A 125,022-nucleotide genomic window follows, 5' to 3' on the forward strand; every position below is an offset into this window, starting at 1 on the left:
GAGAACCACAGCATCAACTGAACTAATCCATTCGCCGTTTATTTTCAGTACTATCACATCTGTTTGGACAGTACTTAGAGAAGTCTAGCTTCTCAGAATCACAGCTCCCTCAGCAGCTCCTTCTAATTCTTGCTTTCTAGACCCTTCACCAGCTTTGCTGCCCTTCTCTGGACTCGCTCCAGTACCTCAATGTTCTTTTTGAAGTGAAGGGTCCAGAGCTTATCGCGATACTCGAGGTGTGACACCACTGGTGCAGAATACTGGGGCGTGATCACTGCCCTGCTCCTGCTGGCCACACTATTCCTGATACAGGCCAGGATGCCATTGGCCTTGATGGCCACCTGGGCACACTGCTGGATCATGTTCAGTAGGCTGTCAACCAACACTTGCAGGTCCCTTTCCACTGGGCAGTTTTCCAGTCATTCCTGCCTCAGCCTGTAGTGCTGCAGGGGGTGGTTGTGACCCAAGTGCAGGACCTAAACCTTCGCCTTATTGAACCTCATACCATTGTCCTCAGCCCATTGATCCATGTTGTCAACATCTCAAATTTAATTCGCTAAAGGCAAATATTCCCTGCCCCCTCTGCTCCCAAAATTCTAAGTATATGAAAAAAACCAAAGAGAAAGCCAGAACATCTGCTTTAAGTGGGGAATTACCATCATAGTTATAGATTGTCATATAGAGAGAAATTCAGGAACAGAGATTTATTCAGGAAGATCTTTCTCTATTCCTTTTTACTTTTTCCTCCCCCAAAAGCTAAGCTGTTCCCCACAATAAAAAATAACAGAAATCAGGACTAAGAGAACAAAACTCACCCAGAAGCTATATCTATATTGCCCATTAATTTAATTCAAACTTCAAAATTTTGTAGCCTACAATAAAGTGGTACAGTTTAAACAAAATTAGATTGGTGTCTAAACACTGAATCATTTATGAGCACATTACATAAATATATTTACATTTTGTGCTACATTTTTTGCATTTGGCCTAAAATGCATCTCTGGAGTTTGAAACTTTAAATTATCCTTTCTTTAAATCAAGGTCTTTGGATAATTAAAGTTACTTTTACATAAAACAAAAATTCTGAAATCTTTCTAACTTATTTCTGGATGTAATTGCAATTTTTGTGGTTTTATTTTATTGCTTTGCTTTGAAATAAATAGCAAAAAAATTGGCAAAGAAAACCATTTAACATTTAATCTTTATGCCTATTTTTCCTTCATGCAAACTTTTGATTAAGTACCTTCAGATAGATTTAACTCTGTAAATTTAAATGAATATGTTTTATTCAGAACTACCTAAATACATGGAGAGGAATATTAATAAAATATGATATTCTCTATCCGCTTGTCATTTGTGCCTGAGCACATATAGATAGAGGTTCTTGGAAAATTATGCTTGGTTTGCACAGTAGAATTACTGTAGATCTTCGAAGTTTACATTTTTTATATATATTTATATATATATATACACTCACACATTTATTTATTTATTAATAAAGGAATATCTTAATTACAAGGAAGTAAATGTAGTTGTATACAGAACACTATCTTGAGTTTTAAGACAAGTCAACAGATAATTCAAATACACAAATAAGAGTACACTAGGGGTTTTTTGCAACTGATATAAATATCAGTTATTTAGTTTCAAGTGCTGATGGACATTAGAAAAAAGTAGATGAAAAGTCTAGTCCATGATATGAGCTGGATGTATGCTGACAATGTAATTGACAGTTGATATGTAACATCAACAGGAGCAATTTCATGGACATTTTAATGAAAAGAAGGAAGTGGATGTGAAAGCTACATAGACAAAACACAGACAAAGTTCAGATACGCAGAGAGAAAGATCATAAACAACAATTGTCCTAAGAGCCTGTGGTGGACTTCTGAGCTCTCTCAGAAGTTCTCATGTCCAGATCATTTTATATAGAGGGCTCCCTATAAGAGAAAAGTTCTGAAAGCACTGTTTTATTAGACTATAAATCAAGACAGCAAATTTTAACAAAAAAAGTTCATAGTGATTTGGGCAACCACAATGTGGATAAAAGGGTTTATACCCAACTCACCCATTGCCTCATATGTCTTTGCAAGTGTATCTTGCTTCCAGGCTTGGTTTGAGTTGGTTTGAGTCACTCAGTAACCTTCTGTGCTGCAGCAAAGTCTGCACAGCTCAGAAGGTGAGTTTTTAGAAGCTCTTCCTTCTGAATCAAAATTGACATCTCCCTTCTCCTCTCAGCAGTCTTGCAGTCTCACTGTTTAAACTGCCTTTCCTCTAGCTCTTCCCAACATTCCTTGCAGTTTCTTTTCTCTTCTGTATTTGACCAGGATCAGTAGTCACAGATGGCAAGATCAATCTCACTTTCAAGTGGTTCTGCCTTACACAGTATTTAAGGAATGAACATAATCTAAATATGTATAAAGAGGGAAAAGACACATATTACCTCTCCTGATAGCCTACTAAGTTGTACTTTTTATATTAAAATGGCATCATATAACAAGATAACAAATAATGATCAGATACTGCCATTCACCAATATCCATATTTTCCATAAACACCAAAGGAATTTCATTAACACTGGAGGATGGCATGCTTTTCCATGTGTAATCCCACCCACGACTGAACTGACAATCTCCTGAAATCAGTCTGCAACTCCTCCATACAACATTTTGAACACTCTTGTCAGGTCAGAAGCCATGGGTGATCTACTTAAAATCACTTTCCATCCCCCAAAAGATCTTCATGAACTCTTATATACCCCACTGACATTAAAGATCCTTTTGGAATTTCCCTCAGGTCTCTCATGTGGCCTCTTTGTCTCAAAGACAAGACTTTGTGTGATGTGAATGAACCTACACTCAGTGCCTCGGGAATGCCATGCAAAGCCAGACAGGCAATTTTGTGCCAAAATCTATCTGATTCATTCTGTCACATTCCTAGTAGCCTAAAAAAATTTACATCATACCAAAGACAACAAAAAAAAAGCTGAAAATTAATAATTTTCATGTGTAATAGAAACAGAACATAACTTATATAAAAACAGTCACCATTTTAGTTGCAAAATATGCAGATTCTGGAATCCTGTACCTAGTGAATATGAAGATTCAGGACAGTCAGGTGAGTCACTACTTTTGCAGATATTGTCTCCTATATGTTTCCTGATAACATTCCCAAGCACATGAACTCCAGATCTGATAGGGATTTAGGAGGAAATGAGGGATGAGTCAGATTACAAAGTCTGCCATACAACCACTGTAGTGAACAACTGACTCCTTGACTTCCTCACTAATGGCCACTTACAACACTTTGGAGAGACATATGAATTAACATTTCCCCCCATACAGACAATTGTTTTCTAATGTATTTCCTCTGTCTGCTTGGTCAGCTCTGAGCAGAGGCAGCTGCATAGGAACACCCAACACCTTTTGCGGAGCTGGAGGCAGAGGGGAACATGGCACAAACACATTAGTTGTGGCAAGCGCCTTCCAATCACCATTTTGATCTAGATTCAGCAGAGGATTGTGACTTAACTTTAATCCAGTTAAATGACCTACCACATTTAAAATAGGGCAAATTTCACAGTTAAAATAGTGATATCTTACATGGTTTATTGTAGTGGACAATGGTGAGTATCATTCCCTGCTGTGCTTTGGTTACTGTCAAAGCTACTCACTAACAATCCTAGTAGCCAAGAATGACTTTTCCTACTTATCACAGACACATCTGGCTTCCTGCAGCTCTTAACCTTTCTAAAACTAAATCACTAGAGAATTAATTGATTTATCATTGTCTGGGAAGAAACGAAATTGCTGGAAAGTGGAGAAGATGTCAATAACATTATCTAGGTTCAGACAGTGGTTTGGCATGGGATGTGAGCGGGAACATAATTTATGTGCATTCAGGTAAAACACAAAAGTATCTCATGGTGAAACTGTAAAGCTAATTAGTAAATTTCTGTAAGGATAGGATGCTACAGGACATTGTCAAGTTTTGATTTAAATTCATTTCCACTTGTTCTTGCTCTATCTTCCTCCTAAGCTGATTCTGATATTTCTTTTGGGAAAAGAATCCCTCAGAGAAAATTAAATAATAAGTTTATTATTCGTTATTCTGCTTTGAAAGTGTTTTCATTTGTTGGCTGTCCCTCTCTCTTTTAGTAAAATCTTCCAGAGCTCTGGCTACAGTGCAACCTGTCTGGTGAAGTGCTAGACCCAAGTGCCCTGCTGTACAGCTTGTAGCTGCCTCTTTTAGCCACAATGCCTCAGCCTCTTGGTTAACTCAATAGATGCCTCCTCGTCCCTCAGTCTTTTCTCCATTTCTCCCTTCATTTTAAATGCTGTAGTTTTTCCCTAAGCCCTTGTATTGGGTACAGGTGCCCAGGCACTTGCAGGGCTGGGGAAGGCTGCCAGCGGTGGCCTCCCACATGGAACACAATCTGTTCCAACCCACCCACTTCCAGGACACTGTTGAACACCTCAGCCATGGGTGGGGTGCCTCTGAGAACATGTATTTAAGAAAGGGTAAATAATGCTGTGAAGCAGTTGAGAGAGAAGAGTGAGAAAAATGTGTGGGAAACAGTCCTGCAAATACCAAGGTGAGAGAAGAAGGAGGGAGAGAGGGTGCTCCAGGCACTGGAGCAGAGATTCCTCTGCAATGCCCAGAGAGGACCATGATGAAGCAGATATTCTCACTGGGGAGGGTACTGCGCTGGAGGGGGTGTACGTGCCCTGAAGGAGGCTGCAGCCTGTGGAAGGACCCTGTTGAAGCAGGGGAACAGCATGAGGAGGAAGGAGCAGAAGAGAGAAGCTGTTATGGATTAACTATAACCCCCATTTCCCATTGCCCTGCACCACAGTGGGGGATGATGTTTGGAGTAAGGAGTGAAGGAGTTAAGTTGATGCTGGCAGGGAAGAGGGATGGAAGGAAGGTGTTTTAGTTTTTGTCTTCATTTCTCATTGTCCTATTCTATTCTTAATTGGCAATAAATTAAATTAATTTTCCCCAAGGTGAGTCAGTTTTACCTGTGATATTAATCAGAAAGCAGTCTCCCTGTTCTTTATGTCAACCCATGCGTTTTCCACCCTATTTTCTATCTTTCTTGTTGAGTAGGTGCAGAGGGAGAGAGAAGCTAGGTGGGCATCTGGCAGCCAGCCAAGGTCAACCCACCACCCGCGGGGCCCCCCCCCCAAAAAAAAAGGGAAAAAGAAATAAAATAGGACCACCAGTCTGTTTTTCAGTCTACTTGAGTATTGCAGATTCTTTCAGGACAGAGTAAATCTTGTGTAAACAAAAAAAACAAAAATCCAAATTGCTGGAACACAGGCTGGTTTAATATTGTAGAACTAATTGCTAGCACTTTAAAATGCTCATAATTCATAATTGTTCATTCAATATGATTACCCACAATCGTGTCTGACTTTGTTTCTTACTAGTGGATTCTTTGGGGGCTCAGAGAAGCACTAAAGCTGTTTATAATGGGAACATTTGCAGAAGGGATAAAGAAGAAACAGTAGCAGAGAGGAAAAGGCTAGGGAAGATCCTTATCAAGTTCATTGCTCTTTAACAAGGAGACCTTCTGTGCCATCACACTCTTTTAAATTTCATCCATGCAGAGGTCAATGCATCCAAAGATTACCATACTCTCTGCATATCACATTTAAAATGTTACCCTCTGCATTGGCTGCCTGCTCTGCAAGGAAACCCCTCCTAACACATCCTTGAGTTCTCACGCCTTGTTACTCACATATTTGCCTGCAGGTATCCTGGCTGTGGAACAACATATGCTTTAAAATAGGTCTAGTAGGCAATCATTCAAATCATACACCTGATCTTATCTCTGTAATTGCACCCAGAGGCATTTTCCACATTGCTGTTGATCACAGAGCTGTGTGCTACATGCTTTGGCTCACGTGGCTTTATGCTAATGCCAGGGTCACACAGAGGCTTTTGATGGTCAGTATAATGCCCAACATAATATTCTGAACATGTCCACTCAGTAAATGATGTAGCATTTACCTGACAAGTTTATTTCCCTTCTTATGGAAGTAATTGGCACCCTCTGGTGGTGTGTGGCTCCTACTGCTTGACAGCTCTCCCCAGATACCATAAGCAGCATCAGAAGTATGGTACCGATTTCTGACATGATGACAAATTACCTACAAGCCCTGGGAGAAGCACTGCTCAGTTCTGAAAGCAGACTCAACTACGTTCAGCACTTAGATTTCAACCCACCATGCTGTACAAAGTAAAAAACAAGAAGAAGCCATTCCTTTTCTCAGTGCCTACATATTTGGAAAACCAGATAACCCAAAACCAGCCAAAATTTCTATCTTTTCTTTGGTTTAAGATGCTGAAAGTTTACAAAAACACCATAGGCAATTAAAATGAAGTCAAGTGGGAAGTTACCAGAACTATGAAATTTGAAGTTGCTTTCTTACGTGTGTCTCTTCCTACAAGAAATATTACAGTAGAATTAAGATTCAACTTTTTGTTTTGTTTTGTTTTGTTTTATTTTGTTTTGTTTTGTTTGTTGGGGCTTTTTTTTTTGGTTGTGGTTGTTCGTTTGTTTTTTTTTCACGTTTTACAATAGCAAAGTATAATTTCACTGACAGAGCTAATCTAAATCAAGTTTCAGATTGGTTTGACTGACAGGTAGGAACAAGCAAGCTTCTTTACTGGTGCCTACCTGGTCATGCAGAAGATTATGTAAGCTCCCCCAAAGCACTTGTTCATAGAAAGGGCAACACACAGAACTGTACACATCACGTGTCATGTTCTGAAGGGCAATAAGACAAATATTATCAGACCTCAGGCTGTGTGTGCCCTCATTCTTTTTTCTTTTTGTCAATGGAGCATTATTGCTGACAATATTGAGAATTTCATGGCCATTACTCTGACAGCACATGAACTAGTGGGGAAGAGATGACCAATTTTTCAAAACCATGTCTTTTGCAGACAGATGTTCACTTTTGTAAAGTACAAGTGGGAGCTGCAGTTTATTCAATGCTGCCTCAACAGCCATTTTGGCTGCCAAGTAATAATTGGATATGATCAATGGAAAGAATTATCTCAATAATCTTTTCCTAATGAAAAAAACAAGTATTTTCCATAATGTCAACACAGTCTTGTAACTGTCTTCATGGAAATGCTTCAGATCACACCTTGCCTTTTCTCTTTAGAAAGAGTTCATTGAAGAGATCTCATTGAAGAGATCCAGTAGCAGGCGGATGTTTTGGACCCAGTTTGCTTATTTCAGAAGTAGGCTGGTAGAGAGAGTACTTGAGTATTTCTATCACTGTCTTTGTTGATCACCATTATGAACAGGAGATGATTGCCTCTCTCTACTTCTTACATAGCAAAATTGAAATTAAGGTCTGCAAGATGACTTGTTGTATTGGGTTTGCACAGCCAACCTTTGGTTGTGTCAGGGTTATAGGCTTCTGTGAGGAGCTGCTAGAAGCTTCCTTCATGTCCAGCAGAGAGAATCCCTGGCTGGTCCGAAGGCAGACCTGCTGCTCGTCAAGGCTGGGCCAATTACAAATGATGGTAACTAAAAAATAATTATGAAATTAAATGATCATTTAATTGATGAAATGATAATTAGAAATGTTGATAATATATTTAAGAAGAAAAAAAATAAAATTATTGCACAGCCATAATTGCAGCCAGAGAAGAGCAGGGTGGGAACATGTAAGAGGAATAACTCTGCAGACACCAAGGTCAGTGGAGAAGGAGGGGGAGGAGGTGCTGCTGACACTGGAGCTAGGATTCCTCTGCAGCCCATGGTGAAGGCCATGTTGAAGCAGCTGTGTCTCTGCAGCCCATGGAAGTCCATGGGGATGCAGAGATCCACCCATAGCCCATGGAGAAGACCCACTCCTGAGCAGGTGGGTGCCTGAGAGGAGGCTGTGAACCTGTGGGAGGCCCATGGAAAGAGGAGCCCCCACTGGAACAGCCTGTCCTTGAAGGACTGCACCCCATGGGAGGGTGACCCATGCTGCAGAAGTTTGAGGGAAGGACTGTGGGATGGACTCATTTTGCAGCAGTTTGCAGAGATCTGTTGCTTGTGAGATGGACTCACATCGGAGAAGTTCATGGAGAACTGTCTCCCTTGAGAGGGACCTCATAGTGAAGCAGGGGAATGACTCCTCTTCTTGAGCAGCAGGAGAAACAACACGTGATCACTGACCATAACCCCCATCTCATCTCCCTGTCCCACTGGTGGAGGAGGTAGACCTTGGGAAGGAGGGAGGGATGGAGGGAAGGTGTTTTTAAAGTTTTATTTTACTTCTCATTATCCTGTTCTTATTTTATTAGCATAATATCTAGTTCCAATCACCCTGCCATGGGCAGGGATGCCATTCACTAGATCAGTTTGCTCAGGACCTCATCCAACCTGACCTTGAAGATTTCCAGGGATGAGACATCCACAACTTCTTCAGACAAATCGTTCCTGTGCTTCACCACCTTCTGATTAAAGAATTTCATCCTAATATCTAATCTAAGCATACATTTTTTAATATCATTGCCCCTTTGTTACACTCCGGCCACTTAATCCAGGGCTAAACCAAGGTTCTTTTGCTCTGGGTAGATGCAAAGGAGGAATACTGAGGAGATATTCTCAAGAGGTAAATATCACACAAAAGTTTACTGGCAAACTATGGAAAATCAAGGAACTTTGGCAAATGATTTAGTATGACACAGGATAGACTTAGACCATTCAGCATAGAAACCTTTAAACCCATTTGATGTTATGTTACATGGAAAGAGTGTTAGAAGAAGAAGAAAGGGAGACAAACAGAAAGACAGGAAAGATGTAGAAAAGCAGACATAGCTACCAACTCCTGGGTTCCAGTGATACAACAGATAGAAAACACCAAGATGAAGGTAGGGCGAAAGAACAATGTGCTTGCCTCATGGTCAGCCTTCTTAAACTCTTGACCCATCCTGGGCCTTCTGGTCATTCAGCCCCTCAGGAGCTGGGTCAGGCAACACTGGGAGGCTGCCTCTGGGGTGCCATGATTGACAGACACTGAAGGGCTGGGAGATATGGGGGACAGGGCACTACCTCACCAGAGCAAGGCCTGACCCACCTCCTACCACACATTCCAAGCCCCCAAGATGTCTCTAAACAGATCACCTTTTCCAGTCTCTGACACTCTTTTCTTATCACAATCTGCCTGTATAAAAAGTCACTCTCCCTCCTTTGCATAAGCTGCCTTAAGGTACTGGAAGGCAGCAATGAGGTCTCCCCAAAGCCTTCTCTAGGCTTAACAAGCCTTGCTGTCTCAGCTTGGCTTCACAGCAGAGGTGCTGCATCCATCTGATCTTCTTGGCCTCCTCTGGACTCTCTCTAACAGGTCCGTATCTTTCATGTGCTGGGGACCCCAGAGCTGGACGCAGTGCTCCAGGTGGGGGTCTCATGATGGCTAAGTAAAGGGGCAGAATCACCTCTCTTGACCTGCTGGCCACATTTTTTCTTATGCTCAGATGTACTTGGCCTGCTGGGCTGTGAGTGCACAGTTGGTTCATGTCCAGTTGTTCATCCACAAGAACCCCCAAATCCTTCTCTGCAGGAATTCTTTCAATAAGTTCTTCTCCCGGTCTGTACTCAGTTCTGGGATTGCTGCTACCTGAGTCCAGCACCTTGCACTTGGATGTATTTCATGGAAATCTCATGGGCCCACTTCTTAAGCTCATCCAGGTGCGCAGATGGCATCCCATCTTTCTGTTGTGTCAACTGCACTGCTCACTCCGCTTCACACTATTTGCAAACTTGCTGGGTGTGCACTTGATCCCACTGTCAATGTCATTGAAGAAGGTATTGAAGAGCACTGGGCCCAAGACAGAGCCCTGAGGGACACAACTCATCACTAGCCTTCACCTGGACATGGAGTCATTGACCACAATTCTCTGGCTATGTTCATCCAGCCAATTTCTTTCTATTCACTGAATAGTCCATCTATCAAAACCCTGTCTTTCCAATATGGAGATAACGATGTGATGTGGGACCATACCAAAGGCCTTACAGAAGTCTAGAAAGATGAAATTTGTTGGCCTTGTCTTTCAAACCACTGCTGTCGTGGCGGTTGCTGCTGCCACTCAAGTGGCAGGCGAGCCACAGGGACAGAATGCAGCCCTGAGTATCTGGTGGGCTGGTTCGGAGATTTAAACTCTCCTCCAAAGTTATGATGGGCACCCACAATCCCTTGTCCTGTTATGTAATCATTTCCCCTCCCCGTTTTATGTATATATCTTTAATATGTATCACCCTGTTGAATATGTATATGTTCTAGAAAGTTCTTCATTCTTCGATATTCCATTGGTCCCTCTCTCCCTGCTCCCTCCCACCTTCTCCCTGATTAGTCAGTTTGCATTCTCTCCTCCCCTTTGTCCGAACCTGATTGGTGGACTGTATCCCTATAAAACCCTTGGACCCTCCCTTGTAAACGTCTTTTGTTCCTGGACCCTCTGAGGAATGAAAGCGTTCGGAACCCACACAAAGGATGCCTCTCAATCTCTTCACTTTTGGTCAGTGCGCTAGGAATTCAAACGCCTGTGATCCTGCCTAACATCGCTCTGGGAATAGCGAGCATGTGTGTGGTGGCCTGGCAGCCTCTCCTGAGGATCTTTAACCCTAGGTTGGAACCCCAGAGGTTTCAAGACCTACAGAGGACACTCAGGGAGGTGCAGCGCTGTTCCTTTCCCAGTCGCAGCGGCCTGCGCCACATTGCCATCACTTTGTCAGAAGCAGCCAGATTTGTCAGGTACAATTTGTCCTTAGAAAAGCCTTGCTGCCTGACTCTCATCACCTCCTTGTGTTTCACATGCCTTGGCATGTCGTATAGAAGGATCTGCTCTGTTGTCTTCCAAGGCACAGAGGTAAAGTTCACCATTCTGTAGTTCTTCAAATCTTCCTTTCTTCTCCTTTTTAAAAGTAGAAGCAATGTTTCCCTTTTTCCAGTCACAAGGGACTTCAACTGACCACCATGGCATTCCAAATATGATGGAGAGTGGTTTGGCAATACCATCAGCAGGTTCCGTCAGGATCCTGGGGTGCATCTCATCAGGTTCCATAGGCTTGTGGCTGTTTAACACCATCAAGTGATCCTGAACCTGCGATTTGCTTATAGTGGTAGGGACTTAATTCCCCCCACACACACGCAGAGCATCAGGGACTTGAGAGAAGTAGGAAGTCTGACTGCCAGTGAAGACTGACGCAAAAAACTCCTTGAGTGCTTCAGTGTTCATATCAGTTGCCACCAGTTTACCCTTCTTGTTTCACAGGGAGGTACATTGTCCTTGGCCTTTCCTTTCTGAACTATGTACTTATAGAATCCCTTTTTTTAATTCTTCATGTCACTTGCCAAGTCTTTTTCCAGCTTTGTCTTGACTTTCCTAACCCCATCCCTACATATTCAAAACATATCCCTGTACTCTGCCCAGGACATGTCTTTCTGATTCCACTGTCTGTGCATTTCTTTCTTACTGCTCATTTTGAGGAATCGATCCTTGCTCAGCCATGACAGTTTCAGGCCTGCCTTGCTCCATTTCCTACACACCATGACATAGAGCTCTCGTGCTCTAAGCAAAGTGGCCTTAAAGCGCTGCCAGCTCTCATCAGCCCCTTCGTCCTTAAGGACAGTTTCACAGAGGATCTCATTCACCAACTCCTTGAACAGCTGGAAGCTTGCTCCTGCAAAGTTCAGGGTTTTGACTTCACTCCTCATTATTTATTACTTCTGGGAGCTGGGGGTATTCCTCAGTTTCGTCTTGATTCTCTCTTCCAGTAGTGACACCCAATCTGACGCAAAATGAGCCAAAATTGGAAGTTCCAGTAAAGGAGCACCAACAAGGTTGCACAAAACAACAAGTTCTGATAAAGTCAGCACTACTTTCATATGGATCAAGTACACTTGAAAAATGTTTCATGAATAATTTCTAATGGTGGAAAAGAAATAACATCCTCTTCTTTACCTGATGATAGAATGTGAATGTCTTCATTTACCCTAAACCCCCTCTGTCACCAGTAAGCTCTCCAAATTTTATTTGCAAAGATTATGTTAGCCTCCGTGGTGGTTAAAAATACAGAATTTAAGGCTGAGATTTTAATCTTGTTGCCTTCCACCTCAGGACAAGGGGGAATTGGAAAAAAACCTATTTATTTAGCAAGGTAGTAATTCAGCTACTGATTGAACAGTTTAAGGATGATCATATTTCTAAAAATTCCCTAATTCTAATTAAAACTAAATCTAAAAAATAATTGCTCTTCATTTAAATATTTACAATATAATTTAATCTCTGGCATCATTAAATACTATGCAATATTCATTTTCTATTTACATCAATGTATTTCATTCTGGGAAGTTTTCACATGTTCTGCACTGCAGCTTACCACAGCAGTAGTTTGAAATTGCCTCAGAACATGAATTTTAAAGTCTCTTCATGCAGTATGACGTCTTTAGAGTCAATTAAGTTGAGAGGGAGAATTCTGGAACTGCCAGCTAAGACTTTCAAGGTTGGTAATATTCTTTGCTAATGTCTGTCAGCTGTCCTCAGGTCTTTCCTCCCTCATTCCCCTCTATGAATATATATGTCTATTTTGCTTCATCTAGTAAGGAAAATTTAGTGTACTGTTCATCATATTTGATTTTACTTTCTATTTCACATTTTCTTCAGGAGTGCATATACTATTTATGTTGAATGCAGATCTCAGCTGTAGTTACAATAGTCATTTAGAATTACTCTTGTCCATTATGTCAGCAATTATCTACTGAATTTAATTTTGAGTATAGAGAAGATGAGGATCAAAAATATAACAATCCACACATAAAGAAAACATGAAATCATTTTTAGATGAAACCTGTAATTCTTTTTTGCACATATGTGAATAAAGGAACTTTTTGCCCAGCTGACAGATCTAGAACAATCTAAAGTTAATGCAAATATTTAAACATAAGGTATTGTATGTCATGCATAACACTTGCTCAGTCTCTCTCCCCTGTGGGTCTTTGGACATGGGAATCCTTTGTTGCATTTAAGTTTTGGTGTTTTTAAGGAATAGAGGTGAAAAAGCCATTTTCTGGAAGATCTACCAGGTCAATCCAACTATTTTACCTTCCCCTCAAAACCTATGAAACCTCTTGTTTAGTTTCATGGAAAGATACAATAAGCCCAGCCTAGCTCAATCTCTTTCCACCATATGTTACATATGAAAAGAGGTTTGATTTTTTGATCTCTTTGTTCCAGACATCTGATAATTTTTAGCTATAGCAACTTATAGGATGGACACTAGTATGCATTGAAGGCAAGAATCTGAAGGGCCAGCCAGCTTTGTGTTGGTCTGGTGGGGGCTGCACGGCTATGATTAAAGCTAGGGAATGAGGTTAGGATTGAGTCAATACACACCTCTGGGTTTAGGTGTGTTTACTTCACACAGATTCCTGTGCCTGAAACCAAAAAAGTTTTAGGATCTGTCCATGCAAGGCTCCCTGTTCAAAGTTTTATTTGAAGCACTGATTGCCTCTTGACTCGAGTGTTTCCATGTGATAAACACCATAGGACTTGATGACACTGTATAAATTAGATATAAACTTTATCTTGGCGACCTGGAGACTTGAAGTTCATTGTAAGGAGGAGACATTGTAAGGCTGCTGAGGAAGCAGCAGCAGCTGATCATGTGTTTTTCTTCTCTTTTGCAATTCAATAACTTAAACAGAATGGAGACTGTCCATGGACTCCTTTATTTTATAATGCAAAAGTCCAGCATATTTTATTCAAGTCTATAATTCCACTGGATTATTATAAAGATTGTAGACTATTAGTCTTTGCCTATTCCCATTCTCTTTATTGTACCCAGAAATCACATCATTTCAACATTTCACCTCAATTGTATCACTGTGATTTTGGTGTGCTTTCTGTTGATGCCAGAAGAGAAGCATTTTCTCAGCGAGGCAGCTATTCCAACTATGTCGAGTTTCACGTACTATCTATATCCACTTTATTTGTGAACCTGATGTCCTTGCTTGAATTTCACCCTTTGTCTTCTAATGGACAGGTGAAACCTGAATTTTAGTTGTCAGTTGATTTCCATTTGCATGACAGCTTTACAAAGAAGACCGAGAAAATGGGTGATTCCCTTTCAACATTTTACTTTTCTTTTTAAGAAAACCCTCAGAATATGATCCTTTACATCTTTTGACTGTCTTGGCTTGTATCAATCCTATTCAATGAAGTTGAAGTTGTGATAAAGCACTATATTTTGATTGAATTTTCTTGAAATAAATCAAAAACATATTTCTCTCACCATTAACCAAGTACTATTGCAGTGATATTTGTATAGAGGACAAGAAAAGAATTCTACAATTAGAATTAATTGCTTGGAGGTGAGAACTTTTAATGAAATGAACGATCAGGTAACAACTGTCACCATCTATTTTCCAGTACATAAATTCTTGTCCTTTCTGCATTCATCTATATTACATCCAGACTACAATATCAAAAGGAAAATTTCCTTTGGCACATATCTCACATTACCTTGGATTTCCCTGAAAGGAGCGTTTTGTTTGTGATTGTGGTTAAAAAAGTTCCTTTTCTTTGCCATTAGGTGTCTCTGTTATCCTTTGTAAAACACCAAATAGCGCAGCACTTTTTCAGTGTTTCCTGACTTGTACTTAAAGGATTCTTTTTATCCCTCTCTCTTATGCTTTTATTTGGGATCTTCAAAGTTTAAAAAAACAAGTAACTATACCTCCATGCTATTCGAGAAAAAGAGTTAGGAAAACAGAAAGAGCTGTAAGATAGCATCTCTCAGAAACTCCTGTTACTTTGCAATAAGAGATTAATCAAAGCTGCCCAATCAAAATAGAAGCCTTAGAAAATAATCCTGACATAGGCAACAATGAGAGACAAGAGTTTTTCATAATAATCTGTATTATCTTGGCACAAGGAAGCTTCACCTTCCAGATTAGTCAAAGACACATGATCTGCCTAAGTATTAGATACCTCCTAAGCAAATACCAGCAGCCCACGGTACTTTCTGAGTGACAGACAGTGTGACAGCAGTTCCACCTGTGGGCTGGAGTAGACTTGATTAAGCTGTCAAAAGTACTTCTAGAGTTTAGGTGGCTGGTCTAAGAGGAAATTTAGTCATATTCTGGTTTGCATATTTTTATTTTGGTGTGCCTTTTTTTGGTAAAGCTAGTGTAGGTCTGGGGACTGAGCTAGAATCTGTGCCCAACTGCATAACATGAACAAAAGTGGTACATAAATCCTCACTGCAAATCCTTTTTTCTTTACGGATTCTGGTACCATTAAAACCAGGTTTATTCTTACAAACCACCCTAATTTGCAAGCAGTTGCAAAATCCAATGTATTAGTTATAAAGAAGATTTTATTTCATCCAAGACTCATCAAGAAATTATAAATGTGACTTCCACAAAGTGTATTTTATGAAAGCCACTTTTCAGAGCAGAAACACATTTTAATGTCAACTGAGTGGATGCTTTATGTTGTAGAAAAAACAGCTTAGTGTACCATCTGTTACTTTTAATAGCAAATGAAAAACATGAATTGTAGTTAATGCTGTTGATGTAAAATATAAGAGGGATGTTATAAAACTGCTCACTGACAGATATAAACATGTTTTGAAATATGAATGAGCTCAATAAATTCAATATGCAACTTTTACCAGCCAGCTGTTCTCAAAAGATAAGGCAGCAAAAGATTTTTAACAAACCCCATGCCAGGCAAATGCAAGCTTATTTCTCTGGCCCACATGATGATGGGAGAAGCATTTCCCATCCAAAGCACACATAGAGTGACAGTTTCATGCCATTTAACCCCTTCCATCTTGGGGGAAATAATTATATCTGTACAGAGCAACATGAGAAGTGGTATGAAAATGTCATCACACATATGTGTATTTATCTATCTCTAGCTATCTATATCTATGTCTACATTTATCTCTTTAGAAGAGACCCTGTGACAGATACTTTAACAAAGGTGTCCAGAAAAATCCAAATAGCACTTCTTCATTTTTTGCTCGACATATGATACTACAATAAGGTTAGTTATAGCATGGGTCTTGGCACTGTAAATGCTTATGTACTGGCACATGGCACACGATTAACAGCCCAGCCAATCAACATAACAGCTGCGCTTTCACAAGCTCAACATTGAATTATAGAGGAGTGAATCTCTCTTACAGCTTCCTCATTTTAAAACTGAACATTATACACCCTCTATATAATATGCATTTTCGATTCTTTGGATGATCAAGGTTATGATTTAGGAATTTTATTTATACTATTGTCAGTAACAATAGCCATGTTTCCTTTCTGCTAAATGGTATCTCATTGCTTCTAATATCTGTGAAATGTTCTTTCTCATCAGGCATGGTTCAAGAAAACAGACAAAAGTGTTCCTTGACAGAGAACAAGTCTCCAAAATCCTTTAAAATTTTTCTATTAGTATTTGGCCTTTTGGTGAGAAGCTTTTGCTACTTTTGTTGATCCATCTAGAACACAAACTAGATTCTTTTTATCTTCACTAATCTGAAATAATAGAACATAAAAAAGATCACTTAATTGAAGACAATTATTTTTTAAAGAGTTTTCATATTTCATTGAAAACATGCAATTTATAAATCACCACAGGTTTTAATTCAATGTCCCTGTGTATTACTCAGCCATGATGAATTATACTCTAGTTAAATAGAGCTATACTAACTTCTGGCCCAATTACTTCTCTGCACAATGCTGAACATTGGTCAATAATAGGTGTAAGCTATCTGTTTGGGTCAATTGAGCACAAAATTGCTATCAAAATTGTCAGAAACAAGTGGCAAGATCATCTCACAGAATCCAGAAACTGTGTAGTCTGATCTGGCGCCTTTGATTCCCTTTATAATATTTCCTGTTATAGTATTTTCTGTTGTTGTTTATTTAAACTTGTTTGAAAGTATGGGTGTAAATTGATAAATTAGGCCAATGGTGGTAGTAGTAGATTGACATGTGGCACTTGAATTTATTCCTCTGGGAGTAGGGTGTTAGGAGGTTTGTGAAAGTCTAGTGCACACAAATTTATTTAATTTCATCTACCTTACACATACCCTGCATTTTGAATGCTGAATCTAAACTGTAAATTTACATATATGAAGATTTTTATCTCAATAGAACTGTTCTTGAAACTCCAGTTTTCTCTTTTGATGTGGCAAGTGTGCTTTGTCCTGCTTTGTCTTATTTTCATAGAGCTTTCTACTTCTACAGTATTGATCAAATAGACATTTCCTTGACAGAATTCCAGGGAGCCCTGTAATGTCCTTGGCAGTTCCACCACTAATAAAATAGTTTATTTTCGGATGGCAAGGACTAACTTAATATCCTCGGTAGGAGGTGTAACGAGAAAAGTAATAAAATGGTTTTCAATAACGTAGGTCAGCATTGCATGTTATAGCTCCATATCCACGGAAAGGCAGTCATAGAGACAATAGCTTCATATAATTAACAACAGGGAGATATATTGATGCACAAATGTCACATCTTAAATCCTGTCATCAGTAATGACAGTGGCCATACTCTGTTAACTCCTTTCAGGTTTTTATTACTGTAGATGATCACACTGAATCAAAAGGAAAATTGATAACTAACTTTAAAGGAAAACAACCTGCCCAGAATTCTATTAACATTACTTAGACTCCATGTTTAAATTCAGGTATATAGATTCCTTTCAGGAATCAAATTCAAGTATATAGATTCTTGTTGCTTTATATGACAAAAAATTTGCTCATGGTTTTTGAGATCTAAATCCATTTCTTTGCCTGATAACTGTGGAGGATTTAAAATTTCAGTATTACTCAGATACAATTTACTAAGTGCAAGTGAATATTCATTTGCTCAATAAGCTTTTAAAATCATACTGAGAGAGCTTTCCATAAATCCAGTTATCAGATTCACACAAGGTTTCCTTGGTCTTCTCTCCCAGCCACAGTGCTGGACCCAGACATGTATCTCACTAAAGCAGTAGTCATGACAAAGGCAACAGAGAGATTCTGTAACAAACTGCCTTAAATACGTATGCACACATATACATATTAAATTCTGCTGGGAAGTGATTCCTTAAAGCAAATAAAATCATCCTTCAGCTCTGAAAGAGGCTTTGGATTTACTGAACAATGCTATAAAGCAAAAAGATTTATTATTTTAATTATATAAGACAGTAGCAAATGTTTCTGATGCAAAACAAGTCCAGAAGTCAATGGTACTTGAATGAATAAATGGATTAGACTGTGGTCTGCTTGTTGGTTAATTTATACACCAGTAATACACTTTTATACTTCATATAGAGACATAGTCCTTTCTTCATCAAAGAAAAAATGTGATATTGTTCCACTAGTTAGCAGAATTTCCCAAAATTTAGAAAGAGTTGACTAATTAATTAAAAAAAAAAAAAAAAAGACAAAAACAAGTTCAGGTAGGCTGACATAATAACATTGAAATTAATAGATTCTACTGATAGCACTGCTTTACTAGTTTGATTTAAAATAACAAAATACTTCTTGTAGCTATTTTGTACAGAGCAATTTTGACCTCCTCCCATACTCATATTCAGGAGTACTGAGCATACTGCATTTCCTTGATTTAATTTAATATCAACTCCAAGTAGTGCCAAGGATTGTCTTATTACTGCTTTTAATCTTCAAGTCAAACTCTACCCAGTTAGTTGCTCAGGATTTGCAAATCCTTGCATTTTCTGCTGTGGATCAGAGGCAAAAAATTGCCACAAACTATCTTAGGGATCTATAAATCAAATATATAATAACAGCCAGAGTCATGTTATTTGAAAAACATATGAAACCTCAAAAATATTTGCCGTGTATTCATCCATTTCATAAAAATCTAGAAATATATTCTGTAATATTTTTTCTGTATGAGAAAGAAATATATATAAAGGTATCAAAAGCAGATGTTTGTAGATGTTTGTAGTGAGGAAGACATGAGCCTTAGCCCTCATTTTGTCTGTCATTAATAAAGGTTGTATTTAAAGCTGAGATAACAACCATTCTCTTCCATGAACTTTTTATTTCTTTTCAGCTTTAAATACAAATTACTTTTCTTATTTCTAAGCTTAAGATAATTATTATTAAGCTAAAAATTCTGTGGAGGTTCTGTTAGCATTCGGTGTGTTGCTGTTCCTGACCAGTTAAATGTCAAAACTCTAAAAATTTATAAAATAATGGCTCGGAGTGTGTGGGATGAAACAACCATCTGGGAAAGTAAATAAATCAAATAAGCAGGAAACAACAAAAACACAACTAAGCAACCAAACTCTCCCAAAATGGGAAATTTTTGTTTTTGTTCATGCTACTCAGATTTAAGTAGGTCAGGACTTAGTTTTGGTAAAGACTTTTCAGAAGTTTGGGGGTTTTTTCCCAGATATGTTTTACAGTTCTCAAAATCTGAAGTGTTCATGCCTAAGTGGAGTGTTGTGTGACAATTTGTGCTAGTTTGAAAACAAACCAGTGGTAGATCACAAGTCAGAATTATAATTTAATAGGAAAATTAAAATAAATGCAATAGTGCAAGAACACTGACAGAGTCAGGATACAACCTGACACCCTGTTAGTCAGGGTGGTGGTAGCAGACCAGATGAAGTGGTTCTGTTGAAGCGGTGATCCTGTAGAGGGGTCTGGTCTTCACCTGAGGGTCCAGTGGCAGCTCTTGTCCTCTAAGAATCCAGCAGGTAAGGGCTGCTTGTGCTGTTCCAAACACCGGATTATATCCAGTTGGGAATGCTTGGTTCCTCCCCCTGGGCAGAGCATCTCACAATGGGTTGATGTAATTTTATGAGTCACACGGTGGGTTCTTGATGGCCCATTAAACAGAGATAGCTCCATGGAGGGAATTATCAGGGATGAGTCATAGTAGGAGATAACAAACACTGTCCCACCTTCTTTAACAGCTTGTGAAGATGATAATAGAATACATACTTTGGGTTACATCTTACACTGTAACCTAGGACACAACTGTTGAATTCATGTAAATTGGTCTGATGTGACCAGAAGTAACAGTCTAGAGGAAATCAACAGATTTTATAAGGTCAAAAAGTACAGAGGTAAATATTCCTTTAAAAACTCTTAGAACAGCCCATTTAGAATATTTATTAGAGATCCAATTATTTGATTTGTGTATATTTATCATGTTTCGCATTCCCCTCCATGTGGAGGGAAGGAAATACTTTAGGTCCATCACCTTCCACACACTTCTTCACACTTGACATTGGACAGAATGCAAATGAAGATGTCCCTCACCAGGACACGAGCCTAATGTGTGGAAAGGATTGGTTAATTTTTGCTCTCTTTCAGCAGAGCAACCCCAGTGAATGCTCTTCTTTGCTCTTCTTTGCTCTTTTGTGAGTTCTTTTGTGAGTTCCAAAGAGAAGAGCTGCTCCACTCATCTGGATGCCTCCAAGCCCCGCATCAAGCCCTGCTAAGGGTGCCTGCCGATGAAAGGTGTATGTTGGATTTAAATTACTGGACAGAGATATTTTCCTGATGCAGGACCTGGATCTGATGTCTACAGTAGCTTTTCTTTTCTCTATTTACTCATCATAACATACTTTCCTACAAGAATGTCCTCTCCTTTCTCTGGGCAGGGTCTTTGTAACAGCACTGGAAACTAGACGTAGCCTTTAGTCAGGATTGGTTACAAATATTTTTTACTACAGCATTGCTACAGAAGTGCATTCCCCTAAATGCAACCATCACAGTATGGATAAGAAAATTTTTTTTTATTAGAACCAAGCAAGTCATACTGACATGTTGAGTAAACCATGATTTTATGTACATTCTGAGGTGTGTTGGATGCACAGACAGCAGGAGGGATAATGCTGCATTTATATCCCCCCAGCATTATAGAGCATATGCCTGCCCAGCTTGTCTGGTAGACACCAGTGGAGTTTTGCCCTTGACAGCTCCTGTTTATACAGATGGTTTTAAAAATGTTACGGGAAGAGAAAACAGCCTGCACTGTAGGAAGCACCTTACATAGGAGCCAAGACTTAACAAGGAAAACTATTTTCATCATTCTCTCCTGTTCATCTGGAAAATTTGAGCAAAATTTGACTGTTTGCCTTAAAACTAAATTTAAACTTATTTTTGTCTGTTATATTTACACATGTCAAGATCTTTTTAACATGATATTTTGAAGATCCTGTTTTAGCGATTTATTAGAGATCTGGTTATTTGACTTGTCCATATTAGTCAGGTTTTTCATTCCTCTCCAAGTGGATGGAAGGAAATAGTTTAGGTGGATGGTTTAGGTGAATCACCCTCCACATCTTTACCCCTGCCTTTGGATGGAGTGAATCACTCTCTAGAGAAGCTTATGCCTTCCTGCTGGCTGCAATGGATGCTGAGCAAAACCAGATACAGATAAACCATACGCAGGACCAGTGTTTCATTCCAGAATCATACTGAAGCTAGAGAAAAAAATCCCATCACTGTCAGCTGTTATTGGGCCTCCATCCTTTGTCATGTGAACTGACAGCTGTAGGACTGCTGCCACCAACCATACAACAATAATGTGCCACTGCAAAGTATGAATTTCTTTTAAAGGTACGGGTGGTGGGAATTCTGGTAGCTGGTTTTCCTGATCCAGAATATGATTCATTCTCATACACTCATAACAACAGTCCTGTCCCAGCTGTCTGCATTCATATTTGGCTAATTTCAAACCCCTACCCTCAAAACAAACAGAGCAATATAGAAGAGCTGTCAGTACCTTTTACCTTTCCATCTGCAGTGAATGTAAATACCTGGGATGAAATCTGAGCTTCGTGAGCCTTTTAGCATTGACTTCAACAAAACTGAGAGTGTGTCTCAGAAAAGCTCCCCATTCTGTGGGCTAAAAGCCTAAACTAAAAAAAAGTGTATGGAATAACAATAAAATATGTGCAAATAACTAGTTGCCCATCTTAAAATTCCTTTAACATCAGAACATGCTCACCTCCTCTGCAGTTCATGAAAACTGTTCATAGCACTTGTCTTGCCATTGCATTTGAGATGATGATAATATGACACCACAGTTTGCTGACAATATACTTATTTAACAACAACAATATGTAAGCCAATTATAACAAGAATAGACAGATACATGATCAGTGACTGAAACAGAAATTAAAAGAAAGAGTTTTCAGAAATTAATAGGACATGTCATTATCTTGGATAATGGAACAATAAAGACTTAAAATTTTTCTCATCTTTATAAATTCTCATGATAAAATTAAATACTTTAAAAAAACCCTTACAGTAAATTTGTAAACAGATAAAACTTCTATATTTGGAAAAGTTTTAAGGATTGTTGTTGCATGAATATCATAGAGTCATGTAAAAACACTATCACATTCATTAAATTATAGAAATCAGAAAAAAATTATGTCTAAACTTAGAATAGTCAACTTCAGACCATAAACCTTGTAACAATATTCAAAGAAAATTTTCCTTGTGTCAGTGATCAGCAGTATACAAGATTGAGGAGAACACAGCTGTTATCTAATGTTTAAAATATCTTTTTTTTTTTTTAATGTTACACATATTCTCCAAAAAAATTTTTGCTTGAGCAGGTTTCACAACAACACAACACAGTGACACAAACACCTATAAAGTGCAGTTTTGTGCAATCTATTCTATGAAGTCAACCTGCACTGATTAGAATTCATTTTTGAACCATAGTTCAGTCAACTTTAGACAAAATGCAATAATGACTCTGCTTTGGCAGTACTGTGATAAAAGCTCTACTGAAATAAAGGATTTTTTTTTCTTTGTTTTAAGTAGATTTTTAGGCACAGTGCCTGTAGTACTTGGAAGTAATTCACTTCATTAGGGAAGACTCTCTTAGCCCAGGGAAAATTATAATGAAAGAAATGTAAGAGGTTGTCATGTTAAAGACAGAGGTTTGTTTATTGGTGGAGGTAGCAAAGCCCTGTTCTGAAGAAAGAAGTAAAAGGTAACCAGACATCACTAGAGACACAATGTTTTCAATTTATGTACAGGCATCTGGCCAGCAGCTGCTTCAGTGAAGGTACTGTATAGAATTGGAGTTGTGTCCCTACTGACAGTGTATTGAGAAACTATTGGGTACATTTGAGAGCCATTTAAATGCAAATATAATATGAGTTTGTCAGTGACTAAAAACAATCTTCCAGGCAATGGTGTTAGTAATTAGAAACCATCTGGTACCATGAAAGCTTACAATACTTTCAATATTTCCACAGGCCAAAAGGATGCAATTTATCTCCTATAACAACAGAAACACCTATGCTATATGTTAGTGCTCTGACAATTAATATGCAAAATCAGATCCATCTTGATGTTTTTCTTCTGGGGCAGTCCTGGAAAATAAATAAATGAGAAGTCTGGAAGAGAGAGTGCCATAAACTTCACAGCGGAATTTTAAAGAGAACACATACGAAGAGATGAGTACCTGAAAAGATGAAGGAGCTGTGTTGAAAACTTTGCCTCCTTTTTACCTGATAAGGTTGTGAAAGACAAAGCAAAAGATGTTTGATAACTCATCTGTCAGATCTCCTTAAAAAATTATGCTCTGTATTTTCAGTGTGTGGTGTGTTGAAGTGGATTCAAAATAAACTAATTAAGGTAAATCCTTTCTCTTTTCTGGCCCTTAGAAGGGTGGGGTTTAGAATTTTCGTGCTTCAGAGATGAAAATGAAAATATTCTAGTCTATCCATCAAAACCTAAACTAACCTTCATCATCTTTGTTTCCAACCCAATATACTCTAGAGAAAGTATGGGCAAGTTATTCTCTATTAAAAACAAATCAATAACATCACATCTTCAGTCTTGATCTGAGAGATTAAGTGACAGTTGAATATTGACAAAAGATAATTTTAAATTTAAATTGGTAATTGCAGTATTTGCCTTCTTCAACACCATATTCGCATGACATTTACAATTGTCAACTTCACTTGGTAGTTTGCTCGACTTGAAAACAATACTGAACTTCAGCTCCAGAGTTTATTTGTTATAACCAGTTATTAAGGATATGGAAGAAAGCAAAATTAAGATATTTCATTTTGAGACTTTTAATAGCTAGAGAAAAAACAGGGGATGCCCACTGTAGCCACAAAAAATTGCACAATTAACTTGTTGAAGCTGTTTTACACACAATGAAACTGTTGAAACATCCAGGTCTGTGTGTCTATCAAAGTAAAGAGGTGGTGGTTGATCCACAGTAGTTCTGATCTGAATAATGCAGGTTTCAAGGCTGAACAATCAACATCTGCAGACCATCTTAGAGCCTGTGTTTCTCAGACACAGCTGTGCTTCTCAGATTATAAACTATAGAAACAGAAGCTGTTCCTAAACTTTATTCTTACATGTGCCAAAGTCATATCTCTATTTGCTGTTCTTATAATTCATGGAATATCTTCTTTCAAAAACTTTCCTCAAAAATAAAATATGGCAGAAGTACTGAAACTGAGCCATCAAAACAGTGAATAGGAAAGGTTTTGACTGTGTGTGAAGAGGGTGTTTGAGTGTCTGTATGTCTGTGTGTAGCACATTTCCACAGCTCAGTTGAGGAGCAGTATTATTTCTTTGTGTAGGTGAGTATGGCAATTGAGACTTTCTTTCAAGTTCTCAAGACACAGTATTCTCTATATACTAATAGTTTGGAATATATCAGCTCTGAGCAATGAAACTGATTTCCAAGGACATAAATCAATTTGAGACTCTCAACTGTGAATCAAAATGTTTTTTCTGTTTCTGGGTATAAATTGTCAGGTTAAGAGGTCTTGATATGCTTTTTCTTCTAACATGCATTGCTTCTACAAAATCAAAATTATCTCTCTCTAGTATTTATAAAAGATGTCACAACACATTAATGGATTGTTTTATACCTTTACTTTAATCATTACACACAGTATAAAAAAATCAAAACCACTTGCAAACGCCAGTGCTTTGTTCAATATCCCTGTATGTAATAGCTACTTAAGTAACTAATTTCCATATCAGCATCCATTTGTTCTCTTTTTGTACATGAGAGGAATTATTTTCCTTTGTGCTTTTGACTTGCTGTAGTAGATAAACCTTAATCAATGAGACAAACCTATATAGATATTCAGTTCCCTACAGCTTTCAGTTCATTTTCTATCCCAGCTTGTTCATCAGCATGGCTTTCTAATGTTCAAATGTTTCACCTCTGTTCTCAGCTAATGCATACACATTATTTTGAAAAGAGAAACTAGCAATAAGATATTCCTAATATATTTGAAACAGTGATCATTTCATAGATAGCTACAGAACGAACATCACTTCAAAGATTCGAGTACAGCTCTTAGGTGGTCTGTAGACAATACAAATTTCTAGAGATAATACATAAATTTTCTGCAGATCACTGTCTGAACCAGGACAATATGCAATTTGCCATACTACAGTGGCATACTTGAATGAATTCTTGCATTTCATGTTTCTGTATTCTTTAAAAAAAAACCAAACCAAACCAAACCAAACCAGAAGTAAAGGAAAAAAGGGGATTTGTCTTAGGTAGACAGCTGAAAAGGAAGTCTAGTGACAGCCCTGTAATTTGGTCACTTTGAATTGCCACACTCTGTAAAAAAACATGCAGATTCTTTTTCAAGCTGAAGATGTAACTCATCATCTATAAAGTCCTTATTTCATAACATCACTCACTCACACAACTGATTCTCCAAATCCCCATTCATACTTTTCTTGCATGACTTTTCCTGCCAAATCTGTTGAAAGGTTTATAGTTTGTGCCCTTCACAGTCTGCTAGCTTATTTTTACTGAATTAAAATCTAATAACATAAATGACAGAAATAATTTCCTGAGTTTAAAGGAAAACAAATCCAAAATATTTTGGCAGTGTTATTATAGATTTTTTTCAAGAATATAAAGAGGCATATTATAAACATTCTCGTACAAGTTAGGAAAAGAGATTAATTACAGAAGGAAATATATTAACAGTTTTAATTAGTGTTATTGCTGAAGTCTAAGAACTAGCAATAAGAAAATAATAAAACAAAGTGAAGAGACTATATAAAATAAAAGAACAACTTTAACATTTATTAAGAAACTATACAATATAAGAGCAAATTTCAAAAACCAGTAGCCCAAAGTCACCCTCAAGACCATATCTATGATTTACATATAGGGATTTACAGTTTAATTTAATTATAATCTACTATCGTATCAATCTGACTTAGAGAATATAACTTTGGAAAATATAATGGTAAGCCTTTTCAGTGGTCAAAGAGAAATTTTGACCTATACAACATTTTAAACTGCAAAAATGGGGTAAAATAGGATCACATCAATCAAGGGTGACATGAACCATGACAAGAGTCACCTAGTAATACACAGAACTTTTTATAAGAAAACAAATTATAGGGTGAAATAATGATCCCAATTACAATACATGCTTTGATCATAAATTTCCCCTAAAATTTGTGTAAACTAACAAGATTAATGCATTTAATTTCAAATGGGAAAAGACATTTGTATTAAATATAAGAGTTCTTGAGGAGTTTCCCTGTATAATTATATCTCCCAAACACATTTTTCAAGCAGGTCTGTTTCCATATAAGTTCTCTTTCAGTCAACCAGGAGACACTGTTTTAATGGAATTACTGTAAAGGTTGTAATTACCTCAGAAGCACCAACAATCTCTCCCATACTACTTGTTTATTAGTTTTGACAAAAAAAATATGCTAACTAAACATTGCAGATAACTCTTTCAGAGGTGCCACATAAACCAAAAATTTTCTTTCTATGCATCTCATTATGCCAAGGAAAGGAGGAACAAATTACTCTTAAAAATGTCAGTTTTTGACAGAATTTTCTACAAGTGCAAGACAGCAATCACTTCAGGCTGTTGGCAAGAAATGGAAAGCATGAACACCTTCACATAGAAGGAGGAAAAGGAGAAGAATGTATCAAGGGTGTCTGAATTTAGGATGTCCCTGAACATCTGGCAGAAATCTTTCAAGATCTTTCTTCTTCCCTTTGCCAATCAGTTGCCTTGGAGCTGTGAAAATTACGACTGGCAATGTCTAAGCCCTCTCCACTGCTACAGTAAGGATTTCTGGAAGTCCAAAGGCTGTATCAACCATGTCACTATTGAACCTCCAGATTTTTGTTGGTCCTGATCACAATGTTTTAAGGTTCTCAGTTTGTATCAAGTGAGGATAGAGGCAAAAACAAATTATATGCTCAAATATATACATGTATTTTTGAGTTGATATATTTATTTCTTTCATAATGATTATAGAGATAGAGGTAATTTTGGGACATAATTCATCAGATCAATGTTAAACAACTGCAGTGGCATGAAAAGATTTCTGCTACAAAAGTGCTATCTGTAAAGGCAATTTTGAGCATCTCAGACATAGAGACAGTCCTGCAGATGGCCAAGTCAGAAGTCATGTAACTAATTAAGACTGAAGCCAAAAGCCCTGAAGCCATTGCTTAGCCTGTATTGTCAGGCATTCAGGATTTCAGACATTTACATGACCTAATTAGAACTATTTATTTGGAAAGTACAAGGGTTCAAGAGTTAGGGGAAGATTTATTTTTTTTCTAAAAACAGCAACAACAACAACTAAACAGGAACTTTGCAACTCCCTTCTATTTCCTATTTTTTAAATAAATCCTTTAGTTGCCTTCAATTTTGTACCATATTGACATTTCTTTTATAGAAACTTGAAAATCATCACTCCTCATAGACAAATTGATGATTTTGTGTTAGTACTATCATAGTACAGTTTTTGTGACAGAAAGTAAAGTCCCTATTGACATCATTCCTTTTTACTTCTGAATGTCAGGAATTCACATACTAGAGTTCTGGGAGTTTTAAGCTTAAATAATCCCCTTTCCCTTGGAAACTAAGAAATACTCAGAAATGTATCAGCTTTGTTTCTCACAATTTAACAATTTATTTCATGGACATAAATCCCTACTTTCTAGATCAAATATTCTGAATCTGACCAGTAATGCTTAGACTTTAAAGGGCTTTCTTTGCTGTTAAGATAAACTCGGTGCTCCCCATGAGAAGTGAGTCACATACACAGCCATATTCATGGGTGAAGTGTGAGTATTATCGTCTTCGGTATCTTCTAAGATCTCAGAAAAGGATGCCACTTGCTTATCGCAGATTTTGCTGGGAGTTTATTCATTTTAGGAAGTAAAGGCCTGATCCAAACCCCGATGAAGTCAATGGAAAAAGTCTCCCATTGACTACAATGGGCTCTGGATCATGCCCTAAGTCCATTCTCTTCATTAATGCAGGATTAATGATAGGATGTCTTTCCAGTAGCCTGGAGTACTTAAGATCTCGGCAATTTCAGCTGAACAAGTTCGCTTTAGCTTGCCATTCCGTTTGGAATTTGAAACGTGAAGTCAAGGTCTTTTTCAGCGACAAGAAAACTTTAAATGGAGGCATTTTCAGTTCCTGGTTATAGTCAATCCCACCAATTCAGTGAAAATCCTTAGGCATCCTAATGAGAAAACAGCAAGAACAAGTGGAGCCAAAGAAATTTATGTTGTTCAGGACACACTTCAGAAATACAGTGTAGACTCTGGTTTGACCAATGAACAGATGCATGTTGATGCTTTTGGAGAGATCAGTCTAGAACCTGACTACGAAGGACAAATTAAAAGATTATAGCATAGTTAAATATATAAGGTTTTTGTTGTACTTCTTTTTAAATTAACAGATAAGGAAACAGGTGACATTTCTCAAAGTGTTTTCTCAGTTTGCACCAGAAAGCACCACCAGTTCATAAATAATGAAAAGTGGCAGAAAAATATTACAAACAGGAATAATACCTTTAAGTTCTCGGAAACTGCAGATGTGAATTGGGATTGTTATGCTAGCACAAACTTTGACAGACAGACAGTAAATGGATAGAATAAGTATAGTGTTATTAAATCAGATATAAAATATATCTGTATTAAGATCAGTCTTATATAAAATAAAAATCTGAAACAAACATAGTTTGTTATATTACTGTTTAAAAATTGTGTTTCTGATGAAGTACTGGATAGATCAGCCATTCCAAAAGATCTCTAGTGCTATTCACTACTCATATTTCATTAAATTGCCATTAGCATTATTCATTATTTTACCCTGATTATTCATATTGACAAGAATGGCTCAAAAGTTGAAGCATTTTTTCTAACCCAATTACTAATTGTTCTACTAAAAAATATCATCCAAATTGCCATGTACCTTACGATAAAGATATTTCTAAAGTTATATTCAAGGACTTAAAAAAATCAATGGAAGTTTGCTGTAATTTCAATAGTATTTGCTATTGGAAGGTCAGCACATTCATTGATCTATAAATGCTTGCAAACCTGCCACCATCCTCCCACAAAGCCAGTGAAACACATTAAAGTTTCACACTTTGAGTTTTACTTCTTTTTTACCAGAGACATTTCTGCAATACTGTTTGACCACGCACATTTAGTTTTAAACAACTTAAAAGCCTGCTGACAATTCTTATACTCATTAATTTTAGAGATAAAGGAAGCAGATCTTAAATCTCCTCATCAAAATATGGCAGGAATAGGTTTATTTTGCATATGTATAAATAAAAACTTGCTCATCCAAGGACTCTCCCAATATACAGAAAAACCTCATGTTTGGATCCATGATATGAATCACCATGGGCTCACGTATTTCTCTCCAAATTATCTTAATATTATAACAAAATAATATAGTTTGTACCTCTTTCTTTGCCTTGATGAATTAAAAAAAAAAAAGACAAAAGCACCTGATTACTTTGCTGCAAAATAAACATGTAATTTTTCAAATCTTGCCAGTTTCTGTCAAAGGAAAGTTTGCTTGCACTACAGGATAACTTTAATGACATCTGAAACTCACATAGTCATGATCAACATCAAGGAACACCTGATTTGAGTCTAACATGTATTTCTTTTTCTCCTCCACCTAAAAATTCTGGCCAGATATACTACTTTACCTTAGAATATAGTATTTAGTAAGACAAAAGCTATCCCAATTGCAACTCTGTTGAACAACTCCAAGGACTGCTTTCAGTTTAACTCAGTATCTTTTTTCCATCCCTTCATTCTTACTGAAATTCATTTTACTCAGCACTGCTTCATTCAAATCATAGGCTAAAGAGAAAATGAAAACATCCACCACCTGGATCAGGTGAAAAAAGGAGAAAATTCATGCAGTTTAAATGCTGTTGTCTGGAGCTAGTATAGACAAAATAGTTTCCCATCTATTTGTTTAAATAAAAGGCATTAATTTGCTTTCACATGGTTTTCAATTTATCCATTTATCACTTTCAGATGAAAGGCATGGTTACAATCAGCAAGATCAATAGATATCAAAGCTCTTTAAGCAAGGTTTAGCAACTGCTTGCTTGACACATATATAGCTTGGCTACTAAAATTAACCTGTGCCATTGGATTATAAATAATATCTTGATCTATGGTTCCCATTTGACTTAACTAAACAAATATTACATTCCTGCCCCTAGAGTCTTACAGTGACACTGGCCAGATTTCAAACCCTGGAAGCTGTCCAGGATGTACAGTGCATAGAAAAGACTGTACATTGATTTTCAGGCAAAAGAAAATAATATTAGTCAAGATGAAATGCTTTACTGGAGAGGGCTTCACAGCACAATGTATTGAAAAAGATTCTTCCTTGTCCTTACAACATCTAGAGCAAGGAACTTAAAATGTGCAGGAAAACACTCAAGCACCCTCCTCAGAGGGAAAAGTTAATGATGATAACATCCAACATATTCTTTAAGCTAGTTTTAAAGTCAACAATTAAACAAAGTTATTCAGACATCAGATAGTTGTTTTCAGCAGTTTTAAGTCTTTCAATATACATGAGACAGACATTTCAGATCAGTCTGTAATATTCCTTAGAGACCTAGATAAATCAATAAACAAGGCCATAATGTATTTGGAAGACAGTTTTGTCATTAGAAAACCTTGTAAGCAGCCAGCAGTTTAATTCTTACAAGGAGTGGGAATTGCTGTCATGCCTCCAACACCCTACACCCTGTAATTTAGGTTTTTAAAATGAAAAAGTAGACTTAATGACATAACACACCATTAGAAATAATGTTTTATCTTCTCTACATCAGTAGATTGGGTAGGATTTCACTTTCTCCCCTTCTAGTCCCCTACTGTTATTAAAGCCAAGTAAAAATTTAAATTTTCCGTAATTTCAGATGCTCTAGAAAGGCCTTCAGTTACCATCTTGCATATACCAATGTGCAGTGTGTACTTGCACAGAAGAGAGATAACTGGAATATTTTTGGCCTTGCACATAAGGCCCAAGTCAATAACTGTAGTGCAAAATCTTTGCTTAGACCAAAGTTATGATTTTCAAATATTTGCCTGAATGGAGGATAATACACCTTTTTTCAAGTATTAGCCAGGCAATACTACTGGTACATACACTGTCACCCAAGTATATGGTCACCAGAACAAATCTGAAGGAAAATCAAGCCAGAGTCACACAGAATCATAAATATTGTAAGTGACTTTCAAGATCACCTAGTCCAGCTATCAGCCTCACACCACCATAATCACCCCTAAACCATATCCCCAAGTGAGAAACCTGGGCTCCTCTTGAAGGCTTCCAGAGAGGGTGACTCCACAATCTCCCTGGGCAACTTATTTCAACACCTAACCACCATTCTCAGTGATAAACTTTTTTCTAACGTCTAATTTGAACCTTCCCTGGCACAACTTAAGGCCATTTCCTCACATCCTTTAGACTGAAATATGACAGAAGTGACTGACTCCCACCTCACTACAACCTCCTTTCAAGAAGTTGTAGAGAGCAATGAGGTCCCCCCTTCAGCCTCCTCATTCCCTTTCTCTTTCCCTTCTTCTCTCCACCACTCAAATAGCTTCCTTCTTTGTACAAGTGTATACCAGAATTCAAGAACATTTTAGAGGTGCCTCTTTGCCCACATCTCCTGCTTCAAGCTTTTATCTGAATCTGTAGTCCCTGATATCACATTCCTTTCACCTGTATTGTCAGACATAGCAACTAATGCTACAAACTGGATCTAAAGGCCTTATTTTCAGTTGTCCCTGTTGTAAGAACTGATCTGACAGATTTAAAAAGAATGAATGGATATAAACTTAATGAGACTTCAGAAATTAATCCAGCTATCAGTAATATTAATCTTGTTTTCACAATGGACATTTTGTGAAATATAAAGGAGATTTATTTTCTCTGGAGAGTCTGATGAGCTAGGATTTTTAATGATCAAATACATTCTTTTCCTTTTTTTCTCTTTTTTAAATTAAAAGAGGAGAGAGAGTGTATGTTTGCTCTCATACCCCTTATTCATCATCTCATTTCCCAACTCATACTCAGGCAAGCATATTTGGTAGATTAGGCCTCCACTAGAAAAAAAAGTTCCTGTTTTTTCTCTCTTTAGAAACCATCAAAACTAAAGCATATCCTGAAAAGTTTTAAAATAAAACATCCCCCCTTCATCTACACACAAAGGAACTCTTAATTAAAACTTACTGAAGGACAGAAGAAAAAGCAATAACACAATATCAAAGAACATGTGGATGAGAAGGAAGCATTCACCCCGAGATATTTAATATTTTAATTGGTTATCTGGAAGAAATAAGAAACTGTATCTTATGAGTCTGACTCTAACGTTATTAGTTAGTGGCAAAAAGCCCAGTGAGTTCAATGGGGCCAAGATGAAGCTCTAATTGAATTAGAAACTGACTTCAGATACAATGTTACCTTCTTCCCTTCATCTTCCCATTTTAGCAAAAAGAAATAAGAAAGATTTATTGAAATCCATCACAGAGGCAGGTAATTGAGTTTGTTTTGACCTGATCAAAACAAATAAGTATTCATGAGGAGAGTAGTTTTGACTATAAATTCATTGAAATAACAATACTGGACATTGAGCTTTCCAACAGAAGCTGACTACCCTACAGAAGTGTTTAAAACCTGTCCTGCACTAAAATCTGAGGTGTCTAAAAACCTTGGTGACAAGGTAGCTCTATTTGAACACAATAAATACTGAACTTTTCCCTGAAAAATAAGTGAAAATGAAAAATTATTTGATAGAAAAAGACCCTTGTCCTTATAATCCCCTCTGCCAGTAAGTCAGCACTTACTGTAAATTCAGATAAGGTGTAAGTTCACATAAGGAGGGGTTGACAAAAGAAAACTTCTCTCCTTTTCACTGGTTGCAAGATGACTTATCAGTTGTTACTGGTGAAGGAGCAGCAATAATGCACTAAGACAAGACCTCCATTTCCCTTTTCCAACACCACCTGAGGGTCTTTTTCCTCCAGAACTGCTACTGATTACTGCCACCTGTGTGACCTTAGTCATCTGTGAGAGTGGCTGAGCTGAGAGGAAGGGAATCTGCTATCTAAGGCATATGTTGTGAAGCATCTCTTCTTCTGTAGGGATTTTCTTCCAGCCCACAGAAGCAGGAGCTTCCAAATTCTACTGGAATAGCAGAACTGAAACATGGAAAGACAGAAAGCACTATCAGAGCCTGCCTTCAACTGGATGGTCTCTCAGATGCTGTTACCTGAAGCTGTGAATTCAACTCAATGGAAATAATTCTAAACTAATTGCCTGCAAGTGCAACACTCTAACCGTTCTTGCATTAAATTACTCTTGTGAGAATTATTCCCTTTCTTTTTAAAGACAGATGTTCATTAGATCAATAGGGAAAGTGAAAGAAGAGGAGTAAGGAGGATTCCCTTTCCTTGACCCACTGGTTAGTGTGGGAGACAGAGGAGTAGAAACTCCTGCAATTAAATGAGGTTTTGATTTACAACCCTGGAAGAAACTAGGTCTGGCTTAATAGAAAGAGATTTATAGATCTTAAGCAAAAGGATTACAAGCCTGTGTTCCTGTAAGTAAAAATGTACACTGGGTGTTCTGGTAGAGGGTTTTAAATATAATAGTGTGATTTTATATAGTTGAAGTTAAGAATGTAGATGGTATAAGAGAGACATCTCTGTGTACGTGACATGAGAAGTTATTGGTCAAGACACAGCTGCATTGCAGTGAGAGGTGCCACAGGTGATAGGTCATATATCTAAAACAAAGTGTCGTTTTAAGTGCCTATTGGATTAGAAAGTTATAAATTACCATGTAACTCTAAGTCTTGTGACTCGCCATTATTCGGAGGTGTTGTAAAATCTCACGCCTCGGCTGATGCGTTTTGTTGTTTTAAACAATAAATTCGTGTAATCGCATAGTCCCATCTCTTGAACTTATTTCTTCCGACGAGTGAACACGCAGGAAATTCGACATTACAGGCCATTCTCTTTCATGTGGAAGGCTAAGTTTGAAACCTCCCAGATCAGTTTCAGAAAGAGTTTCATGAAAACTAATGCAGATGAGCAATCACCTTTTAATAAATTAGAAGAATGTCAGACAGCCGTAACCTGCCTCTCATGTTCTTTTTGATGGCAGCAAAGAAGCACTTTTACAGAAGTGGGACTTTATTTACAGTACTTTGGTTTCTGATGAATTAAGAAGTCTAAAAAAACTCTTGAAGTTTTTCAGCTGAGGCTGTTTCCTTCCCTACTCTCCGTGAAGTGGCGCAGGCTGGGGAAATGACAAGTACCCATCTTTCCTCTGGTTTCTGTTGTGCTTAAGCCAGAAATGGTTCAACCCATACAAGATCTTGAATCAAGATTCAGCTTTGAGACATTACATACCTTTGACTAACAGCTTTTAACATTAATTAAGAGGGATTGAAAGAAACAGAAACCATGAACAAAATACAAATAAAGTTAGTGTGGAGTTTCCTTAGTCATGATCTGGTTGAGTAGATGTTTCCTAAGCATTGTGACATTTTAGCTGCATGTTTTTTCCCCCTGAATAAAACACTGCCTTCAGAAAGTGAATGGATAAGTCTTTTTAATATATGTTCATCATCATATAAATTGAAATATGTTTTGCAATGCCAAGCATAAAATATTCTGGAAATGGATGAGAGCCTTCCTTTGTATTTCTCTGTCCAACTTCTTTGTGTAATATCAGTCCAAATACTTGCAGCATTAGCTTGGGCACATTTGCAGTTTTCAGCAAGCTGATGACTGCTTATTGCTGTCTGGGGCCAAATAAGCTCCTCTGTTCATAATAGAGTGTCCATGTACCTGGGAGATATGCATACTAAGTGATGGAAAGCATGCCACATTAGAAAATTGATTGCATATGTCAGCATATGCACCACATTTTAACAAATTAGTCTGCATTTAACTCCACAATATGCATGGTTTGGAGTGGGGAGAGATTCATGACTTTTGTTCAAACTTGAGCTTTCTGCAGATTTTTTTAATCTAGAATGCATTTCCTGTTGAAAACAGCAAAGGCAAAATGCTGTAATATTCTCATATCATGTTTATTGGATTTATGAATTTTATGAAACATCAATAATCTTGCAGAAGGCTTGCATAAGCATCAACCTTACATGTTATGATTGAAAGCCTGTACCAGCACAGAATTCTTCCCAAACAATACATTACCCAAGCAGTAGACATAGAGATAAGCATTATTATTATGACAAAAGAAAAAATCTGGTTTATGCTTTTGTTCTCTCTTTCTCCTTCACAATATTTGCTATTATTTTAGAAATCAGCATATGAAAAAGGACAAAGGAAAGATCCTTAGAGGTGACTCCATACTGCATTTTCGCTAAAAGGTCCTATTCTAGGGTTCTGTGGATGGTGTCCTTGAATGTCACATTACAATACATCACTGTATTTTCCCCCACTTTTCCAACAATGCTCTATGATTAAATACTGACGAGATGCCATAGCTATGCAATCTTTTGCTAGTCTCAACAGGAGTTCCATATTGGAGTTCCTGTGATCTATACATGATCTATATATGATCTATAAAATAAGTGAAGTAGTGGAAATTGTTGGAACTGTCTGACCAATGTCTTTAAAAAGCATTTAGGAATGTAGGGAGTCCATAAATCTTAGAAGTAGATGAGCACAACTTAACTAACATGTTAGCAAACAATACCTGACCCAGGTCTAAAAACAATCACCATAAACTCCTTAGAGGATTTGCAAGTTATCCAAAAGGAGCAGTAGAGGCTCCACCCCATGGTATGCTGTACATTAATTTTAGGCACAAGTGTACAATTATTTATTTACTTACCACTGTTGGGGTTTTGCATGATTTTTTTTCTTTATCATCCTCCTTTGATTTCCACTTTTTCCTGAATGCACTTCGAAACTGAAGACAAGGACTCTTTTCACATAGCAAAAATACAACCTGGCAAGTTGAAATTTTAGAGTTCTTTTTCCCCTAGCAGTAGAAGTGTGGCTCTAGTACTCTGATTGTTCTTTGCATTGAGAAAATGGATTATTAATCTTCAGATGCAAAGTTTTTCTTCTTACTTCTGACATGGCTGGTATTCAGCACTGAAAAAAGTCATCTCCAAACTGGATAGCAGATCCTGAGAGAGCTTTGAAATGTTAATAAATGTCAAGGAGTGAGGTGAGATAACAAAATTTAAATCTTCAGAACTTCATGCTCAAGCTAAAAGTCATTTGAGCCATAATGTTAAATAATAAATACTTGATAGGTGTTTATCAGCAAACAGGTTTCAAGAATGCTAAAGAAAATCCAGATAGAGTGATAGAACATATTTTAAATTAAATTAGCTACCCTCTAATTTCTACTTTAATTGGTAAAATGTAAAGACAGATAAAAGGCAAAATAGATATGTAGTTAAGGGTTAACTGAACCAAATTTTTCATCACCCACTAACTTCTGTTATTACCATCATAGCTGGAGGCGGGTTTTGGAGTCCTAACCAAAATGACAAGCGGTCTGTCACAAAGAGCCTTCTGAATTATCAGCTCATTTAGTGCCATCAGCAACAGAAGGTGCTGAGCCTCAGAGGCTGGATGACAAGATTCTGATTCAGGAACTCTAAGAAAGAAACTTCCTATTTACTTAATTGACTATTATGCCCCTGGTATGTCACAGCTTTAAATCATACGCCTTATAGTAAGGAAACCAAAGGGACTTAAATTTTGTAGTATTTCAAGGTGTATTTACTAGGTTCAGAATCACACACCATACTTCCAAACACTTTCACTACGATGATCTACTTCTGTTCCTTCTTAAATATTTCATTTTATACCTCTCATTTAAATGGATTGTTCATCCCAACGCACAGATTTTACAGAAAGGAGCCTGTGGAAAATCTGTTTGATTAATTCTGAGATGGAAGCAGCACTCATTTTCTAAAAGCATTTTAAAAGTTTCTAAATATTCCCTCTCTTTTCTCCATATATTCCAAACAGATGTGTGTTTAAAACTTCATGCTATATAAGGTTTATGTCCCTATTGAGATTTTCATAAACGTTTATGCCTGTTGAGGTTTCTATCTTTTGATCAAATGCAGTTGAATAATAAAATCTTAGGGAACGAAAATCATGCAGAACTTCTAGAGAAATTTCCTAATTTTATTTTTATGCATATCAAATCTAATCATTTTCTAGCAGCACATTGTGATCCAGCTAAACTCTAATGATAATTGATAGACTTTTTTATAAAGCTGTATATTATATCCCAGAACAGGAAATATTTTTTCTTCTTTTTGAGCCCCCACAAGCTACTGAGCTGCAAAAGAGATGCTAATCTGATAGACATATAAAGACTACAAAGTTTGCATCACAAAAGGGATAAGTAAAACTAAGAATTCTAGCTGAATTTAAGGAAAACAATCACAGACCTGAAAACTGTAGCATATTTAATAAAAATGTCACATAATCTTTGCCACCTTCTGCTATTATCTCTAGGTTTTCCATGTTAACATTACTCTCTTTTTCAATCACCAAAGAGATGGCAATATTAACAAGTGGAGGTGCCATATTGACATTCTAAAAATGTAAAATTTAAATAATTAATAGTTAAATAATATTTGCCTAGATTAGTGTAGACTTTCTACCAAGACACTGAAAACTAACAAGATATTTTGTGTCACTAAAGTTATTCTCAAATGACAGCACAAGTCTCTGGGACTGGATCTTTGCCATGCAACTTAGATAACAGTTGAAGAAATTCTTCCTGCAGGCAGAGCTTTACTGTACTGTTTCATTACTAAAGAGGTGCCAGATATGCTCAGAATATCAAACAAAATCACCCCATGGGTGTTTTCTACACCAAAATCAGTCAGTAGAATGTGGGAGTGAAAAAGTTGGAAAGGAATTAAAAACGTCTTCCATTTGGCAAGGAAAACTCAAAATGCAGAAACTTGGCTCTGAAAAAAAGAAAGACAGTAATTCTTTCTGACCAGCAAAACCAGTTGTCTTTAAAATAAAGGATATCAGCACCTTAAAGATTTTTAAGTGTTAAATTTTAAATTGGTATACAAATATAAAATCACTCCTATTCCTCAGCTGAATTTTATCTTACGATAATATGAAATTTATTACAAAACTGAAAGGTAGGATTGGGCTTGTATAATAAATAAGGGTTCAACTGTTAGCCTTGTAACTTTTGAAAATATTGTTGTTGCTTTGATCATTGGGAAAATATGCTTAATTTAGATTTCTAGTGTTCTCTTTCATTGTTTTACTTCCCTTCTCAAACTTACATGTATCACCTTATCGCATTAATTTTTCTTTGAATCACTGATTTTTAAAACAAAGGGAAAGAGCAGATTACTTGCGTTGAAAACTCCTCTAGCACTAAGAAATGAGAATGAAGCTCTCCTTCCCCAGTATAAATCATATTTTTGGCTTCACTAAAGACAGTGAAAGTCATTCACTTTCAACAAACTGATTTTTCCTAACTAAAACTTCCACTGAACTCAGAAAAAAGCAGGATCTAGAAGGAGGATGTGACTAAAGCATGAATCAGGCAGTGCAGTTTTAGAAGTAAAATTTCAGATGGAAGGTGTTTTCATTTAGTTGATCCAGGTGAATGGTTCACTGAACCAGATACATCAGTCTAGCATCTGTGCAAAAAAAGCACCTATTTTTTTCTTAATAGTTGCTTCAAGTGCCATGGGTACTTTTCACATCCAACTAAACTAAATACCAACAGTTGCTTTCCTGTAAAGCCACTAATTTTTAAGTAGCTAAGTGTGTTTATTATGTACCTTTCTGGAACTCAGGAGGACTCACTGAATAATGGAAAACTTAAAAGATCTAAATAGCTAGATGTTGCTGATGCTGCATGTGGAAGCAAAAGACTACCCTCATAGGCCCAGTAAGTCCTTGTCTGCCTACATTTATGCAAGAAGCTGTTAAATCCTTGAAGAGCTCTGAATAGAATTGGTACTCACAGTTGTGGCATCCTTCTCCTTGGGATAAAGAAGGCTTGAATTGCTGTTTTCCTTTATCTGAGAATGAAGAGATGAAATGATGCTGCACAGTGCTGGTCAGGCCTGTTACTTTGGTAAAGAAATCTAAGCAGTCCTGCTCATTCCATTTTTCATCATGGGCTTCTTAAATTGTCTCTCTTCTCCCAGTTACAATTCATTGCTTGAAGGGGATAGCAGCTTCCCTTTTTTCCCATAGTGACCTTGTTGGGAGATTGTGGATCAGCACAATTCCTTTTCCTGGGAAAGAAAATGATGGAAGCAGCAACTTCTGCTTCTTCTGGTAGCTGATGTTCTTACCTTGCAGATGATAGCTCTGGCAGGTGTTTGCCAGGCTGTGGACTGTTTTAATAGATATGTGAAGGAGGCTAGGACAAGAATTTGTGTTGTGTGGAGATACATACTAATATAAATACAGCACAGAAGAAAGCATAGAGGTGCTGGAAATGGTTTGACAATGGTGGAAACTGGGAGAAGAAAAACAGTGGATGAACACTGAGGTATGGCTATCACAGGAGCAGTCATGCCAACACATGGAGGTAGACAGCCCAGACAACACTGATGTACAGTCATTAAAATGCAGATCCAGTATGCCTAATGAGCCCATCCTCCTGTCCATCCCAGTGCACCTTCATAGCTTTTGTTGTGCTGTATAAATTGAGGGTGATTAGGATATGCTGAGATCCCATGTTTTCATTTTGCTGTTTGTAGGCAAGGTATGATTAAGATGGTGCTAAAGTGACGGATGGGAAAGAACTTGATGGATGCAAGGGTAACACAAAGGCAGAGGGAGCTGGTAGGATTTCAGCATTTTCAGTGAATTTTGAGGTGAGATGGGAACAGAACTAAACTCGAACTAAACTCACTGTGGACAGAAATGAAAGGCAGCAAGGGATAAAGATGTAAAGTGATCATCAAAGAGTAAAGGGAGATAATCCTAAGGTAATGATGAATAGCAGTGGAGTTGTGAGTATAAGACTTCACATCAAATGCTGAGTCAGAAGTGAGGAGATAAGATATTTTCGGATCAGATACAGACTTCTGTGTTCAAAAGAGGTTTGAATGGTGCAGCTTTTGTCCTTTGTATATGCCTTAGTATTTCAGCTGTGCTCCCTCAGCTGAAATATCTTTTAGGGATCAGGGAAATTTATACATAAAGTAGAAGACACACAAAAAAGGCCAATTTCTTGTTTGTAGGACAGTGTTCTATAAGGTATTACTTCTGTCTTTTGGAGCTGGACATGAAAAATATGTTTTTATTTGGTAGTTAAAGAATTTATCTGTCCTAAATTAATTTGCAAATTTGGGAATAGGTATGAGCAAAATTCCTTTATATTCTTCTTCTAATTATAATACTTTCAGGTGTTTCTTTTCTTTGTCTGAATTTGTTTTGGGGGGGTGGGTGGGTGTGGGTGCTAACTATTGCTCTTTAGCAAGAAACCTTCCTACTTTCCTACTTTCTATTATTCCCTTTCTTGGTTATATTGTTGATAGGTTCAAGAGAATATCTCCAGCATAAAAATTGAGAAAAATTGAAGGATAAGGTGCTAACATTTATCAGAGCCTTTTTTTTTTTTTAAGCTGCTTTTAAAATTGTGAAGATAGAAAAAGTTTAAATGAGGATGGTTTACAATATGGACTTCCTGATATTTTTAAATGATGCTGCAGAGAGTCCTTGACAAATTGAAAAGCCATATTTCCTGGAGCAGAGGAAAATGGTTGGGTGTGGTTGTTCAACTATCAGGCAAAAAGAAAAGTATATACATAACATGGAGGGGGAAAAAAAGCAAACCACACAACTATAAACAATATTTCAATGCACTATGATAACAAAACCTCATTTTTAAAAAATATGTGAGAAATAAGCATACTGTCAACATGGCTGTAGGTCACCCTCCTTCCACCAGTCAAACCAAAATGATCTAGTAACTATCACTCTTAGTTTCAGCTTAAGGAAAACATGAGGTAAAAAGCATGAAGCTAGGACTAGGAGCTCAGCTAATCCACATTAATATTGTGCTATCCAAGCTAAAATTGTGTTATATAATATTAACATATATAGCTGTGTTAATTTAACAACCCAAACTTCCTTTCCATAAAACGGAAAGCTTGTTTGAACTTCTCTCTGGTTGTAAACAAGTAGCTTCATAATGATGAACAATATTGATAGGAAAGGAAAACTGTTTACTTCCAGCAACAGCCCCTTTTACTTTAATATTTTGAGTTTCACAGATCACATTAAGATATCCTACTATTGTGTGATATGAAGCAAATATTATCTTTACTGTTTGCAGTATAGTGGACTAGGCTACTATTTATGCTTACTATACAAATAATTTAATTACTTGAAATGAAATATTTCAATGCTAGTATTTTATCTGGGTTTGAATTAATCTTTGTTTATATTTTTAATAGATATAATTTTACCCTGTTCCCCCAGTATACACATATTTTGTACTTACAGTGGTTTTTGTTTAAGGGCATACCTAGCTATTAGACAATATATTTCTAAAGGAGTTTCCAGGATCAAGCATTACCATTCTCACTCTGAATGGCTTGACTTGTTCTGTTTACACAACTTTTTATGTTTTTCCCTCCTTTTTCTGTGGCCCAATTACATATTTTTAAAAGAAAGCAAAGATGTGTATGCAATGTAATTATTAATATCCGTGTCTTCTCCAGTTAAATTCTTTCAGTTAGCACTTCACTGGAAAAACATTAAAATTCATTTTATTGTGTATTTGTCTAGGAGGGACTAGACAAACTCTGTGTTACAGTGGGATTTAGGCACTTAAATATAAATATATGGCAACTCTAAAAAAAAAAAGTTCAGCATTTTTCTGTGAGACCAATATAATTAATTCAAAGCTAAATTAATATTTAGATTTTTCCTTATATATTTATTTATACACTATCTCCAATAGTAAATATTTATAAATATACATACAAGTGTCTGCATGTATATGCATTTCTTTTAGCAAGTCTTTCATTCTTCCTTTATTTTATAATGGATGCAAGGATGCATCCATGTTAAGCACGGATATGGTAAATATCTTAACATAATATATTTTAAAAAAGAATGATGAGCTAGGACTTGGAAAGGTTAAGGGAAAAGAAACAGTGATAAATCGTATGAACTTGTGAAGAGATACTGATCTGGAAGTGAGCTATTAGTGCATGCTGCAAACCCATGTAACTGAGGGATGACTCAATGACTCTCAATGACTGCACAGGACAGAGGACTGTTTTTGCAGCTAATATGTGATAACAAACAAACTATTCAAGCTAGGAAAAATGCTGTCAAATACATTGTAAATATAAAAGTAGTCAAGTACCTGAAACCCTTCTTCTCATGTCACTACTAAGTCACAGTTGTAGAAATCAGATTTTCTGTATTTTAATTATGCAAATTATGTATTATATATTTAAATAGCTCATATAGATCACCTTATTTTTTATGTCATTCTTTTAGGTTTTCTTGTTTCCCATCTACTTATAGTTTGGGAAGATAGATGGGATTCTTTACACTTCTTCCAATAGCAACATTTTTATGCAGAAAACCTTAACAACCATGAATGACACAAGATGTTTCAGAAGGAGCTGGGATTTGTTTTGGAAGAGAATTTGGAAGATGCACTTTAAATAGATAATGAAACTATGATTTTATGCACAGTTATTGAGTTCTTAAATGAGGGGGCTTTCAACTTTACATAATAGTGGCTCTCCAACCTATAATAATTCCTTAATAACGTAACCTCTCAGGTTTGATTTTGGTGTTCGTTACTAATACTTATAGCTTGAATTACAAATATAATTTTATCTTGCCTAAGGAAGTGGTTTATGTCTGTATTTCTAAAATTGGAACCCAACCATAAGATTTGTGTAACTGATAAAAATCTGCTACTCTACCATGCTGAAGCAAACTTCCTAATAATCTCCATGGAAACTAATTAGTTAAGAGTACAGAACTGAACACATAGGCTATCACAAACCTTTTAACTGAAATTAGGTGATCAACCTATCATGAACTCATTTAAACCTTAAAAAATTAATGTATTCTGTTTGGTAAGTGAGAGATGAGAGACAGTTGATTCTCTGCTATATCTGTGTTTCAGGTTCCTAGAAGTTACATTTTGAGCTTAATCTCCTGAATTACACAGGATTGATAAATTAGGTAAAAGAAAACATTGCATTAAACTCAAGGTACGAAATTATTATACATTGTTTTATGTATTTTTATATAAAAAGTTACAAGTAGCAAGCATATGACACAGAAATGGAACAGTAACAGCAATAACTGTGAATGCATGCTTTTTACAATGTATCTAATAAAGGGATTTTTGCCAACTCAAATATTCAGTAACATACATGCAGATTAATTTCTCAGTGTCAAATTCAGTCATATTGCTAGATGCTTATCCAACAAACGTTTCTATTGAAGTGATTATGAATGGCTAAATACCTGATTTCAATAAATTGTTCCTGAAATTGGGAATTTTACTTGCAACAAAAAGAAGAGAGAAAAAGAAAAAGAGAAATGACTGATAAGCATAATAACCAAAGTCTTATTGCCTTCTAGTAATTTTACTCAACACTGCTGAATTTTTTCATGATAAGAGAATAGCTGGTCAGAGAGTCCATAAAACCTCTAGCTGGTGTTTCCAAGGACGATAGTTTCATATTTCATTGTAGCATGTTCAAAATCACCCAGGAGCGCACTATTCTCAAGCAGTCTATATAATGAAAACAACGTACATATAACAAAAGTTCAATGTAAATCTTCTTCCACATATCACACAACATACAAGTAAGTAACAGACATAAAACAGATCAACTTAAATAAAACTGTGACTTAAAAAACCCAAAAAAATAAAAGGACAGTCTCAGGAACTAATTTCTTCCTCAAGTTTTCAGCAAATCTCCAAATATATTTAGTAACTAAGGAGCACTTGGTGGCCAGAAACCAAATTACAAAAGAAATCTAATTTTTCTGCAATGGGAATATCTTGCTAAGGAAGTAAGATATGTCTATACTTCTTAGGTTTGCATAAAGGCAATTAAATTAAATTGGAAAATTGTCCACTCTCTCTTTCAGTCAGCTGAGAAAATTCATATGGATTTTTCCATTCAGAGTTTGCATGATGGCATAAATAGTTGTCTGAAAGCAAAACAAAGTTAAAATACACTCTCTCTGAGGAAAAAAAATGCAGAAAAATAATTTACTTAAACCATCTACAGGCAATAAAACCATTAATGGATTATTTAGCTGTAAAATTGCTTTATACATATATACACATAAAAATGTATATACACATATCTATGCTTATATGTACACATATATAAACTGACAGACTAGCAGCTATCTACAACTCCATTATAAACATCTGAGATTATGTTTTTTAAGTGCTGATAAAAATTATGCAAAATTAAAAGCTTAGGAAAAAACTCCAAAAACTAAGTTTCATTTGAAAACATTAACCTCAGTGGTACAGAATCTTTAAATTTATCAGTACTAACACACACTCTTCCCCCAACATTTCACAAGATTGGATGACAAAAATGAACCGAAAACAGACAGTTCCTCATCTTACTGACTTGAGTTAAATTGCCAAGTTTTACATTATATTTGACATGCTGGGACTCTAACTTTTATTTCCATAAATAATAATTAATAAATAAATAAATTAAATACAAGAGCCATGCAAAGCACATGACTTTATAATGCGTTTGGAATGAAGATTGTTTTTATCTAGGGGCTGACTCTAATTCGGTCAAGAATAAGGAATTAACAGATTTTGCTTAGTTTGCAATGCTAAAGTAGTCATCTGCCTTTCAGGTTTTTTAGCATTCAAACCTAACTAACTACAAGATGACATAAAATTTGAGACCTAATACACATTTTAGCAGTGTAACACAGAAAAATGGAAAGCAACAGATGGTTCAATTGCTGTATAGGTATGTTTACTTACCTCAGGTTTTTCTCTTAGACCCTAGTTGTGTTGTACTCAGACTCATGTTTGCTTAGAGACCCAATGAGGCAGAACCTGGAATGTTATGGCTATTTCATTCAAAATAATAGTGTTTGCATAGAAAAAAAGAAATATATGCATATAGATACTTAATAAACAGTACACTTTGATAATCTGATCGATATTCATGAAGTAATTTACATAGACATGCAATTGCATTAAAATAACCAAATAATTTTTTTTTTAAGAGAAAGAAATGCCTTAATGTGCAAAGAAAATATGGAGGGCATGTAAACAGTCACAAGAAATGCATAAATAATGCATGCAAGAGAAAACACAAATATATTAGAAAGGATTATGTGTTCTTTTTCAAATTGTTCATAAATATTTCTGGTTTTATTTTTCTTTTACTCGTAAGCTTTTAATAATTTATATTTACAGTCATTTAAAGTGCAATGTACAGAATAAATAGCTCTTTCATTAAAAATATTATGGATGACTTTGCTTTTTTTATTGATTAGAAAGATTCCCTTTAACTTCATTCTCATATGTAAATATATGAGTTCACTATGTTGTCTCATGTTCTAATCTATCTATCTGTGTTAATATATCAAACCAAAATACTGTAATCAATAATGGAACAGACATATTAAAGTTTTGGAATATTGTCATTCATTATATAAAAGGTAGTGTTCCATGAGAAAAGGGGTTTCCTTACCCCAGGAATGTGTTCCTCATCCTTGTGTCATGCATCAAAATGGCTACATGTATCTTTTATTTATTGATGTATTTATTTAGAGATGATTAGACCAACAGCAGAAGATATTCAAGGCCACCTCAGTGACAAGGAAACCACATGTATGTGGCTGTTCCAAAAACAAAATTCACATAATCTTCTTTGGTTTTTAAAATTGTACCTGTTCTCTGTTGACCTGTGTATGTACGTGGGTGCGTGTAAAACAGTAAAAGAAAAAGAAAGAAATAAAGTAGAAAGATAAAATGGACATACAGGACCCTTCAGGAAAGAGGACCAGAGATGAGAAAGAGAGACAGAGAGATAATGTAATGACATGTGCTATCAGGAAACAGAAATTTAAACAATAAATAAAGAAGAAAGAAAATATGTCTTTACTGAACAAAGAGTGAATATGTTTGGGCAGTCAAGTCCTTACACAATAGTCTTCATCAAAAATCTATTGATACTGACCGCTGAACAGCTTTATCATGTCTGGACAGCCTGTGACTTGTGGTTGGCACCTCTTCAATTTCGTCTATCTCGCACGCATCTGCAGCATCTTGTGTGTAGCTATGCTTCATGACAAGGATATTTCTCCTGTTCATGGGCTGAACAAGTGGTTTTACAGGCTGGGGTTGTATTTCTGTCAAGACAGAAGCATCTCTTGTGCTGAGGTTACTACGGCTGCCCTTAATACTAGACACTTGTGATCCACAGTGATGGTCATGAATGCATTTTGAAGAGGATCTCCGCAGTTTATGATAATTTTCAAAGTCATCTGCAACGTCAGCAAGGTCAGCTGTAGTCCCTGTCCCTCTAAGGGTGCATAACTCATAATGAGGAGGCTCAAACACCTCCTGGAACACTGTTTGATCAAAGTCTGTTTTCCTTGGGACAAATTTTTTACGAGGCTGCTTGATCTGTACTATAATAGAGATAACAATGAGGATGATCACAATGCAAGAAGTCACCCCAATTATAGTCCCACTGGTATTGGTAAGTTGGTCCAATAGGTTTGCTTTTCTTTTTTCTGTGTGACAGGAAATAAAAAAAAAAAAACAAAAAACACAGGATTAATTGCAGTTCAAGAATAAAAACCACTATGATGGGTTCACAGAATACTGCAAGGCTGAGACTAGTCTATGTCTGAGTTCACTTAATCAATCTCACCAACAAAAAAGAGGGAGAAATCAGGTATTTGTTAAGCCAAATAAGCAACACACAAATCCTTTGTGTACCTATTCACTTGGAAACTTATTTATTCAGGGTATATTGCAAGCTTAATTAAATGAAAGAATTATTTACATTTTTTTATAAAAAGCAACCACCATAACAAGCAGATGGCTTCAGTGGCACCTCTGAACTCCATTTGCCTGCTAAAGCCCCCAAGATTGTTACAGATGTTCTCTTCATTATTTTCTCTCTCTTCCAGTAAATATATGCAACTGGGACATTAGGTCCTATGAAAGAACAAGATTTTACAGGATTTGAGTTCTAATATTTGTTAGCTGAGTAGGAATTTTGACAGCATTCAATGAAAAAGCTAAATCAGGAGAAAATAGAAAAGTTATTCAAATTTAGATTTCAGAAGGAAAAAAACAAATTGGTGCAAGTTATTTCTGGTTTTTTTCCTATTAATTACCAAAACTTTTGTAAACAGCCATAAAAAATCCAAAAGGTGATCATACCTACTACCCTTTACTCAAGAGCCTCTAATAAGTTAGTCAGCAAATTCTGCGTTGTGAACGAAGTAGAAAAATGTGATAAAATAATGAAATAAAATCAATTTCTCCCTCCTCTTGTGTATCTTTCTCTGTGATTTGCTTTCACAAGTCTGCAGACTCAAGATGGTGACTGAGCCTTGTAGAAATTCAAGTTGAAAGTATTTGCATTAGTCTCTCTCAGGCATAGCAAGACAATTGTGGTTAAGTTTCAACACCCAGTTTAGTGTAATTTTTCCTGGCTTGAAATGAAAGTTATTGGCACCGAAACAGTAACGTTCGTCTCTTCATAATCTCCTAGATACCAGGACTTAACTCTTCAGTCTGTGCTTCATTGTCTGTGCTTGTAGATTCACTCAATGTTTCTCTAACTGACTGACTCCAGACTCTGGAGAAAAAGCAGAGTTAGAAAAAGCAGCACTGCAGCAAACAACGTTTTTGCTGGAATCAGCAAACCTCCTTTTTGTAGTCAGAAAAAAAATAGAGGATAAATGCACAAGACCTGATAAAAGACACTTGATGAAGGAAAGATGAAAATTGTTCTGGAAATTAGAGTGCTGAATGTTTTCTGTTTTCCTCTATTGTGAAGAACTAGAGAATGAATAATCATTTCCCAATTGTATGTTTAGTTTCTTTGAAGAATATTATGCTATGCCACAGTTTAGCTGTGTTCTTTTGGAGTATATATTTTCATTTGTGTTTTACCCTATTGCGCTGCTTGTCAGGATTTTACAGGCTTCAGTAGACTTGGGCTGACTGCTAATCCACCTCATTCTGAATTTTTTCTTGATTGGTTCCTAAATTTGGCATATCCCATTTTCCAGGAGCAAATCTGCAGTAGGGGGGAGACAGGGGGATACAAGACAGAAGCGAACTGTCTCCCTAGCCTGCAGTGTACTTTAGTTAAGCTCTTTTCCCTAAAGACAACACAGATGCTGTTTTGGGGTTGGTGTGGTTTTTTTTTTAACAGAACCACAGGAATATTTAGAAACCCTTGTCAGCACATGAGTAAGAACATCACTCCCTGCCTATGAAATAAATATTCCATCTAATTTCCTGTGCTTGTTCCTTGCACTGCAATTTCACTTGATTATAGGTAGATTTGGTTGCTTTCTTACAGTGTTAATTTCACTTTACCTTCTTTTATAAGACCACCTGGGCTATTATAGGCATAACATGCAGCTAAAAGACACCTGCTACTCATATGTTACTCCTCTACAAAGGTAACTATGGCAAAGGAACCAAAATATTACCTTTAATTATACTTTAGATTGTATGGAAAACAGAGACCAAGTGACCAGAAAGCCTTCCAGAAGAGCATAACCAGCTGGCCGGACATAACCAATGCAACACCGGACAAAAAAATGAAAACACTGAAAGTAAAATCCACTGGCATTTTTTATGTTCCTTCATTTTCTCTATTGCTTGATGTATGCTCTCCCTGAGCTTTCACCCATCTGGCACATACTTAGCAAGAAACTGAGGATCATATGCTGTATCTCATGCAGTGTAAATGATGACTTTTTCAATTCTACATGTTACCTTTGCAGTGGTTTTCATCCCAGGGATACACACAGTTCTGGAGTCCATTGCAGACCAGTGTATTATTTATACACATATTACTGTGGCAAAAGAATGTGTTGGCTTCACAGGGGGCTAAAAATGAGAGAAATTATAAATTATATTAATTAGCAAATCATTCAGCTCTCCTCAACAAACACATCCAGGAGTGGACATGTATTCTGTAATATGAAAAAGCTATACAACACATACTCCTTGACCATATTAAACATTTGACATGCAGCATGGAGAGCGCTCAAGTCACAGACTGTTTACTACTCTGTGGCAAGAGGTTCTCAGTTTTGTCTGAAATGACTGAACCTTCCCCTAGCATGACTCTCATGGCTGTAGTGGGTTGGCTTCCAAACATTGGTGGGGAGTCATCAATGGTGTTATCAACAGTTTAACCACAGATCCAAAATATATCACCTTATGGGCTGATACAAAAAGAGTTAACTGTATCCCAGACAGATCTAATGTATGGGAAATAACATCTTATGAAGTTTGTTGCTGAAACCTCAATTTCATAAGAAAACTTGTGTGACTCAAAGAATATATATACTTTAGGGCCCATATCAATGGTGCCTGAACATTTATACACAAAGTAAAATTATTTTAAAAACCTTTTAGTCATAAGAAATGCTACTGTTAAGAAGCACCCCTTTGATCACAAATATGAAGATAAAAAAGCACAACAGTCTTCAGTGTCCCTGAAACCCATGGCCTAGAAGAATCATGCAGATTAAAGCTGCAGGAAAATGGCTTTACTGATGGCCATATATTATTACTGTGAAGAAACCACCTGAAAGCCTTTGGAAGGTACTGTACATGCTGCTAAACTGTGGTGTTTACGGAAGTGTTGGCAGATCATTAGGTGTTGAGGCTGTAATGATACTATTCCAAAAGTGTAAAAGAGAGTAGAGATAAATTACTCCTCATATCTCTTCTTCAAACCAGAAAACCTTCTGTAATTTAGAAGAGCTACAAACTTTGTCAGTGTTAAATTGGCAAAAATTAACTCCTTATGTATTTTTTTAGTTCAAGCAACCAAAAAGCGTTATTATAATTATTTTTAAGGGAAAGGTAGAAAAATAAACTTAGACCCTTAACAAATCAGAAAGCAGTTATGACGCTCATATTACTGATACTTCAAGTTTGATGCTTCATGAAAATTGTTCTCCTCTGCAATTTTAGAAGCAGTTCCTCAGACAACATAAATGCATAGCAGAGAGAATGGTTTAGTGGTTTGCAAAAAAAGGACAGTACAAAGGATTTATATTGCAGAACTTAATGACCCCATATATCATGTCAAGAAATCCATTTTCCAATACGTGTTTATGTTAAGATATCCATAACTGGCTTATTTGGAGCAGTTACGGCGTGTTAAGCAAATAGTAAATGCCGTCAAAGTCAACATGCACACCCCCAAATATGCAACCACTCCCTCAGCTATAACACTGTACAGACACTGTATCTCTTAGTCAAAGCAGAGGACATCAACCAGCCTGTCCACTGTTCAATTTTTGTTTTTAAATCTGGTATGCCATCTCCTAAGGTGCAGTGAGCCTGACCACATTTTAAGTTTGTTATAGAAAGGATTCTACTTTATGCTGGACAGATCAGAAGAGCACATGTGCATATTAGAAAGGGAGGAGGCTTAGGGACAGTCCTTATCTATCCGTTGCTGTCTTTTGGGGACAGTGAAGGCTGAGCCTGGAGGATACTGTGCCACATCATGATGTGACACATCACGTAAGTAACACATCAGATGCATAACCATCCTCTCACACTCTAGGTGCCATCCCTGTTTCCAGGCAAGGTGAGGATCTTTTGGGATGTTTCCTACATGCAGAAACAGTCTCACTGCCTACTCTATGCAAAAAAAAAAAGTGAGAAACCTAAGAAGATTTAAAGAGCCACCCATTCAAAATACAAAGTGTACCAAAAAAAAGACCCAAATATCAAATGGATAAAGTACAAGTAGTGATATGGGAACAAGGAGGAAATATTAAAAACAAAAGAAAACAAAAAAATAATTGCAGGATTAGGATAGATTATACTATTAAAGCCATAAAGAAGAAAAACTAAAAAAAGAAAAAAGACCAAAACACCAAAAAACATTCAGAATGGCATGAAGGATCTTAGAAGTGAAGTGGGAAGGACAGAGTGCTGTCTGAATTCAGATATATAGCGGTGGTAAGTAGAAAAGAAGAACTAAAGGTAGGTAGCAAGAAAGTGAAAGGAAGAGGAAGAAGGAGAGAATTCTACAGGAAAAAACAATGTCAATTGGTTATTTCATTCTGCACTGAAAGAAATACTGAGATTTTCTATCAAGTGAAAATATTAGGAAAACTTTCAGAAATGAGAGAAAAATTAAGAGCAATAAAAAAGACCTTTTTTTTCAAATTTAAGAAGAAGGAATAATTATGCGAAAAGGTGACAGGGACATCTGGAAACAAAAGGCAAGAGAAAGGAAGGAAAAAGAATGAAAATTTAAGTTTTCCTAAATTGTGCTATTGTACAGTGGAGGAAAAAAATGGTATGTGAATAAATGTCAAAACAAGATGAATAGTGTAGCAAAGCAATTTCAAAGCCACTACAGCAAATTTAGCATGAGAGAAACTCAAATGTAAGATTCAGAAAACTAATGACAAACAGCTCCCTCTTCTTCATGTTTATAAATTTAAAATAGCCAAGTCCTCTCTGTGGTCCCATGATCCTGGAGGGATTAGGCTGGACAAGAAGTCAATGTATTTCCCCCACTCTAATTAAGATATTTTGTTGGAAAGAATGAAAGCATCAAGGGAAGTTGTAAACATGTCAGTCCTGTTGTACATTGGGAAAATTTTCTTTCTTGCCCAAAAAAAGGCACAGCAAAGGGGTCTTGGGATGCTACATCAAGGATATTCTACTAATAACAAAAAGATAAATGAACTGGTAGTAAACCAGATTCTTCTACAACAAGAGGGATCTGATCCTGATGCTTTCCTAAAGCTGTTACAGAACCCAGGATGGCAGTGGAATCAAGCAGTATGTGACAGCAAGATTGTGGATGTTTTCACAAAAGGAAGCTACTGCTATCATTAACTTCAACTAGATAAAGCAGCACAACTCTCTCCACACACTAGAAGCTGTACTCTACGACTCCATGGTCTTCCCCATCACTACATAAACGGCCTTTATTTGAGAGAGCAGCAGGAATGCAGAGAGCTCACCCAGGTGAGGAGCCAAGTGGGTTTTTGGTCATGATTGGTGGAAAACCCAGTGGAAAGCTACCAATGTTGTTCTTTGTGTCTGCACTAGTTGATCAGGAGCAAGAAGTCAAAGAAATCTTCTTCAGGCAGCTGGAAGAAGCCTCATGATCACAGGCCCTGGTCCTTATAGGGGTTTTAATCATGTGGTCTGTAGAGGGCAACACAGCAGGGCACTAGCAATCCAGGAAGTTTCCAGAGTGCATTGATAACTTCCTGGCACAGGTAATGAAGGAGCTGATGAGCACAGCTCTGCTGTGCTTTATACTTTTATAAATAAGAATCAGTTGGGAAAATGAATGTCAGGAGCATGAGATGATGGCGTTCAGGATGCTGCCAAGAAGGAATAAACCAAAAAGCACAATCATAATTCTGGGCCACAGAAAAGCAAAAGTTCATTGTTGAGGGATCTGGGTGGACAAATGCCATGGGAGGTGGTCCTGGAAAGATACAGGTTCAAGGAGAGTTGGTTGATTCTGTAAGATCACCTCCTCCAAGCTCAGCAGTTGTCTATCTGGACAGGCCGAAAATCAAGTGAAGGTAGCCATTATCCTGCATGGATGGACAATGAGCTCCTGACTAAACTCAAACACAGAAGGGATAGGTATAACAGGAGGCAGTAGGGCAGCATGATCCCAGCAGTAATATGACTTCTCTAAGTGGAAGAGGACCAGATTAGGGAATATGTAATCAACTGAACAGACATGAACTCCTGGTGACTGTCCCCAGTAGGTGACTGACATCATTGTGAAGCCACTCTTGATTATCTCTGAAAAATCATGCTGATTGAGGCCTCAATGGGATGGGCAAACAGGAACTTCAACCAGATCAACAAAAGGAAATGTAAAGTCCTGTGCCTTGGGAGGAATAATTTCACGCACCAGTACATGCTGGGGACTGACCGACTAGAAAGCAAGTTTGCAGAAGAAGTTCTGGTATGCAATAAGGTCACCTCGAATCATCTTGAGCCAGAAATGTTCCCTTGTGGCAAAGAAAGCCCCCACTATCCTGGGCTGCATTAAAAACAGAATTGTCAGCAGGCTGAGATATGATCCTTCCCCTCTATTTAGCACTGGTGAGACCGCATCTGCAGTGTTGTGTCAGGTTCTGGGCTCCTCAGCACAAAAGGGACAGAGGTACTGCAGTGAGCCCAGCATGAGGCCATGAAGGCCTTTTAAAGGCTTGAGACATCGGAGGTGTGTGGAGAGGCTGAAGAAAGCTGGGACTGCTCACCCTGGAGCAGAGAAGGTTCGAGCAGGCTCTTGTCAATGCATCCAAATACCCACCAGGAGGGAGAAAAGAAGACAGAGCCAGACTCTGCTCAGCAATGCCCAGTGACAAGACAGGAAGCAATGAACACTAAAGGAAATACAGGAAATTCCCTTTAAATGCAAGAACTAATTTTTAGTTTGAGGTTGGTCAAACACTGTGCAAGAGCTGGTTTACCAAGAGAGGTTGTGTCATCTCCATCACTGAAGATATTCAAAACCCAACTGGGCACAGCCCTGAGCCACCTGCTGTATCTGATCCTGCTTAGAACAGAAGGATTGGACTAGCCCATATCCTGGAGTCCATTCCATGCTCTCTGAAAAAAACCCTGACTTCATAATTAGATTGAAAGTAACAGCTGGGAACACACAATTGTGTTATTTCTCCTATGTCCCAAAGCTGCCTTAAGTCAAGCTCTACCAAGGTACTGGCCTAGAAATAAGTGAGACAACATATTCAGCATGATGAACAATTCATAATGATTATAACACAACTGAGCAAATTAGAACTACACATATAATTAAACCAGATATATTTCAATAAAGTTAAGTCTCTAATAAATTCTTTGATTTTTACAGCATGAAAATAATATACTCTAAATTAAATCACTAATTAAAGACAAATATTAGTAAAGGTTCTTTTTCTAGTTTGAATTTGAACCAATAATTATTTTTATATAAAAGAATAGTTTTTGTAAAATCATTTGTTCAATATTAAAAATTTCAAACATTTTCATTCTACATTATTTTTAATGATGATTTTTTTTTATGAATGTGAGTGCTATGTGTAAGAATACCTTGTATCTTAATATACAAACAAATTTTATAGTTCTTGAATTCATTATAATGTAAAATCTCCTGCTTTGCAACAGTTATTTACACTGAACACAAGATGGTGCCCTTATCCTAGAAGACACACAAGCATTCACAAGAGTAGACGTGATATCCCAGACTTTTTTCTCAGGTTTAGGAAACCTATGTTTAAAAAACCCCAACTATAATAGTAACAACCTTATTTCTGTTATTGGGCATGTAAATATGTTCTGTTTCTACCACAAATTAGGAGATTGTTATATTATTCATATTTCCACAAGGTTTCCACCGCAGTATTCAAAAAAGCTTCTCTCTGATATTTGAGGTTACTGCTTTCAAAATTCTTAAAAAATGAACCAATGGAGTTTCTGTATTTTCTTACTATAGAAAGGTTTTAGAAATGCACATGCCCACAATCTACACTTTTTAATTTATTAACAAAAAATTAATATTTTAATCCTGAATAGCCCAGAGACATATAATGTGTATTAATAGTTCTTCCATATACCAACTTTACAAAGCAACATGAAATAAAAGCAGTCATAATTTATATTTTAAAAAAGTTATACTGATTTCAGTCAGACAATAAAATAATTATTCACAAGTAAGGTATTCCAGTTTATACTACCAAATGACAATATTTGTAAAGCAGTCTAGAAATTAAATATTCCATGTTTAATAATTATTATACTATTGTGACGTTACTACATAAGTAACAAAATACATTATCTCTGTGCATTAAGCATCATTTTGTTGGGCATTGCAGGATACTCTAGATATAAATTGCAATCATGGGCAGGTCAAAATATTTTTACAAGATGGAGCTAAAAGCAGATTTGTAATGGAACTGGTGTGCAGCCTAGCTGTTCCACTTCAGTGCAGTGCTTTCCTCAGTGTATTTCTCACTATTTCTCAGCACCATCCACAGTTAGTGCAACTCCTTTGCTTCCAGGCTGTGAACTAGCTCTGAGCAAGCCAGCCCAGTTGTCTAAGCTGTACTTCATTGAACCGTGTGGATTTACCCTTTGAGCCTGTTTCAAGGCAGGGATTTCAGGCCAGGATTGGATAATCTTAGACAAATGCCCTACCCTGCTTGTTATTTTTAGGCTTATCTCTCTCCCTCCTTTCCCCCCTTCCTTTGAAAGGTCTTGTTTCCTCCTAAGGGTGAATGGGAAAATTCTGAAATCTTAACAATGGTTAGATGTGAGAAACATTTTACACTGAAGTCGTTAGACATTTCACACCTACTCCTCCTCTACTTGAAATAGCTCATTGCATCATGCTCTGCACACAAATTCTTTAAGCACAGATCATTTGGATCTTCCCATTGTTCTTTAATGAAAAATAGGGCTTTTTCCTCCACAAGAGAAGGAAAAATTAAATTCTTCAGATGTTCCTTGAATCACCATTGAAACAGAGGAAGAAGTTTTTTATCAGTCTTTTCAAGGAAAATATCATTTATTGGGAGACAATTTCATTTGCTTTATTAAAATTATAAAATTATTAAGATTGTTTTGGTACTGTACACTACAAGTATATTACCTAAATTAAAATTATTATCTTTTCATTTGCCACTAAGGAAAAAAAATGCCTATTAAAATACAGCTATTAGAAACTTGCAAATGAGATGTTCTTAACACTGAGTGTTTTCTCAGTCACCTTCAGACAGCTCTGTGCAAGATAAATGTAACTTTTATGGATAGTTAATACCATATACAGATTAATAATCTGGTCTTTAAAAAACACCTATATGTGGTTTCACATTTTGTTGTTTGGGGTTTTTTTGATATAAAAACTCAAGAGGGAATGGCAGCTCAGGAGCATGTGCCCAGAGCTCCAGCCTGTGTTCAGTTTATACACTCTGGGCACACCAAACAATTATTTTGTTCAGGGTCAGGGAGTCACTGGGATGCTTAGCCAGTGAGGGTTTTTCACTAAGATAGCTGCAAATAGCACAGAGGAGAAGAAAGTGGCAGATGAGCGCTCACCAGTAAGGAAGCAATCCCAATGGTTTCTTTTTAAAATATTAGTGTGGAAGCAGAGAGCAAAACCAGCAAATCTGCGATCTGCTTACATTCTTAAGTCCTTGCAAGGGGAAACTGCCTCTTTACATGTTGCGCTTAACACCTTGCTGTTCCTTTTTCAGTACTTCCATTAGCTTTACCTCAAAAAACACAGTCCCTAACACTGCATACCTGCAGCTCCTTTTCCCCATTAAAGAGCTGCCCATGCTGGGTGATTGCCTTCAAGCCTGTAAACAAGGACTTGAGTGCTGACACTTGATCAAACTGCACAATACTATTCTAAACACAGCCTTAGATTTCTATCCAAATATGGGTTTTGGTAATAAAAACAAAATAAGAATGATAGAACTTGTGCTCCATTAGGAAAGTCGCATGTGACAGGGCTCTAAAAACAGACTTAGAGTTCAAAGGGACAACAAATAAGAGAAGGAAAGAATTTTTTCTGGTCTGGGGTTTCTGGTGCAGGGTTATGGATGCAGAAGGAAGCTGTGCTACCAAAGAGCAGTCAGAGGTGAGAAAGTGAACATCTTGTCTGCTGTGCATACAGAGGGTTTTTCTCTTATCCCATATGCCCTGGTTCTACAAATCTGCTTTTAGGCTAAAGTGTAGGTGTGTCTGCTGAGGAGCAGCTCTTTGAAGAAGCTGTAGGTGTAGCATGTCTGTCATTAATCAGGCTGGAGATCACTCTTCAATCATGGAAAATAAAATGAACAATTAGTCAGTGGGTGAAAAAACAAAGACTCATTTTTCAAGTCTTCTTACCAGATGAACAGACACCTTTTGATTATACCAGCTTTTTTGTTTACCTTTTACTGATTCTTATATTAATTTATTGGATATTTAAAATCCAGTGCAGACAGTGACTCCCATGCACAAAAATATGATTATGCTTAGAAGATATCTTAAAGATTAATAAGGTAAGGACATAAGGAGACAAACCCCACAATAACAGTTGGAATAGCTAATAGTGATGATAATGAAATATCAGATCATCACTATAAATTATCACCCATTAAAAATTAATCAGTTATTAAGTGTTACTTAGAGCTCAACTACTATTTTGACAGTGATGAGAATCATTCCTGATTTTCTGGTGCAGGAAGTTTAACAACCTCATGCATTGTATGCCTTTCCTTAGGACACATTTATAGCACTGCTGCTCTGAAAACATCAGTGTGAGAGGTTTGGAAACTCATAAGACCACTTTTTAGATGCCAACAAAAAAATGCCTACATATTTTAAATGGATTTGGAGCACAGTTATCGAACCATATGAAAATAAACATATAAGAAATCTCTTCAATATTTCTCTGTTCTACACAAATGTCAAGTACTCAGAAAATGGCTCTGTAACAAGAATTAACACTGAACAAACTTACACTGAAAGAAAACAATGCTCAGGCTTAGTAGCTTTTTTCCACAAAATACCACTTCCAGTACACAGCACCTTGTATAAGGGAAAACTCACAGTCTCAACAGCCTAACTCCACACTAAGGAGAGGAACTTGGGGAGCAACAGATCACAACACCTCCTGGTCATTCCCACAGGAACAGTAAATACAGGAATTCTACTTTGTCACTCTTTCCCATGCACATTACTGCAATGTAAATGTCATCTTCTATTTTGTTCCCTTCTCAGCTCTATGAACAAAACAGAATTTTTTCCTTTTTCTTTGTCCCCAAATAGACACACAGGTGTCTGTTCCCTGATGCAGATCTCCCTGAATGAGGTCTGACATTCCTTCTCTTCCATGAAGATGATCTAATTATTCCCACACGCTGCTGGAAGACGTTGCAGTTTACATGCCATGAGCTATCTCCCTGACATCTGCTCTAGCCGACTCCTGACAGCCCGCAGCAGTATGTGGCATAGGATGGCACTTATGGACAACTGACACAGAAAGTACCACCTGCATTACCTTTAAATCTTTAAAGCCAATTCCCAGCATTAAAATCACAGATGCAGTTTCTTCTACTATTTATGAGCAGGCTATGTAAACATATTTCAAAGTACTGTTTAGCCTTTAATAAATTTTCAGCTTTTAGTGAGCAATGACTCTTCAGAGTAAATCTACAGAAAGCACATCATGTTAGTATTTTGAATTTCCCAGCCAGAATACTATTCAGTATAAACTATCATCTGCTTACAAGAAAGGAGTAGCTCATAAGATGTAGCATGTCAGGTAAATATATTAGGAATACTGTAAGAGAAAAAAAAATCCCAAAAATTCCCACATTTTTCCTTATAATCCTTTAAAATATGAGAGCTTTGCAAACATACACCTATTCAAACCTTCATTTCAAGTTAGTAATCATAGTGCATTACTCTCCAGTTCTTTATATGCTGTGAACCTCCAGTGTCTATGCAGTTGTTTCTAAGGTAACAGATCAAGATGCCTTGTGAAAAAAATGAATCAGATCTTGAATATTCAAGGCATCTCCAGCTGCAGGAATGAGAAAGTGCAGCATCATCTCAACCAAGGGTTCTCAGTGTCTTTTAGACCCCAGCCTGATCTGCAGGCAAGAAAATTTAATCCACCCTAAGGCTGCAAGTGTGAGAGTACTGTGGCGCATGCAGTTTCAGGCATGTAAACTGTCAGAAATTTTTAATCAGAGCCATAATTAAGGAATTATGGAGGCTGTTCTCAATAGCGACTCGTTGCCTCATTGCAGGGTACACACACAGAATACAGATGAAGAATGTATTTGGTAGGTTGAGCCTTCATTCCAACCACTGACAGTTGCAAAGAAATCTTTCTGTGAGACACACGATGCACAAACCAAAAATACATTAAAAATTAACATGAGCCAGCATGTGAAAATAAATGCACATACACCTTTCTGAAAAAGCTAAATATGTGTTATTCCCATCAAAGAAAACAAATTGATATCTTTCACAGGTCTTTCACAGGATTATCTGGGTCAATTATTTTCAGCAAATGGAATTACTGGGTTTTGTTGAGGGATTTTTGTGATTGGTTTGATTGCTTTCTTAAACTGTCTAGAACTACATTTTGTCTCTTTCAAAGGCTGTTTTGCTTTTTATTTGAGCCCAGAATTCATATAAAAATATAAATGCAAGTAAGGCACATAAAGAGAATATTAACCAAAATATAAAAGGCTTTTAGAAAGCTTTTGTTGCTACAAAAAACCCCTAAACTTTTTGCTTAACAATATCTGACACACACGTTCGTTGATATACGCACACACCCACTACCTGTGATAAAATAATCATAATGTATTTTTCAAATGCATATCATAATGAAATCTAAAAAATCAAATTCATAGAAAATTATCAGACTTGGTAAAAACCTTCAGAGCTGTATTATTTTCCATGTTGTGTAAGGAAAAACTTACATGGTAGCTTGGGGATCAGACAAAAGTCACAGTTATGTGATTGGACAGGTCATGACCACTTGTACCTGTTTTCCTAGTTTTGAATTCTGTGGTCTGTCTACTGCATTACAAATTATTGCTCACTACAAATTCTTGGAAGAATTGTTCTGAATATTTACACAGCTTGTTTGGCAACATAATTCAGTGACTGCTCTGCATGTAGAAAATATTAACAGATTTTGGGAGTTGTATCATTTAACAAACTGAAAGGCAGATGCATTGATTAGGGTCTTACGTTCTTGGAAAGATGTGAAGAGCATCTGGAATCGGCTGTTGCGACTGCCTTCATCTGCCCACATACGGATTACACCAAGACCTGTCCTCAGCATTACATCATTGGCAACAGTGCTGCAAAACTTTGCCTTCAAATCCTCCACAGAGCTGCTTCCGTCATAGACTGCTACAAAATTCCTTTTGCATTCGTTGGAATTCTGCATCTCGTAGTCCAAGAATCGCAAATAGATCTATGAATCAATCAAACAACAAAGGCAACATGTACAGACATTTGAGAATGACTGAAAAAATATTAAGCAACTTTGCTCTACATTGCAGGAGAAAAAAATACACAATATCCCCATCATAATAATTTTTCTGGAGCTGGTGGTCCATGGGGAAGTTCCTTGGAAGGCCATTAATATGCAAACTGAGCACTGTTTGTACTTCCTGGTGTTTTGTTTTGCTTCCAAGTAGAAACTCTCAGAAGATCGAGATACTTCTTTGTTCTTATTCACAGTAAGGTCCTAATTTCCAAATATATACCTTTTTTCAGAAGCATGTACAATGGTTCTTCAAGCTGAAGGACAGATAAGCGAGAAATTTCTTCTTTCACTACTCGGTACGATATTGGTCTATTACACGACTGACATGTGAAATAATAAGGCAAATCATTGTTGCTCCCTCCCCAGAGTCAATGTGTCATCTTTATATGTCTCTGCTACACTGATTCAGGAAGTGAGAATCTGAGAGCCAGGCAGAATGCAATCATTAATCTGTTTATGTTTCCTCAAGGATCTGGCCACCATCTCAGCTCTTCTAAACCAAGCATTATGGTATATATTTTCATAATTTAACAGGCTTGAAATCAAGCATATCTTGTGGGAACTCCTAGAGACTTATGTCTCTTGCATACAAGCTAAATTGTCGCATAAAGTAATAGATATATTGCCCTTTGAAAAGAACTCTTTAAATCTACCTAGAAAGAAGTAAGGATGAGGATAAAAGGCTATTATTGATATTCAAATGTATATGGACTTTAATAGGGAAAACCACCAATTTTAAAAGCAATTGATTATACAAGCAACATCAAATATTCCATTCACAGAGAAGGCAAGTAGTATTTCCAACTGAAACATGATACAGAATCAAACTGCCAACGGTACCCATGAGATTTCAGGACAGTGATACAGAAAGGTGAATTAGGGCAGAAATTGTATAAAAAGGCACTAAACATACCCAGCATAGAGCTGTATGCATCTTCACATAAAAAAATAACTAAAAAATAAACCCCACTGTATTAGACATCAAATATACTTATTCCCAAACAATTTTATTGACTTCAGGTATTTTTTTTATATGCACAGAACAAATGCTTAATAAGCTTCTCTGCATTTGCAAAAAGTACACAAGCAGTGCATATCCTAGTAGCAACAAGACTCATAATTCCACCTCATTAATACATTAAAACTCTTATGGTTTGAGAATTATGTGCTCTTAAGCAGTCTGCTACTGTTTAATAATAGCTCAGGGTTTTTTAATGGGCCTTTTCAGGTAGTGTATTATGGTATATTTTCATTCCTTTTTATGCTTTGCATAAGTGTCCTGAAAGGAAAATTTTTGAAAAATTTTTACTGGCAGATTAAATTATGTATACAAAAGGCACATCTTTTTTCTAATGTTATTCTTACGGTAACCCTTACTCATATTTCATCATTTCCATCCTTCAGAAGAGTTCAGAGGAATCTATTTCAATTAAATTGCAGTTAAGTGTATTTTACTTTCACCATGTATCCTGGGGTTTACGTACTATAAATGAAGGAATCTGCTTGTATTGGTCTCTACAAAATGGAACAGCTAACAGAAATACACAGACATATTAAATGGAAATACATCAAGGTATAGTTTTTATAGTGTTTCTCACTTCATTTACTGGTTGTTAAGTAAAACAGCGAAATGATACACAATATTGGGCTGACAGAGAAAGATTCCGCATGAGGGAGGGAGGGATGGGAAGAGGCAGAGCCATGATACAAACACCCAGCAGCTGCCCATAGTTGGGACACACCAGAGAGCTGCTTCTGTGTCCTTGACATCAGATCGTCCTGCTCAAGCAAGGGTGTAACTATCACTGTGCAACCCTGGCACCCAGCCTCTCCTGGGAAGCAGCTGAGACAGTCCGTAGTCCTTCTCTGCATAACTTAGGGAATTAAATGTGCTCCTTGATTTTCTTTTCTCAGTTAACAGGAGCAGTCTGCTTCAGACAGGTGCCTCAGTGCTTGACAGCTTTGTCACAGGTAATGCAATGAAATTCTCCTGTGGCTGATTATATGCAGTATTGCATACATGTGACTGTTTCCCAGGAAGAGAAGCATGTCACACAGATGGCTCACAGAAAACAGAAGGCTTGCAACAGGCTATTGTCATGAATCATTACTTTTACTCTCTGTATAAGCCTATCATATATTCACCATTTATATTTATATGCCATATACATACATACATACATGATAGACTACAAAGATATAGTGCAATGTATCACATCACATTTTTATCTATTCCCCTCTTCAAGAAAGCTCATATTTACTCCAGAAAAAGATTACATTAATCTGATGGCAGAACTATAGTAAAACTATACCTACTGAATGACAGACCTCTCACACTTGTTCATGTGTTCTCTATTCCTATCCTGCTGCTTTTTATATATGTAGAAGTGTATGTGCATATACATATATATATGCACATGTACTTCTTGTAAAGGGTATCCCATTTCAGTATGGAGATGCAATTTTTAAGAGTTCTCATTCTTACAAAAAATGTGTGCTAATCCTCACTGCAGTTACAAAATACCAGCTCTCCCAGCAATTTCCAGCATTCATCAATTATTCCTGATCTGTTTCAACGCACTGTTCATATAGCAGTACAGACAAAATCTTATTTCTATGGGCTTATCATTTGACATTCTCTAGTTTCTGGAGGCACACTAGACACACTATTATAAAATAGTAAAATATTTCTTAGAGTAGCAGTCATAAATACTGAAAAGGAATCAAGAAGAACTCAGCATTTTGTTCTGAGTCTTTCAGTGAAGAAGCCATTCTTCCCAAGCCTGAATTCTGTTGTCAGTCATACCAGTTCATTCCTCTGTATGAGAAATTTAGCCAACACCATACCATATGTACATCTGGTAGGTTGTGGAGCCACGGGAAAGAAATATTTGACTTAAAAATCTGTGTCTGTCCTTTAGAAGAAAGATGCCACCTTCTCCAATGGCATGAAGTTTCATAAATTAGAGAAAATAAGTTCCTGATATTCTGAGATGAGTTGGAGCTTCATTCTCAAAATTTCCTTTGGAGATGACTACTCCCAGAACTTTATATAAAATATTGAGGACTTGATACAACACACCCTGAAATCAGTGGGTATCTTTCAATCTACTTATTTGAATCAGACCTTTGGCTTAAGACTGCAGTGCACTTTTAAAAACTGGAAACTGATTACACAAACTGACAACCTGATACTGGATCAGATTTCATTTTAAAGAGCTGGAATAATTTAATTGCATTTGCACGCCTCTGCCAACTTTTATGGTTTTATTGCTATGTATTTGCCATTGTTCCTGTCACTGGCTGTAAGACCCACACTGGCAGAAGAAAATGACTAACAAATTGAGTTCTCCAGGGAAAGAATAAAACTGATTATATGAAAAACTCTTATCTAATGCAAAATGTTCCCTATACATAGCTTTTTGAAATCAGTGGCAACATTCTCATTACTTTCACTGGTATGTGGATGTCACTAAAACAAATTCATCAGAAAGTGAAAGAAAAATTATCAATATTACTGGTTATTTCATTTACAGAAATCTTAGCCATTACTTCTACCAGCAGTGGATAAGAAACTTTGTTCTCCTGAAGAGGGAAGAAGAGGTCACGGATTCAAACACCACCATCTGCCTTCATTAAGCATTTTTTCATTGATGCCAATAGGAGCTTTTGGAATGAACACTTCCATAGATACTGACACATTATATTAGCATAATCCAGGCATTCTTGCTGAAGAAAACATCTTATTTGAAAAAAGAAGCATAACTACCATGTCTTCTTCTTTCACATTTTTGTTGCAAAGTTTTAATAAGACCACTTTCATCAAATCATCGGCTCCACATTACTTAGAAGAGTGGGCTGCTCAAGTACTAGATTTACTGAGTTTTGAGATATCACTGCTAATGCCAATGTCATTAGCAACAAAACTGATAAAGCCTCACTACAACTGTGGCATATGTAATTTACACTCGGTCACATTATATTTAAAATAATTCTCTTGTCACCTTTAGGGTTTGTATTGCCACCATAAATAATAATCAAAAAGGAAGATGTTGGGTACGTTTTACTATTTCTTTTAATTTAAATTTAAAAACAACAGAAATCTCTGATGGAACATATTGGGAAAAAAAACCAAAATTATTATAAACTGCAAATAATGTATCATCTCAGTAAAATGGTCAGATTATAATCTCCTCATAGTGAATCACTTTTGATGAGTTCTGCTTTTTAATCAATCACTGAAGGTTAGGGATGACAACATGATTGATCAGGCCAGTCAGGAAAAGCTTCAAACCATATCCCAGCATATCAGACTTAATATATGTGCACAGACACTCAGTCCCCTTAAACCAAACCAAACAAAAAGCCATCATTCAGCTGCCAAAAGTAATTTAGACATAAGAGAAAAGCCTCCTCTTCATCCAAGCATAATGTCCAGATTTTGCACATTCAGCTTCTGGGTTCAATCAATTCACTTGTAAGCACAGGACTGGGTTAAATTGTCCCATTGCTCAGTGATCAGTTACAGTGCCTGCTTTATGCTGCATCTTTTTCAGCTCTATGTGATTAACAAAATACTTTCAAGATGATACCTCACGTATTTAGGCCTGGGAAACCCAGTTTTTTAAAGCAGATTGTGCAACACTAATTAATCTCCCTCAAGGCAACTGGACACAGAGTACACCAGCCTAAAAAGCATATTACTAATGATGCTTGAATTTGTCTTCTGAAATGGCCTGATCTCTTGCTTGGATGCTAAAATATTTTTTTTAATCAAAATTACTTCAATGCAGAAGTGTTAACAACACATGTTCTGTTTGGTTTTTGTTTGTTATTTGGGGGGATTTTTCTACATTTTTGGTCCTTCTGTTACTAGTCTGGGACCATGTTGTGCAAACAGAGAGCTCCATACCCCATATTTTCTTCTCTTCTGGAGCTTGGAGAATACTGTCTGTCAAAGATGACAACTTTATATTGTACTTCTAAGACCCTGTGATTCACAGCCAAGGCTCACATATCAGAACCATTTTTATAGACAAGTATTTGTCTATAAAATTGGATTCTCTTCGGATTTCTTTCTTTTGTCCTATTTGTTTCTTCTTCTGTGACTATCCAATAGGACACTTGCTCTGTCAAGTCATCCTAATTTTTCTTTAGTAGAGTGCAAAAATGCTCACAAGTGTGCAACATTTACATCTCCTTGGTGCTGTTCTGCTTTTTAACACTGAAAGCTGGAGATCAAATTCTGATTCTGCTGTTCTCTTTGGCAGACATTTTATTACTTTCTTCTGTAGCTTTTTTAAATTACATTTCCTAATAGCTATTTGGTTTGAGGATGCTGAGGTTAGTTATATTTCTATACCTGAAGGGAATAGATTCATGGTAACTTAAAAGTGAGGTTTTTTACAATGTCACTCTGGTATGTACATTGACATGCCTTCGTAGCAGAGATTCTATAGACACAATTCCAACCATGTACTTGTCTTGCACCTTCATCTCAGAAAACTGTTTCACACAAGGGATTTTAATAGCTTAACATAGGTAAGCAGTATTTTCTACTTGTTTAAACATAATTTATTCACCTTGTTCCACACATATGTATGTTGGGCTTTCTTAAATTCATAATATTATTTGCATTATCTTTATATTAGTGAGCTACAGAGCTTCTTCAGAGATGGAGGTCATCTGAAGCTTGCAAAACTGTCTCTGGCTGTTAGGTTATTCAGCCTTTAAATTTTCTTTTTTTCTAACATTTCAAGAATCACCACTCATTAAATTTTAGTGCACTACTTAAAGTTTCTCTTCTACACCTGATTAAAAAGCCTCCAAAAATTAATATATGGTAGTCTGCCAGTGCCAACAGCTTAAACTGCTTTTCTTGCAGGTCTCATCTAAGAGCACAGATTTCCACTTCACACAGGAGAGCAGAAAATGTTTTGGTTTAGTCAGATCAGTTTAAACAGACTCACTCACAGCTCTGCAATTTGTTTCACCTCATGTTTCCTCCCAACACTCTAGGAAATGCATGCGCAACCACCCGGTCTCTCTCCAGACTACACTCGATACGAAGGCAGGCACCTGGAACCAAAAGAGTCATCTCTCCGTTTGGTCAGGAGCATGCCAGGTAGCAGTAGTAACCCTTTGTAAACATACAAGTGTCTTGGTCACACTGGGTGACACTGCCCCGCTCCCAGCCTCATTCCTCACCACCCCAGCCTTGTCCCTCACCAAGCTGCTGGCTGGCTGGCCTGTGCTTGGGCTGGCCCCACTGTCCAGACGAGTCCAGCCACCACTACACCCCAGCCACCACGGTCAGGCCTGTCCAAGTCTCATCAGTCATGTCCTGGTGCTGTGACCTCCCTCATCCTGGCCCCCTCCCATGTGCTGTGTTCCCCCTCTCACTGCTCCTCACTGGCTCTGCTTGGAACAGATGCCACCACTCACTGGTGGCTCTGGGTTAAGGATGCTGCCATGATGTGTCAAAACTAAATACTCATTTATTGACACTTTGGGTTTCTCAATCTTTTGTGTTAAGTCTTGCATCCTATAACCTTTGTCCAATATCACGTTCAGGTGGGGAAAGAGAATTAGGCATCACTTTGCCTAACTACCTTATAATTTCATTTTATTTCCCATGGTGCAAATAAAGAGGCTACTCCTGCCATTTGTTCAGTCTAAATGTACCAATTGCTTATTCCTCCAAAATACATTATTTCCACTGGACTACATTCAAATTAATTCCTGCTTTGATGCTTTTTTCTGAGGTGCTCAGAGATTCTGATAATAGTGTTTTTAATAGCACTGCTTACTGTTTTTTTCCCAGTATAAGAATATCATATTTGTAAATGCTTTATTACTCTTACCATCAGATTCTGCTGTCTTATTTTTTCTGTAGAGCCTCTCAAAGAACAACCATGACACAAAGGTACCTTCCTGGGAAAGTTACCCACCAAAGGGAAAGCTACTTGAGCACAAACATGGTTCTGTCTTCCTGGGGGGGCCTCTCCTAACCCACCCAACACAGAAAAACATTTGTTGTTGACATTATCCTCCAATACTTCACCCTTAACAGAAAGTAAGAAAACTATAATTCTATTCATTTTCTTATTTTCTATTCCTAAATACAAAATCTTTGCTTATCCACTGCTTGTAGCCAAAAATATCTCTGAAATTTTTCAAATCCCTGTGCAATAAGCTTATACATTTCCTTCATTGGGCTTTGTTCTACACTGAAAAATTTTCAGATGAGGAAGTTCCTCCAGAACTTTACTGCTCTGAGTAGGTTAGCACTCTTTTTAATTTTCCTTTCTTGCTCTGAATACTAATTGTGGTCACATTCTACACAAAATGCAGAACCCCCAGTATTACTCTATTCAAAATTCACAGCTACCTTACTCAGCAGGAACTGACTTTGAATGATTACAAGAAACATGGACTTTTCAACTAGTTGCTTTCACATATAAGACTCCAGATCTGCATATAGATTGAAGTTGTGTTCAGACTGCCTTCTGCACTTAGAGAAAGTTTGAGTTCTGCATGCATTTTCAGATTCAGTTTTCAGTGTGTGTGTGTGTGTGTGTGCATGTGTGTGATACAAGGTAATCAGTGATGGCTCTATTTTAAGTGTGTGCAACAAATTTTCTGCTCTCCTTCCCATTCCAGCTCACTGAGGATAGAAGCATTAGACCCAGACTGTCAGTTTGAAGCTCAGGCTGATCTCATTGCTCATATATTGAGCTCAGACTTGGCTTGAATCTGGAATTGGAAACCAAGGGAAGGACTTGCATCTTGTTTCTGCAGACAGTTTAGATTGGATGAGCTTACGCCAAATGAAATTGCAAGCAAACCACCTTCTGGCACAGTTTAATTAAGAAACTAAAGATGAAAAGTCCAACACAAACTCTCTCTGAGAAACTCTCGCCCTTTAGGCATAATTCCCAGTAACAAACTGTGCAGCCCAGAGTACAGGAACATGTGGATTTAAAGATGTCTGTGGAGTTCTCACTGTTTTTAGCAGGAGAGCTTGTTTTCATAAGTGCGAGCTGACATAAATTAAAATGATGTCACTAAATAAGTGTATTGAATATGTCATTAATTCAAGGTTAGATAAGGACAAAGGAAGCTGTTTGTAAAACATGGACAATAGGTTCCAGTTCAGTTGAATCAGATCCATAAAGTCTTATCATAAATCTTACTTCATACAAGTTTCTTAAAAATTTATCCACTTGTTCCCCCTTCCTTAATAACTGTATATTTTTCAGCTTGTCCCAGTATGATGAAACCATAACTGTATGTGTGTGCATCTATACATATATATACTTGTCTGTGTGTATATAAATATATCTGTTGGAAAAACACACTATGTTCAAATGCTAAATTAGACTTACCCCTCAAAGATGGATCTAGGCCTGAAAAATCTTTTCTTTTTCCTAGCTTGCTGTGAAACCTTTCAACTCCATGCTAGGAAACACTGATTTATATGCTTTTATATTGCTCAATCTCCACCCAGATAATTCTGTAAGATGGGAACAGCAGGATCCATCAAGAGATGACCCAGCCCAGCCCTCTGCCTAAAGGTAGGATTATTAATGTTTCTCTCATTTTTCACAGCTTGTTACCTAACCTGCACTTTCAGACTGCTGACAATGCCAGCTGAACCAACTTTCTCAACCAAACATTCATAATCCCCTCCCTGATGTTTGAATTTTTCTTCCTTCATATCTAACCTGAAACCTTCTTTCAGAGTATGGGAGCCTGAGTTATCCTGCAGACATGGGCATCAGAGCATTCCTTCTTCCTTGTAAAAGCCTTTTATTATATTGCATTCCTTCACAAAATCTTCTAGATAACAATAAATAACATTCAGTATTCCTTCATTTTCCTAAAACTTTCATGTTGCTCTCCCTTCCAGATGCCCTTCAGCTGGGATCCACTTCTTGGAATGCAACACAACTAAATGCACATACGGAAGTTTATGAAGAATTAATGAACTTTAATTTTTAGCCCTCTACTAATGTGGTAGTGTGGCATTCTTCTGATACACACTGTATTTACAGTTACATAAATATCCAATTTGGAGTTTTACATCGTAACTGAAGTATGGATAAATATTACAGGTAGGTAAAAGTGGGATTTTTAGCAGGGCTTTGAATCATACAGAACTTTAGAATTAGATCAAGTAAGATCATCACAATTACATTATCTGATCAACCAATCATAAACTTGAGTTAAGACTATAGGGAAATGTTATTGGCTTATTTAATTGTATTGATTCTAATAAGCACAATTCTGTGTTTGTCTGTTTTCTTTCTACTAATACTTAAATACATCCTAGAATAGTTCAAGTTAGAAGGGACCTATAAAGGTCATCTGATCCAACTCCCCTGCCATGAGCAAGGACGTCTCCAACTAAATCCAGTTGCTCAGAGCCCTGTCCAACCTGGCCTTGAATGTTTCCAAGGATGGCCATCGACCACCTCTCTGAGCAACATGATCCAGCTTTTCACAACCCTTATTGTAAAAATGACTTCCTCATATCTAGTCTAAATCTACCCTTTTCTAGTTTAAAACACCTTGTCTTACCTCTACTGATAAGAGATTTGTCCCTTTAGAGCTCCCCTTAAGTACTGGAAGGCTGCTATAAGGTCTCCCCACAGCCTTCTCTTCTCTGGACTGAACAACCTTTCCTCTCTTAGCCTCTCCTGACTGGAGAGGTTTTCCATTCCTTTCACTATCTTTGTGGCCCTCCTCTGGACCTGCTCCAACAAGCTCATGTCTTTTCTGTGCTGAGGACCCCAGAGCTGGATGCAGCACTGCAGATGGGGTCTCACCAGAGTGGAGCAGAGGAGCAGAATCCCGTCCCTCACCCTGCTGTTCAGCTGCTCTGGATGCAGCTCAGGATACAATTGGCTTTCTCAGCTGGGAGCGTACATTTCTGGGGCATGTCCAGCCTCTCATCCACCAGCACCCCCAAGACTTTCTCAGCAGGGCTGGTCTCCATATGTTCTTCCCAAAGATTGTATCAATACTGGGATTTGCCCCGAATGAATATAAATTGCATATAACACATGGATAATCATTCATCAGCCCAATCACCTCATATCACTACTTAGGGAAGTTCATCTACTTAATTGAAAACCTCTATCAATATTAATTTTATCCAAAAGTAAAAAAGAAGTTATAAGATTAAAGTATATTCTGGAAATAAATTAATCTGTAGTCTTTATGAGCCAACTCTTTTCCTAAACTTCCCCAATAGAAAAATGCTGATACTAATGACTTTTTCTCTTCTGGAAACCTTCCCTGAAGAGAACCCTTCAGCATTCCTCCATGTGTTATACTGATGATGAAACAATTACATATTCAGTAGAGTCTCCTCACTGAGATTATACAAAAAAACCCTTATCTGTTTAAAGATGGCAGAGAGTAGTGTATATACATATTCTACCTCCTAAAACCTTTCTTGTCCAATAAAAGACAGCTAGAAAAAGTATACTGTGGGGTGTCTTTTACACAGGGAATGAAAGTAGGTGGGAGGCATAAAGCTGTTCCTATTGCAAAGAGGGATGAAGTCCTAGTGTAGCCAGCAACAATTAGTGCATATCATAACTGATAAGCTACAGATAAGAGAGAAAATCAAGGGGAATCCAACAAAAGTAGTTTTAAATTCACTGCAGCCCTCTCATGTTTCTTACAAGGCCCTGGCTTGCTGACTGTGGAGGAAAAGAAATGAGAACACTCTTTTTGTCTGTGTCTCTAAACCAAAGGAACTAAAGGCGTCATACAGAGGAACATGAATTTACCTTGGGTCCATTTTCACAGTTCCCAGACGAGAAACAATGATGACCTTAGGGAGCCAGCAGTGTTCCCTTAGTAGTCTCTATGTTAGGTATTTGAAATATATTGAAAATTAAAATTATAAGATTACTTCCCACTTAAGAAAACACACTGATTCTTTAAAAATATGAGCAAAATTAAAGATGAATTTAAGAAAATTACTTATGGCACAAAAAGCACAATAGCACTGCCCAAATCATCATTTATGGACAAAGGTGGTTATTTTGGCTGAGATAACAAATTACCCTTCCACAGCAGAAGGAAGAAAATAGTTTACAGTTCAAGCTGTAAAGTTATTAAACGAGATCTGACTGTACTAAGAAATGCACAATATATTAGAAAAGTCAATTTCTTAAATTAAATGGCAAATCAGCAAGTGGATGAAGGACTGACCTTGGATCGGGGTGGTGCTCGGATGTACCATTTACAGTCTACTGCTTCAGTTTCAGAAGCTTTTCCTTCTTTAACAATTTGTACAGATTCCACAATTCCTTCAGGTCCTCCCATCTCAAACTCACAAACTGAATAACAAAACACCAGAAAAAATGAAACCTGAACAGCAAACAAAAATGTTTTCTACAGCAGAATATAAAGGCCTCCAAGTTAGAAAAAAACCCAAAAACAACATACCAACCTGGCAATGGCTTCAAAACCCCAAGGTCCTTAAAATCTGGATCTTAAAAATAGAGAAAGACAAAATTAGTTTTGTTCAATATTCTAGGATGCTATGTCAATATGCTCAAATTTTATAATGCACTTTAGTTATATAATTATACATAGATTTCTTGGAAATAAGAAATGTTTCAAAACTATGGCAACACAATAATTATTAATGCAGAAATTACTGATATCGTCATACCAAGTTATTTTTTTCTGTTACGAAATCCTGCTTCTCTCTGTCTGTCCCTTTCAGAAGGGTACAAAAATATTTCTGCGTACATTAGCGAGAACATCACACACAGCTAACCACATGACATTTTAATACATCAGCCTAATGAAAGAGGATATATTTACAGATCCATTCAGAATCTTTTTGCCTATTTTGCATTTTGCAGAATAACACTCAGCTTAACTAGAGAAATCTGAATTTAATTCTGTGTTTATGAATACTCTGCCATCCCTACTGCCCAAGAGGTGACACTTTCTTTGTCAGAAAAATCCATTTGGTCTTACTGGAAAAATTATTCCATAAGAATTACCATTAAAAGTTATTGTCCTAACAAGGTAATGACTAATACATGTGCTATTTTCCATCAGATAAACATGACTGTATTTACTATTTGAGAGGGTTTGTATCATGTTTTTATAGTCAGGTGTCATACAGAGATGAAGTGAATTGGGTCTTAGACCTATGCTTCAACAGACAGCTATGCAATAGACAAATGATCATTTCACAAAATGTGGCTCAGTTTGAAGATACTGTCCAAAACCAGAAATATGAAAGACTAAAACATTTCAAGAAATGATTTCTTAGAATAGACTGGTCTTGTCTGGGAAATTTTTATCACTTGCACTGCTTTTCTACCTAAAATGAATGTTGTGCACTTTTTTCTCACTTATGGAACTGATCTTCTTGTTTCAGAATTGGGTCAGTGTAAGAAGGAACTATAAATAAAAAAAAGAAGAGAAATTTTGGAAGAATGAGATGTATCACATGAAAAAAACATTAAACTCGCAACTAACCCACCAAATATGCTGTTTCCCTCTAGCCTTATCAAATTAAGAACAGTAAGAATCATAACCAGATAATATAACAAAATAGTCTAGTGCTGAATAAGCAAGATCAGCCATTTTAACCTAAACAGTCAAAAGGTGTTGACTTCAAAAACTGGAGCTGTAAAATCACTTTTTAAATTGCCCTTCTATACCCAGGCTGCTGTTCTTCCCAAATTTCTTTTACAGTTGCACAACATAAATCATGAGTAAATATTCATGAATTTACAGGACTGCAAATATAGCTGAGCAGGCAATTAGTATTAATTGTCAAGCATTTTTATAGATCAGTAGATGGACATGATTACCAACAACACTAAATGTAATCAAATATTTCAGCTAATTACTTAGATACTGATATCTAGCTCTGAAAGTGAGATACTTAAAGGAAATCTACTTTTACTTATGGTTCAAACTAACATCCCAACTGTATCTCATGTAACCATTGCATTCCTTCCTTTTACTGAGTTTGCAAGGATCACTCAGATTTACTGAAAACATTCCACCACATTAGTAAAGTACCAAGGAGGAAAGAAGGTGAAAAGGGTCCTGCCAGGATTTCCACCATATGAAAGGGTTTTCATATAAAGCAGTGCTAGTAGCAAATATCCAGGCTGAAATACAATCTAGACCATACAATTTGACCTGAGAAACAACTCTGAAAGTATCTTTTCATTTAACAATACAGCATTGTTGGTAACAATGCACACAGAAATGCACAATCCATTAACATTCTAGAAATAATGTAGATCTGCTCAGTTTTAAAAAATAAACTTTTGCAAGATTTAAACATTTCAAGAGTGAAAGGGAAATAAAATCTACTACACATGAGGTGATAACCCTTCATTAAATATTGCTATAATACCAATGCTACTATAATAAAAACAAAATCTGTAAATAAGATATTATCACAGATGCTTAAAATTCAACCATGTTTAAGCATGTTTACCTAGAAAATATGGTTTTAGCAGCTATTCTGTATGTAATCCAATCAAATTGTTATTCTCAGTCTGGCTGGGTCAGACCATTAATGCTATATAAACATTGACTGTCTAGATCTTCCAATAGACAGATGAAAATCATGTTCCCGTAAGGAAAACACCCAAGACTGGAAAATTTTCGGTGAAAAATAAGATGGATCACCCATAAGGAGAGAGAAAATGGGAGGCAAAATAGGAAGCAAGATGGAGCTGCTAGACACAGTCCAAAAAAGTGTCATTAATTTTTTTAAGGGGCATATGAGGAAAGGTTGATAGAGTTGGGACTGTTCAGCCTGGAGAAGGGAAGGGTCAGAGGTGATCCCACCAAGGTTTACAAAAACCTAATGGAAGGGTGCAAAGAGGATGGTGCCAGGCTCTTTTCAGTGGCATCCAGTGACAGAACAAGAGGCAGTGAGCACACCTTGAATCACAGGAGGTTCCATCTGAATATCAGGAAACACATCTCCAGTATAAGGTGACTCAGGACTAGCAAGGTAGCAGAGAGATTGTGGAGTCACTATCCTTGGAGATACTCAATATCTGTCTAGACATGATCCTAGGCAAGAGGCTCTAGGTGACCCTGCTTGAAAAGGGGGTTGGACAAGATGACCTCCAGAGGTGCCTTCTGAGATCAGCCATTTTCTGATTCTCTGATTTTGTAATAATTAAAGAACAGAATCGGATAATAGAGAAATAACCAGTCAAAAGACTAGACCTATTATCTGAGGTAGCAGCAGAGGTTAGACAAATCTCTATCACAATGCAGACTTGTTTTGTGGAATTTGCTCTGAGTCTCAGAAACATATACATCCAGCCTGGAGAAATCTGAAATACTTAGGCCTGTTTTTAAAAAGCTCCACTAGGTCTTCATGGGAGACTCTAAAGATTTTGGATGCTGGCTCTGGAATCTATATTTTCCACGGAACCATACTACATTACTTTATTTTTCATTTCACTGTTCCTGTGCAAGAAGTCTGGCTCTTCTAAGCAGCTGGGAAACATGAAATTTAAATGCAAAAACAGGACAATTGTAAGGAGTTAGGGCACTTGATTGCTCAAAAATCTTATGAAATAATGAAAATTGTAAAGTTAAAAGGCATTGTACGTCAACTGGATTAAGTCTTCAAAAAGTATGTAAATGACCTTGTTTACAAGTATGCTGCAGCATCTTATGTGATTGCCCAGCTGCAGTATATCCACACAGAAACATGTTTAGCCACCAGTGCATGCACGTATGCATGCAATGCCTCATTCCTTGTCACTTGCACAGAAAGTGAAATTCTTTAAATTTAAATTACTTGAATAATTTCTGTAAGACACAGGGAAAATGCATAAAGTTCAAACTAATTACTAGCAACAAGATGTTCTGCTGGTAAGTATTATTGCAAATCAATTTTAAAAGATCACTTTTTGAATTAAAAAATCCAGTTATAAAGACCGTTCAACTTGTGTTCAAAGACAGATTGCATAAGGCTTTTATAAGTAATGTTGTAATGCAGAAAAATTTGAGTATTTTCTCTCTTACAAATGCAAAATTTGTAAGTAAACCTCTTGCATTTTATTCGATTTTCCTTAGCTTTTCATATAAAATTCATTTGGGCACTTTTTTACCCTGCAACTTCAAACCTGCTGCTTTCACTGATAAAAAATAATAGATATCTCACTCTTGGAAGTCAAAAGATACAAGTTAACATTTTAGTATCTCTTTTAAAAAATGGAAGATTGAGTTTGTGTGTTCCTGATCATAGCTGGACTACAGTATACTTAATCATGCATTTTTTTTAATATCTGAAGTGCAATATATACAGTAAAGAACATGAGCAATTGCTTTACAGTTAAAAGTCAAGGGGAGGAAAATATGTAATACAAAACTCTTGTGCAGAATAACTTCTGAAGTATTTTTCTCTTTTCTTCTATAAATGAGATGTGAAGGAATTATTTGAACTATTTGAACAAACCATACACTACAAAGGTTTGATGTTTAAAATGTAAGGGTGTTTTTGCTGTTTGTGAATACAAAAACCTCCTTTTTAATAGATACATACAGAAAGTAGTCACAGTAGGTTGAAGCCATATTTCCTAATCAGAAGCAGTGAACTATCCACTTTTACTCACTGATCAGAAAACTGCAGATATATCTTTCTATTTCTCTGCCTTTGACTAGAAATAGATATTCAACTTCTATCCATCAATATTAAGAAATTTTAACACATGTACATGCTTCTCTCTAAGAGAACTTATTAGAGACCTGATTTTGCATGTAAATACTCATAGAATAGTGGAGAGAATTGCACTATTCAGAAAGCCACCAGTTATTTATCTTCAAGTTCACTAAGTCAGGTTCTTTTACAATGATTTCTGGGAGCCTAAACTGTTCCTGCCCTTGAGGCGTGAAGTATAGTTCTCTATAAAAGCAGAGGTTGCAGAATTCAGTACAGAAAAGGACAATTATTCCGAGGTATTTTATGTCATTGCCTCCTAGCATTTGATGATAGAGAAAAAGTATTAGAAGAAGATGGTCAGAAGATTTAAAAGCATAAAAATCTGCTCAAATAATCACTAAAATAATCCTAAACTAGAAAAACATTTCTATAAGTAAGCACTGTTCGTGTGGTGTTCAAACGGAACTTAGCTATTCTGCTGGAGTGAGTAAAGAAAAACAAGAAGAAAAACAACATGAAGTTAAATAGCTGTGCAAAAATCCACAAATTATTTTTTATTAGCCTAAAATGATTTTTTCCAGATGGCTCTTACATATTTGTAGTCTTCTTGAAACTTCTATATATGTCTATATTTGTACCAATGATATCAAAAGGTCTTCAAAGAAAGCCTGTAGTTTGCTAGACACTGTGGAAAGGTTCTACAATAATTATAGTGGGCACTATTATGTGCTGTATTTGCTCTTTGTTTTCTACGTTTTCTTTTAAGGGCAATATTGTGAGTATTGCTGGTCTTTCGGAGGCTACATATTTATAAACTAAAATAATGCTTCTCAAATTTTTCACTCCTTAGCAAAGTCATGAAAGAACTCAAAGCTGATAAGTGAAAATGTAGCAGTGAACATGACTCCTGCTATTTCACCTTGAAGATCTACCTGCCATTAAATCAGCAAAAAGTCATATGAAGACAAATATTGTTGAAATAACATCAACTATCACCCAAAAGTTTGATTTCTACCATATCTTCTTTTTTTTTCATTTTTTTCTTTTGTCACTTTACTACTCTCAGCTCATACTTACAAAATATCTTTATAGTGTAATTAATATATATAGTGATTTGCAAACTGTACTGCTATGGTGGCCTCAGTAAAATGAGATATACTGCAAATGTTAGCAATAGTCAGACATTTGTATGCCTAAAGTATGTTTCTTTGTTTCTTTGACATCTCTTTGGAAATAAAAATGCTGTATCAACAGAAAAAGAAAAAGGGAAAAACAAAATCTATGTCTTTGCATAACTTCTTGCTAAGATTAGTCAAACTGGGCAGACAAGAAGCACCTGAATGAATTCCACTGCAACAGAGCACATGATAATAGAAGTTGCAGTTAAATTTCTCTTTTCATGCACACAGTGACAGGCTTTGAGATTTTAGCCTGCTTGCCTCTGTTGTCTATTCGGTAAACCATTTAGACTAGGGTCTTTCTCCCATGTAAATTTTGTATGGTTGGGAACCATGTCAGAAAGCAAAAGGTCTCATGAGGTTCTGGGTCTCATCCTCAAATGGTGTTTGAGCTATTTGGTATGTGCTCCTAAACCCCAGAAGTGAGAAGTTCCTCTTCGAACTGACCTAGTAACAAAGGAGAGCAAGAATGGGCAACGATGTCATACTCAGGCTGATCAATGGAGAGGGGAAGCCCTGGAGCCTTGATATGTGTGGGATTATTTGGCAGATCATTTTTATTATGTTAAATATTTACACTAGCAGCTGAGTGCTCCAATTAGGCATTATATTCCCTTTATGCAGGCCACTGTTTGTGGAAATTCAGGGAAAAAATGATCCTATGATGAATATTTCAAGGGCTGCATTTACCTTCGTGTGCCGGTTGCCCAAAAATATTGAAACAAGACTGAATGAGCTCAGGAGTCCACTTTATCTGAGTAATGCAGCCTTGCTGTGACAGTGCAGCTGACTTGACTGCCAGGACTGACTATCAGTCAAGGGCAGCACCCTGTCTGTGTCTCCCCAAGATAATATCCTGGAGGCTTCCTATAATTGACTAATGGTCTCTGAACTGGACTAGGAAGAGAGATGTGCAACACTACGGTGCTTTTCCTGAACAATGTTGAATTCTAAGTATTCCTAGTCATGCAACTTCAGTGGAATACTACTAAAGACTCAGGATTTTTCTCATTGTTTTTTTATAGATGACTCCTAGCCCAGTCCAAGGAAATAACAGTTTAAGTTCATGTCAGAAGACTAGGGGAAAAAATGAGCCTGAGGGTTTAGCCACAACTGAGTACCAGGCATTACTTCTGCAGATTGAACTGATTTACACATGGTTATTTCTTGCTACCACTGAGTGCAGAATCTGCACATCCTTTTCACGATATTCATGCTGGATCAGTCCATAGGGTGGATTTCTCAGGACAGAAGGATCTTATGAGAACAGCTTTCTGACTTAAAATAGCCTTTGTTGTTTTATCATAGGAGAAATGTTTTCTCCTAGTTTTACCTCAGAACATTCAACAGAATGAATACATTCACTGTAGTGTTCTTTTGAATAGCTACATCTTTTAGAGCTGTTATAGTCAAAAATTGTACTACTTGTGCTGCTTCAAATAGTACTGTATAACCTGTAGTTTACCACACATTGTGACACATTTTCAATTAAAAAAGAAATACAACACAGTGTTTATAGCTACTAATATTCTCCTACTGGAGAATAGTAGCTGGCCATGCCAGCGATGGCATCTTTTTGAAGATAACTGCATCTCACATGAGAAACTCAAATATCTCCTCTAATTTCCACGTGTGAATATCTCACTTTCCACTTTAGCAAGAGAATTTTTCCACTGTCTTCGAATATTTTTCTCTTACAGCCTAGCAAAACAGCAGGAAGTCTTTTGCTAAAGTGAAGAATTGTGTCAGAGAGCACCAGAGGGAACTGAATTGTGTTTGTAAAAACAACTGCATGCTTAATCATCAATGGGCATATATCAGAAGGAGATGAAACAGACAAAATGCCCCAGAAAACAAGATTCTTAGAGTAGAAACAAGTGAAATAGCCACAGACAGAAAAATCCCATTCATTAGTTTACTGTGCAATTGCTAGATTTTTGAAAGTTATTGGATGAATTATGTTCTAGTACTCTCCTGTAACAAAGTCATTGTATGATTCAAAAAGTCAATGTCACAGGACGTTTTTTAAATGTATTCTGTATCCAGGGTAGAAATCTTTAGGATCAAAGGGAAAAAATCTAGGTTTTCATCCCCACTGGAACATTTTTCTTAAGGAAAAACTAGAAAAAAAACCCTAGCATATATCAAAGGAAAAGTGAAATTCATTTTTTAAACCCAATTGTCACCTCCAATTGTAATTATATATGCCCACCACAGACACTTTCAGAGAACAAGAAGAGGAATTATAAATCCACACAGCTCAGTGAATTGCTGAGGAAGACATATTAACACCAAGTCCCAAAAACAACTGTGGGAAAAGTAAGTCTTCTGTCCTGCCATTTCAGAATTCATAGCAGTATAAATTTCACTGACACCAGATCTTTCCTTCTTCTTCTGCTACACTTAGGTTTCCTGGCTAGAAACTGTCCTTTCAAGGAACACTGAGCTGTTGACCTCAGCATTTTCCCCAAATGTACAGAATGATAAGATGGGTTTTCAAGAACTTTAGCTGCAGAGTATATTGGGGAGCATCTTTGGAGATACTCTAACACTTCTGCTTCTTCATCTTTTCAACTGCATAGGGCAGCAGCCCTCTCTGAGGAAGGGTTTCAGAAAGAAGTCTGTGTTAAACTGTGAATTCCCTACTTAAATTACCCACAACCTTAGGAATTTTACATTTTATTATACAAGGTAACATTCAGATATTTAAAGGACAAAAAGAATGTACTGGAAATAAGCAATAATCATTCCCCTTTTTCTAGTATTATGACATTCAACTTCTCCTGAGATTATGGGAGGAAAACATTTAGATAATTTTTGGTTAATCTAGGCTTTACAGACAGGTTTTTTGCCTTACAATTAATTTGCTTCCTATTGGTTATAACTTCATGAGAGTGACATTCCCTTTTGTTCAAATTGATAATTTTTCTCTAATTTCATGCAATTAAAAGTGCCAGAGAAAGTTCAAACCTCAATTGATTCCTAATACTGACATAGAGTAGACATAAACTGTTAGAAACAAGACATGAGGTCAGCTAGGACTTCTATTATTTTGATGAGAAAAGTCCTACTGTATGCTTTACTATGCAAACCAAACATAATTCACACCAGCTCTTGCCCCAAACATTTCCACTTAAATTAATGAATAAACATTGTTCCTCATAAACAACGCTAACATATGTTTTGCTGCATGCTCACATGAAAAAATCAACATGAAAATAAGTTCTAAAACAGGGGATATTGTCTTCAATCTTTTTAATTTTTCTTTAAACAACATTCTTCTAATGAATTCTCAGTCCTCTCTGAGTAGCATTTATGCCACATGCTCTGTGTTCACAAAATGCCCTCAAACTGGTTGGTCATGAACATCACAAACAAATGAGTCTGTGGGTAAGTGGAGATTTGGAACCTAGAATCTGAGTAGAGTTACATTCATGTCTATAAAACTCTGTTGCCTCTGACTTTTCCTTATCCCAGAAACTCCACATTCAGCTATCCTTACCCAGTGATTATATTAAGTATAGGTTAGTAAAATTCTACTATCATAACGTTTTAGGTTTAAAAATTATAGTTTACATGGAATTTAAGAGATTTACCTTTTTTCCCCCTCTGTTCAAAATCTACCAGTCTGAAGCAGTGATATTATTCTCACTGGATTTACTCATAATTTTAATATTGATTCTAAAAGAAGCAAGTTTAGGCCCAGAATCAGAGTTGAATTTAGCAATTGATTGAGTCCTACACTGACAGACTGGTTCAGCCAAATACAGAGAATAAACACTGATCTTTTGCATCACATTCACAAATAAGACATTGTGGTTCACTGAATCACACTTCAGAAAGGCAGTGTTCATAAATCCTTCTGTCTACTTTATACAATACCCAATATTGCTGTGTAACTGGCTCAAGAGACAGGGAAAAGAACAGCAAAATGGGTACTGATTAGAGATTGTCTAGTTCTACCATTGATATGGTAATATTTAGAAGAAATGAGGACCCAGGAGAGTTTTGACTTGCAGCAGCAGCAGGTCAAACATGATGGCCAGTCACAGATCTCAGGATTGTTAAGTAGGTGTCAGTTGCTTACCCAACAAGTAGACAATAATTAAATTTCATTTGACCAGATCAAGTTTTTGACTGCCAAACAGCACGATTTTTCCTAGCTTGATTTGAAAGAGTCATTTAAAGTTCTAGAGATAACAATGAAAAAAAAGTCAACTATAAATTAAACCTTTCCTTAAAAAGTACTTAGTAAATCATTGATCTATATTTATATTGAAATATCACTGATATGCAATACTCTAGAGTACAAAGAACTGTATTATTGCTACAAATTCTCTTGGAGGATGCACATAAAATGACAGACATTCAAACTCCCAAATTTGATTTTTAAAATCTTAGGCCAGCATGTATTTTATTAAAAAAACCACTATAAAATTATTTTGTAGAATATCAGTATGACATGCATAGTTGGCAGCAGTTAATAACCAACTGCCTAAACCCCATAATGAAAACAGCATTTAGGAATAAAATATTTTTAGGATGTATTTTCTGCATTCTCTTTTAATATTAATTTTCATGTAGACTTGAAAAATGAGCTACAGGAAAAGAAAATAAAAGAAAAGAAAAAAAATCAAAAGAAAACAAGAGGAGTGTAATACAATCTTTTGTTAACCCACATACTGCAACCAGCAGATTTGATAACATTGTCTCTTGAGCTTCAACTATCAGATAACATCTGGCAAATGATGTATGTAAGTCCTGTTACACAACATCTTCTGGCTTCTCAGTGTCATCTAGGGGACTGATATGTGACTAGAATAACACATTTCACACTGCCTGCTTCTGTCATGCTAGTACAAAATTTTAACAATGGATGTGTCACAGAAACCAGTTTATCTAATCCTGAATTCTCAAAAAATTTTTTGCAATTACTTTTTATCATCTTACTCATGAGTCAAACAAACTTTCTTAACAGAAACAGCTGGATATTAGATAGACTTTTGACAACCAGGTATTAAAATAATTTTTTTCATCTTTAATGTAATGACCTCTGTAGCAATATTTTTGAAGTGTTGATCAAAAGCATTTGTTTACTTATTTTCACAATTTTGCAGTGAATTTATTCCTTTCAGTGGCATTCTCAATTGTTTCTCATCACCCTATAAACTAAAAAGCAAAAATTAATTGGAAGTACATTTTACAACGTGTATTCCAGACCAAAACATTTTTTCTCATTGAAGTTAAAACCTTCTCTACAAACCTATTTGAGGAAACTGCAATGTCAGGCATTCACCACCCAGTGAATTGCAGACTATGCTGCAATGATGTAAACAATATGAATTTTAAATAATCAAGAAGAGTTTTCAGAGCAAGAATATTATTATTATTATTATATGATAATTGTCTCTTTCAAAAAATTATCCATAAGTACTGCTCCATTTTTATTTGAAAAAGGTCCTTTGACAATGGATGCATGAACAAAAGTTCAAGTAGTGGAAGTGTAGTAAAAATGTAATGGAAACTTTATTTTATGTTTCAAATTTTAAATCCAAGGAGTGGAACCAGTACTCACTGCAAATGATTGCAGAATTTGTATCACTTCATTTTACAGCTTGTAAATCTGACTGACCAACTGAGTTGAACCAAAAAAGCTTATCTGAATTAACTATGCTTTAAGCAGATCGAAGAAAATAATTTCATTTCAGACAATTCCAGGATAGTTTTTTTAGGAACAAGGATATCTAGAGGAAGAACAGCACAGGAAGACAGAAAAATAATTAATCATGGTGTACTAACTTCAACAAAAACTCAACTTATTGAAACAAAATATTTTGTAAAAAAAAGGAAAAACAGGGATAGAGTAAGCTGAACCTATTTAAAGCTGTATTAGTTTGATACTTTGCAAATAGACAAATGCTGAATTGATATAGATCTACCACATCCCTTGCATGAAGGTAGAAAACCAGTTTCAGTTCATTAAGAGTTGAAGAAATGGTAGTTTCACTCTCCAAAACTAAAAATATTTCATTTTTACTTAGTTCAATAGATAGAAAAGTAGAGGACAGTTTTTAAATGTACTTACTTTTAAGTAAGTACCCAAGCCTAGAGATTGCCTGGATTTAGGCACATGCTTAGATGTAGGCTTCCTGAAATTCTTTGCTAAATTGAGACTAGATTTAGTGGCTTGTCAGTGCAGCATTTGAGTATAGTAAGCTTAAGCAACTGTTCTTTGGAATTATCCTTGGGCATATCAGAAAGTAATTTCAGAGATTTTTGATGGATTACAGTGTTAAATTATAGTAGCTGTTATTCTTATTTGGCCTGAAGGCCTTTATGAAAGGAGCGGCTTTGCAGAGAAAAAAATAGGGACACCTAAGCATTTGGATTTGTCACAATAAAATAAAACCCTGTGCAAATTGAAAATATGTACACATTGAACATAAATTGAACAAAAAATGACTTGTTGATTTTCCTAAACAAAAGATTAGGAATATCTCTATCTAATGTGAGTTAATATTATAAGGAAAAACCCCCACGTTTAATCTACTCAAATATTCACAAATATTAAACAACACCCACAATAAGCAAGTGACTCTTGCATGAACTCAATTTTATTGAAAATTGAATTCTTTTAAAATAGGACTTCAAAATTTTAACTTCTCACTGCCTCAATTTGTCATGATCATTTTAGGACAACACACCTTGTTGTATAGATTACATCAGTCAATGCTATTGAGAGGATGTTTGTTTGTATCTCCTCAGTGTATGTATAAGGTAAAAGTATATATGGTAAAAGGAAGTTGTCAGTAGCTTGACATAGGCTATAATTCTACAGAGAGAGAGAAAAGAAAGGAAAAAGCAAATAGGACTAAGTAGGGGTGTTAATAAGCTTGATTCGCAGTCTTGATTTTTCACAAATTTTGTGTCTAGCAATAGATATATTGGCCAGATTTAGCCATAGAGATGACACCTACTTCTCACAGATATCATTGTATAATCTGTTTCTCACATGAAAAGGACTTTACATGATATTATTTCTCTAACCCATGACAGCAGTACAATATTAAAGATTGCAGCAGGCTCTTTGATATCTTAGCCCATAATAGAAGGAAAAGAGAAGATGGATCAAAGGCATAGATGCTCTAATGGGCAGGCTAAATTTATTTACAAAATATTTAAAACAAAATTTGTGTCAAAGTTGAATGAAGCATGATTTTATTTTTAGACCTGCCCATGAAAGAAGCTCAAGTGTGATATCTGAAATTAAAGTATTACATAGTCTACATTACTCAACAAGACAGTAAACAAATCAAGATAGGTCTTAGCCATCAATATAGCAAAAGATATATTAAGATGACAAAAAACACCCACTAGAACTACAAATATACAAATAATATTCAATAACATTCAATCTCAGTACTGGTAAGCAGAAGAGATTCTCTGGATTGTCCTCTTCACAAAAATATGAGTACTGTCCTTAGAAAATGAACAAACGCTAGGCAATAGATGAGTGTACGCAACAAAGGGTGACAGAAGATTTACTTCTTATTGGACATGTTTCATCATTTACTAAATATTTGCCTACTGCAAAAATATTCAGTTCTGGAAACAGAAACGTGACTCAGTTTTCCAAGGACTTAAGTGTACAAAGCTACTAATTATTGGGCAAGAACCCTGTTTATTAGCCAAAGGGAACTGAGTGATTTCTAACAAGAGTTTGTGTATATTTCTTTAAGGAGAATTAGCTAGAACCACTATCCAAAGAGTAAAAAATCTGTTAAGGAAAGGTAAATATCTCAATAAAGGTCATTATTTATTGCTGCTAGAATTGAGAAATGCTTCATTAAATAAAATAGACAATAACAGAAAAAATCTACAATCACAGTTACTTGAACCTATGCAAAAAGATGACTGAAAAGAAATGATATAAACGTGGGTTTTACCTAATAAATACTGACAGCTGAAGAATCAAACCTGTCGCAACTGAGTGGCTACACTAAAAAATAGTTTTTCTGCCTAACAGATGGGCCACAGTCAGACTGATTAAACAAAAGCACTGGGGCAATTGCTAAGATTTATTTGCTATACCAGTAACACCTTATAAACCTGTAGATAGAATGCATAAAGATGAAAATTGAACAGCTTAAGTATAAATAAAAAAAAATAAGAATTGCTTCAATGTCAGCAGAATCTCTCCAGATATCCACAATTCCAAGGTCACTAAGAGAAACTGTTACAGCCAACAACAGTGTTGTCAGGATGAGACCACAACGCAACCACCTAGGAGCGCATCCCACTATAAGGTATTAGAAAATCTGCCAGATGAGAAAATCAGATTACCTGGAAAACCTTTGAAGAGTATTCAAAAACTCCTTATTTATTACACATGACACAAAGAAGTTTCCAATTTTTCCCTGGAAGAAGTGCTATAATGTCTGAATGAGAGCTACCAAGTAACACTTAACAACAGGTTTCGGAGGTGCTGTTCTGCATGTGGGTAGTGAAAATTCTCATTGTAAATAAGTTATTTATAAACACTTGTGGAAGATGACTACCCAGGCTTTCTGTTCAGTATAAATTCCATAATATCCTCCCTGATTTGCCATTTCCAAGTGCTCCATAAACATTACAGAGAAATCAAGACTTAATAGGCAAAACAAATGTCCAGGGCCCACTGGTTATTTCCTCATTTTATAAGTGTTTAAAGCAAAGGGTAATCACTTTATATCAGACCTAAGGTTAAGCTAACTCAGCATAGTATTTACACAAAGCCAAAAGTTTATCCTTAGGGAAAAGAGGATAAGAAAAAGACCATATTTAAGGAAAATCCTCTGCTACTTCTAAGATTTAGATTTAATTGTTCTGTAACAAGTAATACTATAAACTATTTATAGAATGACAATGGTATTGTAAAAATGCAGTTTAATCTAAAAATGTTGGTTTTCTAGGACTAATTTTGAATGTACTTCTAAGCTTCCTAAAGATCCCTCACAGGTGCTCCAAAAACAGACATTTTATCAGAGAAATGAGATTCCTCTGAAAATAATATTTATCATTGCAACATCATTATCACCATTATTGGTGAGATTGCCTACAAATGAAGAAAGGTGTTTCCTGTGGAGGTGGAATAGAATTATTTGTACCTGTACTGCTGTAGAATATCCTAGCAAACCCACTCTAGAAGTCTGTGTCCAGCTTCTTATGGAATGAAAACAGGGAAAGCATTTTTGTAGAGAACAGGGGTAGTACTGATGGCAGGGGAAGCAGTAAGCATCCCTAGTTAAGTTGTCATTTTTCTTTACCCCAATGCTAAAATACTTAAAACTGTACCTTATATTTCTCTCGCTCTTGTTTTTACATCAAAGTTCAACAGAGTAGGAACTTAAGTGTTCAACTTCCTTCTGTTGGTAATACGGTACTCCCAGCATTCAGGGACTTCTAAACTAGGAAGTTCTGTACTTGCCTTTTGGGTATTGTCAGAAGAAACATATAGCTATGTGATGGCAAGATGTAATATGGGATCTGAGAACCCCATGAGACCTTTTAGATACTCATTTGCTCCACATAAAGAACAATTTTTCACTTGAAATTCGATATAAACCTGTGATCATGATTTTCAATGTAATGCATCATCATACATGAGACCAGATGCCCTAATGCCTTGTAAACAGCAATGAAGGGCCTGACTTTTATAAAGTGCACTTGTACAAACATACTAAAAGTTCATGACTGAAAAAAGTTGCTTATAACAATTTGAAGTGCTGGGGCCTAGATATCTCAGTAAATAAATCAGATTCACTCTTTCAGGGTTTTTATTTGACATTACATGGTTCTGTTTCAAAACTTTAAATGAAGAGTTATAATGAGTAATTTCTCATACTTTCAAACCAACTCTGATCCCAAAGGAAAAACATTGTCTCGCTCAAGGTTGAATGATTCTGGAATTGTTTGTTGGTTCTCAGAAAACTTAACTGGATTTCAAGTGGGTAATTAGAAATAATCAGACCAGATTCAGAAGAGTAAACAAATAAACAAAAGTAAGTGAGCTAACTCACATGGATGTTCAGCTGTCCCAGATGCCTGGGAAATATCCCTTGCTTAAATACACTCAAGGGAGAGCATGGACATTAGATGACAAAATGATTTGATAATATTTTTAGATTTCTAAGATTTTTAGAACTGTGATTGAATTTAATAAATTCACATTAAATTTTTCATGAGTTCGAAAATATGAAAATTCCCCAATGAGGAAGAAATTGGGTTGTTTTTTATTTTTTTCCCTCAAGATAGATGACATAATTATTCCATTACTCTGACATTCACTGCAACAGGAATGTAAAAGTACTGTTACTCTGGTTAGAAAGTGTTTCATATTCCACCTTTTGGGACACAAGATTATAGATCTTTTTTTCTCTTTTTATTCAGGCAGCTGAATAGAAAACATTACTGACTGACGTTTATATTAATGAGGCTAAATAAAAACACAGATGGCTTCTGCTAAGTGAAGGAACTGAAAGTAATGATGTGCTATCTTAAGCCACTGTCCTGCAAAATCAGGGACCAGGATAAACAGAAATCTGATTATTCTAGCTGAGCAAGAAAGCTCAAACATAACCTCTCTCTGCCTGAATCCTTGTCTGTACTAAAAAACGGAACCTTTTTAAAGAAGAGTTGTCAATAATTTGAAGTAGTACTTGAATTTTTCTATACAAAACAGTGATTTAACACCACTTTGGAAGAAAGTCTTGAGACAAAACTTTTTAGGAAAAATGAGTGTAACAGATTGAGTCAAAGGACCCAGAACTGTGAAATGAAATTTCAAGTGTAGGCCTTTCAATGTCCCAGAGAACGACAAAACAAGAGCAAGAATGAATTATCCTTTGACTTATGTCATGGGCCTTTCCCTAGACAATCACAACTGTATTCAAAATGAACCAGATCAATCTGAAAATATTGTAACCTGATATACATAGCTCTCATACATCAGATTTCCTTAAAAAGAAACAACCCAATAAAAATGTTTGTATACATTTATGAAGGTTTCATAGCTTCAGATAGTTCAGTTTTGAAATGAACACAGTTAATTAGAACTTAAAAAAATAAAAAATAAAATTGAAATAATATAAAAAAGGTAAAGAAGTTTTCATTTGCTTATAAACTCTCATGTATACAAAATGGTTGAAAATTTACATGAAATTGAATTTGGTTATTACTGATATTAGCTGTAAGATTGCAAAAGATTAATACTTTTTCCCTTAAGTCAGAGTTTTGACATTGAAAATAGTCTATTATACCATACATACAACTTCATTCATCCAAATGTCGCATAACACTACAATTTATAAATTACAAAAATTAAAGCCTAAATTATGCTCTTAATAAGGAACTTTTTTTGCAAAACTTTTAGCAGTTTTACCAGTTTCTGGGTGTGTTTGTGTTGGTTAGGTATGTAGCTCTGATTTTGTTGTTGTGTTTTCTTCTGCAAGATCTTACCTTTCAGAGAGCTGAAAAGATCTCAGACAGAGGTTTATTTAAATGGAAAAGAATTTATGGCAAAAGACTTATATTTGTTTCTGAAACCCCAGACCCTACTGGACTTTTGCATTGGTGGATGAACTCCCAACAATTTCAATACCAAGGAGTCAAAGAAATTATTGAACAGAAAAGTTCTAGTAATTGAAAATTATTAGTCTATCCCTTAGGATTTTTCCATATAATTTCTTTTTATAGGACTTAGTCCAAACTAGTTTTAAACTGCCTTAGGTGCAGGACTATTTCCATTTGCACAGACTAATAGATCTTCATTGCAGCATTTTTCATGATAACCTAATTGATCTTTTTTTCAACTTCATCCAGTTAGCTGTTTTTATACACCCTGGAGACATAGTAAATAACTTCTTTCCCTGTTTCTCCAGGTACCATTCAAATAACAATAAATGGTTGAAGCTTCAATTTAGTCAAATTTGCTTCTTTTTTTTTTTTTTTCCTCAAATCTTGGCATGCACCCACACATTTAACATCACATTACTTTATCCTCCATTAAGATCTCAAATACAAAAGAGGCAGATGAGAGACACACCAGGGGTAGGTGGGGACCCTCAAAGATTGCTGATACTCGAGAAATAGCTGCGTTGCACTTGTCACTGGGATGAAGAAAGCCTCCTCTGCAGGTTGAAGTTAGGAAGAGTGTCCTCCTTTTGACAAGTGAGATGAGTGGCAACAAAAACTGCATCTCCCCACAGCATTTAGCTGCTCCAGACAGCAATAGTTTCCAAAGGAGTCTTTGCTTTGGATCATTTTTGTCATGTTCTTTAAAGAGAGGCTAGCTGAAAGTTTTCTTCTGATCTCTCCTTTGTTCATAATTTAATTTTATAAGTTGTCACTACCTAAGCTGAATCTAGGTGGTTTAGGTGATGATTTCTGTATTGGAGTCCTCTCCAGCTACTCTGTTATACTCTGGAGTGCAGTCCTCTCTGTGCTACTCTTTTATACAATTTCAAAAGCCATCATTCTGTTTTATAAATTGGCAGTGACCCCTCCCAGGGCACACATATGGACAATAGATCTCAAAATGTCATGCCTTAATAATGTCTGCATAATAAAAGACTGTCCAAATAATAATGTGGAATGTGAAGTTCTTCAAGGAGGCAGCAGTGCTGTTTAGCACTTCTCAGATTAATCATAGTCTCATTTTGGCCAATATTACTAGAAACTCCCTACTACTTGCAGAGTTTTCTATTGAAATGGAAGGAGGGGAAAAAAGAAAGAAACAAGGAAGAAAAAAGATACAGCTATGCCATCTGAAGTCTAGAATAATTTATGCTGCTGTACCAGTTTACCAGCACTGATCCTTGTGTAGAAATTCTCCTTACATCAGTAGAAAAGGAATGACGATAAAACATGATCCATTAAATTGTCTTTTACTTGAGAGTTTTTTTAGACAGAGTAAGCTGAAGATTGTGCTATGGGTATCTTTTCAACCATAATGCACAACCCTTTGTCAAAAAAAAGGTCAAGAAATCTAAAGCAAAGCTCTTATGGCACAGGGTGAGGAAATGGTAAAAGCCCACAGACCCATGGTAAATGAGAAATAAAAATTTAACTCCGTTTTCAGAGTGGACACGCATGATTACAACAAAATTTTGTCCGTTGTCTTGGAATTTACAATAGATATATATACCTGGCTATCAGATGATTTGCTACAGAAATTCTGTCTTCTGTTGCCATCTTGAACCTTCTAAATACGTTTACCCACTGCAAAACAGTATCCTTGACTTGAAAGAAAATTTAACTATGTTGATTAATTTTATAGCTATTTTCCTTCCATTAATGAAAGAAAACCAAAAAGAAGAACAACATAGAGCATGTAGACCTGCCATCTTCTATGAGGGTACTGGCATGATTAAGGAAGAATTTTGGGTCTGCTAATTTTGGGTGATATTGTAGAGAATATTGTTCAACCTAATACAACAATTCAGCTGAAACAATCGTGACATAATTGACAAAAATACCTAATAATTACAGTGCTTTAGAGTGAGCTATATTGAAGTATGACTCATCACTCAAAACATAAGTCATAGAACTACGTCACATCCAGCAGTGCAGTGCAGTGCAGTATAGTGTAGCTGCAGCCCAAGAAGACATTTAAAATCAGCAATCTTTTGTTAATAAGTGGGGGAGCAAGGGAATTAATCAAAAGTATGACTATGAATTTTGTTTTACTTTAATAAAGTAGATTTAAACAGTGGCTAGGAATACTTGTACACTTGCAATTAAGATTTACAGCCTTTTTAGAAAAATATTTAATACATGTTACTGTTTGAACCTCTCATGTCCTCTGGTAATATTTGTAATAGTTTGCTTTATTGAGAAAGAAGAACTATTCTACTCCTCAGCTGGGGAAATGTTTGGTGAAGTGGAAAAGCGATGATGGAATTTTCTGAGATAATTACATTTTTTTATTAGAATACTTTATCAATGATCTTTTTGAAAGAAAAGCTGTACAGTGTAACAGTCAAGCATAAAACACATAACTTCCCATGAAACATTTTGAATGGTTTTCTGTAATAGCATTCACTTGAAAAAAATACTTTTAAAAACTTCAGAATCTGAAAATTTTTCCCTTGAATAAGCCTTACTTGCTATGCAAAAATACATATGACCTCTATCAATTTCCTATTAATACCTTCCTTGATAATAAACAAAGTCCCAGCTAAAGATATTATTCAACAGCAAGATAATACATCGTTAGAAAAGTTATCATGATAAGCTTTTTCTATTAAAAAGTTTGATGGTTTGTACTTACCAGGTGTAAAATTATACCGAGCAGAAAACCCAATAGATTCCAGTTCACCATCAGCAAAAAATTTAATCCACAGGAATCTGCCACTGGATTTTATCATAGGTGGATTTTGCTGTCCACAGAAACGTCCAATGATTGGGGAAAAGCCAAAAGGTCCATCTCGTACTTCAATATGGTCAAATTTACACTCCCAAGAAGGCTCTATGGAATATTTTTCATCAAAGTGTAGTTCAATGCATTGTCTAGGAGCAGCTAAAGACAAAAAGAAAATTATCTTAGTATTTTTCTAACCCAAGACCCTTCAAAACTAAAGCAAAACTGAAGAAAATCAAAGATACCAATTTTGCATGCATCTTAACATTTTGTTTAAAAACTTGTTTGAAAATTAGTACATCTGTATTTTTTATAGATTTCACAGAGTCAGGTTACTTGTCTACTGTTTTCCTCTTAAAAAGAGCACTCTTAACAGCAGTGCTTAGTAAAGCTAAGAGAGATATTTATGATGAAAAGAAAGATATAGTCAGGAACAATTTCTTCAGACATATAATCTTTCTAAGAAACTTACATATTTAGAAAAATATTTTTTCTCTTTTATTTGGGGGAGGGGTGTTAAGCAGAATACATTTTTATACCTAGTACTGTCAAAGATGATGAAGAAAAAGCTGATCAGAACTGTGCTACAGTTTGTGTAGCACAAGTGGACAGATTATGTTCCTATATGTATTGCACTGACAAACTGGAGTGTAATTGCTTATACGCAGAATTATTTATCATCTCATTGGAAACATAAGAACAAATGCAGTTAATTCTCACTTAAGGAAGAACTAGATAAGCATGATAATTGAAGAGCAAATGATATACTGAAAACCTTGAAGGAACTTCATAGTGATCACTTAACTAGACATTAAAAAAGTCCATCTTCAGTGATAGGTACAAAGTCTAGAGATGAAATGATCTCTAAAACAAATATTCCCTGGCATCTCCTGTATAAAGCAAAAAAGTAACTGGTAGAAATATAGTATTTTATTAAAAGGAGGAAAAATAACATGGTTTGATCTATGTATTTTATCAGAGGCAGCCTCCTAGAGGTTCACTGTTTTCTACACTTAATGCTGTCCATAGCAAAAACTGTGTGCCTTCCACATCTAGAGCATAGTGCGTTAGAGCCTTTTGCTGACAAAGCCCTCTACTAAGACAAGGATTTGTTGTGTCATTGCCCACTGTGCCTCTCATGGGATCATGTCCGACACTTTACACATATCAAAAGAGGTTTGTATTGCTATGAGCTTTGCCAGAGTTACCGTTCTTTTCTCATGAAAATATGCAAGATCAAACTCCATGCTGAGTGCATAAGCTTAGCACGGAAACTGCAGCCACTCCAGGAGTCAGTATCTCTACATTTCTTTCCTCCGGAGTAATAAGAAAACTGTCAGTGTGACCAGAACTTAAACCTTGTTTGGATTTTGAAATGTTTTAAAATGAAGTTTTTGGCATGAACTCATTAATCGCATAAAGAAGAGATACTATTTTAAATTAACTGAGTAAGAAGATATTAGGTAAATTTTGAAACCTTTACATAAGACCACATAGTCAGATCCCTTTTACAACTATTTCATGTAAATAAATACAGCCTCATTTTATGAGGATCATTTAAGAAGGAAGTTAATAAAACATATTATCTGATAAGAAAGATTATTTTAGCAGCTTTACTTACAATGCTAATATAATTGGATGATTGATATATATTAAAACATTTAATTTAACATGAGAAAGAAACCTTTTTTACTGTTCTCAATCTGAAGAAGTGCACATTCAGGGAAGTACTTACTATTGACTTGTCATTATTTATACTAATTTACAGGAAATTTGTGATACAAATTCAATAGCAAAAGCAACGGTTTATGTTACACCTATAATTGCACCAAATTCACAGTCTGTGGAAAATTAACCTCCTTGAAAGTACAAAAAAATTTACAAAAGTAGGGTCAGATAATAAAGATTCTAAGGGAGGTCATAGTGATGTTGAGTTTGGTGAGTTTTGAAGACCAAAGTAAATCTTTTTAGATTATAGTGAAAGATTAAATACCTGAAGATGTCATTGATTAATTTTATTGAGATGCTTCTATCCTTGACTTTACACTTTTATAAAAATTATTGATTTAAACTCAACTAAGCAATACTAGGACAGAAGAGAGCAATCAACAACTTTCAGTCTAGGATCATATTCTGCATGTTCCTATTCCATTTAAGGAGATTTGTTGAGAACTGTTCATCATTCACCTAAGGACCACAGTCAGGTGTCAGAAATTCTATCCTAACAACACTTCAGGTAATCTTAAGAATGTTCATCATGGCTTGAAAGTCTTAGACATGCACGACTCCAATGTTATGCTATTAACCTGCCTAGAGTTTATTGTAATGTTTTAACGTCACAAACTAGATATGAAGATCAATTCTCCTACAACTGTTAGTGTCATACAGCAGCATAACACAGTGTATGGCTTCTGTGCTTCCCACAGCCACAAAGTACTTCAAAAATGGCTTGTGCCATTATCATAACATATTTGTCCTTTACAAACTTTCTTTTCTGCTGCCTTATTCCATACCAAGAAAAGCATTACAAGTGCTGACCCATAGTTAACCCTTAACAGGTGTTTGTATTCAAGACTCATGTAACATGTTAGAAATGGCCACAGGGCCCTCAGAGCTTAGTTCAGTCATTTGACATGATTTTTGGTGTTGAAAAGGAGCCCTAGAGCCAGCTCTAGCCTTGGTATAATACAAAAGGAAAGATTGTGGGCAAATTAGAATTAGGCCTACAGTTACACATGACATCTATTGACTGGGTGAATGCACAACCTGAGAAAAAGCACAATTTCCACAAACTCCACGTAGGTCTCTGAATCTCACATTGCTAACCAGTTTTATGATCAGAATATTGCTATAGTTTAAACCATTCTGCTTTTATTTATTTTTCAACAAAGTCAAGATGAGGCTTTTCCTAGTGAAGCTCAGATCTTGCTAAAGGATCAGAGAGAATCGCATCAGCTCCACGACGGCTCAAGAGTTTCCACTTTTCCCCAAAAGTTCCATAGAGTCTTCACTCTAAGAATGGAGCATTGAACATTCATTAGCACCACTTCTCCACTGGAGATAAAACAAGGCTGGAGACTGAATTTGAGGGCTGGACCACTGCCCGTTCACACTCCTTAAATGTAAAGTCACATTCTGGCATCATTTTGGCCGTGCCAGTAGGAACACTTCATGTTTCTGTAACTGTGCGTAACTCCTGGGTGCAACGCACATCCACGACCTTTTCATCAAGTGCTTTTAAATGCACGTCTGGTCTTCATCTTGTCTTTCATATTTAGTTAATGGTTAAGTGTTTTGCTTGCAATTATCTACATAAGACACAAAATTAATCAACGCTTCCTAGAAATGACCATAAGGGATGAAAACACATAATTCACATTTTCAACTTTAAGTTCCTTTTAGCAAAAATGGTATAATTTCACACTTATACTCTGGCTTTAATAAGGGTTTTCTTTGCTAAATACAAGATAGAACAAGCAGCTATTGTTTAAATATACATCTTGTGCCACAGCTTTTGCAACAAAGCATCTGTAAATGAGGTCACAGTAAAACTTACAGAAATAAGCTGGGACCAAGTCCAGAATAGTCACTAATAATAATGCATGTGTACCTACAGAAAAATAAAACAAAAAGAAATCCAGAATATGCCAGTCTTCCAGACTAGATTGGCATCTGGCCATCTAATCAGAAAAGGAGGGATGGAGTGTTCATTTCTAGTACCCTTATTCACAGGTAAAGCCCATTCACATCTTCAGGACTTCTTTTGTGGTTACGATGTCAGGAAAAGTTGTTGTCAACTCCAAATGAAATATATTGAATAATATATTGTCTCATAAAATGATTCAATTTCAAATCTCAAAACTTCCATATTTAACTTTAATTAGCTTTCTTCAAAAATGTTTAATACTGTGGAAAGACCAACTTAATGTTTGCATGTCTTGTCATACTTTTCATCTAATTATCTTAAACAAGTGCTGTCTTGAGATTTTACATCCAATGAAAAAAAAAGTCATTGGGTTCCAGCTTGCAGTAAAACAGTCGCAGTAAGGCTACACAATTAAGGTTTTAATTCTGATCAGCTTCTAAGTCTGTCTAAGTGACAGCTGAAGTTAAGTGAAAAAATCTGTTTCAATTTGCCACACTGCATGGAAATGAGAAACTGAACTCAACACCTACTCCCATCTCTATGAGCTGCTACCCTACTAATAGTTTCAATAATCGTCATTCCTTCTGGTTGTCCAGCTATTATTGGTAAGAAAACCACATTTATCTTCATTTCAAAAGAGGATTCTTTCATTGTTTTTATGAAAACTTTTTTGAATACACAAATCACTGTGAAATACAAAAGGACCTTGAGCAGAGGATTTTCATTCAGTGGTAACATGACAATTTTCTAACACCTGTGAAATATCTAGAATGAAAGAGCTTAATGGTCTTTTATGAGAACGTGAGACCTTCAAGAGCGCTAACTCTACATGCTCAAACATGTAAAGTGGAAGATTTATTTCATATCTCCGTAAAGCAATTCTAGTCCCCAACTATGTTTATAAATAAGCTGAACTTAATTATTAAAAGCTGAAGAATGGCTAAAATTTTACAGGTATTTTACTTACAGGATTGCCAAACCAATTCTCAAGTTGTAGTGTGTAAAGTATGACTATCCTGCTCCCCAAATATTTTAATATGAATAAAAGCTTTTGCTCCTACAAAATCTCCTGTGCAAATTTCCCTTTGTAGCACATACGCCAAATGTTCTGCAGTCTGGCAAACGCTAATGCTGTCACTGCTGTGATTGTTCTGGGCAGCTGTGAATTTTGTCAGGTTAGAATCACGAATATGCAAAATAAGGGTGAAATTTGGCCAAACACTCAGCTATTCTCTATGTTTTCTATATGCCAAATAAGACTGAAAGAAAAAAAACAAACCAAAACAAACAAAAAGAACAAATTCTCATTGCATTTTGGGATGGCAAATGGGATTCATCAGAAGTTCCTTGGGGAGTTGTACACTCCTCCTCCAAGCCTCACTTGTGACACTCCACCGTAGCATAACAATTTTTGTACAGAGTCCATGATTTCTAGATGACCAAAAGGATTTCTTTTAGAAAGGCATTCAACCCAGACTTTAAAATTCCTAGTTTTCCCAAGAGTTCATTATCATAACTACTAAAACAGAACTTAAAAAAAAAAAAGAGAGAAAAAGAAAAATAATCTAAGAAATTTCCAGCTGTTTGATTTGCTTATATCTTTGACTGCTAGGATAGAAGCCTCTGCATTCAGAAATCCTCTTCTCTTTTAGAAATTCAGAGTCTATGATCATTGCAACTTTGCCAGCTCCTTTACTTCACCAAAGTAATTTTGACATGATGAAAGGCTTGCATACATATCAGTTGAGCTACAACGTGAAGGGAAAAAATGAGATGAAATTCAATTGTTTACAACATACTACAAGCTGGAGTCCTTAGTGAACACCACTAAAGTCACTAGGAATTACGTTTGAATTTTCCCTAAGACTTTTTGATAACAAATAAATGACAGAACGAATTCAAGCAGCCAAGAAAGAACCTAGTGATTCATATATGTATTTACACTCACACCATAGAGCTTTCAGTATGGCATATACAGTCCTGGTATGCTGCACTCCCTGAGACATACAACAGGGAGATAGCAATGGGGGGATGATGTTATAGATCACATAAACTGTCCCTCTACTTTGGTACTTGGCATTCAACTGGATTCAGAAGCTATTGAAGCATATTGAAATTTCAATAATAAATATAGAAATAAAATGCATATGGAGATGTTTCTGTCTTACTCTAAAATACTTACGTCCTCCATTAGTCAGGATTATTCACAATTTCCACAGATTGTTATCTGATCTCAAAGACTGCTATCAGTAAAATGATTAATATGGCTTTTTTGCAATCCTTTAACCTCAGTCTCTTGTGACAATGAGTTCCACAGAATATAAAAGATTTGGGGAAAAGTTTCTACTTTTTAGCCTTCTTTATCATTTTCTGCCATTTTTATATGTTGCAAAAAGAATAAATATGGACAAATAATTTATTCTCACTACAAAAAAGTTTTTGTTAACCTTCAGTACTTCTTTTGACTTCTTTTTTAAATCTGCCACATTTTAAAATATTATTGTTCAGACATCTTACTATATCTCTGCTTGTTTTTGTGACATTTTCCAGACAGACATGACTATTCCTGATTTTTTTAGGAGACAGAAATAGACATGGGGAGATCAGATCCGAGAATGTTGTGCGATGTCCATGGCTGTCATCAAATTATGTGCTCATAGAACTACTTCCATTGTGGGTTTTAAAATGTCCAGCTGCAATCCAAACTGTTGATTAGGCAGAATGGGAAGAAGAAAATATCAGTGCCATAAACAATATTGTGTTCAACTGGTTTTTACAAGATTTAATTTTCCAATAAATTATAACCAGATGCCTGTTGAGTTTACTCTTTTTTCTATACATTGCTCTAAACTTGTCAATGTGGAATTTTGTCTTCGTCATATAAGCTGGTTGACTAAATATTTCCTTCTTAAACTTTTCTTAGGCACTTACATTTTTAGGTATTTTAAATCACATTATTTTGGTATATTAACTATGTTTTTGTAAGTACCTAAGTACTATAATAAAGACAAAAGTCTTTACAACACTGGACTTTCAGGCACGTTCTTACTGTGAGGAGGAACATCTCATGACCTGAGATATGGGACTAAATTTACAAAGATGGTGGGGTTTTTTCTACACCCTTTCTCTTTAATGATAAAACATCCTGTGTTTCAGATCTTTGGAGATAAAACAAGCTTGCTTCTTCCCAGTCTCACAGGAGTGTTAGGTAATTTGATCAATATATGCAAAAAGACCTGGATCTAACAACATAAGTGTAACCAGAAAAAAAAATGCTAGGTTGTGTATTTTGAACCTATACATTTATCTTTTTTTAAAAAAAATATTATTTTAAACCAATTATTAAACTATGAAGGAATTTAAATATTTACCATACATCTGCTTAAATTTCAGACTTATATACAAAGACAGACTAGCATAAATTTTCTCTTAAGAGCTTGTTTGGCCTACATTGTTTATAAGCACCTTTTCTGACTTCAGTCAAGTTATCTAGCACCTACGTAGAATTCAGCCATTTTGCTCTGATTTTTGCCTCTCTAAAAGTGCATAGTGTGTGTGGGTCTAGAGCAGCTAATTCAATTTAAATCAGCTATATATCTTTGGAAATACATCTTGGTACTACCTGCGTCTTTGATAAAATAATTATTTCTATAATTCCTGGTTCCATCATTAATTAATTAATAATTCTCTAAATGAAGCATGGATAGAAGAGCATCACTGTTTTATTCAACATGTATTCACAACTCACGAAAGCAACTTATTGGTTCCAGGGTCTTACTATACAGTACCTGATTCATCTTTTCTGAGCTCTGACAGGATCTAATCTCTATTTCTTTCTACAGATTCATTATTACAACAATCCCTCCAATATCCATTGTACTAAGACTAATGAAAAGAAACCACACAATTTGTTTGTAATACACCTTTAGCCTTTCCTACATCACTTCCATGCCTGCAATTGTCTACTCTTTAAAAACTAAGTCTTAGTGCTTCATGCTAATGTTTATTCTTTTCTAGTTTTATTTTGTAGGTTGGGCTTTTTTCATTTTCATTTCTTATGAACAACTGGATGGAAAATAATCTTTACACTCACTATATGGGTATTTTTTGTACAACTTCTTTTACTGTACCTTGCCTAGCTAAGCTTGTCATCTCTGATTCAGTTATGGGAAGTTTAAAATGTTTGCATGAAAGTCAAAAGCATTTTTGTTTCCTGTGTTCACTTCTACTACTCATTTTAAAATACCCTTTCTTCTGTCACGTTACAGCATTTTAGGTTCTATTAATTCTCTAAATATCCTGAAATAAATTGCTCTGCTTATTACTGAGTCACACATACTTACCACCTCAACTAATTTATATCAAGATAGAAAACAAGCGGTTCTCTAAATCTTGTGTCTTGAAAAGATTTATTACCATGACTTTACCTATTCTTCCCATATAGTAAAATAAAACATTCTTTTTAATTCAGTTGATGGTAAAATATAAAGATTCTTCTTTTGGTCACCTTCTATAATGTAGACGCACTCTCTGTCTGGAGGATACTTGTTGGGGTAATTTGGAGAAGTGAAGATCCCTCCTTCTGCATATTTTGTCCAAGATCCACACTGCACTGGTCTCTGTCCTTCGGAAGAAGTTTGCTTTTCTGTAAAACGATGACATTAAGCATTATATAATTAGCTCACAAATTATTATGTCCACATGACACTTAGAACTCTCTTACAGGATAAATGCAACAGCCCCTTTCTGTCAGTGGCCTCAAACTTTTCTCTGTTAAGACTGAGTATGATTATTGATTAGAGGAAAAGAAGGCTGTTCTTTAGGGGTAAAAACATATAATTCTTACTCAAAACACTTTTTTCAAAGCAGAGGAGAGGCTTGGATGTCTAGGGGAAAACAAATTTGTATGCTTTTAAAATAATAACTTTCTAGGGAAAGCACGTGCTTGAGAATTGGAAGACATGAATTTCCCACTCATACATCTCAAAAAGCTCAAGCATGTGCTCTGTCAGCAAGCTTCATGCCGTAATACAGGAATATATTGGTCACAAAATCAAGGAAATAACCCATAGAATTATGATCATATATAGAAGCTGTTTTAAATCTGTAGCATATTTACTCTATTCACCGGACAGAGGTAGACAGGGGAATTCCTGGAATCTGGTTCATAGATTATTTTTATCTTGCTGTTTGCTGTAAAATTAATAAATAGCTCTGAGGCCAGGAATCACAGCCCAGAACTTCCCTTCTCCTAAGTGAATCATCAGAGAGCAGAGTCAGACCTTCTTGTTTGCTTTCTTCATAGCCCTGAATCTCTTGCATTTCTTCCTGTACTCTGGCAGAGACTGGAGACAAAGGTTTGGGCCAGTTCAAGCTGAAGAAAATGAGGGATCCCTTCCTGAGCATCATTCTTTAACAAGTAGGGTAAATGAGATAGACCTTTGAGAATGAAATATATCTAGGCTGCTATTAAAAGGAAGGATAGTAGATTCTAAACCAGTGTTACTCTGAATGAGGTATCTATTATCAAATGACTGTCCCACATAACTTAATTCCCTGGTGTGTAGAGTAAAGGTGTTTGAGGCTCCCTCTTACAATCAATGGAGAAAAACAAGCACCTTTCAAGGATGATATTAACCATCTGAGATCTGATTTATAATCTGCAGGCATTTCTTCTTCACCCTGGTTTGTAACCAGGCAGAGTATAACATGGACTCTAACTTCCTGAAATTAATTCTGGCCTGCAGGGACTGTGCATTCAGACACCGGTTCAGACAGACGCTGGGCTTAGCAGCGTTCCCTGCTTGGCTCTCCCTCCCACTGAGCATCCAAGGCTTTTAAGAATCTCTTTCTATACTCCCCCTGCACAGATGCACCCATGATACCCAATTTCAGGTTTTTAATAATACTTCAACAAGAAAAAAGATTTTAAGTGTAGGTAGCTGAGTGTCCAAACTGGACTTCCCAATTTGAAAGTGGGAGTATTTTACAGTCTTTAGTTAGAGTCAGGCTGAGCCTGGTGAGTACCTCTGGATTTTTTGAATGTGTACAGGCATGTGAATACTCCAAAAAAATGGACAAAGGGCAGACACTGGAAATAAATGAGCTACTAAAAATTTCAAAAACTAAACTAAAAACTCAAATCCATATTTTGGTCTCTAATATATTGTCTGACAAAAATGTCTGAAGTTTACATACCTGTTCCTTTTTTGGTTGCCCCAGAAAAATGTAGGATGATTAGACTTGCTACAACTGAAAGAGAAATATGCATTAAATATCACAGAGTGATAGTTCCTGCAATCAAATCAGTTGTACACATATATCTCACAAGAATACAAATTAAATAGAATTAATGTAAAGAAAAAGTTTCATGTTTACTTGCTTCTTTTAATTGCACATATTATATAAACAAGTTTCTTTGTGGCCTGTTCTTGTAAGTACTTATCTTTCCAAATAAACAAATAAAGATAAGATCTTTTGGGTTTAAAACAAAATCCACAGGCACTGATGTTCTCCTCCTATTTTTTCCTTTTCTTTAATATTAGAGAAAAATATTTTTACCAATACTTATTTATATAATAGTAGTTTGTGTCAGTAGTAGAAAAGTGACTGCTTTTAACAGAGGGAGACTAAATTTCAGTGCCACTGTATGCACCAATGTCTCTCTCTACAGCATAATAAAATCTGCAAATGAGGACTGGGAGTAGGAAAGAAGTAAGGGGCTGGGTTCTTCACATCCATCAAAGCATTTGCAAATCTCTAGTGAAGTAAATTATTGTGTGTGCTTAACAATCTCATTAATCTAGTTTGTTTGACTTGTCGAGAGGGTGTTGCTTTTGCTGCAGTGAATCTGCAGCCCATTTTACAGATAGGTATCTACTGTCTCTAACCATGGTAGGACAACTACACCTGTTACACAAATGCAACCTTTCTGAAATGGACTTTGACCTGGAGATAATTACTGGGTTTCTGGGAGTTTCCAAATATAACAGTTTAACTAGAAAAGGCTAAGAGGCAAACCCTTAGCAGAGTCATAATGAGACTAATTTGGAAGATCAAAGTGACTACCTAGCTACCTGATGAAGAAATCACACACTGATTTTCTTGTCATCATTCATATCTTCTTTGGCTATCAGAGAAAGTGGAATAGCAAGAGCAGAAGAGAACAGATCTATCAGTTCTTGGAGTGCTTGGGGCTTTGCCCCAGCTAGTTTGGCATTAAGCTCAAACACAGTGCCCAGGCTGCAGTGAACTTAAGGTGGAAATGAAATTGCATGCTTATTCAGAGCCTTTTGGATCAGTCAGGTTTTGGGGTTTTTTTGTGTTTGTTTGTTTGTTCTTTTTGTTGTTGTTGTTGTTGATGACTGTGATGAGGAACTGATGGTCCAGCGGTCTTTAATCAAAGTAATTGAATGGCATAATTTCTTCTTATTATCCCCAAGAGACATCAAAAGCCACCATGGGCTAGTAACTATGAACATTTCCATGATGATGCTTTCACCATTTCCACCTTTTTTTATGGCAATTTTTGTGTAATTTTCACACCAAAGGAATCCAGTCTCCATATTTCCAGTATTCTGATGGCATTGATATCTCTATTTCTATGTCTTTGACCTTTCCCACATGACAGAGGGTTTGAGGCATGGATGATGGCTGCCCTATTAAGCAGGGTAAGATTGAAATTCTGGGAAAATGAAGGCTTGGCAGCATATTCACTATTTCTTGGTCAGGCTCAAGCCCCTAGAGACGGATGTTGGCAGCACTGATAGTTAAAACTCTTCTGTGTCATGGGCATTCAGTGAGAACAGTACATCTTCTGCTCAGATCTGAAAGCTACCCAGCCATTCACGCCCTTACTTTCCTCAGGGATGAATTCTGGAAATACATGCTAACTGGGATTCTGCCTGTTGACTGTGCCAAAATGCAACAGCAAGGCAGGAATCACCCCTTTACCAAGTTGCTCATTTACTTTAGCTGTGTTTCATGCAGTGAACATAGTGCATTTATGCCTGAAATCTTCAACAGACAATACCTAATTTCTGAATAGTGTAAAGTAGATTGGTATTAGAATATGGAATCAGCTGCCTGTGTTCCTTCTGCCCACAAATTTGTGGAAGCTAGAATAGGATGCATGACAGACGAACAAACTCCATGTGAGAAGTGTTTCTTTTAGGCAATTAATAACAATTCAAATCTGATTCTTATAGGTTCATTTCAAGCATCTTTATCTATCAGATTTCCCCTTATTTTCTATATGGACAAAAGTGGAGTTTAGAGAAGTAAGAAGAGTTGGTCCAAGTCACAGATATATTATTACCAATATGACAAACAAAACCACAGGTCTTTTCAGTTCCAGCTGTAACTGCTAGAAAAGAGGTTTCCAAACCACAGAGCTGTTTATCCAAAGCATAGAGCTATAATAACATGTCATTATATCAGTATTTATTATTAATAAGCAGTCAAAATAATCTTGATAATAAAGTCTAATAGACAAGCAGAGACTAAGAAACTAAGTGTTTTGGGGTTTTGGTTTTATCCTGGATATATAACATCTAACATTTGGATAGATAAAATGAAACATTTCTCCCATTAAAAAAAAAAAAAGGAGAAAGCCTCTTGCTTTAGTGTTATTAACAGCAGCACCAAAATATGCATGTTGCCAGAAAGTAACTAAAATTGCGGTCTTCTTGGGAGAAGCCAGCACAACACAATTTTTTTAAGCAGACAAGGCAGACCATTTTGTTCTATGATCCCTCACCTTCTTCTTTCTCAAGCCACAGAAAAAGAACAGTGCTTTTCGGGGGGGAGGGGGGGAGGCAGTGGAAAGACCCCAGGGAGACCAACCATGGAATCTTCACTCACTGAAAACTGTCACTTGGGAAGCGTTGGCAGCATAGTGACAATATTGCGATTATCTCGGTTTGGGAATTATTTTAAAGAAGTTTCCACAAAATTTCTTGTTGCATTCTCACTGTCTTCCTCCTCCCCGTTTCCCTCCTAATCGTGGGTGTTATTATAATCGTGCTTTCTAGTGCCACTCTGATTGTGCATCTTTCCATCTTTTTTGGATCTGTGCATTTTTTTCATTACAAGCTGTACATTAAGTGATTTATCTCTTGGCCAGGCTTTTAGGAGGCTGTGATTTGGCACGGACGTGGCTTAGCCTGGCAAAGAGTTGTTGGACAAGCAATACCTGGCCATAGCGCTATTGTACAGGTGTGGGCACACAGAGAAGCGCTGGGAGGAACTGTGTCCAGTCTAGCCCCTTCAGAACAGTGGACCCTCTGCAAAACAGAGGGGGAGAGGGGGACCCACCGCGCAGCTTGAGGCCCCTGGGGTCTTGGAAGAGGAGGTGATACATTTCGGTGCCTGCTTGCTAATCCTGGTGGATTTCAGCCGAAGGCGCCGCCCCCGCCCCGCAGCTCTCCGGGATCCGTGCCCGGTGTGGCCGCCCCCCCGACGCCGCGGCTCCCGGCGCTGCCCCGCGCCCCCTCGCCCTCGGCGGCCGGTTCAAGCCACGGCCGGCGGGGGGCAGCTCCACTCCCCCTCTCCCGGCACGCCAAAAGCCACCAGACGCATCGCGCCCAGGTGAAAGCCTCCAGCCCCCGGGAGCGTGTCCCGCCGCCCGCCCCACGGCGCTGGCAGACGCCGGCTCCCCTCCGGTGCACCGCAGCGTGGTGGGGGAGAGGATGCGGTGTGTGCGTGGAGGGAGCTCGCCCCCACGCCGCGGGAGTCTGGGCGTCCCGTTACGCCAGGTGTGGAGGCAGTGGAGGGCAGGAGCCCGTGCGCGGCGGTGGAGCTCGGTCGGGGGTGGGAAGGGGGAAATAGATACTCACTGTGAAAGAAGCTGCGCCCATGGGTCATGTCTGTTCCTTACACAAGGGGCTTCGGTCTCCACTAATTCCATTTAGATACGGGAGGACTTCCAGTGGCGGGGAGAGGATGGAAGTAGGAAAAGAAGAAGAAGAAAAAAAAAGAAAAAAAAATCCCGAAGCCCACACACAGCAGAGCGGAGCAGCCCTTTCTCTCCCTCGCTCTCCCTCACCGCCTTCAAATGATCACCGCCGGCTGAATCCCATCACACCCGAGCGATCACCAGCACCGCCGCGAGCGGTGCATCGCGGCGGCGGCGGGCAAGGCGGCGGCGGCGGCGGCGGCGGCCCGCGCATCCAGGTGCCGGCGGGCGGCGGCGGCGGAGCGAGCCGAGCCCCTAGTCACCAGTTTCATACAGAACCAAAAGCAGATCGAAGCATTTTCTGCAGGACTCCGAGCCCAGCGACTTCCAGCCCTTCGGCTTCTTTTGATGCATTGAAGAAGGGATTAATGGGTCCGTCATCAGCTCCCTGTGCTTGCTCCTCTGAAGGGGTGGGGGCGGGCGGGAGGGAACCCAAAGAGGAGGGGTGGGGTAGAGAAAGATTTACCAAATAGGGGATTTAGTCATACTTGTGTGCAATGAGAACCTTATTAGAGAAGAAATCCTTTAAAATACAATAAATCCATTTTTGCAAAACCCTCTCCCTGCGCGTAGCATAGTATCAAGTGGTAGCAGCGGCAAGAGGCTGAAAACACATTGCACAGTCTGAAATCCCCTCGGGAATGGATGGAGCGAAAAAGAGATGGATGAGGATAGATAGATGCCCCCTCACTTCTCCAGTCCAGGGCGAGAAGCAGAAGAAAACCGTGGAGACTCTTCCATTCATTCAGTGCAGGGGAAGGGGAAGAGGAGGGGAAGGACGGGAGGACGGCGGTGGTGGGGAAGGAATGATTTCAAAACTGGGAAAGGAAGGATAAGAGGACAGGGATCGCTTCCCCTCTCCCAATCAGTTCATGGATCAGACAAAATGCTCATGAGTTCCTCCTTGACCTGCACCTGCCAAAGGGAAATTGAAAAGATTTTCCCCCTTGAGAGGCGACTTCTTCCTCTACACACCCACACCCACGCACGCACAAAGACACACACACGCACAAAAAGGAGCAATAAAAGTTTATCTGCTAATCCTCCAGCCGCAGATAAAATGATTACCTCTTCCAATCAGCCCAGAGACGACCGCAAAATCTCTCCCTTTCTCTCCCGCCCTCCCCCTGCGTCTAGGATTTATCTTCCTCCCCAGCTACATCCCACCGCAAACACCCATCCCTTTGGCGAGACTGAGGTGGGCTAGTGGTCAGGGCGGGAAGGTGGGGGGGGGGAGGGGGGGGGGAAGAATACAGTAGAGAAAACATATTCATAATAAGAATATTGAGAGAACCTGAAATGGTCTCAGTAGAAAACAAGAGAAAAGGAGGAGTGGATGAACAGAAAGGACTGTGTCCCCCCTTGGTCCCGGGAGCCGGCCCTGCAGAGCCGCGGCAGCGGGCACCTGACTCCCGCAGCACCGCGGCCCTGGCACTCCTGGCCCCGGCGAGGGGAGGGCGGCAAGAAAGGACAGGGAGCGAAGCGCACCGCTGAGGCGGCGGGCAGAAACGGGGATAAGGGAAGATTTGTGCCACAGAAGTGCAAGCGAGCAGGATGGGATCCCCCGGCCCCTCTTCACAGCTGTTGCGGCGCCCAGGCTGGGGAACAGCCGGCGCGGGAAAGCCGCCGACCCCCGAGGGGATGGGGACAGAGCCAGGGGACCCGGGTACCCGCAGCCCCTGCCCCGGGCTCCCCATGCCGCAGCAGCATCTCGGAGGCGGTGTCGGCGCCGCTCCTCCTTGCCCGCACCTGATGCTGGCGCCGTTTGCAACAAGAAAAGTGTGTCTGGAAGCGCAGCCGGGGAGGGGAGAGGAGGGGGGGCGGTGCGGGGGTGTTGGGGAGGAGGCTGTAAGTCAATTAAAAATGAAATACAGCCCGGAATCCTCCTTTTCGCGGGTGCGGAAAAGCAGGGGCGGGGATGAGCGCAGGTCGGACGGCCCCGATGGCTGTATGCCGGTGGCCCCGCGGCCGGGCGCGGAGCGGCGGTGCGCACTCGCGGAGCTCGGCTGCCCGCTGGGGCCGGATCGGGTCTGTCCCCCAGCCCGGGGTCTGCCGGCGGGCTGGGGACAGTGCTAGCGTAGGCGGGAGGCCTGTTGTCTTTAAGGCACCTTTTAATGAGGCGGGTACCCTTATCGCCTTTGGGACAGCACTGAGCAGCACAGCAGCTATTCTGGAAGGCGAATGATGAGGAAGCCTGGATATTTATTTATGTAGTTATTTATTTATTTTTCCCAGTAAATAGCCATGTTTTAATAAAAAGCCTCAGGGTTTTTTTTCAGCCTGTGGATTGTCTACCCCGTACTCTGAAATGAAGACTCTATCTGCCATCAATGCTTACAAATGCAGGCAGTCAGCAATAACAGCGTGCACATTAGGGTAAGTCTGAGGTGATCTTGCCTAGCAGGATTCGTCCATTCAACCAGCCAGCCTGACTGAGCATTTAAAAATCCTGCTGGGTGAGAAGGGCACAGGATTTTGCTACAGGGCTATGAGTAAGCTCCTTATAATAAGGAATATAGGAGACATAAGACTTCGTGAAAGGATTCACCTGTTTTGTGTAATCTGTCTTGCCATTAGCAACATCAAGTCTGCAGCTGTTAATCTTAATAAACTGTCCTACTCTGCTTTCTAACCCTCTCAGCACTTTCTCTGACCTTCCTTATTCTCTTCCACAGCGAGCTACAGAACTTTATTTGTTCAGTAATTGAAAGTCACCTGATTTATCCATAGAATAAACTTCTATACAGGTGTGCAGTCTACCTTAGTCAAGCAACAGTAGAGTAACAGAAAAAGGGTAGTGTTGAAAACAGTCATACGAATGTTTATAGACAGTCAGATGTTTCTTCTGCAGGATGATGCAGACATCCATATGGCTAAGTTTCAAGTTATAGTTACTTAAAAAAAAAAAAGAAAAAAAGGTTATAGAACAAGTAGGCACAAAACAGCTGATTTTGCTGTTCTGGGCAATGTGCTGTGTCACATCATTTAACAGCTTCACATTTTTCCTTTTCTGAAATAGACTGTTTTCAGTTTTAAAATTCCTAGATCTCTTTTACTGTCACTCATAATTGTAGGGACACCGTTGCAGTAGTATTGAGAAACAGCAAGTGGTACATACCAAGTGTGTTTATGCCAAAATGTAAGCAATAACCATCATTATGGAGGGAGACGTCTACAAAATAAATGAGGCATGACCACAATGGCCACTGCATGTTCTCATTAGCAATGAGACCTTAAGGAGATATCTCAGGATCTACATCGTTGAATGCTAAAAGCTTATCCAAAAGTGTCTGTAAGCAGTACACAGGGTTTGCAATCTAGAGACTGGTCAAAATTGCTTTCTGCCTCAACAGATATCGCTTCTGTAGAGAGTTTGAAATTTTGAACTTCATGCAACTACTGAAGTCTTCACCACCGTATTTTTCGGCTTTATGTTTCATTTTGTTGCAAAATCTCTTGTGAGGATTGGTAAATGCTCTTTCTAGTAAAATAGGAGTTCATAGCCTTAGGTGGGCACATCTTCCATTACATTGGAATTGTTATAGTTTGAAAACAAACTAGTGGGAGACACCAAGTCAGAATAACAATTTAATGGGGAAATAAAAGGAGGAAAAAAAATAAAGGCAGAAAACACTGAGTTAAACTGACAGACTCAGGACACACCCCAACACCCTGTTAATCAGGGTGGTGGCTGCAGTCCTCCTGAAGCGGTGATCCTGTAGAAAAAGGGTCTGCTCTTCCTCAGAAGGTCCAGTGGTGGATATGTAGCTCCTGTCCTCTGGAAATCCAGTGGAAAGGTGTTGTCTCTGGTGTTCAGAATCTCAGCTTATATCCACGATGGGATGCTTGGTTCCTCCCTCTGGGTGGAGCATCTCACAATGGGGTAATGAGTCATGAGGCCAAGTGTTGATGAGGCTCATTAACAGAAGATAGTCCGGAGGGAGTTATCTCTGAGTCAGGCGGCAGGACAATGATGGGCCATTAACAGAAAGATAGTCTGGGGGGAGGAGGCAAGGAAACACTGCCCCACCTGATTTCAACAGCTCATGAGGATGGTAATAGAATATACTGCAACCCAGGACAATTGTATAGGTAAATTTTTATAAATTTAGTGTGTACTTTTTGAATCCTTAATTAGATAGTTGCCTGAACCTTACATTTCTACTAGGCAGTAAGCTAAAAAAGGAGGGAAGGGATTCACATTTAATAAAACATGAAATGTTAAAAAAAAATTGAAAAGCCTCATAACCATAAACAATTATGTCAAATGGCATCTTAGTAGTGTTATGAAGCCTTCGGATATACTTGTTAAGAGTCCTATTGGTTTTTAAATGAGTTTAAGGGTTTTTTTAGGTTTTGCATTTTTCTTAGAGTAAGGACATTGACATTTTATTACATGGAATGACAGCTACACTTTTAGATTAGAAATGTACTTTTATTAGTTCTATATTTGTTGTCAGCTGAATCCTGTTTTTAAAAATAAGCAAGAAAATCCAACATGATTATGTTCCTTGATTCAGTACACATAATGCTGTTCTTTGTAGTTTTAAACCATCCATTACATGGCAATCTCTTCATATAGAGCATTCTGTCAGCCTGTCTCTTTCACATTCACAGCTGAATTTTCCTATTGATTTTTAGAGTAATTTGTTTGAACCCATAATATTTTATTCAACAAGACATGAAGCACTTCGTTCCTGTGGTCTAACATCTTTAGGAAAACCTAAGACACTGCTCAGCCTGAGGATGGTTGGTATGGCAGAAAGGAGATCACCCATTTATAGACCAGTTCAAGCATTGTGAAACATTTTCAAAATGATATGACAAGATGAAAAAGACAGATATGCATGAAAATATCCAACAATTTTGTCTGAAACAGTAGTGTACAAGCTCCTATTGAGATCTATGTGAAGCATTGGACAATTTGCTTCAACAGACAGAAAAAAAGCTTTTGCCTCTGAATTGTGTTATGCTGGTTTTTCAATGACAAGAAAAGAAAATAAAAATTCTGCTTTGCTTTCCTCCCTTCTGTGGTTAGCCTACATGTTTGTGTCAAAAGCAGAAGTCCTGGGCAACTGGCCGTAAGTGGCCCTGTCTAGGCAAGGGGTTGGACAAGACAATCTCCAGAAGTTGTTTCCCACGTCAAACATTCTGTGATGCTTTGATTCTGTAAACAGTGGGGAAAATGGAGCCTAAAGTAGGGGAACAGTTTCGGTGAGAAGAAGAAACTCCTTAATATTCAGGACTGACTTGGCTTGCTTTCAGGTGTAGCATGTAAGAAAATGAGACAATATATCTCGATTATTTTCTCCTTGAACCAGAGGAGATTATTCATTCTCAGTTAAAATGGTAAATTATTCTCAGTTAAAAATTCCCCAACATGGAGGAACCGTAGGTAAATTGCCTCCGTACCTTTCTCAATTAAATTCTTTCTTGTGAAAACAAAACCTGTCCAGCATTTGTCATCCTTTCTTGGCTGCTTTGGGTAGTCTTGTCTTATCCCAACTCTGCCATTCACAACTGTTCTAACTACACCCCATAAAAACTAAGTGAATTAATTCCTCTTTGAAAGGATTCAAAATAGCCATGAATTTCTCCCACACTCCTAACAAAAGACTCCTTGAACTGAAAGAAAAAAACACTGTTATGAAATGGAGAAGGCACTGGCTTCCTTATTTATGGAAAGCAATCTATGCTTCTGAGGGCGGGAAGGAAGAAATACGAGACTGATATTTCTCTACTCAGTGCTTTCTCTAAAATCATTTTGGATGCTGTGCTGTCATATGTAATCACAGATGTACTTTTTGTCACAATCTTTTTGAGAGCAATTTTTTTGCTAGAATTTAGCAAATCCAAACTACAGGCTCAGTATAACAGTTATACACAGTGCGACATTTGGAAACACTGAAATGAATCACCAAGCTGATCAGCACATCTACATTCATGGTTTAGTTCAGATTAGGAGTGTAGTTCTAAAATGAATCTCCCAATTGCCCGCACTTACAGCATTTTGGATTGCAAATTGGAGCAGACTTTGAGCGGGTGAGCTGTTTTACTTATAGATGAAACTAAGCTGAGAGGTGTGTTCCTAGACCAGAGTCTTTTTTCCAACTTCTAAAGGACATGCAAATCAGTGCTAAACAAATATCCCTTAAAACAGGTACAGAGCAGGCATGGAGAACTCAGTACCAACGATTTCACCTTTCAGATAGGCTCTTTTGCCCTGAATTGCTTATTAATATGGACTTACTCAGTATTTCTTTCAACAGTGCTAGAAGCTGAAAGAAGAAAAACTGAAATACACTCCATTCTTTTGTGATGAAACACCTACAGAGAGGCACAACATCTACCTTCCTGTGTGATATCAGGATAATGGAACCTTTTATTCTCTTAAAATAACATCTTTTCTCTTCTTTTATCATTTATCTTATCATTTTATCATTTTATCATTTTTTCATTTTATCATCTTATCATTTATCTTATCATTTTCTGGTCATTTGCAGACCGTCTCTTGTAAGGACAGAAGGACGTTGGGTCTGCACTCTTCCAACAAATGTTTTCCAGAACACAACACACTTAGAACATCTCTTCTCACAAAATTTCTTGAAAATTGAAGTGTATTTCCCTTCTGCAAACCAGTCTGGGAGATAATCCTTATATATGAGAAGAAATCAGTTTAAACAAGGAATGAAGAAAACTGATACTTTTTACCTGTAGTTTTTCATAAATAGTCTTGTATTTAATAAGTGCAACTTGGGTTTACATGATACCACACAATTTCAATGGATAACAGACTTCTCTTCTACAGGATGCTTTTATTTCTTCTTTTCTTTTTTTTCTTTTATCCTGTTTGATTAGTGTCACTCTGAAATGAAATGAATTTAAAAAGTAATTTTTTTGGGTGATACAGGAGTTGGCAAGGTTGCCTACTATACTCAGATTTCTTTCTTTATTTAGAAAAGTGGTCTCCAAAATGGGGGGAGATTGTGGACTTGTAGGGCGTACAATACAACCCACTGGGGTGCAGGAAGAAAATATTTTTTACACCATTAATAAACAACAAATACAAAACAAAACTATTTTTTAAAAAAGGTTTTTAGTCCATCCTTATCCTTCTTAATTTCTATTTTTGTATGTGTTTTATAAACACAAAGCAGTAGTCCATGTATGTATTTTATAAATAAATAGATAAACATATATTGGGGTGCATGCTTAAAAATTTCTTACTGACAGGGGTTTGCTACCAAAAAAGCTTGAAGAACTCTGAAGTTCTGCCAGCTATTCTCTCTGGAGTAAAAGGCATTTACAAAAGTACTAGCTCAGATTCCATGTTTAAGGCAGAGATATACTTGTCACTTAAATTAAGGCTTTCAAGAACCTTTAATTCTACCATTTCAAGAATAAGGGCAATTCAGAATATTGAGGGGTGGGAGGGGTGGGGGGAGGTGGGTTTGGTTTTGTTTGGTTAATTGTTTTGGTTTTTGTCATTCACATGTTGATGAGTCAGTTTATGAATTAAACAAGGACACATTGCTATCTGAAAGAGCTCAAGAAATTCCATACCTATTATTGGCAAAGTCTGGAAGAAAGCTGTTGAAAATGAATATTCAAAAAACTTTTCTCTTTTCCAAGTCATCCAGTAAGAATTTTGTGATTACTACTCTCTAGCCAAACTAATTAATGTCAAATAAAGCCCCAAAACTGAAAACCAAAGAAAAAGAAAAAATGATAAATAATCGGTTTTCAATGAAACAACTGTACGAGCACATGAAACTCATGGTAAATCTTTCCAAGATTATATTCTGAATCATCAATCACAGATTAAGAATTTGAAGACAACAGTGGAAGATAAACCATAGGAATCTGCATAATTTAAAATCTGAAATGGCAGAAGCTAAAATTAGCTTTAAAATAGATAACTGGCTCCTTATAAAACTTCTATGATTACTAAAAAATAAAAGTTATTTAAAAATTATTAGTTTACTATTAGATGATTCATCTGCACTTACCTTTGAGCCATTCCGTTGCAGCTTTCACTGCACTCTTTTTTCTATAACTGTATTTAGGGTAAATAAATGCAAATATTCAACGGGGTCATACGTGAAAACTGTATTTAAAAATAATGTGACATATGTAGGGACTGTATAAACCTGTTCTTCATTGTAAGAATGAAGAAGAGTACCTAAGGGAAAGTACAACTCAGTTATATAGATACTTGCATGCTTTCCTGAAATATTCTCCTCAGTACTGACAAAAGAAATTATCTCAGTAAGACAAAGCAGCGCCTCTCTTACACAATAGTGTGGAATCTTAGAAGAATTAATTGGAAAGTTCAACTAATTCTTATTTCATTAGTGTTCCAGTGGAATACTGTAATTAAATGCATTTTTCCAGGGAATTGTTAATAGGGCTCAATTTACCATTTAAGAAAAATACTCTTTTTTACACTAGGGAGGCAGGGTGAGTCATATTTATTATTTAAGTGTGATATTTATAATATCATGCCATGGAAAGAAGTGCATGAATTGTGCTGTCTTGCGAAACATTTCATCCTTGTGAGAGAGTAAGAGAGGTGGTGGCAGGTCATACATTTTGGAGTTAAATTAGTTATTGTAAGACACCATGAAATTACTAATTACTGTAGACCTGGTTCAAAAAAGGCATTTATTTGTAATCGCTCATGGAAAAAGAATTTGAAAGCTGCATGCAATTTTCTAACTTCCAAGTCAGCATCTTCGCAATATCTAGCACATGAGTTGCACATGTAGTGCACACAGCAAAGCTACAAGTAAATAACTGATGGCTGCAAACTAGACTGAGATGACAGCAGAAGGGGAAGAGTTATTTGGGAATGCTGAATTAGAAGGAGAAGCCTGGCTTGATCAGCAGGTGTAAATCTACAAAATTTCACTGAAGATGTGGGATACACATTTATCAGTCCAAATGAAGTCTTATTTTAAAAGACTAACTTCTAGATTAACACATAGTTTAGACTTTCATTGTAGTGTCCTTTTCTTAATCTTGAGATGGGGACAAAGGGGAAGGTTGGCATGAAATGGAAAGAGTACATATATAAGGCATGTAGTCATAGTCCTAGTGGAGATACTTGGATATTAATGGATAATAATGAAGACTTTTCTCAGGTAGAATTGATTCATTACAAATACTGACAGACCTAGGAATCTGTATACATGGGGTTTTGCTTTCAGGAAACTGGCATTAAAATATTCTAAATAAGGCCAAATGATTGCATTATGCTTTGGGGCAATACGTTAGTATGAACTAAAGTGTCAATTTTTCCAAGAAGGTAACTACAGAGTCCTTCTTTGACTATTATACATGAATAAGTGGTTACCAGGTGAAAACTTCTCTGTTTCTAGTTTAAAATGCATGTCCTGTCATTTAAGCCCTGTAACACTTCTTCATAGTTAAGAAAAATATGTTGAACACAACATTTTTATCACACATTTCCTGTGAAAGGTAAACTATTTCTTTCCAAGGTCTGATCTCATGAAAAAATAATCGGCTCTTTTTAAAGTCATAGCTAGGACAAAATTTAGTATCATTAAGTCAATAATGTTAAAACTACTTTCAGTTTCAATCTTCTGAATAGCCTTTCATTCACTGTGTGTGTATGCAAATTTTGACAGAGGTCTTCATCATTAAATGAATAGTATGCTCTTGCACATGACAGTTTTTTAAATTACAGTTCATCCTTCCCAGTGCATTCTGCATCAGCCTACTAAACTGAATAAGCTCAAGTTTAGCTATTCTATTTTAAAACTGTCAAACATTATTAGCAGAGCAGAGAAGCAGTTCAAAAAGTAATTAATTCTAGGGCTTAGAGTAAACTGCTATTTTAATTAAAAGAACACTAAATACTAATGTCCTGATTCTTTGTACTTAGAACACGAAATAAAAAAAGTCTAAATCACTTACACTTAATACATTTTAAATGCAAGTTGAAATATGTTAAAGGCATATCTCTTGTTCCTGCTCTTTATAAGCTGACTCAAAAAAGGACAAAAGATTATATGCCATATTTGTTGGTTATGTTTTGCCATTTTTCTTATTGATTCTCTTCCAGTCTGTGCTGAGTAGGAATATCAATTAGTGCACCATAACTGCACTGCACAGGATGCCAGACCTCGGTTGTGCAGTTGTGACAATTGCCACCTATAGGTCCACAGAAGATGTGAGGTTCTCTTTTGAAGCTGTGAAGTGTTTTCTATGCTTTGCAAATTTACAACTTCCATCTTGTCCAGACTTTAAATTATACACAAAGAAGGCACTTTACATGTGAAGAAGCACTGTTCAGAGCACTGGAACAGACTGCCCAGAGAGGTGATGAGGTCTCTGTCTGTGGAGATATTCAAATCCTTCCTGGATGTGATCCTGTGCAAAGTGCTGCAGGTGAACCTGTTCCAGCAGTGGGATTGGACTAGATGACCTTCAGAGGTCCCTTCCAACCCTCATCATTCTGTGATTCTGTGAAACAAGAATTTTAGGCAGTTTGGTTTTACTACAACTTTATAATCTCAGATACTTGGTGGGCCTCTCTCCTCATGGAGCAGTTAAAGTCTGCAGGTCTGTCTGCAGTGTGCCACAGAGCACAGCATGGCTGGTCCCAAACTAGCACTGATTCCCCCACTGCCAAACAGAAATCTCCATCTGGGTCAGCACCATGGCCTGAAGAAGCTTGAGCTACAAGGCACCCATGAGATCAAGGTTTATTCTCTCGAACAGGAAGCTGTGTGAGATGATGGTATCAGCACTGCCTGGGGCTGGCTCTGGTATCTGTGTACAGAGCTTCTTTGCACAACACAGATCTGTCTTATTATTTATGCCTTAGATGGTTATCTCACCTCATAGCTGAACTGCAGTAATGAAATACCTGTCACCACAACATTTCCCATGTGGAGAAAATTCCAGTTTGTGCAAGAAGAATTAGAAGAACACAGACTACATTTGTCCTTCCTTCTCTAAAATACTTGACTTTCCCTATAATTTCTAATTCAGTTTCTACTTTATGGCCAGGACCCAGGGAAACTAAAAGATCAATTCAAATTTTGCAGAGGAAGACACAGACAACAAGTTTAATCATCTAGCTAAGAAAGGAAGGAAAAAAGAGAAAAAAAATTATTGCAGATTATTTTTCACCCCTACAAGAGCATCAGATTAAATTTAAGAAACTTTTGATGCACTGGACACTTGAGCAACTGTTCTTTGCCTACAGACAAAATTTTATGTCAGCATCTTTTTTGTGGCACAAAATTTTATCTGCATTATCGTGGTATTATATGAGACAAAATTTTTTCAGCTGCACTATTGTCATATAGCATATTAATATTGGTCCACTATTATCAATATGAGAAAAAATCCTGGAAAACGTATCAAGAATCAAGGCTTATTTCAAGTCTTTTAGCATTTTTGATTTTAGGGTCCATTCTTGGTTTCTCATACTTTTCTAAGCTTTATCCATTTGTGTAAGCTTTTTTTTCTGCCAAGTACCTGATTTTGTCTTTATACTTTGTAAAATTTCAAGAATGCTTGAATAATTTCTCAGTCTAATATAAAGAAATAAAATTCTGCTAATTAATCCTTTTCTTTCTGAATTTTTTTCCCTGAAAAGCTTTTAGAGACCTTACTTTATATAGAAGAATATTAATTTAATTTAAATTTTTGATACTTCATGCAAATAATTACAGTATTAAAAGTCTATACCAATTTTACCAAATTAGAAGACAGAGACACAGAAGGGCTATCTTCCAGACAGTACAAAGGAAGGAGGAAAAAAGATATGAAAGAACTAACATATAACTGAAAGTAGTCTTCTTCTAGATGGTGCTATTGCTTTGCTCTTGTGGGAAAAAATTCTTTTTAGAAGAAAATATATTGTGATAAATTAATTAAGGTCTATATTATTTTTATACAAATGAGAGATTTATTAGGATATAAAATAATGTCACACAGAGCATACTTAACTTTTAAGTGTATATTATTTTATGTTTTCAAGTACTTTTTAAGGTAATTTTCAATTTCACATATATTGTCATAACTAAATTATATTGCAGCAATTAATACTATCATTTGATTTTGTCTTTAAAATTTTTACCAAAATGAGGCTTTGACCACAGAAAACTATCATTTTTCCACTGGAAGTATTAAGAGGCTTGAGAGATTCATAAAACTCTCTGGGATTTGTATGTACATGCTACTAATCAGATGATCTCCAAAGCAGTCCAAAGTGAAAGAGGTCAAATAGGAAAAGATCTACATTATAGAAATGTTCTTTAGAGATGTATTTACATTTATTAACATTTATAGCATACTGCTCAATTTCTAAAGATCAGAATTTGTCTCCCTTTTGTTCAGGTGCCTAATTTTTTACATGGATTTAAGAATAAAGGCTTCAATGAAAATACACTGAGGGATTCAGTAGTATAAGTGTTCAGAAAAGCTGTTGTTTAAAATCACTTACCTGGCAAAACTCCCAGGAAGACATCATTGGTGTCATCTATTCAAAACATTATATGGCTCCTTTACTGCATCTCAAAGCTTTTATTGTATTTATTTTCAAATCTTCATAGAATCGTAGCAAGATAAAGATGAAAGGGCCTTTAAGAGGTCACTGAGCTCTCTGGCACAAGGCAAGATGAGCTATATATTTGTCATTCCTGATCCATGTTTATGTAGCCAGTCCTTACATTCTCTAGTGAAGGAGATAACAAAGTCTCAATGGGCTATTTCTTTCCATGCTTCAGTAACCCTTTTGTTACTAATACTCAACCTGAATCTTTCTGGATGCAAATCCACCATATACTGACAAAATGACATGGGCCAGCTGAGTGTGTTTAAGCATCATGAGACTCTGGGCTTACATTGCTCTGGTTGCAGTGATGCTTCTCAGTTGAAGCTTACTCCTCCATTAAGGGAACTAGATTTTGCACTTTAACGTTATGATCAGTCTACTATTTGGCTCTGAGATCACAAAAGGCAAGTACAAAACCAGAGATATCCCAAATCATAAACTGCAGGTTTAACACTCAGAGTTCTTCCCTCTAAATTACCTGCAAAGGAACAGTTTGCCAAACTACTGCCTCTGCAAGCTTCTATGTAGGATACTTTAAGTGATTTCTCAGTGGTCTATGAAAGGCATTTTAGTTTTAGCTAAGTTACACTACTTACACTGTTTGTGGGACGGGATATTACAGGTGATACCATTTCTGAGATGATTTAAAAGTTAATTCAAGAATACTCTGAGTTACAGAGTGCTGATTTTTTTTGCATTTTATCTGTTACAAAATGTATGCTGCCCTTAACTTCTCTCTGAAATGCACTTTAAAAAGTGAACCTAAATTCATCACTAAGTTGTCTTTACCCTTGCAAAATAAATTATTTCAGTTTTAAAAGTCCTACTGAACAGTAGTTTAATTTCCACAGTAGGTCTGGATGAAATCATTGTATCACTCGTTTCATTTAATGAAATACTGCATTTCCCAAAATAATCCACCACAAGTCACATTCACATTCTGAATTACAAGATGAAAAATGTAATACGATTAATATTGGATTTCATACTACTTTCAAAATCAGAAATACATGATGTAGAGGAAAAGGGAATATGTTCATTTAGTTTTCATTGCTTCATTGTTTAATGAAAACCTGAAAAATCAGATATATAAGGCAGATACAGAAAATAAATAGAATATATGAGAACACTAACGTTTTATCAGAAAAAGAAGATTAATTCTATTTATTGGTTTTCGTTACAAAGGAGGTGAGGATTTTCCCTCTCTGGAGCTATTCTTTATGGGTGAGTTCAAAGTACTGCTTAAACTGGAGTTGGTGTTAGGAGAATAAATTGTGACTGTACCAATTCCAGCTTATGAAAGAAAGCTGGATAATGATCTGGATAACTATAGATCAGCACCACTATCCACAGTCGACAAAATGGTAGAAACAAGAGGTGACCTGAGGATAAATACTGGTGCTGCAAAGAATCAACACTGCATTCGTAGAGAAAAGCCATCTGACACATCCACAAGAGTCCTCCAAGACAGCAATAAATTTGTTAGAAAATGAAAAGCAATTTGGTTAATAAAGTATTCTTGGCTTCTCAGTATATTCTGAACAAAAATTCCTTAATAAACGGAGACGTCAGAAATACAAGGGAAGATTCAACCATGGTAAGAAGGAAAACATGGGAATTAATGGTCAGTTTTCACAACTACAGGGACTTCTCAGAGTGACATTTTTGGTTTGTCTCTGTTGTCAAATGTGTTCACAAATAAATCTGAAAATTATAGCAGCAATGATGTGATATATCTCTCTAATAATATAAAATCAGGCAGAAGGGGCAAAGCTGAATGTGAAGTATTACAAAAGGTCCTTATAATATTTGAATTAAACATCCCAAAAAAAAGGAAGATAAATTAACTCAAATGAAATAACACAAGGTAATTAATTTTTAAAATGTCACCCAGTGACATACTTACAATAAAAGATTCTGGTTTATTATGACGTGAAAGAGCTCCTGAGATTTTTGCAGGTAGCTCTTTGAAAATATCATACAGAATTTTCAGCAGTCAAAAAGGTAAAATGAATGTTAGCCATGCTCAGGAATAGAAAAAAAGAACAAATAGGAACTTTGTTAGAATGCATGCTCTTGCATGCTGTGTGCAGTCCTGTCCATCCCATTTCAAAAAAGTAATATTAAAAAAATATATAGATCAAAATACAGGAAGTGTGTTGAGAGAAATGGAGTACCTTCTGTAAGTTTAGAGAGACTGCTGACCTGAGATGGAAGGCCCACAGAATTATTAGTGATGTGAAGCGGGTGAATTGGGAAATCTAGAGTATGACTCCTTTTTTTTTACTTTAAGAATGTGCTCTTGATGATTGTGAGGGACAAGTTATTGAAGAAGATCTTGGTTTGATAATGCATAATTGTTTAATATTTTCTTATTAGCATGCTTTTCCTGTTCTGTTTAAAAAAAAAAAAAAGGGGTATGTCTAAATACTCTTTGCATGCAATCTCTACAATAAGCCTAAAAAGAAGGAAATTTTTACCTGGACCTGGTCATATCATGTGTCACTGACCAAGTACTGGTATGTACTGGACTTCCATTGGGTGATCCTGGCTCTTTCAAAGTTGACTGTTTCTCTGTCTGTTAGTTAAACTAACCCATATGAAAGACCTGAAAGATTCTTTTTTCCCCTGTGCTCCCTCAAGCAGGTCAAAAGGACTTAAGATACTCAGATTCTTAAGCTTCAAGGGAGTCTTGACAAGCAATCTCCTACCTTGGTGATCACAGAGCTCTTGCAATATTCATGGCTCCCCGAGATGCTTGGGAGTCTCAAGAGCTCTCAGTCTTCTTAAGTCCCAAGGGCTTCTAGTCTTCTTTGAATGTGCTTAAATATGCTGAGGAGTCAGGAGTTTTCAGGTTCTTCCCACTTCAGGGTTATCAGGAAGGTTTTCTCTTGGCCAAACACCCTTCCTGGGATTTCTGGAGTCCCTGTTTTAACACTGAGTATCTGCAGAGTCTGGAAATCCTGGCTTCCATACAATCAGTACACCAGTAACATCCCACAGCCTGTGCTTATTCTACAATTTGAGTAAAATCCTGTAGTGGGACACACAGCTCTAGTGCTTGACATATACACTCTGTTGTTTAATCTGATTCATTTACATTCCCAGAGGCAAAATCTCAGTTTAAATTTCATCGATACAGAGATTAAACTTTTAATTCAACAACTCAGGTGTGCTACATACTGCTGTGAAGAGAAAAGAAACCTTAGCCAACCAAACAAAACCCACAAAACCCAACAGATCAACACTAATTTCACAGAACTTCACAGAAAAGTTAGCAGCTTAGATATAATAAAAGCTGTGCCTTGAGTCAAATCTTTCTCTGTTTCATAATCCTAAGTAAAATAGAGCTTGCTTATTTTTTGTCTCTTTTTTTTTCATAATGACACATTAAACTGCAATATTTAATAGAGGAAGAATGAAATCATTCACTTGCTTGGTATGATTCAATGTACGAAAGGAAAGAAATGCAAATCATCCATAAGTTTTGCTGTTTCTTAGTCTTCAATGTATTCTGCATTTTCATGTGTTTTGAGTGCATTGAATGAATGATATGCCCAAAATCTTGCTATAACTACAACATACAATCCAATACTCTTAGCTATACAATAGGGAAAAAAACCCACAACTCTTTAAATTCTTGGTTTCAGTCTCTCATCCTTAATCACAGTCAGAATTTCCTTTATTTTCTTGATTTAACATGGACCCATAACTGATGTTCATATTTTCCCCCGTGTTTAATTACAGGCTTACCGGATTCATCTTTTAAGCAACTTTAGGTTTGGAAACTGCAGTTCAGATGGGAGCAAATGTTCTAATTTTTTATGACTGACTAAATGAAGAGGGAACATAATGGAAATGAAAATAAAAGCATGATGAGGACATCAGCTCATAAATTTATTCTATTATGCGCTCTATAGATGTCAAAGATGAAAGGGAGTGTTTGCTCCATGATGAACCCAACATTTTTAAGAACTTAATAAGGTTTGGCCATATTCCAGAGTAAGCAGAAGTCCTTCTGGAGCATCTGTCACAACTTTTCTTTCATTCTCTTACAGCACGAAAGGAAGCCCCTTCTCTCTTGAAAATCTAACATACCCATCCCATATGCCCATCTCAAAGTCTAGTATGGATGTGGACAATCTGAATTGAATGGCCGAGCTTGAAGATTTGTCTGACTTTAACAGGTAAAATAAACCTACTTAAAAAAGAATTTATGCCTCTGCATTGTAGTTTTGTGTTATCAATTACAGGAGTATAGTGAGATTTTAAAAAATTTATTAAATGGTGAATGTTTTACTTGAGCAATAGTTGTGCCTAGATAAATAATGTTTGGTGCAAAATGTGACAGGATAGTTTATAGAAAATAATTTTGACTGGCTTACACTGGGTGAAATTCCAAACAGCTATTAATGAGCAACCAACTCACTGCACTGGAAACTATGAAGAACTTATCTTCTGCATTAATGCAGCATTAAGCTATTTCAAAGACATCATAAGACGAAAGTTTGAATGAGGATGGGCAATCATTTACCAAACATGCACATTAAACACATAGAAGTATAAGATGGCTTCAAGCTTTAAAGTTGCAGAATCTTGACATGCATTAAAAAGATAAAAAATACATGTCTGTAGATGTGAGGATAAACAGACTTAAATAGCAGACTACACACTTAAACAAAACACAGCCAAGACCAATTGACTCCATGAAGAAAATAATGCATTACACAAAGATTTGATGATGCTCAAAGCACTTTGCAAACATAGGGTTTCAGTATCACAGTCTTTTACTTATAGGTTCCCTTAAAAATGGTACAGGGTGGGGAAAATGGAGAGGGACAATCTGCCTAAGAAAGTGTAGATGATCACTTTATCCAAACTACAAAAACCTGTTCTTCAGACCCTGAAGTAGTGGAAGGTGACTAATTAGTCTTCTCTGCTTTGACACCTACCTTTGACTGTCCTTGGGGAAAGCAATGTGTGACAATTTATCTCTGCAATCTTTAGTAGCTTGAAAAAATGAGATGATCAGATATATTTAGGGTTTTGACTAGTGTTCATGTGGTCACAAGAGGGTCTTACATTGTCAGATAAATTAACATAACATTAGTGTTTCAAAATCAGCAGGGTATTCCATAATGTAAAAATACTCTGTGCAGAAAATGCCTTTCTGAAAAATACCCTTGAGCAGATATTCTACTATTTCCAGAGGACAGTCATAGTAAAAAGAGAATATAGCTCCTTCTGAAGGTAATGAAAAGTCAGACAAGATTTCATTTAGCATTTACACCTGCATACATTCATTTTGGAGTTTTTCACATGGTGTCAAACGCTGGTGGTGTCAAGAATAATAAGGCAGTTCTGAATATATCGAAAAAGGTCATGCAGGAAAACAGATATTCCTAATGGTATAGTCACATGTCTGGGGATAGGAAAGCTTTGATAGTGATTTATTTTTGAGAGATTCACTATACAAGCTGTTCAAGTACCAGTTCATGGGTAAATGGCACTTAGAGTGTTGATAAAGGCAGCCTAGTAACGGTCACATGAATGATAAAGTGATATTAACAGCAGGTCCTTGGCCCTTTTCTTGTTGTAAGTCGAAAATAAGCAACCATTTGAGTTTCCAGTGTCTTATGAACTACCAAGTGACTGCTGTAATCCTCTGTAAAGCAGATATAGATCCTTGCCTTAAGCTACAAGATCTGTAAATGGAACAGCAGAAGATAATAATCTGATTCTTATTACAGTTTATTTTCATTTTTTGTTTCAAAATAAAATAGAAACCTCTGTTCACTTTAAGTGTGTGCTTTTAAGTGTAAAGTTTAGGATATTCACTTGGACGATGAGATTCAAAACAGTTTTTTGTCTGCACTGAAAATATCTCACTCAAAATATCTTATATCTGCGGGTCATGACCTTGAGCAATCAGCCTGTGATAATGTTTTCACCAACAGAGGGAAACAATGCAATACAACAAAAATGTTCTGACATAAGATGAGGTCACACTTACTTCTTTCTGAGCACATTTTTGTCTCAGTCTCCACTCTGATCTATTTTTATCAAAACACTTTCAGAAGACCTCTAAAACTTACAGCCAGACCTTTTTTTCTTTCAAATGCATTAAAGCAAGAGTTTTTGTCATATGGTTTAATAGTCCATAGAGAAACAAGTCTGATCATATTTACTGTCAGAAGGGCGTTATACTTACATTAATTTCAATTTTATATAATCAGTACACTGAATTGTAAAAGTACATAAATGAAATTTTTTAGGATCCAAGAAACAGCTACATAATCTACTTCTACTCATATTCCCAAAATATTTTCTAAAACATTTATGATCATATGTTCTTAAGACTAGGAGAGTATCTTACATGTGCAAATGACAGCAGAGCAAATCTGAACTCAAAAATTTCCTGCAGGAGCTCCAGCTACCAGGCAGTATCAGCACACCCACCTTGCAGTACTCTGTGCACCATTTTCACTCATATAAGAATTATTACCCATGCATGCAGTTCTATTTTGAAACACTTTGAGAAATAACAGGTGGATACATTAAGAGTTATCTTCTCTCTGATCCTCCAAAACAGCTCCTCTGTTTTCACAGACCTCTGAAGAATCACATACCCTTTGGAAGAATCTCTATACATTTAAGCTGAGGAATAACTAAGGAGAGCATTGTGTGTTTACCAGCTGGATAACTGAACTCTCAAGGGAAAATCAGTATTAATTCAAGGTAGAGGTAGATTATTCTCCTGCTAAAGGAACACATCCATAGAGGTTGTTTAACATTTTATGGCAGTTTTTCTAGTTTCAGAAAGATACAAGGTTGTGCAGGTGTTAGTGTGTCCTGGGTTGCAGTGTATTCTATTACCATCCCCATCAGCTGTTAA

At 36.8% G+C, this 125,022-nt stretch overlaps 1 protein-coding gene across 10 annotated transcripts; it reads right to left on the reverse strand.

Annotated features, from left to right (window-relative positions):
* Positions 1-24,904: 24,904 nt before the first annotated feature.
* Positions 24,905-106,628, reverse strand: NETO1 (neuropilin and tolloid like 1). 10 transcript variants are annotated; one of them, XR_006016744.1, is made up of 12 exons: positions 105,417-106,610; positions 101,779-101,832; positions 100,088-100,225; positions 91,845-92,093; positions 72,138-72,179; positions 71,897-72,024; positions 60,364-60,592; positions 49,360-49,473; positions 46,568-47,126; positions 45,361-45,435; positions 39,356-39,631; positions 24,905-36,520 (listed from the first exon to the last, which is right to left on the reverse strand). XR_006016744.1 is itself a non-coding variant. In XM_042032613.1 (11 exons), the coding sequence occupies exons 1-10, from the start codon at positions 105,442-105,444 to the stop codon at positions 45,375-45,377; spliced, it is 1,602 nt and encodes a 533-aa protein (XP_041888547.1). In that variant the 5' UTR covers positions 105,445-106,610; the 3' UTR covers positions 24,905-39,631; positions 45,361-45,374. The 10 variants fall into 10 exon arrangements, 5 of the variants coding, with proteins under 5 accessions (XP_041888547.1, XP_041888569.1, XP_041888537.1 ...); XR_006016747.1 differs by having other exon boundaries at positions 24,905-28,531; positions 36,211-39,631; XR_006016745.1 differs by having other exon boundaries at positions 24,905-28,531; positions 30,020-39,631.
* Between the last annotated feature and the right edge of the window lie 18,394 nt (positions 106,629-125,022).

The sequence above is a fragment of the Corvus kubaryi genome, unplaced genomic scaffold (genome assembly GCF_017639235.1).
Source record: "Corvus kubaryi isolate FWS band 111438036 unplaced genomic scaffold, C.kubaryi_AGA036_p1.0 132, whole genome shotgun sequence".
NCBI classification, from domain to species: Eukaryota; Metazoa; Chordata; class Aves; order Passeriformes; family Corvidae; genus Corvus; species Corvus kubaryi.

Bases quoted from the DNA above. Each gene is read 5' to 3' on its own strand.
- NETO1 (XM_042032613.1), bottom strand. From the start codon at position 105,444: ATGACCCATGGGCGCAGCTTCTTTCACA. The intron at 92,094-100,087 runs GTGACCAAAAGA...TTTTGTCTTTAG, and splicing joins GTGCGTCTACATTATAGAAG to CTGCTCCTAGACAATGCATT. The intron at 45,436-46,567 runs GTCAGTATCAAT...ATAACATTCCAG, and splicing joins CATGATAAAGCTGTTCAGCG to GTTCTGCCTCATTGGGTCTC.